We start from the raw sequence: 144164 nt of genomic DNA, 5'->3' as shown, positions 1-144164 counted from the left end.
CAACCATCTCATCTGGCTTTGGCTTCTGGGAGTCTGGGGGTGTGCAGCAGGCCCTTTGTGGTTAAGCCAGGACATGACTCATATGGAATATGCCATGGCTATTTGCTATTGGCCCTCTGTTTATAGACAGTTTAATGGAAAACTCAATGTGGTTCTGATGATGTATTCACTTCTGATTTAGACCACCTCTGTGGTTGCTTGGACATATGGTATTCTCAAGGCCAAAGGTGCAAAGTTTGATTCCCCACCAAGATCAATCAACTTTAGGAAGAGAAAACTCTGGGATTGTCTAAGACCTGTACGCTTATAGCATGGAAACCAGCAAGAGCATGGTAACACTTGCTCACAAATCAAATCAGTTCCAAGTGTGCACCTTATAGAGGGTAGCACTCTACTTGCTATTTGCATCCCTAGTGTGTATTATGATGGTGCAAGTGTTCTAGGGCTCACCTCTAAGTCATATCTGCACTGTTGCTATTATCATACAATCGAACATTAACAGGGGACAAGGAAATACCACATGTTATTTAGCTTCTAAGATAATTTTAATAACCTACTGTATCAATATAGTTTTCTTCATAGCTGCTAACAAGTTCCAGGATGGATTGATTAATTTTTTTTTCTGTTCTGTTATCACCCTGGTAGAAATTTAACTATACCCTTGTGATTTAGCTGTATCATTTCAAACTCAGTCTATTTTTTGTATAAATTGATGGAACTTTTCCTAATTACAAACTGATTTTGACTGTTGGACTCACTTTAAAAAATAGATTTATAAGATGGGGCATATAGTAAAACTGGTTACCATGTAACTGTAACCTTGGGTGATGGGTTAAACGTACAGATATAAACGTACCTTTAACTACAAAGGTTGTTAAAGATGGAAAGGGAGAAAAAAGGAGGAAAAGGTGGAACAAATGTTGGAGTCATCCCTACACTAGTTTTAAAATAAAAGGCATTGAGAGACAGGGGAAGGAAGGATGATGAAGTGATCAGAGATTTTGGGGGCCTCACTAGGCATTTTTTGATTCATTGTAACACAAATGGGCTTCCCAGGTGGGGCTAGTGGTAAAGAACCTGCCTGCCAATGCAGGAGATGCAAGAGAGGCAGGTTCAATCCCTGGCAGGAAGATCCCCTGGAGTCGAGCATGGCAACCCACTCTAGGATTCTTGCCTGGAGGGTTGCATGGACAGAGGAGTCTGCTGGGCTACAGTCAATGGGATCACAGAGAGTCGGATGCAACTAGGCGACTAACACACACAGACACACACACGAGTTTACCATAGTGAGTAAACATCTGTCTTGCATCCATGCTAAGTTGCCACAGCCGTGTCCAGTTCTGGGCCCCCTCATAAACTATAACCTGCCAGACTCCTCCGTCCATACGACTGGAGTCGTATGCCACTCCCTGTGCCAGGGGATCCTTCCAACCCAGGGATCAAACCCAGGTTTCTTGCATTGCAGGCAGATTCTTCACTGTCTGAGCCACCTGGGAAGCTACTTCTGTTAACTGTTTCCAAAAGCTTCATATGAATTTTATTTTGGAAATGTTGCCTTCATTAGGAAGGTGATGAGGAAGTCATCCAAAGCTGGAAGGTTGTTTTGGTAAACGCTCAATGTGTAAGTGGGTATTTTGAAATTTATTCTTCCTCTACTGCATGGAGTGTTCAGGACCGAACGTGCAATGAAAAAGGAAAATATCTAATGTATGGGGCTCATAACATTTGAGGTACCTTCCTTCACTTTTGACTTTGTGAAGTGTTTTCCACGTTTCAGATCCTTCCTCTCTTATGCCTATTATGCTTCTTGGGCATTCATAGTGAAGGTCTAGTCATACAGCTTTAGACTGACTGTGTGTGTGGACGATGCTCAAACTTTCCTTACCTTTAAGACAGACGATACTACGAGAACGGATTCATCATCCAAGTTCACGTTGTGTCCAGCATTGAGTTTCTTCTTTAAGGCTATGCAGGATTTTATACTGGCTGGTTCTCTGAAGATGCCTTCTGTGAATGGCCCTTTTTGATTGATAAAGGAAAGCATCTCCTATAGGGAAGGAAAGAGAAAAAAACTGTGGGACATTTCCTATCTAGAAGCCCAGAGCACAAGCTTGCTCCTGTTTTGAGAGAGCTGTGGTAAATGAGGGTAGAGTTCTAGAACAGCACCAAAGTCAATTTGCCTTTTATTCTTCAGCGTCTCTAAATATATTTCCTACCCAACAATCGATTTGAGTCATACACTGAAACATTTTAAACACTTGTGTAGTCAGATTTTCTGTTTCAGTGAATTTACTGTATTAACTGTCTCTGCTTTGAGGCCTTTGAGGAGTCACCCTCTCCTCCTTCACCGCTGCTTTCTCATTATTCCCTATTATAGATGCTCTTCCCTGAGTGTGGAAATCTTTTTGCCATATTCATGCGCCATTTGTTTATTCCCCTTCCAGGGACTGTCCACCCCATTCATTCCTGTTTCCTGTATTCCCTCCCCTCAACCTCAGGCTTAATCAGGCTCCTCCTCCTCAGATCTCATTCCTTTCTCATCAGCCTTTCTAGTTCCTTTTCCTGTATTTTCATGTCCTCTGCTGTCTGCAAAGGTAGAGAGATAACAGATATTGGAACCAGGTGTTTCAAGGATTGTGGAATCTGTTATGCTCCTCATCCACTGTGTGACTTTGGGCATAGCACATTCTTGGGTGAGGCTCTTTTGTTTTTCATTTATGAAGTGAGGGTGGTGATAGTCATGGCTACCGCCTAAATTTTCTGTGAAAGCCCAAGGTCTGGGGTAGTAGCTAGCACATAACTGGTATGATAAATTTCTCCATATATAGCATACAATTCCCTGCATCTAGTGTAGTGCTTGGAGAGAGAGTGGACAGTGAACAAGAGTTAATGCTTACACTTCAATACACTACTACAGTTCAATACACAGTCCAAACTCTGTGACTCTCTTTTGACACATTCTGGCAGGATCAAAGGATTCATCTTTGCCAGAGGATGCCTACTTTATGCTTAAACACTTGAGTTACATATCGAATCCGTGTGAGACATTTTGAGTCATAGGGCGAGCAGACTCAGCTGAAGGAGACTTGAGACTAGTGTGGACTTCAAGGGAGGAGACCAGGAGACAGTGTGAGGATGAGGTGGACTCTCAGAGCTTCTTACACACAGAGTCTGAGGAAAGTTACAGGGCTCAACATAGCCTGGAGTTAAACTCCCCTCCAGGTCCTCCCCACCATTCTATGCAAAACCAAGAGCTCTCTCACCCAAAGAAAAAAATGGACATTGGGTTGATTACGCCCGGCTCCCACCCGGTCCCAGCCTCTGGCCGAGCTCCAAAATTCCTTGCCCCAGCTGTTTAAGAGATAACTACTCTGAATAACCTTGCAGAAGAATTGGCACCCTTAAGACAGTAGCTTTCCACATCCGTGCCTATATAGACTTCCTCTTCTTGGGTAAGGCAGCAGCTCCCTAATCTGACTGCTGCCCCGTCTCGCCTCATTAAAGGTGGTCTGTAAAGTGCCAGGTCTCATTCTTTTTCTCAACCTCGCCTTCTCTAACTGCCTTACTTCAAAGAGCCCACGTTAACTGGTCTGAGCTGGTATAGATGGGTCTTTGTTGAAATCGGTGGAATGGATGAGAGTAACTTTTCATCTTGTATTTGCCTTCTGACTCTGCAGTACCTAAATCAGATCTTTTTCTTTGAAATAACATTGTGAAATTTATCGGACAAAGCCAGACTTCTTCATGTGGAGTAGATTGGGAAGAGAACACTTGATCTCCGCGAACTCCCCTCCTCAGGAAGGTTACCAAAACCAAAAGAAGACCTACCAGAATTGGGGTGGGCAGGGAGTCATTATCACATACTTCCTCAAGAGCAACTCCAAAGAGCTGTTTTTGCTTTCTGGGTGGGAGAGGTGGGTGTTGGTTGTCCTCGCGAGTCCTGGAGCGACACCAGAAGGCCCAGTTTTTGACAGAACTCTTACTAACTGTCTTCTTGTCTGAGTCAAATGTAAAAGAGAGATTTTCAGTAGTAGTAGTTGAGCTTATTTAGCCTATTTCCACCAGTTACTTTCAGCAGCATGTTCATGGCAGAGGCTGAAAGAGAGAAACTGAACCATTTGTTATATAGAATTCCCCACACTCTGAAACAGGCTAATTGCATCCTTGTGGTGTTAACATGTTCTTCTTCCCCATATTCTGCAAACCTAGAGGCGTGATCAGACTCAGGGGTGATTCTGCCTGTGACAGTACTCCCCAGACAGTGCTATCTATTCCCTTTGCCCTGTGTCATGAGGCACTTAAGCTGTAGTTATACAGGTTTCCTAATGGTAACTATTATCAGTGGATTCCAGTATCAGATCTCATTTTAAAAGCCAAAATATTTAATATTCAAATCAAGCAGCATTTGGTTATCATTTACTTTTGTAGTAAGTTTCCTTACTCGGTTCAATGACCTGTTTGGCTTTCTGAACACCAGTCATGCCCAATTTTCTCCCATCAAAAGAATCACCTTTCCTGAGACATGCTGCCTCATCCTGCTTTTCAGTCAGCCTCTGGACCTCTCCTCTGGGAGGCCACACACCTCAGTCAGCTCCAGGGATGACTTCCTGCCCTCAGGGTCCTTGGGAAGTAGTCATTAAATGCAGACTACTTGGTAGGATTACAGTTGGCCATTTGTCTGTAACACCTTACTCAGCTAACCCAAAGATGAATGTTAACTACCAACAGCCCCTGTCAAAGGAATGCAGATGAAGGGCTTTTCAAAGAAAGAGTGATCAGCAATGAGAAATGGAGTTCAGAGTTTCTCATGCCCAGCTAAGCATGTTTCCCTGGTATTTGCTCAATAAACCTGCTTAATATTTCCTTAAATAACCTGCTTAAATATCCAGCTAAAGAAGTCAACAGAGGAGCCAAGTTGTAGAAAAATCAACAGGAGAATGTAACCAAATATTTTAAAATGCCCATCCTCTTGTCTGTTCTGAGACATAGAGAGTATATCACCATGTCCTTTCAAGGGACTGAAGCACTGTGGTGCTGGGTGAGAGAACTAGAAGGCTCCTATTCTGCCTCTTAATTGGATAAGTTGCCTAAAAGTCTTTGAGCTTCACTTTGCTCAGACTTAACAGAAATGATGCTACTTACACCTCACTGGACTACATAACATCAGGTACTACTCATCACAAGACATGGCACATAGCAGCCTTAATAAAGGTAATTTCCCTCCTTGAAAGGGCCTAAGGCAGCCTAGACATCAGTCACCTCCCCCCAAGCAGACTCGACCCCCATTCTCCATTTGCTTTTGCAGCCTCCAGAAGGTGTACATTCCTAGAGGAATGCCATCATTTTGCCTTAGGCTCCTCCTGCCCTGCGATTCATACTGCCATCATTTTAAAAGGAGATAATGAAGAAAGCAAATGCATTCTTAAATTCAGGAAGAGATTCTCCCAGTTAACATGTACAAATGTTAAACAAAAATACATGTTTATATGGGTTGAGTTGCTTTATGCACCCTGGTTTCCCTACTCTTAACCTGATTCTTTTATTTCTAAGCTACCCACAGGTATGCATATATTCCAAATGTATTCATTCATTGTTCAGCTTTAATAAGAATATTCGTAGGAAGAAAACTCTATTTGTTGCTACACGGAGCATTTGGAGCTATACGTCCAGCTCATTTATAAACTTAGTCGGAAAGCAAAATAGACATTAAGCCCTATACTTTTATTTTCAGGCCTAGATGGACTTTTCGTTATGTACATTGGTTGGGGTTAGAGTTCTTGTTGGCTCTGTGACCAAGAAAAATATATAGTATAGCCATGAAAAGTATGGTGCTCATGTGTTCTGTCGTGTCCAACAATGCGACCCCGTGACTATAGCCTGTCAGGCTCCTGTCTGTGGATGTCCCGGATATTAATACTGGAGTGGGTTGCCAGGGACTGTTAAAAAGGTTAACTTTATAACCTCATCTTTCCTAAACAGTCCTGGCAAGATTTAGGTTGGTGTTTCCTCATGCTCAAATTAGGGTTTGAACGTTAAGAAGTGAAATTGTGAAATGTTGTGGGTGTGGAATAACAATTATAAGAAGACAAATACTTTCAGGAGAAATTCTATTCTGGCCTGAATATATCCTTAAATAGTCAGACATTTTATTCAGATGAAGAAATGTCCATGAGACAAAATTGCGGTGGTATCAGGGATCATTGTGAGAGGAAAGATTTTAAAGCAAACAAACAGACATATAAACATTCAGTCCAGCTCCATTTGCAACCTGGGTCTGAAGCAGAATGGAAAGTGAGCTTGCTGTGGAGGTAGAATCCAGAGTTCAAGGCTCAGGGGCGGTCCTAAGATGGCAGAGGAATAGGATGGAAAGATCACTTTCTCCCCACAACTTCATGGAAAGCACATTTGAGCCGGAGCAAATTCCACAAAACAACTTCTGAATGCTGGCAGAGGACATCGGGCACCCAGAAAGGCAGCCCATTGTCTTCGAAAGGAGGTAAGAAAAAATATAAAAGGTAAAAAGAGAGACAAAAGAGGTAGGCACGGAGATCTGTCCCAGGTAGGGAGTCTTAAAAGAGGAGACGTTTCCAAACACCAGGAAACACTCTCACTGGCAGGTCAGTGAGGAGTTTTGGAATCTCAGAGGGCAACATAACGGGGAGGAACACTAAATAAATAAATAAAACCCACCAATTACGTGCCTAACAGCAACTTCCAGCAGAGAAGTAGTCCAGACACTCACATTTGCCACCAGCAAGCAGGGGGCTGAACAGGGAGGTGTGGGCTGCATTGTAAGCACCTGGCCTGAATGCCCTGAGGGCAATCTGACCCAAACTGTGGGATAGCCAGACAGAAAGTAAAAAGAGAGAGAGAACTATCCTGGGAAAAGCCCTAACCTAAAGCACTTCCTGGCCCACTCACAGAACAAAGGACTGAGCACAGGAGAGCTAGCTGGCTGTGCACTGGCTGGAGACAGGGAGGCAGGCGGGGGCAGCCAGAGCCAGAAAGGGGCAATCTCAGCCCCAGAGGGGCATCCTCTACAAAACTGTAAGCAGGCTCTCATTTGCTAACCAAGACTTCTTAGGATTCCGGGTGGTTGACATCCGCCGAGAGGGTCGCAGCCAGGGATCAGCTCCCCAGAAGAGACACATGGCATACCTGAGACGGGCACACCTGCTGCCACCCAGGAAACTGAGCGGCTGGGATGGAGGACGTGATAAGACGCACCACACCTGGGGGTGACTGTGCTCACCCACCACCTGGTCGCCTAAGCTGCTCAGACTGGGGAAGTGCAGAAGAGGCAGGTCCAACCGAGTCTGAGCCTTTGTGGACTACCTGAGAAGCAACCTGAACCTGAGTGGCTTAGACCTGGGAAGTGCATGCAACCCAGGGCCCACCTCAGACAGTTCCAGGCAGAGCAACCTGGAGCCTGAGCAGTGTAGACTGGGAAAGCACACACACCGTGAGCGGGGGCAACCCCAGTGCGGCCGGGACCTGGTGAGCATACGCCAGTGATATAGGTTTGCCGTGTTCCAACCTGCCCACAGCACGACTGAATCAGTTAGCCTAAATGAGTGACCACCTTCGATCCCCTATGTCAGGGCGGAAATTAGACACTGAAGAGACCAGCAAACAGAAGAAGCTAAAATAAACAGAGGGAACCGCTCTGGAAATGACAGATGCAACAGATTCAAACCTTGTAGTTAGCACTGACTACATTGGAAGGGGCCTATAGATCTTGAGAAGTATAAGCTGGATCAAGGAACTATCTGAAAGTGAATTAACCCCACACTGCCCACAACAGCTCCAGAAAAATTCCTAGATATATTTTTACCATTGTCATTTAAAAAAATTTATTTTAAGTTTTAAGTCTTCTATTACTCCTTTCATTTTCAGTTTTATAACCTACGTTTACCTTGCAAAAAAAAAAAGGACCCTATTTTTAAAACAAGCTTCATATATATATTTTATCATTTTTTGTGACCTTTTTTTAAAAATATTGTATTTTGGGGAGTTCACGTTAACTCTAGACTTTTAATCTGTGCTTTTTGGTATTTGTTGTCAATTTTGTACCTTTAGGAACCCAATCTTCTCTACCCATTTTTAGTTGGGGGTGATTATTGGCTTGATGGCTCTCTCCCCCTTTTCACGCTCCTTTTTCTCCACCAGGTCACCTCTATCTCCACCTCACCCTTCTCTTCCCTACCCAACTCTGTGAATCTCTGTGTGTTCCGGGCTGTGGAGAACACTTAGGGAACTGATTACTGGCTGGACCTGTCTCTCTCCTTTTGAATCCCTGTTTTCTCCTCCTGGTCACCTCTGTCTCCTTCCTCCTTCTTCTCTTCTCTGTGTAACTCCATGAACCTCTCTGAGGGGTCCAGACCGAGGAGAGCACACAGGCAATTGATTACTGGCTAGCCTGCTCTCTCCCCTTTTGAGTCCCCCTCTTCTTCTCCTGGTCAACTCTATCTCCCTCCTCCCTCTTCTCTTCTCCGTCTCACTCTGTGAACCTCTCCGGGTGTCCCTCACTGTGGAGAAGCTTTTCATCATTAACCTAGATGTTTTATCATTGGTGCTGTACAGATAGAGGAGTCTCGAGGCTACTGTAAGAATAAGACTGAAAACCAGAGGCAGGAGGCTTAAGTCCAAATCCTGAGAACACCAGAGAACTCCTGACTCCAGGGAACATTAATGGATAAGAGCTCATCCAAAAGCCTCCATACAGTGAAACCAAGCACCACCCAACAGCCAACATTTCCAGAGCAAGACATACCACACAAATTTTGCAGGAACTCAATAACATAGCCCTGATCTTTAATATATAGGCTGCCCAAAGTCACATCAAACCCATAGACATCTCAAAACTCACTATTGGACACTTCATTGTACTCTGGAGAGAAATCCAGCTCCTCCCAAGAGAACATGGATGCAAGCTTCCCTAACCAGGAAACCTTGAGAAGCCACCCGCACAACCCCAGCCACAGTGAGGAACCTCCACAATAAAGAGGAACCACAAGCTGCCAAAATACAGAAAGGCCAACCCAACACAGCAATCTAAACAAGATAAAAAGGCTGAGAAATACTCAGCAGGTATAGAAGCATGATAAATGCCCACCAAACCAAACAAAAAAGGAGGAGACAGGGAGTCTACCTGAAAAAGAATTTAGAGTAATGATAGTAAAAATGATCCACAATTTTGAAAACAAATTGGAATTATAGATAAATAGCCTGGAGACAAGGATTGAGAAGATGCAGGAAAGGTAACAAGGACCTAGAAGAAATAAAAAATAGTCAATATATAATGAATACTGCAATAAATGAGATCAAAAACACTCTGGAGGGAACCAGCAGTAGAATAACAGAGGCAGAAGGTAGGAGAAGTGAGGTAGAAAAGAGAATGGTAGAAATAAACGAAGCAGAGAGGAAACAAGTATAAAGAATTATAAGAAATGAGGACAACCTCAGAGACCTCTGGGACAATGTGAAACACCCCAACATCTGTATCATCGGTGTCCCAGAAGAAGAAGACAAAAAGAGAGGCCATGAGAAAATACTCAAGAAGATAGTAGTTTAAAACTTCCCTACAATGGGGAAGGAAATAGTCACACAAGTCCAAGAAACCCAGAGTCCCAAACAGGATAAACCCAAGGCAAAACACCCCAAGACACATACTAATCCAATTAATGAAGACCAAACATAAAGAACAAATATTAAAAGCAGCAAGGGAAAAACTACAAATAACACACAAGGGGATTCCCATAAGGATAACAGCTGATATTTCAATAGAAACTCTTGAGGCCAGAAGGAATGGCAAGACATACTAAAAGTGATGAAAGAGAAAAACCTACAACCCAGATTACTGTATGCAGTGAGGGTCTCATTCAAATATGAAGGAGAAATCAAAAGCTTTACAGACAAGCAAAAGTTGAGAGAATTCAGCACCACCAAACCCGCTCTCCAACAAATGCTAAAGGATCTTCTCTAGACAGGAAACACAGAAAGGGTATATAAACTCGAACCCCAAACAACAAAGTAAATGGCAACGGGGTCATACTTATCAATAATTACCTTAAATGTAAATGGGTTGAATGTCCCAACCAAAAGACAAAGACTGACTGAATGGATACAAAAACAAGCCCCCTATATATCCTGTCTACAAGAGATCCACCTCAAAACAAGGGACACATACAGACTGAAAGTGAAGGGCTGGAAAAAGAGATTCCATGCAAATAGAGACCAAAAGAAAGCAGGAGTAGCAATACTCATATCAATTAAAATAGACTTTGAAATAAAGGCCGTGAAAAGAGACAAAGAAGGACACTACATACTGATCAAAGGATCAATCCAAGAAGACTTAACAATTATAAATATAACAAGTATGAAAGGGGAAATTAACAGTAACACAATAAAAGTGGAAGATTTTAATACCCAATCACACCTATGGATAGAGCAACTAAATAGAAAATTAACAAAGAAACACAAACTTTAAATGACACAATGGACCAATTAGACCTAATTGATATCTATAGGACATTTCAAGCCCCAAACAATGAATTTCACCTTTTTCTCAAGTGCACACGGAACCTTCTCCAGGATGGATCACGTCCTGGGCCATAAATCTAGCCTTGGTAAATTCAAAAAAATTGAAATCATTCCAAGCATCTTTTCTGACCACAATGCAGTAAGATTAGATGTCAATTACAGGAAAAAAAAAACTATTAAAAATTCTAACATATGGAGGCTGAACAACACGCTTCTGAATAACCAACAAATCACAGAAGAAATCAAAATATGCATAGAAATGAATGAAAATGAAAACACAACAACCTAAAAATGTATGGGACAGTGTAAAAGCAGTACTAAGAGGAAGGTTCATAGCAATACACGCTTACCTCAAGAAACAAGAAAAACGTCAAACAAATAACCCAACTCTACACCTAAAGCAATAGAAAAGGAAGAAATGAAGAACCCCAGGGTTAGAAGGAAAGACATCTTAAAAATTAGGGCAGAAATAAGTGCAAAAGAAACAAAAGGGACCATAGAAAAAAATCAACAGAGCAAAAAGCCGGTTCGTTGAGAGGATAAATAAAATTGACAAACCGTTGGCCAGACTCATCAAGAAACAAAGGGAGAAGAATCAAATCAACAAAATTAGAAATGAAAATGGAGAAATCCCAACAGACAACACAGAAGTACAAAGGATCACAAGAGACTACTATCAGCAACTATATGCCAATAAAACGGACCACTTGGAAGAAATGGACAAATTCTTAGAAAAGTATAAGTTTCCAAAACTGAACGGGAAGAAATAGAAAATCTTAACAGACCCACCACAAGCACGGAAATTAAAACTGTAATCAGAAATCTTCCAGCAAACAAAAGCCCAGGACCAGACGGCTTCACAGCCGAATTCTACCAAAAATTTAGAGAAGAGCTCACACCTATCCTATGCAAACTCTTCCAGAAATTTGCAGAGGAAGATAAACTTCCAAATTCATTCTATGAGGCTACCATCACCCTAATACCAAAACCAGACAGAGATGTCACAAAAAAGGAAACTACAGGCCAATATCACCAATGAACATAGATGCAAAAATCCTTAACAAAATTCTAGCAAACAGAATCCAACAACATATTAAAAAGATCATACATCATGACCAAATGGGCTTTATCCCAGGGATACAGGATTCTCCAATATCTACATATCAATCAATGTAATACACCACATTAACAAACTGAAAAATAAAAACCATATGATTATCTCAATAGATGCAGAGAAAGCCTTTGACAAAATTCAACAACCATTTATGATAAAAACCCTCCAGAAAGCAGGAATAGAAGGAACATACCTCAACATAGTGACAAACCCACAGTAAACATATCCTCAACGGTGAAAAATTGAAAGCATTTCCCCTAAAGTCAGGAACAAGGCAAGTGTGCCCACTCTCACCAGTACTATTCAACATAGTTTTGGAAGTTTTGGCCACAGCAATCAGAGCAGAAAAAGAAATAAAAGGAATCCAGGTTGGAAAAGAAGAAGTAACTCTCACTGTCTGCAGAATACATGCTCCTCTATATAGAAAACCATAAAGACTCCACCAGAAAATTACTAGAGCTAATCAATGAATATAGTAAAGTTGCAGGATATAAAACTAACACACAGAAATCCCTTGCACTCCTATACACTAACACTGAGAAAACAGAGAAATTAAGGAAGCAATTCCATTAATCATTGCAACAAAAAGAATAAAATACTTAGGAATATATCTACCTGCTTCCCTGGTGGCTCAGAGGTCAAAGCGTCTGCCTGCAATGCAGGAGACCTGGGTTCGATCCCTGGGTTGGGAAGATCCCCTGGAGAAGGAAATAGCAACCCACTCCAGTATTCTTGCCTGGAGAATCTCATGGACAGAGGAGCCTGGTGGGCTACAGTCCACGTGATTGCAAAGAGTCAGACACGAGAAACTTCACTTTCACTTTCAAAGAAATAAAAGACCTATATGTAGAAAACTATAAAACACTGATGAAAGAAATCAAAGAGGACACAAATAGATGGAGAAATATCATGTTCATAGATTGGAAGAATCAATATAGTGAAAATGAGTATACTACCCAAAGCAATCTATAGATTCAATGCAATCCCTATCAAGCTGCTGCTGCTGCTAAGTTACTCCAGTCGTGTCCGACTCTGTGTGACCCCATAGACGGCAGCCCACCAGGCTCCCCTGTCCCTGGGATGCTCCCTATCAAGCTACCAATGGTATTTTTTCACAGAACTAGAACAAATAATTTCACAATTTGTATGGAAATACAAAAAAACCTTGAATAGCCACAGTATTCTTGGGAAAGAAGACTCGAACTGGAGGAATCAACCTGCCTGACTTCAGGCTCTACTACAAAGCCACAGTCATCAAGACAGTATGGTACTGGCACGAAGACAGAAATATCAATCAATAAAACAAAATAGAAAGCCCAGAGATAAATCCACACACCTATGGACACCTTATCTTTGACAAAGCAGGAAAAAATACACGATGGAGGAAAGACAATCTCTTTAAAAAGGTGGTGCTGGGAAAATTGGCCAACCAATGAATGAATGAAAGAATGAAACTAGAAAACTTTCTAACACCATACGTAAAAATAAGCTCAAAATGGATTAAAGATCTAAATGTAAGATCAGAAACTATAAAACTCCTAGAGGAAATCATAAGCAAAACAGTCTCTGATATAAATCATAGCAGGATCCTCTATGACCCACCTCCCAGAGTAATGGAAATAAAAGCAAAAATAAACAAATGGGACCTAATTAAACGTAAAAGCTTTTGCACAATGAAGGAAACTATAAGCAAGGTGAAAAGACAGCCTTCAGAATAGGAGAAAATAATAGCAAACGAAGCAGCTGACAAAGAATTAATCTCAAAAATTGACAAGCAACTCCTGCAGCTCAATTCCAGAAAAATAAACCACCCAATCAAAAAATGGGCCAAAGAATTAAGCAGACATTTCTCCAGAGAAGACATACAGATGGGTAACAAACACATGAAAAGATGCTCAACATCACTCATTATCAGAGAAATACAAATCAAAACCACAATGAGGTGCCATCTTATACTGGTCAAAATGGCTGATATCAAAAAGCCTACAAACAATAAATGCTGGAGAGGATGTGGAGAAAAGGGAACCCTCTTACACTGTTGGTGGAAGTGCAAACTAGTACAGCCACTATGGAGAACAGTGTGGAGATTCCTTAAAAAACTGGAAATAGAACTGCCATGTGATTCAGCAATCCCACTTCTGGGCATACACACCGTGGGATTGCTGGTGGGATGATCTGAGAGAATAACACTGAAACATGCATATTATCATATGTGAAACAGATCGCCAGTCCAGGTCTGATGCATGAGACAGGGTGCTCAGGGCTGGTGCACTAGGATGACCCAGAGGGATGGGATGGCAAGGGAGGTGGGAGGGGGGCTCAGGATGGGGAACACATGTACACCTGTCGTGGATTCATATCAATGTATGGCAAAACCAATACAATATTGTAAAGTAATTAGCCTCCAATTAAAATAAATAAATCTTTTAAAAAAGAAAAAAGATTGCCAGGAGAAATATCAATAACCTCAGATATGCAGATGACACCATCCTTATGGCAGAAAGTGAAGAAGAACTAAAGAGCCTCTTGATGAAAGTGAAAGAGGAAAGTGAAAAAGTTGGCTTAAAACTCAACATTCCGAAAGCTAGGATCATGGCATCTAGTTCCATTACTTCACGGCAAATAGATGGGGAAACAGTGACAGACTTTATGTTTTTGGGTGCCCAAATCACTGCAGATGGTGACTGCAGCCATGAAATTAAAAGATGCTTGCTCCTTGAAAGAAAAGTTATGAGCAACCTAGACAGCATACTGAAAAGCAGAGACATTACTTTGCCAACAAAGGTCCGTCTAATCAAAGCTATGATGTTTCCAGTAGGCATGAATGTACGTGAGAGTTGGACTATAAAGAAAGCCGCTGCTGCTAAGTCACGTCAGTCATGTCCAACTCTGTGCGACCCCACAGATGGTAGCCCACCAGGCTCCTGTCCCTGGGATTCTCCAGGCAAGAACACTGGAGTGGGTTGCCATTTCCTTCTCCAGTGTATGAAAGTGAAAAGTGAAAGTGAAGTCGCTCAGTCGTGTCTGACTCTTCACGACTCCAAGGACTGTAGCCTACACCAGGCTCCTCCGTCCATGGGATTTCCCAGGCAAGAGTACTGGAGTGGGTTGCCATTGCCTTCTCCAATAAAGAAAGCTGAGCACCAAAGAATTGATGCTTTTGAACTGTGCTGTTGGAGAAGACTCCTCAGAGTCCCTTGGACAGCAAGGAGAACCAACCTGTCCATTATAAAGGAAATCATTCCTGAATGTTCATTGGAAGGACTGTTGCTGAAGATGCAACGTCAGTATTTTGGCCACATGATGCAGAGAACTATCTCATTTGAAAAGACCCTGATCCTGGCAAACATTGAAGGCAGGATGAGAAGGGGCGACAGAGGATGAGATGGTTGGATGGCATCACCGACTCGATGGACACAGGTTTGAGTAAACTCTGGGCATTGGTCATGGACAGGGAGGCCTGGCGTGTTGCAGTCCATGGGGTGGCAAAGAGTTGGCCATGACTGAGTGACTGAGCTGAACTGAACTGAACAATGTTGTTTAGTTTTTATTGCTATTTTTGTCTTCTGCGAAAGTTTATTTTCTTTTTTTAATGCTGTATTTTATATTGGAGTATAACTGGTTAGTAATGTGGTGGTGGCTTCTGGTGTACAGCAAAATGATTCAATTATACATATATCTATTTTTTTTCAAATTCTTTTCCTATTTAGGTTCTTACAGAGTATTCAGCATAGTTCCCTGTGGTACAGAATAGGTCCTTGTTGGTTATCCATTTAAACAGAGCAGTGTGTACATGTCAACCCAAAACATACCTAATTGATATATGTCTTTTATCATAGGTCACTTTAAACCAGCATAAGTAATCAGAATGAACATTTTACTAATGATAACATTAATTAGTATTAGTAAAGTATTCAGTAGGCACAGTACCAGACATTTGAACACAAGTGTCTTAAGATTTCTCTTCTCTTGAAAATCAAAAGCATAGGAAAATATTGAGTAAAATAGTCTTCCCCCAGAGAGAACTAGCACATTCAGTTTACTGACAGGAAAAACAGGAATGTTGATAACTGAATTATATTGCAAGACTCTAAGTTAAACTAGTTAAAACCAAATATTAGATTTTCTATAAATAGATATGTGACCAAGGTGCTTGCTAATTTACCTTCTATGCTTATAGTGTATATGCAGGAGCATTTGGACTTTCATAATTACAAAATACACTGAGAGAAAATTAATATTGCTAGCAAATAGCAAATGGTTTAGTTACTGTTTTTTTTGAAACATATTTCTTCAATAACTATACTAACACTAAAAAAAAAAAAAAAGAGAGAGAGTTCAAGTCTAACCAGAATGACCAAGGACACTTCAGCCTAAGCCCAGAATAGATTCTGGGTTTTATCTAAAACACACAGTCATCTAAGTACCTCCTTGTGAGGGGCCCAAGATACTGGACAAAACCTTGGGATGGGGAACGTGTGTTCCCAGGCCATAAGAAGCTCATGTTTTAATAAGATACATAGATGTGTGTGTGTGTGTGTGTGTGTGTGTGTATGCATGTGTCTTTAAGTTTTTCAGTTGTGCCCGACTCTTTATGATCCCATGGACTGTAGGCTGCCAGGCTCCTCTGTCAGTGGGATTCTCCAGTCAAGAATATTGGTGTGGCTGATAGTCATTCCCTTTGCCATGGGATCTTCCTGACCCAGGGATTGAACTCAGGTCTCCTGTGTTGCAGGCAGATGCTTTACCATCTAGGCCACAGCAAAGCCCACACAGATGTGTGAATACGTAATTATATGTAGGAAGTGCTATGCTGTCTACCTCGAGGAATTTAATATAAAAAAAAGCCTTCCTAGAAGTGAATTGGGTCTTGATTTCAAACCTCTGGGGCTTCGCTGGGCCTGATTCTGGGTGGAATTGGTGCCTGCCTCTACTGCCCTCCAGCCCCACCTGGAGAACTGTCTGAACGTCAAGAGTTTGTTTTCAGGAGTAGAGACGAGCCGAGAGAAGCCACTTGCAGGAAGGGAAGGGGCTCACCTTTCCCTTGCTGCTTCCAGGCTTGGTTCGTGGCTGAGTGCCTGGGTTTCAGGATAAACTGTTCTTGGGTCTCTTGGGGCCCCTCCAGTAAGGCCTCCTGGAGGGCAGAAGCAGAAATGGAGCCCTCCAGTCCCTGCTGCAGCAGCCCAGTATCTGGAACATCTCTCATTTTAATTCCATAGGGATGTCCACGACCTATATGGAGAAAAATCTAAATATAGATTCAGACCGATGGTGATGGTGTGATCAAACCCACCTTACCGTGAGCGAGTGTGCCACACTGGTGTGACTGCTGACCTTCAGGGGCTTCTAGATAGAGAAGGCTGTGACTCCCGAGTAAGCACAATGTGCACTCTCAAGGGGACGTGCTGCAAAAAGCAGGTGCCCACGCAGAAGAGTTTAAAACATAACAAGAAGAATGTTTTTAGACACCTTGCTTGGCTTGGAAGGTATATATTCATCAGTGAATTGCACAGTATTGACTTTCATCATGTTTCCATCCGAGAATATTTGTGGCCTTCTAGCTTCTGCCTTGACACACTACACCTGTACATCTTAGGCAAAGTGCTAGCCTTAACATTCCTCCTTTGAAACACTGACCCTCACACATAGACTCACAAGGATCAAAGTAAATATATTAATAAGCATTGGTGCTTAATATTTTTAAAATAATCAGACTATTATGTTAAGAATGGCTCTGATCAGTGTTCTGCCCCACATGTCAGTTTAACAGATTTTCCATTTCCTATTGTCAGTTCAGCAGGCAGAGTGCAGTGGGGTGGTTTGCCTTAATGTTTCCCTCCCACTGCTGCTTCCCTCTAAGGGGTTTCCTACGAGGCAGTGATCAGAGACAAGCCTGCACGGCTGAGAAAACCCAGAAGTAAAGTGCAAAACAGCGTTTACATGGTGGAAAACCACACCAGAAATCATCGGGAGGTGCCTGCCAAGTGATTTGTTTTGCTCTTTCATGCTATAGATTGCTTCCTTTCCATAGAATTCTCTAAGACCCTGTGCTGTCCTGTGGATTCCATCTTTAAAGAATTGCATGAAAGCTCCTTTTCTTTTGTTTCTGATTTATTAAATGCAACTGGAGTTCTTGCTTTCGCTTTATATCTGGCATAAACACAATGTCCGTGCTCTATTCAGAACAAGAATCACAGCGACTTCCATCCTTTAAGGCAAAAGAAGCTTCTGTGAGAGTAATAAAATACAACCAAGTCACCAGGATAACCAGGAGCTAATCCATAATTGTGAACTGAGGACATGTTAAGAAATGCATTCAGAATGACTGCTGAGGCAGCATCATGAAAGACAGCCTCTGAGGAGTCCTTAGAGCCAGCCATGGTGTTTGAAGCTGTTCTAAGCTTAAAAGTTGTCGCCTACATGGTTTTATTTAAATTAATACATTTTATTAAACTAAATATGTTTAAATATTCAATTTACTGCTGACTGACTTTTACAAGGATGTCAACAAGACAAGAAAAACACATGAAATGGGTGAGGTGATTTTTTGTCTTTAGCTTTCTACTTGGTGACTCCATGTATTCTAAGACTGGGAATATACGTATCACAGAAAAAACTTAGTTGTTTAGATTCTCCAGACCACATGAAAATGTTTCTCAGATGGAGTAACAGACTCACAGGATTGTTGAACAGATGAAAAAAGTTAAAAGAAGAAATGCTCTAAGGTTTCTAGCAGAAGTCATTGTCACCGTGACCATATTGCAAGTTCCACTACAGATTTTGTCTTTTCCCTTGTTTTAATCCCTCCTTTTTTCACTGACCACCCTGCCAGATTTGCTCATCCAAGAATGGGCATTATTATTTGTAGTTAACTAGCTATGATAACTACTTTAGGAAAGATGTAGTCTATTTATCAAAAATTTCAAGAGCAGTGCTAGTGAACTCAGCTTGAGAAACAGCAAAGCGCATGCAGGTGGTTTAGTCAGTGAAGAATCTAAGCATCTGAGGGTGATTATTTCATTTTCTTTATGATGCTGAAAAAAGATTTGGGCACAGAATAGGTATTAAATAAATGTATTTCAAGTCAGAGGTATGGCTGGATTTTAGAAGATTATCACAAAATAGAGACAACTTAGTAGTTAGAAAGTGGAACTGAGAACGTCAAGACTGGAATATGAAAAATAATGTATGAGCAAAAGAAATTCCCGCTTGTGTTGCTTTCATACCTAAGTGAGTAAATAAAGAGTAAGTAAGTAATTGTTTTCAAGACAACTCTGTTTGTCAAGTGGAAAAAGTAAAGAAAAATTTACACTGCTGTTCCCAAATAGACCATCAGCTGCTGCATGAAGAGATGCTCTCTGTGCTTGGGATAGAGCAGGTGCTTAGAATTATTTAAGACATGTATGAATGAATAGTGCAAGAGATTTTCAGTTTAAGGGCATTTAAGCTTAAGACTGATCAACCATTACTTTGAGATTTTAAAGTTGCAATTTGGGTCCCAACCAGCTCCATCCTAGGTTTTCCCTGACACTTACCAGTAAGTGGATATAAGGCCCTTTTCTCACCGAAACTGACCCACTGGTAACCTTTCTTAGAGCCCTGGGAAAGAAAGCGAAACTAGGTGTCACAGTAGCAGTAGCAGTGCATAGTAGGTACTTGAAGAGCTCATTTCCTTAGCATTTCTACACTTTCAAAAGGAGAATTGGGGCCAGTATAAATGCTTTTGGGTCCATGGGAGTGGCAACAATTTTTGAGTTAACAGTGCTGATTCCAGTAGCCCCTGTCCCTTTCTCATAGCCTCCAATGGACCATGAGATTCTTGTCCTTTTTGATAAAGGGTGAGGATCTGTGGAACCACAGTGCAGTCACAGTCAGCCTCTCACTTTGTGGGTGGTCCATGTATAAAAAAATCATAGTAATTTTAAATAAAATTATAAATAAATCTATAAATAGAATTTATAAATTAAAAATAAAAAAACCTCTCTTCACTATGCAACAGAAGTCTAATCTCAAGAACCCTGCTTTCTGCTGTTTTGAGACTCCTTGGAGAATGCTGGCTTTTGCCTTAAAATGCCCCTGCCCAGTCAAGCATGTTGTCCAGAAAGCCACATACTCTGCCATGACTATTCCTGAACAAAGTAAAACTTGAAAGGCAGCATTAGCTCAGCAACCGTTAACAAAATGAGACAGATGCCCAAGAGGCTTTGAGTAGATGGCAGCCTACTGGCTGTGATGTAGGCAAGCACCACTCAAGAGAGAGAAGGGACAAGGACTCTAACCTGAAGAAGGAGTCAGATGAAGAAAACAGTTTCTTCCAGCAGAATCACTGCCTAGGAATTCTGAATATTCCATTTGAAACAAGTATAAATTACAAAGACTGCTCAATTAAGGAGCCCTCCAGGAGAAGAGAAGCAAAAAATGTTTGAAATAGAGTTGTTGGTGATAGGTACTAGGTATTATGCTTACCTTTGACTCCTGATTAAAAATCACGGCCTTGCCACGAAGGAAGCAAACTCCCAGGCATGGACGCAATCTCACACACACAAACACACACGTAACTAAATAGGCTCAAAATTGCATTGCAAATAGAAATGAGAGAGCTGATAAAAATCTTTTAAGATAAAAATTGGAAAAACTATGATGGAATCCCTTAAATCAGGCATATGTATATAGGCAAATAACCTTAGTTATTCACTGAAATAGAAATTTTTGTCTAGTGAGATTGACCACGTTAAGCAAAGGAAAGTTACAAAAATGAAATAAAATGAGTTTTAACATTAATCAGTCTCCCCAACCTTATCCCTAAAGCCACTTTCTTCTAAGATTTAATTCTCATTCAGGGCATATATATCATATAGATTAGAAATCAGTGCAGAGGGGTGCTGTACTCGATGCATATGAATTCAATTTTATCTAAAATGTATTATTAAATTATATTTTTACAGAAATCTTGATGTCTTATGCCAAATTCTGGCTGCCTTGAGGTTTTAAGGGGCTTTATTATACCATTGAGAAACACAAATACAAATATTATAATTATGTCATATCACAATAGCAAGACATTTTCACATTTATGTATAAGTATGTTTTCATAATTATATTTATATGTACATTTTACACATTGATATATATATAGAGATATAATTTTATATAAGGATCTATGCTTTACAAGTGCTTTCTTCAGTTCTGTCCATCTGAATGTTCCACTCCTCTTTCCTCTTTCCCTCATCCTCAAACATAGCCATCTCTTTCACTAAAAAGTTTTTAACAAGCATAACAGTCCTATCGAAACATAAAAGAGCAGACCCTTGAAAACAAAATGAGATGAAAGAGATGTGTACACAAACACCCCCAGACCCATGGTCTTATTCAGAACTTGTCTTCTTCAGCAGTTCACAAGAAGCATTAGCGATTGCATTCTAGGACCTGCAGCAAGGGGATGTAGCCTCTTGCCAGGTGGTCTTTATGTCAAATTTACAACAAAAAACATATCATTTAGGATTTTCTCATACTGAGATTGAGTCCTCAGGTGCAATCGGGGTAAATGGAGATGGGACAAGAGGAATCAGGAAAGAAGATACAAAAAGAATAATCCAATAGAGGAGGAAATATTTAGAATCATAAATATTTTCTTGTCTATGTGTGTGTGTATATATATATATATATATATATACATATATATATATAATAAAATAATTTTTTTCATTAACACTGTAAAATTATAGCCTGATTTCATTATGCTATGACTTCAGTTCACACAAAATTTACAGTGGGAATACACAAGAAACACATCTGTATAGATTATTAAGGGGCTTTCTTGGTGGCTCAGACAGTAAAGAATCTGCCTACAGTATGGTAGACCCAGGTTTGATCCCTTGGTTGGGAAGATCCTCAAAGAAGGGAATGGCAACCTACTTTAGTATTCTTGCCTGGAGAATTCCATAGACAGATCAGCCTGGTGGGCTATAATCCATGGGCTCTCAACCAGTCGGACATGACTAAGTGACTAACACACACATAGGTTATTAAATATAGTTTGGCTGCCTTCGAATTCTACAAAATATGATGGACTTATCTGAAATAATCGGCTATCTTGTGATAACAGATACATTATACACAAACACAGACACACACACACAAATCTCAAAAATCAAAGTTGGTTTTTTAACTAAAAATAACTTGCAGGTAACTTACAGTTATTCGTAGCTTTGAAAGTGACATATTGATAACATCACTCACTGTGTCTGAATTTGTCACTGTTATAGTAACAGACTGTAAAAAAAGAAGCGAGAAAAGCTGCTATAAATTAAACATTTTTAAACAAGTGAGTAAATAACTATTGTTAAATTATTATCTATATTCTAAAGGCAAAGCTTATAATTCAGGTAATGACGAAGTAAAATGCTTGTATATCGAATATAAGCCCCTAATTATAATCTATTTCCATTCCTTTATATAACATGAAGCTAGAAGAAAGCATTTCAGTAAAACAGATATTTCTGTTAAAGGATTTGAGGCACACAAAACATAACAGCTTAAGCAAGAACTAGTAAGACAGAGAATTCCACAAGGGCACAAAGGCTACCCTCAGCACCTTCAGGCTGCTTCCATAATGGTGGAAAGACAGTTTAAAAAAACGTACCATCTTGGTCTTCCCGAGTTGTGCCTTTATAATATGGATTTATTTCTTCGTTGTTACATAGTCAGTTTTAGTGAAATTAGAATGAGAACTGGTTATTAAAAAAAACTTTTTAACTACTATTCAGTGATTACTTTCTTTTTGTCAGGTGTCACGATTACTAAGATTTTCATGATTGAAACCTAATGAATCAAATAAAACCAATGAATCTAGGAAATGAGGTTGAAAATTTTTAAAATGTAAGTTCCATTCTAAACTCTGCCAGTGAACAGGGTGTTTATAATAGCTCTTGACCACACAACACATTAAAAAATGCTCCATAAAAATAGGACGACAACTTATAGAAAATTAATACAAGAGAATGATGACTAAAATTTCTCAAACTTGGTGAAAGACATAAATTTATAAATTCAAGAGGTTCAGAAAATACCAAACAGGTAGATTAAAAGAAAATCATGCTTTGACACTTCATAGCCACACAGCTAAAAACCAAAACTAAAGAGAAAATCTTGAGAGCAGCTGAGGAAAAATGACAAGTCACATATAGAGGGTTGGTGTTTGAGCACAGAGTACTCATCAGGAAACACAGAGATTAAAAGTGAAACATCTTTACAGTGTTGAAAGGAAAACATTTGCAAACAAAATTCTATATCCAGCAAAAATACCCTTCAAGAGTGAAGGTGAAATAAAGACATTTCAGGTGAAAGAAAGTAAGAAAACCTGTTGGTACCAGATATGTACAAGGAACGTTCTCCAGGATAAAATGAAGTACTAGAAGAAAACTTGAATCTTCAGGAATGAAGAACATCAGAAATGTTTATTTTGTGTAAGTTACACATAAATAAAGGTGATTTTTAAAAATTTCTAGGTGAAAAATTCTGAATGTAACCCATTGTCACAAATCAAAGTAGGCGGAGATGAAAGTGTGCTTTGCTGCAGGAGAACCCTCTAGTTCCATCTCTTAACAGCATTGCATTTATCTGGTGCTCAGGAATAGATTGGGATTTTGCCTGGCTTTGCTCTTGCCCAGGAAATAACTGTCTTAAATAACTTCCTTTTTCTATCTTCCAATACTGTTTTGTGTCATCTAGAGTTACTGTAAACTACAGTGGAACAAAGTATGATTAAAAAAAAAATCCAGAATATGTTTTCATCACAAATGTCTAGGCTACAGCACTACACTTTCAGAAATCAAATTACATGCAAATAACTGGGGCTAATGGTATGATTTTCTTCCCCTCAGTAGCATAAACAAAATGAGGTAGGTAGAGATATGCTGATCCTTTCAAAGCATCATCCCTTTTGGCTCAGTTCTATCCGGACATTCCTCAGAATGGAAGACCTTTCAGAAGTCTTCTGCATTTAGCATTACCTTCCTCTTAATCCTGTGATGGAAAGGGGCATTATTGAGATCAGCTAACAAAATGGAAAAGTAAATGGTTGATTAAAGTATTACATGTATGGTAATTTACTAAAGGTCATAGCTGTGTGATGGTTATATGAGAGACCATCCTTATTCTTAGGACATACGTAATTATTTAAGGAGAAAAGGCATGGTGTATGGATGACCCTCAAAAATAGTTAGACACACACACAAATATATATATAAATACACACACACACATATATATATATATATATAGAGAGAGAGAGAGAGAGAGAGAGAGAGGAAACAAATAAATGATCGAACAAATGGAACAAAAGGTTCATAAATAGGTGAATCTAGGTAAATGTCATACGGTGTGTTCTTTGTACTATTTTTGTAACTTTTCTGTAAGTTTACAATTGTTCCAAATAAAAACATCACAGGAAAACAAAACAAAACAAAACAAAACAGTGGAAACAATCCAGACCACAATGTAAAGACACTCATCTTTTTATGGGAAAATATGTGTTCTCACATAGTACTTGCTAAATTACTCCCCTCTCTCTCTTTTTTTTTGGTTTGTGGAGTTTCTGGGATTCTAGGCAGACTTCCCCTATTCTAACACAGGACTGTTCCCCCCTTAGATGCTTGGAAATCGAGATTGTGGTATAGTGTGTAAGTATCTTCTGTTTCACTGATAAGTTAATAGTAATCATCTTTTGATCTAAGTAAATTCCTTTTTTTATTGTTTCTATATTCTGTAACAACTAAATGTGAGGATAGTGATGTCTAAAAATGGTGTTGGCTATGTATAGTCCCTTCCTGTTTGTTAATTCTTCATAGGCCTCTACTAGTATTAATATCTTAGTATTTATAAAGTAGATCCTATTATAAAAAATAAAAGTAATAATTTTATTTGAAAGATAGCTTATTAGCATTCTAATGAATATCGAAATGATGTTGAAGAATTCTTGAGAATAGACATTTCTAATGTTTGTAGTATGGGAAAAAATGACCAAAAAAATCTCAAAATAATTTTCACTGAATATTAACATCCCACAATTGGAGAAATATAATTTCTCTGTGAAGAAATAAATATTTAAATCCCCCTTATTACCTAGAAACTAAAATGTACTTATTCTGATCAAATCCATAGGGAGAAGTTAGTAAACTATTTATTCCATTTGTGTTAATTTCTATAGCATCAGCCTCAAGATGAGTGAGTTTTCTGCTGAAGTCTGAAGGTGAGCTGAGGCAATAGGGAACCTCAGTGCCCCTACCTCTTCTTATGGCTAAGTGCCAAAATTAGGTGCTATACTCAGATTATTAATTTGAACAGATTGATTCAAGGCAGGATACGCTATTCCATCTAAGAATGAAGCATGACAGGGAAGAAATATGTTTGTTATCACAGGAAGTGATTTCTTTTTAGTTGTTTCCTTCTGAAAATTTTTTTAATATTAAAAATGATCATGAATATACCTAAATGTTACTGTGGGAATGATCTTCTAGGTCTTTTTCTAAAACTTGTGGTGAAGTACAAGTACTCAGTACTGTAGTTACTGCAGTGGGGGAATTGTGTCCCCCCCACTGGCTGCTAAAGTCCTTAATACAGTGACACCCTCAGTGCAAATATGACTATATTTGGAGATAGAGCTTTGGGGGATGTCATGGAGGCTAATGAAGTCATAAAGGGTGAGATTCAAATCCAGTAGGATTGGTGGGCTTATTGGCACCAAGGAAATGCCTTGTGAGCACACAATGAGAAGATAGCCATCTGCAAGGCAGGAAGCGGGCTCTCACTAGAGCCTCACCAGACTGGTACCTGATCTTGGATTTCCAGCCTCCAGAACTATAAGAAAATACATTTCTTTTGTTAAGCCACCAAGTCGATGGTGTTAGCTGCATCTCTGTTGAGGGTTGAGAGGAAAGTACACCCCGCTGGTTCTGTCCCCAACATATATTCCACATCTGTGTGGCTGGATCTTTTGTTTTTACTGCCAACCACAGGGTGGAGTCCTTGGCACTGTTCCTAGGACTGTTGCCTCCCTAACCAGTCTCCCTGCTTCCAGCCTTGCTTGCCCCGAAATCTGTCGTCTACCAATAGCCAGAAAGCTTTGCTGAAAAGTATACGCCAGATACGGTTACTATCCTAGTTAAACACCTTTCAGCAGAGTATTTTACCCCCTTACTGTGGCCTGTGGGGACCCTGTGTGGCTGGACCCCTGACTACAGGTGTCATGCCCCTCACTTTAGGCTCCAATCACCTTGGCCTTCCCAGAACTACCCCCATCAACGGGGCCCAGCTGCACCCAGTCAAGCCCGCTGCTCCCTCAGCCTGGAAGGCTCATCCTCCTCGGCTGGGAATGGCGGCTGCTTCTCAATGCGCAGGTCTAGTTTAGAGGCTGCCTTCTCGAGAGGTCCTCCTGGACAAGCCCTTGCTAATATGGTCCCATCTTCTTCATGGTCCCCTGCATGACGCTCATGGTATCTACCTTGTATCACAAGCTCTAGTCAATCTCTCCTTCCCTCCCCTTGTTTTTTATCATCTGTCTGTAAGCCACAGAGAAGAGAGACCCTGCCTGTCATATTTTCTTCAAGGTTAGCAAAAGTGCCATTTTATAATAATTAGGAAAGCATGTAATATGTACACACTTGGTATTAGACACAAGCGACGAATCACTAAATAAGGAGCGGTACCGCTTCTGCTTCCTCTAGCCGCTTTTGAGTCCTGCGGGGCTGTGGATCAGCAGGGCACCAGTAGCTCCCTCGGATGATGACGTATTCTCACTCTTGTTGCCCACCTCAACAGAAGGGCTTCTGAAAAACATCAAACACCACAGAACAACGAGTCACTGGTCAGATATACGATGGGGTTTATGTTACATGCCAAGATTGACACAACTCTGAAAATAAGCCTCAGTCTCTCAAACAGAGCTTCACAGCTCAAATCCAGGAATTGGCAAGCTATAGAAAGTTACTGAGAGAAATGAGGTCACTTGGGGAGTTGATGTGGACAGGCAACAAGTTCAAGGACAAAGCCCCTGGGCATGTGGACTCTTCGAGGCAGGGAACAGAGAAAGGAGCGGAGCTGGTCATGAACTGCTAGGAAGAGGAGAACCAAGAGGCCAAAGGTAGAGAAGATGGCAGGAAGGCAAAAACAGACAACAGTAAAAACCCAATAACCACACAAAATAGGGTAATGTGTGGCCTATTATAGATAAAGAGATATGGAGATTTGCCAAGAAGTAATTACAACTTGGTTTCATGATAGCCTAAAATTTTAGATAACCGAGGATTCTGGAAAATGGACTTCAATCATATCTAAATCAATATTCAAATTTTGGGGAAAATTCTCTAAGATCAGCTAAATAATACTGGAAACATCAAAAAAGTTTCTAAATACTAGGCAGTGCCTAGTTATTAGTTGATTGAGCTATGACTAAGGTCTCACAGAACTGCCTGATCAAAACAACTAAATTGAACTGAACATAAAGACTCTTTGATAAATAGAGCAGATATTTTCATAGATCTACAGAAAATTCTAGCCTTGAAGCCAAGAAAATGTCCCCCTACACCCTGGCCCACCCTGAAGATGTAAAGCTGCTCACTTGTGTTCCACAGTATGAATCTTAGGAACATGCATAGCTTTTCTTGAAACCCATGCTGAAGTTAACAATTAGTTCATATGTCTTAGAAGAAACAAAATAAAATTCATCATGTGGCCACCAGTTTGTTTGATGATTAAAAAAATAGTATATTAAAGGATTACCTGATGTGGTAAAACCTTGAATGACAACCAAAAAGCTCAAAGTGCTTTTTGATTGCCGTGAAAATCCTTTTTTTCTCCAATTCTCGGCACTGAAAGCTGAGTATGTCTTCAGCACTTGGCAGAGTACTGTGGACAAACCTATGAAGCCACAGGATTCTGTAGTAGCCTAGGCCACTGGCCATTATGATGTCATCGTTCTGAGGCTCATGCCATAACTGACAAGCCTCAATATTTGTTGCCCTGACTTTATGTCTATCTTTCTCCTCTTTTTAAGTAATGTTTTTATTTTGAAATAACTGCAGATTCACCTGCAGTTACAAGAAATAACACAGAGTCTATAACCTTTTACCCAGCTTCCCATGATGGTAGTCTCTCTCTAAACTATAGTACAACATAACTAGGATATTAACATTGAAACTGTCCAGATACAGCACATCTCCATCACCTCGATGGTCCTTTACAGCCACACAGACTCCCCTCCACTTCTGCCACCTCTTTAATCCCTGCAGCCACTAATTTTTCTTTAATTTTGCCATTTCAAGAATGTTATATCAATGGGATCACACAGGATGTAACATTTTGGGATTTGCTCCTGTTTTGCTCCTTGCTCAGCATAGTTGGAGATTCATCTAGACTGTTGCAGGTATTAACAGTTCATTTCCTTGTAACTCTCAGCAGCAGTCCATGAGAATTATGTATTACGGTTTGTTTAACCATGTTGTGGAACGCCTGTGCTGTCTTCAGTTCGGGGCCGTTACAAATAAAGCTGCAGCAAACATTTGTGTACACTTTTTTTGGTGTCAAAGTATCCATTTCTCTAGGTTAAAGGCCTAGGAGTGTAAATGCCCGATTGTATGGTAGTTGTAGGTCTTCCCTGGTGACTCAGGGGTAAAGAATCTGTCTGCAAATGCAGGAGAGGAGGGGTTGATTCTCTGGAGGACAAGGCAACCCACTCCACGATTCTTCCCTGGAGAATCCCCAGGACAGAGGAGCCTGGTGGTCTACAGTCTACGAGGTCACGAAGAGTTGGACATAACTTAGCAGATAACAACAGCAGTGATATCTTGTTTTTATTTTATTTTATTTATTTATTTTTTTTGATATCTTGTTTTTAAAGAAAATGTCAAACTGTTTTCCAGAGTGGCTGTACCATCTCACATGCTCGCTGGCACTGTATGAGTGATTGAGCTTCCCCACATAAGCATTTGGTGGTGTCGTTTTGAGGCATTCTGATAGCTGTGTAGTGCCATCTCATTGTGGATTTAATTTGCATTTCCCTAATAGTTAATGATGTTGGGCATCTTTTCATGTGCTTATTTGCCTTCAGTGTGTCTTCTTCAGTGTTATGGAACCTACAGTCTTCTGCTAAAAGCATTTTATGTAAAGACGGTATTCTCGTTCCAGTAGAAAATTGACCATTGTACAGTTAAGGAGGCTGCCACTCAGTTAGTCTGGGTACCTGTGAGGTCAAGAAGCCCAGTATAATAGTAATGAAGGATCAGCTCCACCCAACCCAGGAGTCACACGGCTTCTGGGCAGCGAGGCCCTTAACCTCTTCTGAGGACGGTCTGTTTCCTTTGACAATGGCGGAGAACTGAAATTTGACCATACGGCAGTTTGTGGTTTCTCTTGTCGGCTCTTATAATAGTTATCTGAATACATATTTTATATTCCCCACTAGACTTTTTTTAATTTTTAATTTTCTTTTATTTATTTTAATTGGAGGCTAATTACTTTACAATATTGTAGTGGGTTTTGCCATACATTGACATGAATCAGCCATGAGTGTACATGTGTTCCCCCTCCTGAACCCCCCTCCCACCTCCCTCCCCGTGCCATCCCTCTGGGTCATCCCAGTGCACCAGCCCTGAGCACCCTGTCTCATGCATCGAACCTGGGCTGGTGATCTGTTTCACATGTGACAATATACATGTTTCAATGCTACCCTCTCAAATCATCCCACCCTTGCCTTCTCCCACAGAGTCCAAAAGACTGTTCTATACATCTATGTCTCTTTTGCTGCCTTGCATATAGGGTCATCATTACCATCCTTCTAAATTCCATATATATGTTTTAGTATACTGTATTGGTGTTTTTCATTCTGACTTACTTCACTCTGTATAATAGGCTCCGGTTTCATTCACCTCATTAGAACTGATTCAAATGTATTCTTTCTAATGGCTGAGTAATAATCCATTGTGTATATGTACCACAGCTTTCTCTTAAGGGGGCTTCCAAGGTGGCAAAGTGGGTAAAGAATCCACCTGCAATGCAGAAGGCACAGGAGATATGGATTCAGTTCCTGGGTGGGGAAGATTCCCTGGAGGAGGGCATGGCAACCCACTCCAGTATTCTTGTCTGGAGAATCCCATGGACTATAGGAGCCTGGCGGGCAACAGTCCGTAGGGTCACAAAGTCAGACATGACCGAAGCGATTGAGGATGCATGCAGACTCTTAAGGACTTCAAGGAATGGGTCTGTTTGTGATTTATCATTTAATTCTCACAGGCATTGGCACATGGGAAGAATTTACAACATTTTATTGAATCAATCAGTGAGATAGCTTTCTGCCGTGGTTGTAGGGGACAAATGATCATCTAAAGTAGTCTCTCTTTCACTTCATTTGTTCAACGGTGTTTAAACCTGCACTAAAGGAAAGGCATTTGGTTAGGTCTGGGCAAAGGGAGCAAAAGGGATTCTAGCTCAACTCTAGATTTAGGTGGAGGAGACAGAAATTAAACAGTCTCACCAGTAAGTCTTAATGCCAGACTCTGGTAGGCGCTACAAAGAAAAATTAGAGTGAGATGAGCAATTACCACTGAGACCAGACACCTGACTTTGTGGAGAGGGCAGGCGAGGAAGGCTTCTTTGAAGGACTCATTCGAAATGAGCTTTTAAGTTAATTTGGAATTAATTAGAGAACTGGTGAGGCAGGGGAGGGAGAGAGACAAAGAGGGAGAATGAGAAACGGAAAGAGAGAGAAGACGGAGAAAAAAGCGTTTGGCTGTTCGGCGAGACGGTGTTTCAAATTTCATGCCAAAGGGATAGAACTTGGATCTATGACATTTCAGAGACAGGAAAGAGTTTACTGGGTGGAGACAAAAACAAGAGGTATAAGAAGGTGAAGTAAGTCTGAAAAGGTGGTGGAAGCCAGAAGTAAAGGTCTTTGTAGTTTTTTCTGACCTTGTTAAGGCCTATCATCTTAAAGCCAAACTAGCGTGGCAGGCAGGTTCCTTTCCACTAGCACCACCGGGGAAACCCAAGCATGGAAGCAGCAGACGGACAGTGGCCTCCAGAGACTGCTTACTGCTTCCGAAGGGACGGTGCTGCTCGACATGCTTGACGGCATTTAGAACCGTAGAGGCCCATCGGGCAACACGTCCTGGCCTCTCATCAAGGGTCTGGCAGAGTCTATTCAAGGCAAGAAATGTAGACAGACATATCTCTGCACTTTCCCCAATTCCCAGATTATCTCCTCTCTCTTGTCTTTCTCTTTTGGAGCACTTCGAGCCAGGAAAATTCCCCTTCTGGAATCTATTCACTGGTAATCGGTTTTGATCTGTTTCAGACTTTTTAGGCTGTCCTCCTCCAGAGGTTCTGAGCCATCAGATCCCAAGAACCTGTACTTGTGAAAAGACACCATTATTTAAGAAAATGAGAGAACACAGAAAGGAACTAGCATTTAGGAGACTAGAGTAGAGTTGTTTGAAAAGATTAAGAGATGTGATCACTATGGTTGTCATCTGTACATGTGCAGAGGAGCCCATCGGGAACAAGCTGACCCAGTCATCTAGCAATTACTGTGCCAGGCCCTTTGGGTGCAGAAGCCTGGAATCTAATGAGAAAGACAAAGCTGAAACATACTAAGCATTTACATACATATTTCTAGGTTCACAAAATCTTTTGTTCATATGCATGAATAAAATAATAAAGCAAAAATTATATTTAAAAAAGAGAATAAGTTGAGCTGCTTGTTGAAGTTATAGGAGTGACCAGAGCAGGGCTTCACTGGTGTATCTTGGTTTCTCACTGTTTCAGCCCTGTTCCTGGTGGCTCCTGGAGGTGCTGTGGAACACCACCTGAGAGCCATTGAGAGGTCAAGATTTCCTATTTTCCCAGTTTCTAGAGCCCATGGATTATATGTACGCATTCACTTGAACACATTTGCTTGGAGGCAGAGAATCACTGGGGAAAAAAAAAACTACTCATGTGCCGGGAGCCAGCACGGGAGATCCCACCCATGACAAGGTCATGCAGGACTCGAGGGAATCCCTGGGCCATCCGACCCATGACAAGGTCATGCAAAAGAGTTCTGATGAGCAAGGCCTCAGGACTTGACGGACCCCCTGGACCTGCTCGAGCATCTACCCTGAACCAGAATCTGTCTGTCTTCCTATTTTATGTCTTTCACCAGCTCTTCTGACATTAGCAGGGGGCTGTCCCTGACCAAAAGAGTTAACTTAGGGCTTTAGTTAATAAATCTCCTGGGCATAAAAGGAGTGTTTCAAATCCTCTGTTAGCATTCTAGCTTACTTGGCAGATTTATCCAGACTCTTGCAACATTGTTGAGCCTATGCTTGCTGCCAGGTTCTCACATCCCTTATCCATTGTGTTCCTGGGAGTGCATATAGTTAAGATATAAAAATAATAAGCAGCAGCTTTAACATTAGCAACATTAGACTTTGAGTTAATAAGTTCTTTTTTTGCTGTAACCTGCTAAATCTTTGCTCCATAAAAATGTAACTCTGTACTTTAAGGGTGATGAAGGCTAAGACTTTAAGAAAAAACACTTTAAGGGAAAATCATTGTTCTGGTGTTCTGGCTGACCAACCTTTATCAAAAGGAGGTCATGAAATATCAACAGGCCTCCGAAACAAAAGATGATGTACAGAGAATAAGACTCTTACAAGAAGGAACCTGATATTGACAAAAATTATTACTGATAAAATGTTGAGTTGACTCTGCATTTTTCACCTTGCTGTATGTATAACTCAGGGTATAAACACCCCCCCAAAAATAAAGTAAATGGGCCTCGCTCACTGAAAAAGCTTAGTCACCCCGTGTTGTCTCTTTATCTCTTTATCTATCTTTCTTCATTCGCCGACGTCGTCCATCCTGAGGATATCCCTGGACTCTGCTGAGGCTGGACCTCGGCACTCATGTATATATAAAGAAATATTTCAATTTCACAAAATTTTTTAAAAATAAAAAAAAAACATGTGCCTTAAGACTACATTTCACAAAAATTATGTGAAAATGATTACAAGGCTGTAGAAATTCAGAAGAGGAAATGCCAGTCTGACTGAACAAATCAAGACAGACTTTACTGGGAAGCTGACACTCTGTATGCTGAATCTGGACAGGAGAAGAGGACAAGAAGGGAACCACAGAGGAGTGGCGACAGCGAGAACACCAGTGCTGGAGCTGGAATGATGGAACTTGATATTGGGAGACTGACCATGCAGAACAAAGAGCCTGCACAATGAGTACTAGTTGAAACACATCTGGAAAGATTGAGACCCTGAAGTACTGGGTTACCTGTAAACATCCAGCACTTATAGCTTTACCCAATACATAGTGGATGTTTAAAATTATATGTAAAATGAGGAAATTTTATTTGATTCAGGAGGTAATGGGAGAGCAACATCTTTCTAAATTAGACGAGTATATTGTGCTATTTCCTCTTATAGGTCTCATATTTAAACTATGTATTATTAATGTTCTTCTGTGTATTCTTGCCACCTCTTCTTAATATCTTCTGCTTCTGTTAGGTCCATACCATTTCTGTCCTTTATTATGCCCATCTTTCCAGGAAATGCTCCCTTGGTATCTCTAATTTTCTTGAAGAGAGCTCTAGTCTTTCCCATTCTATGGTTTTCCTCTATTTCTTTGCATTGATACACAAAATACACAGAAGAACGATACAAAAAGGTCTTCATGACCCGGATAAACACAATGGTGTGATCACCCATCTAGAGCCAGACATCCTGGAATGCAAAGTCAAGTGGGCCCTAGGAAGCATCACTATGAACAAAGCTTCTGGAGGTGATGGTATTCCAGTTGAGCTATTTCAGATCCTAAAAGATGACACTGTGAAAGTGCTGCACTCAATATGCCAGCAAATTTGGAAAACTCAGCAGTGGCCACAGGACTGGAAAAGATCAGTTTTCATTCCAATCTCAAAGAAAGGCAATGCCAAAGAATGTTCAAACTGTTGCACAATTGCACTCATCCCACACAGTTGCAAAGTAATACTCAAAATTCTCCAAGCCAGGTTTCTACAGTATGTGAACCATGAATTTCCAGATGTTCAAACTGGATTTAGAAAAGGCAGAGGAACCAGACATCAAATTGCCCACATCTGTTGGATCATCAAAAAAGCAAGAGAGTTCCAGAAAACATCTGCTTTATTGACTATGCCAAAGCCTTTGACTGTGTGGACCATACAAAACTGTGGAGAATTCTTAAAGAGATGGGAATAGCAGACCACCTGACTAGCCTCTTGAGAAATCTGTATGCAGGTCAAGAAGCAACAGTTAGAACTGGACATGGAACAACAGACTGGTTCCAAATTGGAAAAGGACTATGTTAAGCCTGTATATTGTCACCCTGTTCATTTAACTTATATGCAGAGTATATCATGAGACATGCCAGGCTGTGATGAAGTACAAGCTGGAATCAAGATTGCAGGGAGAAACATCAATAACCTCAGATATACAAATGACACTACCCTTATGGCAGAAAGCAAAGAAGAACTAAAAAGCCTCTTGATGAAAGTGAAAGACGAGAGTGAAAATTTGGCTTACAGATCAAGATGCAGAAAACTAAGGTCATGGCATCCGGTCCCATCACTTCATGGCAAATAGATAGGGAAACAGTGGAAACAGTGACTTTATTTTGGGGGGCTCCAAAATCACTGCAGATGGTGATTGCAGCCATTAAATTAAAAGACCCTTGTCCCTTGGAAGAAAATCTATGACCAACCTTGATGGCATATTAAAAAGCAGAGACATTACTTTGCCAACAAAAGTCTGTCTAGTCAAAGCTATGGTTTTCCAGGAGTCATGTATGGATGTGAGAGTTGGACCATAAAGAATGCTGAGTGCCGAAGACTTGATGCTTTTGCACTGTGGTGTTGGAGAAGACTCTTGAGAGTCCCTTGGACTTCAAGGAGATCAGCCCTGGGATTTCTTTAGAAGGAATGATGCTAAAGCTGAAACCCCAGTACTTTGGCCACCTCATGCGAAGAGTTGACTCATTGGAAAAGACTCTGATGCTGGGAGGGATTGGGGGCAGGAGGAGAAGGGGATGACAGAGGATGAGATGGCTGGATGGCATCACTGACTCGATGGATGTGAGTCTGAGTGAACTCCAGGAGATGGTGATGAATCGGGAGGCCTGGCGTGCTGCGATTCATGGGGTCGCAAAGAGTCAGACAAGACTGAGCAACTGAACTGAACTGAACTGATAACAGTGGAAGTGACCAATAGATTCAAGGGGTTAGATATGTTAGACAGAGTGCCTGAAGAACTATGCATAGAGGTTCATGACATTGTACAGGAGGCAGGGAACAAGAACATGCCCAAGGAAAAGAAATGCAAAAAGGAAAATGGTTGTCTGAGGAGGCCTTACAAATAGCTGTGAAAAGAAGAGAAGTGAAAGGCAAAGGAGAAAAGGAAAGATATACCCATTTGAATACACCTTGCCAAAGAATAGCAAGGGAAGATTAGAAAGCCTTCCTCAGTGATTGGTGCAGAGAAATAGAGGGAAACAGAGAATGGGAAAGACTAGAGATCTCTTCAAGAAAATTAGAGGTACAAAGGGAAAATTTCATGCAAAGATGGGCTCAATAAAGGCCAGAAATGGTATGGACCTAACAGAAGCAGAAGATATTAAGAAGAGGTGGCAAGATTACACAGAAGAAGTATACTGAAAAGATCTTCATGACCCATATAATCCTAATGGTGTGATCACTCACCTAGAGCCGGATATCCTGGAATGCAAAATCAAATGGGTCTTAGGAAGCATCACTGTGAACCAAGCTAGTGGAGGTGATAGAATTCCAGTTGAGCTATTTCAAATCCTGAAAGATGATGCTGTGAAAGTGTTGCACTCAATATGCCAGTAAGTTTGGAAAACTCAGCAGTGGCCACAGGACTGGAATAGGTCAGTTTTCATTCCAATCCCAAAGAAAGGCAATGCCAGAGAATGTTCAAACTACTGCAAAATTGGACTCATTTCACACATTAGCAAAGTAATACTCAAAATTCTCCAAGCCAGGCTTCAACTGTACATGAGCCATGAACTTCCTGATGTTCGAGCTGGATTTAAAAAGCAGAGGAACCAGAGATCAAATTGCTGACATCTGTTGGATCATCCAAAGAGCAAGAAGGTTTCAGAAAAACATCTACTTCTGTTTTATTTACTATGCAGACTGTGTGGACCACATCAAACTGGAAAATTCTTAAAGAGATGGGAATACCAGACCACCTGACCTGCCTCTTGAGAAATCTGTATGCAGGTCAGGAAGCAACAGTCAGAACTGGACATGGAACAACAGACTGGTTCCAAATCGGGAGAGCAGTACGTTAAGGCTGTATATTGTCATCCTGCTTATTTAACTTACATGCACAGTACATCATGCAAAATACCAGGCTGGATGAAGCACAAGCTGGAATCAAGTTTGCCAGGAGAAATATCAACAACCTCAGATACACAGATGACAGCACCCTTGTGGCAGAAGGTGAAGAAGAACTAAAGAGCCTCTTGATGAAAGTGAAAGAGGAGAGTGAAAAAGTTGGCTTAAAGCTAAGTATTCAGAAAGGTAAGGTCATGGCATCTGGTCCTATCACTTCATGGCAAATAGATGGGGAAACAGTGGGAACAATGACAGACTTTATTTTGAGGGGCTCCAAAATCACTGCAGATGGCGACTGCAGCCATGAAATTAAAAGTCACTTGTTCCTTGGAAGAAAAGTTATGACAGCATATTAAAAAGCAGAGACATTAGTTTGCCAACAAAGGTCTGTTTAGTCAAAGCTATGGTTTTTCCAGTAGTCATGTATGGATGTGAGAGTTGGACTATAAAGAGCTGAGTGCCAAAGAAGTGATGCTTTTGAACTGTGGTGTTGAATAAGACTCTTGAGAGTCCCTTGGACTGCAAGGAGATGAATCAATCCTAAAGGAATTCAGTCCTGAATATTCTTTGGAAGCACTGATGTGGAAGCGGAAAGTCCAATACTCTGGCCACGTGATAAAAAGAACTGACTCACTTGAAAATACCCTGATCCTGGGAAAGCCTGAAGGTGGGAGAAGAAGGGGACAACAGAGGATGAGATGGTTGGATGACATCTCTGACTTGATGGACATGAGTTTGAGCAAGCTCTGGGAGTTAGTGACGGACAGGGAAGCCTGGTGCGCAACTGAGCAACTCTACTGAACTGAACTTACACACACACACACACATTAGGTTTCCCAGGTGGTGCTAGTGGTGACGAACCTGCCTGCCAGGAGATGTTAGAAATGCGGGTTCGATCCCTGGGTCTGGAAGACCCCCTGGAGGACAGCATGGCAATCCCCTCCAGTATTCTTGCCTGGAGAATCCCATGGACAGAGGATGGTGGGCTATAGTCCATAGGGTTGCAAAGAGTCAAAGACAACTAAAGCAACTTAACATGCATGCGTACATACATACATACATATCTATCCACGCTTTATCCATTCCTCTGTTGATGGATGTTTAGGATGCTTTCATGTCCTGGCTATTGTAAATAGTGCGGCAATGAACATTGAGGGGCACGTATCTTTTGGAATTATGGTTTTCTCCAGGCGTATGCCAAGAGTGGGATTTCTGGGTCATATGATAGTTCTATTTTTAATTTTTTAAGGAACCTCTATACTGTTCTCCACAGCTGATACAGTGGCTGTATCAATTTATATTCCCAGCAACAGTGTAAGAGTGTTCCCTTTTCTCCATACCCTCTCCAGCATATATCTTGGGAATAATCCTCTTTGGCTCCATGCCCCACCTCCTGGACCCACTGGGGTGGCAGTCCTGTGGCTTTGCCAGGTGGAGGTCTCATCCCCAAGGCTTCAGTTGGAGGCCATATGACCTGTTGAAACCAAGGTGATGGCCCTGCTTTCAAGCTTAAGAAGGAATCTGATGATCTCTGAATGGCCTTTGGAGTCTCTCTTTGTTTCTTAAAGAAGAGTGTACATTTGCAGCCAGATAGCTCTGTGCTTCCCTCTTACAGAATCTAAGCAGTTTAACAGCCTTCTTTCATCTCACCCTGTTTCAGTATCCCTAATTGGCAGTGTTTCTGCTAATAAAATCCTGTATCTGTTCCTGGTTTTTGCTGAGGTGGTGGATAATTTTGTGATTCTAATCCCTAGTAGTCTTATTGTCAAAGGTTGTATAGCCATACCCTCTGTTTTTTCTGTAGAAAACCTTAATCTTTTTTTTTTTTTGTAAAATGCATAGATGGAAAATTTTCTAAGTGTTCAAGTGCTGCTTCCTTTTTGCGCAACAGTTCCTTCTTCATTCCCGCTCCCTCTTCTTGCATTTTACTGTGAGCAGTCAGGAGGAACCACACTGGTCCTTTAACACTTTGCTGAGCAACCTGTACAGCTAAAAACCCACTTTTTTGGATATTCCATTTTATTTTATTATAAAAATCAATTTTTTAAGTATAGTTGCTACATGTTGTCAGTGTCTGATATAATAGTTCACAATTTGTAAAGGTTATATTCCATTTATAGTTATCATAAAATATTCACTGTTATTTGCTTATTGTACAGTATACCCTTGTAGCTGATTTTATCCTTAATAGCTTGTACCTAATTCCCTATTCTTATCGTGCCCTTCCCCTCTTCCTTTTCCCAGTTTGTAACCACTATTTGCTCTCTATATCTGTAAGTCTGCTGCTTTTTCCTTTTATTCACTAGATTCCACATATCAGTGATATCATCCAGTATTTTTCTTTGTCTTATTTCGCTTAGCATAATGCTCTGCCCCAGGTCCATCCATATTGCTGAAAATGGAAAAACTGTATTCTTTTTTATGGCTGAGTGGTATTCCATTGTATATATGTGCATTCCATTCATCTGTCAATGGACCTTAGGTTGCTTCTGTGTCTTGAAAGTGGAATAATACTGCTATGAACATTGGGGTGCATGTATATTTTCGAGGGAATTTTTGTATTTTCCAGATATATACCCAGGAGTGAGATTGCTGAGTCATATGGTAGTTCTCTTTTTAGTTTTGCTTAGAAACCTCCACAGTGTTTTCCACAGTATGAGTGGATGCACCACGTGAGAAGTTAAAAGCTTTTAACAAAGAGTCAAACAACCAAATAGAGGTGAAGAGCACAGTAACTGAAATAGAAATACACTCGAAGGAATCAACAGTAGATTGAATGATACAGGGCAACAGATCAGTGAGCCCGAAGACAGAGTAGTGCAAATCACTGCCGCTGAACTAAGTACCCATTTTTATTGCTTGCAAGTTCTTTTTTTCACAGAAGTAGAACACCAGTTCAACCAAGTTCTTTGCCTTTTATCACGTGGTTATCTTTTCTTAGTTTCCAGTAACATGTTCTTCATTTCCATCTGAGGGTTCACCAGGATGACCTTGAATGTCCATATTTCTACTAACATTCTGTTCATAATTATTTGTTTATTCTCTAAGAAGATAGACTGCCTCTCAAGCTCTCCTCTTTCCTTTCTGAATCCTTACTAGAATCACCTCTAACTTCTATAGTTCTAACAATATTGTCATCACAGTAACTCAGGCTTTTATTAGCATATATCTCAAAAACTCCTCCAAGCCTCTGCTCACTATCCAGTTTACCTTCCACATTTTTAGGTATTGTTACAGCAGCAGCCTACTTCTTGGTACCAGAATTGGAAAGGAAAAGGAATGATCTGTATTAAAATATATGTATATATAATCATTTGGATAGGGAAAAGATCCAGTTGGTAACCCTAGAAAATATATCAGCATTTGAAAACTCATAAAATTTAAAACATAAACTCTGGAATGGGACAAACTTAAAGACCTAACAAACTGGAAGAGAGAACTAAGAATTGTACCCAAGATGCAGTATAAAGAAAAAAATTGAAAAAATTTTGAGATATGATGTTCAATAGAGGAATGTTACAGCAACATATTCAGTGAGATAATGTCTGAGAAGTTTTAATATGTATAAATAGGAAAAATACTCATCTACAGTGTACTAATCCAAGAAAAGTTAGAAGAAGGAGGACAAATGAAGCCATTATAAACTGCTGATGAAAGCAAACTATGGAATAAAATGGTGTAACTCAAAATACATTGTAGTGACAACAAATGTAAATAGATTACATGACTCTGGTTAAATTCAAAATAAAATTACTAGCTTAGATATTTAAAAAATCAGTTATATGGTGTTTATAGGAGACACTGACGCAAAAACACACACACCACCAAATCGGTGCGTACCCACCCCAACACGGAAAATTTAAAAAGAGAAAAAGCAAAAGGGATATTCCAGGCATATATGGACCAAAAGAAGAGCTGAAATAAAAATATTATTCAGAATAGAATATAAGGCAGATGCATTAACGTTAATAAAGAATATTTATGAAAAGAGTATAAAAATTATAACTTTGTGTATGCTTCATATAGATGTAGGCTGTAAGCCCCCTCCAAAAACAACTATAAAAACTCAGAATTACAAAATAAAATTGACAAACTTATTATCATAATGGGAGAGTTTAACATCTCTCTTAGAAACTACTAATTTGGAGAATGTACAAAGAGGATTTGAGTAAAACATATGCTGCTGCTAAGTCGCTTCAGTCGTGTCCGACTCTGTGTGACCCCATAGACGGCAGCCCACCAGGCTCCCCTGTCCCTAGGATTCTCCAGGCAAGAACACTGGAGTGGGCTGCCATTTCCTGCTCCAATGCAGGAAAGTGAAAGTGAAAGTGAAGTTGCTCAGTCGTGTCTAACTCTTCGCGATCTCATGGACTGCAGCCCACCAGGGCCCCTCCATCCATGGGATTTTTCAGGCAAGAGTACAGAAGTGGGTTGCCATGTCCTTCTCCAGAGTAACATATATAGCACAATTTTAAATATATATGCATCTTTGTACCCAAAAGAGAACCCAACAGAGAATATACACTCTTCTAAAGCATGCATACAACATTTAAAAGTTTACAATTTACTATATACTTGCAGTCACAAAGAATCACAATCATTCACATATTATCTAGTCACTACTCTATTAAAATTATAAATTAACTATTACAAATAGTAATGAAAATTCTTCAGTATAGGAACCTGAAAAAAAGGAAAGTATAAACAATGTATGGATTAAAGAATAATTCACAACATTATAACATGTATTAACTGAATGATTAAAAAACTAAAATACTAAAAAATAAAAATAATTATGATATAGCTAATGCAGTGGAATAAAAATTGAATATTTGTATTACATTCATATTCTAGCAATATATCATAATTATTAATCACCATAAAGAATTAGTTTCCTCTTAAAGCCTTTGAATAGCTTTCTTTCTGGAATAAATCAATATTTTCATCCTTAGTATCTTTGCTTTGCTTTTGAAAATATTTAACCTTAATTACATCACTAAGTGAAAGTTGTCTGATGATTACACAGATCTTACTAGCTATAGTAAAGACTAATATCAGAAAATCGAATTGCCTTTTATTCATTCTACATTAGACAAGTGGGTCCTTTTATAGTTTATCAGTTCCTAGAATCTTTTCTAAAAATTAATAACTTGATTTTCTTGGTGAGTCTCCTATGGGAAAGCTAACCTTTATTTGCCATTTCTACATGGCAAGAATCTCCTCTGTGAGTTACAGTTGACAGACTATTTTCAGCTTTTCTTTATCGCCTGTTATTTCTCCTTTTCAGATTTGAGAGACTTTTGTTTATCTTTCTTGGCCTAAAAACTCACAGATACACTGCCCAGCCATGTTTTTACCCCTTTTTGTTATGGAATTGTTTCTACTTAAAAGAAAATTTATACAAGCATGCAATTATCCCCAAATATGTCACACCAGTATCCCATTTTTGCTAGATGAATAAAAAGAGTGACTATCTAAAACTTATGTCTTACTGCTACTCACTAAAATTCCATTTGCGTTGTTTTCTACCTCTTCAGTTTTAAAATTTGCAGTCATTACCAGTTAATGTAAAATTTCCATACTTAGAAAAATTCACAAATTCATTTATACCTTTTTTAGTAGACATTTACCCAGGCATTAAAAGTAATATAATGGGGAAGAAGGTGGGAGGGGGTTCATGTTTGGGAACGCATGTAAGAATTAAAGATTTTAAAATTTAAAAAATAAAAAAAAAAAAAATAAATAAAAGACCAACCAAAAAAAAAAAGAAAATAAATAAATAAATAAAAGTAATATAAAACTAACACAACGAATAATCATTTACCCAGGCATTAAAAGTAATATAAAACTAACACAACGAATAATCATTTACCACAGGAATTTGGATTGTTGAGCTATGTATAAAAATACCAGTGTAGTTCCTGATGGTGCATAGCAGCATGTGAGCCAGTATCTAATGGGGTCAAATGTTTATGCATTATAAAAGAGCAATTAATTTGAGCTGGAATGGTCACGGATATCTTTCGTGAAATTTCTGAGTGAGTAGAACCCAAGTAGCTATCTAGTTTGTGTATATTTAGAGACAAAGAGGAGTTGATAATTATACTTAGAGATATGTGTGTATCTTGTTCAGGAAACAGTGAAGTGTCTGACCTAGCTAAAGAAAAGGATCTACACTGAGACATAGTGAAGAAAAAATGGATTACTGGAGCGGGTCGCATTGCAGAGGATCTTCGGTGACCTAAGTCGATAGAGCAGTGTTTATTTATGTATGTTCCTAGGATCGTTCATTAATAGGGTTCCTCCAAAACAACCTCTCAGGTCAGATGTGGAAAATACTGGGTTTCTTTACTGTTGAGTCTTCTCTAAGACATTAATATGTTACTGGGCATTTTGATTTCCAGTAGGAAAATACAGCATTTCTCAAACCTGTTTGACCCTGGAACCCTTGCTAGGGAAACAATGCATGGATCGAGCATTCTATATATGTTGGTATCAATCTCAGTCTACAAACTGTGATATATTGATACGTACTGTTGTATAGTTTTAAATGGTACATTTTATTTCTAGTGTAATCCTTTGTTCCCAGATTGGCAGAAATTCAAGGTCTTTCCATTTTCTCCATGAATGTACCCATGTTCTGGAGTCTTCTAATGCTAAGGAGTTAGGTGATTGTGGAGTGAGGCATGACATTTATCCACTGTGTCATCTGTGTATGCTGGACATCTGCTGGAATGTCCTACTTGCTCTCTTGTCCCAGGTGACTGGCCTGTACCACTCTTACTGAGACATGTGTTACTCAGATCCAGTGGTTCTCTTTGTTCCTTCCATATGGTAATTCTCATGTTGATGGGAATAACTTCACTGATCTGTTCCATGTTGAGGTACCAGTAATTCTGTATGAATGTACAATGCCCCATCTTTCTTAGACATGTTATTTAATTGTTCTCTGGGGGCTTCCTATTTCCCCTTGGTTTCTATTTATGAAATGTGGCATGTGTTCCATACACCTAATGATTTGAGGCTTTTCCCATGAGGTTTCTACCTAGATCTTTACCCTCTGCCATGCATTGTTTTTGTTTCCTAGGAAACTAAGTTTTCAAAACTCAGAAGCCACAAAATGCTCTCTTTTTCTCTTATACTTCTGTAATTTCCTCTCCTCTGAGGAAATGATCTAGCTGTCCCTTAGTTTTTCTAATGGTTAGTTTCAAACCAGCTTTTTCACTCTCCTCTTTCACCCTTTTCAAGAGACTCTTTAGTTTGTCTTCACTTTCTGCCATTAGAGTGGTATCATCTGTATATCTGAGGTTGTTGATAATTCTCCCAGAAATCTTGATTCCAACTTGATTCATCTAGCACAGCACTTCACATGATATACTCTGCATATCAATTAAATAAGCAGAGTGATGATATACAGCCTTTCTAAATTATGAACCAGTCCTCTGTTCCATGTTCGATTCTAACTGTTGCTTCTTGACTGGCATACAGGTTTCCCAGGAGAAGGTGGTCTGGTACTCCCATCTCTTTAATCATCTTTCAGTTTGTTGTGATCCATATGGTCAAAGGACTTCCCTGATAGCTCAACAGGTAAAGATACCACCTCCAGCACAGGAGTCTCAAGAAACATGGATTTGATCCCTGGATCAGGAAGATTCCCCTGGAGGAGGAAATGGCAACCCACTCCAGTATTCTTGCCTGGAAAGCCCCATGAACAGACGGGCTGGTGGGCTACCGTCCATAGGGTTGCAAAGAGTCAGACATGCCTGACACAACTGAGCACCATGCATACATACAGTCCAAGGCTTTAGCATAGTCACTGAAACAGACAGAGATGTTTTTCCGGAACTCCCTTACTTTCCTCAGTAAATAATGAATAACTCATTGTCTCTGTAGTCTTCTGTGGAGCCCTTTTCTACGCTGACTCTTGAAAAGCCTCTCTTGCTGTTGGGAACTCTTCTTCCACCATATGAAGTAGACCAGTTTTCTTGTTGAAGACATGGGGATCAACCCAGAGCCAACTTCAAACAGCAGACATGTAGCTTACTCCAGGTTGAGCTGCCAACTGATTACAGGTTCATAAGCGATCTTAGTTGAGACCCAAACTGCCAGTTGAGCCTCTACCAAAGTGTTAAAATGAATCATAAGCAAATGAAATGGTTTTCTAACCTATTTTTATTGCATCAATATAAAAATGTATAATACCGTACAAAAAATAATATAATATGGTAGGAATGAAAGAAGAGATACTCTGGGGGGAATATTTTCTCAAATATGGATATACAGGGTCAAGAAAAACTGAAATGGTATAAGCTGGGACCTTGAAAGGTCTTCTTTTTCACTGAATGATCCAAAGTGGTTTTCTTGGAATAAGTGCCTCATGTTCATTCTTGTGCCAGGAGATTCATTTATTTCTGGATATATCTGAGCATTTAATTCAAACTCAACAAAATCGTGCAAATGTTTTATAACTAAGTGTTCTTGAAGTGAGATATTATAGGATAAAGAAAAAGGAAGGGTAAAGTGTGATTATGGGGACTGTAATCTTCAGGGATTTAGAATACTGTAGACAGGTCAGTGGGTGGACCCATCCTTGATGAGGTCATAGCATCATATTGCAGTTGTACCTTCTCGTAAATCATTGTCACCCTCACCGGCTTGGATTCAAGAGATTGTTCTGTTGTCCCTGATGAAATGAAAGCAAATAGTTGTCTTAGTTTGAGCATGTTCTCAGATATTAGACACATTTAAATGCCTAATTAAATGGATTGTCCTAAAGATTTCCTCAAAGCAATGAGATAAGTGTCATAAAACCAAGATATATTAAAAATATAAAGGGACCAGTGATTCATGTCCTCAGGTTCTGAATCTAAATGCTGCCTTGTAAAAATGGACTGCTACCAGTAAGCTGTGATTAGCTAGGCTCAAGTAGTACTAACTCTAATCTCATGAAAACTTCTACTAGCCCTATGAATTGCTTCTTTAAGGATTTATTTTATATCAGTTATATATTTAATCTTTACAGCAACCCTAAGATTTAGATATTTATTATTCACATCTTAGAGATGAAGAAACTGAAACTGAGCTAGAATAATTGGCCAAAGTTAACGCAACTGGTGAATAGTGGTACAAGAGTTTATAGTCTGGAAAGTTATTCTGATATTAGTCCTTTTTTTCCTCAGTGATGCTGGTTCTTTTCAAACTACTTCAAAGGCACTAGAAACCTGCAGTGCCTCAGGGACCACTGACCAGAAAAAGGAAGGAGAGGAGAATAAACCAGGCAGTGCTCTGAGCCCCTCACCCTAGGTTCAGCCAGAGCACATCTTTTATACATGAGTTGCATTTAAAGTTTTATTTTAAATATTACCAAATGCAATAAAATACTGAGATGTACATTGTGAACTGTGGTATTGGAGAAGACTCTTGAGAGTCCTTTGGACTGCAAGGAGAACCAACCAGTGCATCCTAAAGGAAATCAGTCCTGAATATTCATTGGAAGGACTGATGCTGAAGCTGAAACTCCACTGTTTTGGCCACCTGATGTGAAGAACTGACTCTTCGGAAAAGACCCTGATGCTGGGAAGGATTGAAGGCAGGAGGAGAAGGGGACGAGAGAGGATGAGAAGGTTGGATGGCATCACCGATTTGATGCACATGAGTTTGAGTAAGCTCTGGGAGTTGGGATGCACAGGGAGGCCTGGCACGCTGCAGTTCTTGACGCCAAAGACTTGGGGTCACTGTACTTCTTGGGGTCACAAAGAGTCGGACACGGCTGAGAAACTGAACTCAACTGAACCGTGATGTCTCCTAAAGCTCTACTAGTTGCTTCTTGAAATCAGAACAGCCTTATCCTTTCTTTGATCTCACAAGTGGGAAACTTCCCATGTCTTGGAGCTGATGGAAATTACTACCCTTACAATGTGATTTGGGCTCTAGGATCTCCCATGGAGCCCTGGCAGCCTTGCTGTCTTTTGCATGAAAGCCAGTTACATTATTCACCTACCTGAAATCTCACTGTTATCAGTGATATCACTGTTATCACAACTCACTGAGTTCTCTCCAAAGAGAGAAGTGATATCTTCTCCAAATATCTTGAGACAGTTTTCAATGAGGAATTGTATCAAAGAAATCTGTAACACAATGGGGCAAAAAAATGGTGTATTACTGTACATATGGCGTAATAGTAAATCACGTTTCATATGTGAATCTGGGCTCTAACACAAAATGCAAAAGAGGTCTGAGAAAAATTAAGACTTGATTAAATATATATATATGTATGTGTGTGTATATATATATATTATATGTATATATCAGTTTTTTCTAAGAAATAACTGATACTTTCAAGAGTACCTTGGGCACAAATTTTAAAATTCTTTTAGTCAGTGACTAAAGTTATAATATGTGGGCTGGTTTAATAGCTAAAATTTTGTAATGATGCTTACATGCATAAAACTAGGATGGTTTGTAAGTAGCCCACATAGGATGTTTGGGAGAAAGATGTAAATTCTCTTAATAAGTTTTATTCAGTTTTATTAAAATCTTTCTAGTTTTAATGATATAGAATTTATATATAGCATCTTATTAAAACTTATAAAGTATCAAATACAACACAAATTGTGAAATTCACTTCAGTGAAGAAATATCTGAAAGTTAGGTAGCAGAGGTTTCTGTGTGGGGTGGGGGGCGGGAGGAGGGTTGTGAAGGAAGAAAGCATCTGGAGAGAAAACATGTCTGTCTGTCTGGCTACATTTCCTTGCCTCACACTTGCTGTCTAGGGGAGCTTGGAGAAGAGCTGTGATCTTATTAGGCATGGTATGGCTCTGTTAGGATGTTCTGAAATATTTTACTAGCTTCCTCATCCTCTAGCGGAGACACAATAGAAGCCAAGTATTTTCCTGAATGAGCCCCAAATGGCAGAGTGCGGCCAGCGTGTGTGGAGCCTCGGGTGGTTGTATGGCCCAGGCCGCCTAAGATGTGCCGACAGGGACCAGATGTATTGGGTCTGTCATCGTTGTGTAATGATGAACTCACAGTTTGGAGGCTCTTACACCCTCAGTGATGAGGCTGAGAGTTGAACCTTGGCTCTCCGGTTCCAAAGCCAGGTTCTTTTCTATCATATCGTCCTACTCTTACCTCTCTGTTGTTTAATCCCTTGGATGGCAAGGGAGAAGTGACTCAACTGTTCTCAGTTAAAAGACACCTTCCCATGCCCAACCAGAGTAGGACTCTGCCACTCCAAGGCGGTGTAATTAAAATGTGCACTTTAAAACACGGGTTCACCAGTGTTAATACCACAGATATCAGGTTCAAAATGGGGACTCTGCCCCACAAGGCATAAAATGAGAGATCTTGTTACCTTTTTGGTGACTTTTTCAAATGCTGAGCTTCCAGAATTAAGCAGAGAAAGGATGCTTGGGGCAAGACACACGGATAAATTATAAGATGTCATCTGATTGGATGAGGAATGTTGCTCAATGTTGTGTAACACTCCAAAAAGGTATCGCAACAGCACTACATTGGCTCTTGGTAGCTGGTCTACAAGCCTAATGACAGAAAAAGCACTTATGAATAAAGCGAGTCATTTTGCTTAGTAAGTGGAAATACAGAGAACACAGTACTCCTTTTTCTACCAGGTACACAGTCCATTCTCACAGTGCCAGGCATGGATGCACACAAAAATGTTTCACTGATTTTAATTCCTGAACCAGATAAGCCCTACTCTGGTTAGTTATGTGTTTGTATTTAAGATCATACCCCTGGCGGATTGGTTCTTTATCATCTCTTTCTACGCCAGTGGATTTCATCTCCAACAGTTTCATGTATTCAGAAGGTGTAAAATGGCCAAGCATTCCATGTTAATAAGATTAGGAGAAAAATACAGTGTCGCCAATAAGGCATGCATCTCTTTTCAAACTGGCTTCCAGGGGTGTATCCTCAAGTGAAAGCACTTGATACTGCTCATTATTTCAGAGGACACAGCTGTAAACTATAAGCTGATATTTTCCTAAGAGTATGTTGGTTGCATTTTCTCAGAGTTGAGTAATTATAGCATCATTACCTCTGGGTCGCAGTTATTTTCTCCTCCTCATTCCCTTGATCAATAACATCAAGCCATTTATCGTAGAGACGGGCTGAAAAGATGCTTCCTTGGATATTTTGAAGAAAATCCTTATGTAGATCAAAAAATATATATTATTCTTATGATAAGTTCAATGGAGAAATTGCAAAGAAAATATTTAGTTGAAAAATTCAATTCAGTCCGCAATTCCTTCACAGCCACGCAGACTGCTTCACACAGAGCTTGGCTGTGATTCTCCACAGCCTTGCACACTCAGAAGTACTGGTTGGATTTTCCCCAGCTAAAATTGGAAGCCTAAAAGTAGAGTCTAGGCTGTGGTGAGAATGAGGCTAAAGCTCCTTCTACCACCTGGAGCTTACTCTTTGTGTACATGTTAACACATTAGTACAAACTGGCAAGGTCTGGTGATAACTCACCCGAAATCCTATTCGTTTCCTGAAAAGAAATGCACATACCCATTTTGTTTGTTTACTTCAGACACAGTGCTTGCTCTGAATTCAAGAAAGAGAAGTTCTGAAATAAGACTACACCCCTACATGCTCTTATACACATATTAAGAGAAACCGGAGGAATGTGTGCTCTTTGGGAAAAAGCTAGTATCGAAATCGCTTCGATCATTTTCTTTAAAAAAAAAAAAAAAAAAAAAGTTCAGTTGTACAGAGTTTTAAGCAGCAGGTGTTAGAAATAAACCAAAAGCCCCAATGGGTAAACTACACGTTACCCTTGCAACTCTTTGAATGGAATATATCCTCCCCAAAGAGGAAGCTGAAAATTTACATACATGGCAACTTCACACCTGTGGGATAGAATCTGCAAATGTAAGCTTCCTAAGTGGAGGCCTGGAAAGTTTATCCTGGTGACCAAGTCTTAATATGATAGAATGGGGCCTATGAAAATGGATGAAGTTGTAAACTGTTGTGCAAGCCTGAGGGGAAATGATTGCATTGCCTTGCCAGTTTCAAAGGCACAACTTGCTTCCACTGGTCTTAATATACAGCCTGACTTCTCTGAAGAGTATCTGCTTCAGGCAGTGTTTCTGCGGCAACTGTCATGATTATAATCCTGTCAGCGTTCACTTGTTTCAGTACTTATTGAGCCGCTGTTTGTGTCTGGCACTCTTTTGAGTACTGAGGATAGAGTATGAAGATAACGTACAGAGTCTCAGTCCTCTCATACTTTTTCTAGTGATTGGTATTCAGTACCCAATCATGGTCATTAGGTTTTCTCTATGCTTCTTATGGAGTGTCCACAGTGTATTGGGAGGGAGGAAGCACTCCATTTCAGTTCAGCCGTTCAGTCCTGTCCTACTCTTTGCGACCCCATGCACTGCACACCAGGCTTTCCTGTCCATCACCAACACCTGGGTCTTGTTCAGATTCATGTCCATCGAGTTGGTGATGCCATTCAACCATCTCATCTGGCTTTGGCTTCTGGGAGTCTGGGGGTGTGCAGCAGGCCCTTTGTGGTTAAGCCAGGACATGACTCATACAGAATATGCCATGGCTATTTGCTATTGGCCCTCTGTTTATAGACAGTTTAATGGAAAACTCAATGTGGTTCTGACGATGTATTCATTTATGATTTAGACCATCTCTGTGGTTGCTTGGACATATGGTATTCTCAAGGCCGAAGGTGCAAAGTTTGATTCCCCACCAAGATCAATCAACTTTAGGAAGAGAACACTCTGGGATTGTCTAAGACCTGTATGCGTATAGCATGGAAACAGGCAAGAGCCTAGTAACACCTGCTCACAAATCAAGTCAGTTCCAAGTGTGCACCTTATAGAGGGTAGCACTCTACTTGCTATTTGCATCCCTAGTGTGTATTATGATGGTGCAAGCGTTCTAGGGCTCACCTCTAAGTCATATCTGCACTGTTGCTATTATCATACAATCGAACATTAACAGGGGACAAGGAAATACCACATGTTATTTAGTTTCTAAGATAATTTTAATAACCTGTCTATAGTTATTACTACATCAATATATTTTTGTTCATAGCTGCTAAAGTTCCAAGAGGTATTTTTTTTTCTGTTCTATTATTGCCCTGGTAGAAATTTAACTACACGCTTGTAATTTAGGTGTATCATTTCAAACTCAGTCTATTTTTGTATAAATCTATCGAATTTTTCCAAATTCCCAAATGATTTTGACTGTTGGGCTCACTTTGAAAATAAGCTTTTAAGATGAGGCATGTAGTAAGACTGGTTACCGTGTAACTGTAACCTTGGGTGATGGGTTAAACGTACAGATATTAACAAAGGTTGTTAAAGATGGGAAGGGAGAAAAAAGGAGGAAAAAGGACGAACAAATGGTGGAGTCATCCGTACATTAATTTTAAAGTAAAAGGTATTGAGAGACAGGAGAAGGAAGGATGATGAAGTGATCAGAGATGTTGGGGGCCTCACTAAGCATTTTTTGATTCATTGTAAGACAAATGGACTTCCCAGGTGGGGCTAGTGGTAAAGAACCTGCCTGCCAATGCAGGAGATGCAAGAGAGGCAGGTTCGATCCCTGGCAGGAAGATCGCCTGGAGTCGAGCATGGCAACCCACTCTAGGATTCTTGCCTGGAGGGTTGCATGGACAGAGGAGTCTGCTGGGCTACAGTCAATGGGATCACAGAGAGTCGGATGCAACTAGGTGAATAACACGCACGCACACGCACAAAGACACACACGAGTTTACCATAGTGAGTAAACATCTGTCTTGCATCCATGCACACTTGCCATAGCCGAGTCCAGTTCTGGGCCCCCTCATAAACTATAACCTGCCAGACTCCTCCGTCCATACGACTGGAGTCGTATGTCAGTCCCTGTTCCAGGGGATCCTTCCAACCCAGGGATCGAACCCAGGTTTCTTGCATTGCAGGCAGATTCTTTACTGTCTGAGCCACCTGGGAAGCTACTTCTGTTAACTGTTTCCAAAAGCTTAATATGAATTTTATTTTGGAAATGTTGCCTTCATTAGGAAGGTGATGAGGCAGTCATCCAAAGCAGGAAGCTTGTTTTGGTAAACGCTCAATGTGTAAGTGGGTATTTTGAAATTTATTATTCTTCTTCATGGAGTGTTCAGGAGGCAAGATGTGCAATGAAAAAGGAAAATATCTAATGTATGGGGCTCATAACATTTGAGGTACCTTCCTTCACTTTTGACTTTGTGAAGTGTTTTCCACGTTTCAGATCCTTCCTCTCTTATGCCTATTATGCTTCTTGGGCATTCATAGTGAAGGTCCAGTCATACAGCTTTACACTGACTCTGTGTGTGGACGATGCTCAAACTTTCCTTACCTTTAAGACAGACGATACTACGAGAACGGATTCATCATCAAAGTTAACTTTGTGTCCAGCGTTTAGTTTCTTCTTTAGGGCTCTGCATGATTTTATGCTGGCTGATTTTCGGAAGATGCCTTCTGTGAACGGCCCTTTTTGATTGATAAAGGAAAGCATCTCCTATAGGGAAGGAAAGAGAAGAAAACTGTGGGACATTTCCTATCTAGAAGCCCAGAGCACAAGCTTGCTCCTGTTTTGACAGAGCTGTGGTATATGAGGGTACAGTTCTAGAACAGCACCCAAGTCAATTTGAAATTTTTACTTCAGTGTCTGTAAATATATTTCCTACCCAACAATCGATTTGAGTCATACACTGAAACATTTTAAACACTTGTGTAGTCAGATTTTCTGTTTCAGTGAATTTACTGTATTAACTGTCTCTGCTTTGAGGCCTTTGAGGAGTCACCCTCTCCTCCTTCACCGCTGCATTCTCATTATTCCCTATTATAGATGCTCTTCCCTGAGTGTGGAAATCTTTTTGCCATATTCATGCGCCATTTGTTTATTCGCCTTCCAGGGACTGTCCACCCCATTCATTCCTGTTTCCTGTATTCCCTCCCCTCAAACTCAGGCTTAACCAGGCTTCTCCTCCTCTGATCTCATTCCTTTCTCATCAGCCTTTCTAGTTCCTTTTCCTGTATTTTCATGTCCTCTGCTGTCTGCAAAGGTAGAGAGATAACAGATATTGGAACCAGGTGTTTCAAGGATTGTGGAATCTGTTATGCTCCTCATCCACTGTGTGACTTCGGGCATAGCACATTCTTGGGTGAGGCTCTTTTGTTTTTCTTTTATGAAGTGAGGGTGGTGATAGTCACGGCTACCGCCTAAATTTTCTGTGAAAGCCCAAGGTCTGGGGTAGTAGCTAGCACATAACTGGTATGATAAATTTCTCCATATATAGCATACAGTTCCCTGCATCTAGTGTAGTGCTTGGAGAGAGAGTGGACAGTGAACAAGAGTTAATGCTTACACTTCAATACACTAGCTGGATATAGCACAGTCCAAACTCTGTGACTCTCTTTTGACACATTCTGGCAGGATCAAAGGATTCATCTTTGCCAGAGGATGCCTACTGTATGCTTAAACACTTGAGTTACATATCGAATCCGTGTGAGACATTTTGAGTCATAGGGCGAGCAGACTCAGCTGAAGGAGACTTGAGACTAGTGTGGACTTCAAGGGAGGAGACCGGGAGACAATGTGAGGATGAGGTGGACTCTCAGAGCTTCTTACACACAGAGTCTGAGGAAAGTTACAGGGCTCAACATAGCCTGGAGTTAAACTCCCCTCCAGGTCCTCCCCACCATTCTATGCAAAACCAAGAGCTCTCTCACCCAAAGAAAAAAATGGACATTGGGTTGATTACGCCCGGCTCCCACCCGGTCCCAGCCTCTGGCCGATCTCCAAAATTCCTTGCCCCAGCTGCTTAAGAGATAGCTACTCTGAACAACCTTGCAGAAGAATCGGCGCCCTTAAGACAGTAGCTTTCCACATCCATGCCTATATAGACTTCCTCTTCTTGGGTAAGGCAGCAGCTCCCTAATCTGACTGCTGCCCCGTCTCACCTCATTAAAGGTGATCTGTAAAGTGCCAGGTCTCATTCTTTTTCTCAACCTCGCCTTCTCTAACTGCCTTACTTCAAAGATCCACGTTAACTGGTCTGAGCTGGTATAGATGGGTCTTTGTTGAAATCAGTGGAATGGATGAGAGTAACTTTTCATCTTGTATTTGCCTTCTGACTCTGCAGTACCTAAATCAGATCTTTTTCTTTGAAATAACATTGTGAAACTTATCGGACAAAGCCAGACTTCTTCATGTGGAGTAGATTGGGAAGAGAACACTTGATCTCTGCGAACTCCCCTCCTCAGGAAGGTTACCGAAACCAAAAGAAGACCTACCAGAATTGGGGTGGGCAGGGTGTCATTATCACATACTTCCTCAAGAGCAACTCCAAAGAGCTGTTTTTGCTTTCTGGGTGGTAGAGGTGGGTGTTGGTTGTCCTCGCGAGTCCTGGAGCGACACCAGAAGGCCCAGTTTTTGACAGAACTCTTACTAACTGTCTTCTTGTCTGAATCAAATGTAGAAGAGAGATTTTCAGTAGTAGTAGTTTAGCTTACTTAGCCTATTTCCACCAGTTACATTCAGCAGCATGTTCATGGCAGAGGCTGAAAGAGAGAAACTGAACCATTTGTTATATAGAATTCCCCACACTCTGAAACAGGCTAATTGCATCCTTGTGGTGTTAACATGTTCTTCTTCCCCATAGTCTGCAAACCTAGAGGCGTGATCAGACTCAGGGGTGATTCTCCCTGTGACAGTACTCCCCAGACAGTGCTATCTATTCCCTTTGCCCTGTGTCATGAGGCACTTAAGCTGTAGTTATACAGGTTTCCTAATGGTAAGTATTATCAGTGGATTCGGGTATCAGATCTCATTTTAAAAGCAAAATATTTAATATTCATATCAAGCAGCATTTGGTTATCATTTACTTTTGTAGTAAGTTTCCTTCCTCGGTTCAATGACCTGTTTGGCTTTCTGAACACCAGTCATGCCCAAATTTCTCCCATCAAAAGAATCGCCTTTCATGAGACATCCTGCCTGATTTTGCTTTTCAGTCAGCCTCTGGACCTCTCTTCTGGGAGGCCACACACCTCAGTCAGCTCCAAGGATGACTTCCTGCCCTCAGGGTCTTGGGAAGTAGTCATTAAATGCAGACTACTTGGTAGGATTACAGCTGGCCCTTTGTCTGTAACACCTTACTCAGCTAACCCAAAGACTAATGTTAACTACCAACAGCCCCTGTCAAAGGAATGCAGATGAAGGGCTTTTCAAAGAAAGAGTGATCAGCAATGAAAAATGAAGTTCAGAGTTTCTCATGCCCGCTGAGAATGTTTCCCTGGTATTTGCTCAATAAACCTGCTTAATATTTCCTTAAATAACCTGCTTAAATAACCAGCTAAAGAAGTCAACAGAGGAGCCAAGTTGTAGAAAAATCAACAGGAGAATGTAACCAAATATTTTAAAATGCCCATCCTCTTGTCTGTTCTGAGACATAGTGAGTACATCACCATGTCCTTTCAAGCGACTGAAGCACTGTGGTGCTGGGTGAGAGAACTAGAAGGCTCCTATTCTGCCTCTTAATTGGATAAGTTGCCTAAAAGTCTTTGAGCTTCACTTTGCTCAGACTTAACAGAAATGATGCTACTTACACCTCACTGGACTACATAACATCAGGTACTACTCATCACAAGACATGGCACATAGCAGCCTTAATAAAGGTAATTTCGCTCCTTGAAAGGGCCTAAGGCAGCCTAGACATCAGTCACCTCCCCCCAAGCAGACTCCACCCCCATTCTCCATTTGATTTTGCAGCCTCCAGAAGGTGCACATTCCTAGAGGAATGCCATCATTTTGCCTTAGGCTCCTCCTGCCCTGAGATTCCACTGCCATCATTTTAAAAGGAGATAATGAAGAAAGCAAATGCATTCTTAAATTCAGGAAGAGATTCTCCCAATTAACATGTACAAATGTTAAACAAAAATACATGTTTATATGGGGGGAGTTGCTTTATGCACCCTGGTTTCCCTACTCTTAACCTGATTCTTTTATTTCTAAGCTACCCACAGGTATTCATATATTCCAAATGTATTCATGCATTGTTCAGCTTTAATAAGAATACTCTTAGGAAGAAAGCTCTATCAGTTGCTACAAAGCTATACGTCCAGCTCATTTAGAAGCAGAGACGGAAAGCAAAATAGACATTAAGCCTTATACTTTTATTTTCTGGTCTAGATGGACCATTCGTCATGCACATTGGTTGGTGTTAGAGTTCTTGTTGGCTCTGTGACCAATAAAAATATATAGTATAGCCATGAAAAGTATGGTGCTCAGTTTTTCAGTCGTGTCCAACTCTTGCGACCCCATGGACTATAGCCTGTCAGGCTCCTGTCCGTGGATGTCCCAGATAATAATACTGGAGTGGGTTTTCAGGGACTGTTAAACAGGTTAACTTTATAACCTCATCTTTCTTAAACAGTCCTGGCAAGATTTAGGTTAGTGTTTCCTCATGCTCAAATTAGGGTTTGAACATTAAGAAGTGAAATTTTGAAATGTTGTGGGTGTAGAATAACAACTATAAGAAGACAAATAATTTCAGTAGAAATTCTATTCTGGCCCGAATACTTCCTAAATTAGTAGGACATTTTATTCAGATAAAGAAATGTCCATGGGACAATATTGGAGTGGTAGCAGGGATCATTGTGAGAGGAAAGATTTTAAAATAAACATACAGACATGTAAACATTCAGTCCAGTTCCATTTGCAACCTGGGTCTGAAGCAGAATGGAAAGTGAACTTGCTGTGGAGGTAGAATCCAGAGTTCAAGTCTCAGGGGCGGTCCTAAGACGGCGGAGGGAATAGGATGGAAAGATCTCTTTCTCCCCACAACTTTATGGAATGAACATTTGAGCCGAAGAAAATTCCACAAAACAACTTTTGAATGCTGGCAGAGGACATCGGGCACCCAGAAAGGCAGCCCACTGTCTTCGAAAGGAGGTAAGAAAAATTATAAAAGATAAAAAGAGAGACAAAAGACGTAGGGACAGAGATCTGATCTGGGAAGGGAGTCTTAAAAGAGGAGAAGTTTCCAAACACCAGGAAACACTCTCACTGGCAGATCAGTGGGGAGTTTTGGAATCTCAGAGGGCAACATAATGGGGAGGAACCGTAAATAAATAAATAAAACCCACCACTTAGGTGCCTAACAGCAACTTCCAGCAGAGAAGTGCTGGGGTCCAGCCCCGGTGGATCCAGGGTGATTCGAAGGTGGGGACGGAGTCGGCGTCTTTGGAAAAATACATATGTAATCACAGATATAGAGAGATTAGAAATGGATAGTGTAGTAGGAAGATCAGTGGAGAAAAAGAGGCTGAATAACTTGGATTACGTGGAATAGCATCCATGCTCCAGATGGGAATTCAGCCAGAAAAACGGGAGCAAGAAAGAAGCGACATGGGGGAATCAGTCTTTCCGGAAACTGATCCGATTTCTTTATTTTGGGGTTTGCTTATATACCTTTTGTTACACATAGGGATGAATACAGAGTCACGTGGGGGTCAGCAGTCCTGACCTTTGTCAAAATCAGGTGCTTCACATAAATGTATTTAAAAAAAGGTCTTAGGGATATTACATCATCTTCTGGCCATGAGTGAGACCTGCTGACATTTTATGATCCTTTCTTTCTGATAACCAAAAAAACTTATTTCTTCCAAGGGTGTTTTTTCTTAAACCAGGCACCACCCTCCAAATAAAGTTACATTCCTATAGGGTGAGGGTGTAGTGAGTTACAATCAAGAAAGGAATTTATTCAACCCAAGGTTAACATGATTAGTCTTAGAGGTTAATACTTATTTCTCCTATATGCTTAAAGGTTAATACTTATTTCTTCCTATATGCTAGTTATATTCATTATAAGGGTAGGGAACATGGAGATTTAGCAGCAAACATCAACCCAACAAATGAAAATCCTTTCACCAATGCTCCCCTTAAGATCTATTTAGTCTTAAGATATGATAAAGTTACATTCTTACACAGCAAGGACACAGTGATATATAACAAAGTACAGTGATCTATTACAAAAGAGAAAATCCATTAACTGAAAAAGTCTAGTATTGCTAACATCAAAAACTACCATATTTCCTTTGCTATATTCCAAATACATTGATTAATATATTCCCAGGTACCTAAGGATATAGAGGCCTGGCGGCGATCATTTACTCAACAAGAAGAAAAAGTCCTACGCTAATTAAGACTCTCAAAATACTCCAAAACTCTCTGTGCTGTTTATGGTTGAGAGGTAGTAAACAATCATGTGCCTAGTGGTGGCAGTAAGGATAATCCTGTCACACAAGCTAGTCTGTCAGCAGAGAGGTTTGACCTGAGACATCCTTGTCCCACCCAGAGCAGGGAATTAGCAGCAATTATTGACACAACAAATGAAGAGACCCTTCACCAATATAATTCCTAACCAACTATACTAATAATTTCTAACTCCCCAAAAGAATTTGCCTTTAGTAAGTCTAAAACATCTCGTGCCTCTCAGGTTGGGAGGCTGTAAGCAATCACATGTGGCCGGACAAACCTATACAAGTGGGCTAGATAACCTTCAGAGGAGTCCGTAAGCTGAAACACTCTTGTCATGCCCAAGAATTTTCATTGCCTTGGAGCTGCACGTTTACTCCTTCTCAGAGAAAAACTGTTATGGGGGAGAGCCCCCCGTAAAGTCAGAGGTGTAGGTGAGAGCATAAAACAGACTCTGGTTTTGGGGCTAGATGCTCGGGAACAGGGGGTTTCCTGAGGCTTGATCACGCCTTTGCGTATGCCAAGCCTTCTTCCTCATGACCTTTGCCATGGGCGGAATTCCTCACGCTGGCCCCCGGCACAGAAGTAGTCCAGACACTCACATTTGCCACCAGCAAGCAGGGGGCTGAACAGGGAGGTATGGGCTGCATTGTAGGCACCTGGACTGAATGCCCTGAGGGCAGTCTGACCCAAACTGTGGGATAGCCAGACAGAAAGTAAAAAGAGAGAGAGAGAACTATCCTGGGAAAAGCCCTAACCTAAGGCACTTCCTGGCCCACTCACAGAACAAAGGACTGAGCACAGGAGAGCTAGCTGGCTATGCACTGGCTGGAGACAGGGAGGCAGGTGGGGGCAGCCAGAGCCAGAAAAGGGCAATCTCAGCCCCAGAGGGGCATCCTCTACAAAACCGCAAGCAGGCTCCCATTTGCCTACCAAGGCTTCTTGGGATTCTGGGTGGTTGACATTCTCAGGGAGGGTCGCAGCCAGGGATCAGCTCCCCAGAAGAGACACAAGGCATACCTGAGCCGGGCACACCTGATGCCACCGAGGAAACTGAGCGGCTGGGATGGAGGAGGTGAAAAGACGCACCACACCTGAGGGTGACTATGCTTTCCAAGCACCTGGTCGCCTGAGCTGCTCGGACTGGGGAAGGGCACAAGAGGCAGGTCCAACCGAGTCTGAGCCTTTGTGGACTACCTGAGAACCAACCTGAACCAGAGTGGCTTAGACCTGGGAGGTGCACGCAATCCAGGGCCCACCTCAGACAGTTCCAGGCAGAGCAACCTGGAGCCTGAGCAGTGTAGACTGGGAAAGCACACACACCGTGAGCGGGGGCAAACCCAGTGCGGCCGGGACCTGGTGAGCATACGCCAGTGATATTGGTTTGCAGTGTTCCAACCTGCCCACAGCACGACTGAATCAGTTAGCCTAAATGAGTGACCACTTTCGATCCCCTATGTCAGGGCGGAAATTAGACACTGAAGAGACCAGCAAACAGAAGAAGCTAAAATAAACAGAGGGAACCGCTCTGCAAATGACAGGTGCAACAGATTCAAACCTTGTAGTTAGCGCTGACTACATTGGAAGGGGCCTATAGATCTTGAGAAGTATAAGCTGGATCAAGGAGCTATCTGAAACTGAACTAACCCCACACTGCCCACAACAGCTCCAGAAAAATTCCTAGATATATTTTTAATATTATCATTTAAAAATTTTCTTTAAATTTTTAAGTCCTCTATTACTCCTTTAATTTCATTTTTATAACCTACTATTACCTTGCAAAGAAAAGAAAAAAGACCCTATTCGTAAAGCAAACTTCATATATATAATTTAACATTTATTGTGACTTTTTAAAAAATATTGTAGTTTGGGGAGTGTCACCTTTACTCTAGACTTTTAATTTGTGCTTTTTGGTATTTGTTATCAATTTTGTACCTTTAGGAACCCAATCTTCTCTACCCATTTTTAGTTGGGAGTGTGATTACTGGCTTGATGGCTCTCTCCCCCTTTTCACTCTCCTTTTTCTCCACCAGGTCACCTCTATCTCCACCTCACCCTTCTCTTCCCTACCCAACTCTGTGAATCTCTTTGTGTGTCCCGGGCTGTGGAGAACACTTAGGGAGCTGATTACTGGCTGGATCTGTCTCTCTCCTTTTGAATCCCTCTATTCTCCTCCCGGTCACCTCTGTCTCCTTCCTCCTTCTTCTCTTCTCTGTGTAACTCCATGAACATCTCTGAGGGGTCCAGACTGTGGAGAGCACATAGGAATCTGATTACTGGCTAGCTTGCTCTCTCCCCTCTTTGATTCCCCCTCTTCTTCTCCTGGTCAACTCTATCTCCCTCCTCCCTCTTCTCTTCTCCGTCTCACTGTGTGAACCTCTCTGGGTGTCCCTCACTGTGGAGAAGCTTATCATCATTAACCTAGATGTTTTATCATCGGTGCTGTACAGATAGAGAAGTCTCGAGGCTACTGTAAGAATAAGACTGAAAACAGGAGGCAGGAGGCTTAAGTCCAAATCCTGAGAACACCAGAGAACTCCTGACTCCAGGGAACATTAATGGATAAGAGCTCATCCAAAAGCCTCCATACCTACACTGAAACCAAGCACCACCCAAGAGCCAACAAGTTCCAGAGCAAGGCATACCACACAAATTCTCTAGCAATACAGGAACATAGCCCTGAGCATCAATATACAGGCTGCCCTAAGTCACACCAAACCCACAATCATCTCAAAACTCACTACTGGACACTTCATTCCACTCCAGAGAGAAATCCAGCCCCACCCACCAGAACATGGACGCAAGCTTCCCTAACCAGGAAACCTTGAGAAGCCACCTGCAAAACCCCAGCCACAGTGAGGAACCTCCACAATAAAGAGGAATCACAAGCTGCCAGAATACAGAAAGGCCACCCCAAACACAATCTCACTGTAGCTGAAGCTGAAACTCCACGGTTTTGGCCACGTGATGTGAAGAACTGACTCTATGGAAAAGACTCTGATGCTGGGAAAGATTGAAGGCAGGAGGAGAAGGGGACGAGAGAGGATGAGATGGTTGGATGGCATCACTGATTCGATGGACATGAGTTTGAGTAAGCTCCGGGAGTTGGTGATGCACAGGGAGGCCTGGCACGCTGCAGTCCTCGACCCCAAGGACTCGGGGTCACTGTAGTCCTGGGGTCACAAGAGTCAGACACGACTGAGCAACTGAACTCAACTGAACCGTGATGTCTCCTAAAGCTGTACTAGTTGCTTCTTGAAATCAGAACAGCCTTATCCTTTCTTTGATCTCACAAGTGGGAAACTTCCCATGTCTTGGAGCTGATGGAAATGACTGCCCTTACAATGTGATTTGGGCTCTAGGATCTCCCATGGAGCCCTGGCAGCCTTGCTGTCTTTTGCATGAAAGCCAGTTACATTATTCACCTACCTGAAATCTCACTGTTATCAGTGATATCACTGTTATCACAACTCACTGAGTTCTCTCCAAAGAGAGAAGTGATATCTTCTCCAAATATCTTGAGACAGTTTTCAATGAGGAATTGTATCAAAGAAACCTGTAACACAATTGGGCAAAAAAATAGCGTATTACTGTACATATGGCGTAATAGTAAATCACGTTTCATACGTGAATCTGGGCTCTAATACTAAATGTAAAAGAGGTCTGAGAAAAATTCAGACTTGATTAAATATATATATATGTATGTGTGTATATGTATATATAGTCTATATATATCAGTTTTTTCTAAGAAATAACTGATACTTTCAAGAGTACCTTGGGCACAAATTTTAAAATTCTTTTAGTCAGTGGGCTAAAGTTATAATATGTGGGCTGGTTTAATAGCTAAAATTTTCTAATCATGCTTACATGCTTAAAACTAGGATGGTTTGTAAGTAGCTCACATCGGATGTTTGGGACAAAAATGTATAGTCTCTTACTACGTTTTATTTAGTTTTGTTAAAATCTTTCTAGTTTTAATGACATAGAATTTATATATAGCATCTTATTAAAACTTATAAAGTATCAAATACAACACAAATTGTGAAATTCACTTCAGTGAAGAAATATCTGAAAGTTAGGTAGCAAAGGTTTCTGTGTGGGCCGGGGGGGGGGGGAGGAGGGTTGTGAAGGAAGAAAGCATCTGAAGAGAAAACATGTCTGTCTGTCTGTCTACGTTGCCTTGCCTCACACTTGCTGTCTAGGGGAGCTTGGAGAAGAGCTGTGATCTTATTAGGCATGTTATGGCTCTGTTAGGATGTTCTGAAATATTTTACTAGCTTCCTCATCCTCTAGCAGAGACACAATAGAAGCCAAGTATTTTCCTGAATCAGCCACAACTGGCAGAGTGCGGCCAGCGTGTGTGGAGCCTCGGGTGGTTGTATGGCCCAGGCCGCCTAAGATGTGCCGACAGGGACCAGATGTATTGGGTCTGTCATCGTTGTGTAATGGTGAACTCACAGTTTGGAGGCTCTTACACCCTCAGTGATGAGGCTGAGAGTTGAACCTTGGCTCTCCGGTTCCAAAGCCAGGTTCTTTTCTATCATATCGTCCTACTCTTACCTCTCTGTTGTTTAATCCCTTGGATGGCAAGGGAGAAGTGACTCAGCTGTTCTCAGTTAAAATACACCTTCCCATGCCCAACCAGAGTAGGACTCTGCCACTCCAAGGCGGTGTAATTAAAATGTGCACTTTAAAACACGGGTTCACTAGCGTTAATACCATAGACTTCAGGTTCAAAATGGGGACTCTGCCCCACAAGGCATAAAATGAGAGATCTTGTTACCTTTTTGGTGACTTTTTCAAATGCTGAGCTTCCAGAATTAAGCAGACAGAGGATGCTTGGGGCGAGACACATGGATAAATTATAAGATGTCATCTGATTGGATGAGGAATGTTGCTCAATGCTGTGTAACACTCCAAAAAGGTATCGCAACAACACTACATTGGCTCTTGGTAGCTGGTCTACAAGCCTAATGACAGAAAAAGCACTTATGAATAAAGCGAGTCATTTTGCTTAGTAAGTGGAAATACAGAGAACACAGTACTTCTTTTCCTACCATGTACACAGTCCATTCTCACAGTGCCAGGCATGGATGCACACAAAAATGTTTCACTGATTTTAATTCCTGAACCAGATAAGCCCTACTCTGGTTAGTTATGTGTTTGTATTTAAGATCATACCCCTGGCGGATTGGTTCTTTATCATCTCTTTCTACGCCAGTGGATTTCATCTCCAACAGTTTCATGTATTCAGAAGGTGTAAAATGGTCAAGCATTCCATGTTAATAAGATTAGGAGAAAAACACAGTGTCGCCAATAAGGCATGCATCTCTTTTCAAACTGGCTTCCAGGGGTATCCTCAAGTGAAAGCACTTGATACTGCTCATTATTTCAGAGGACACAGCTGTAAACTATAAGCTGATATTTTCCTAAGAGTATGTTGGTTGTATTTTCTCAGAGTTGAGTAATTATTGCATCATTACCTCTGGGTCGCAGTTATTTTCTCCTCCTCATTCCCTTGATCAATAACATCAAGCCATTTATCGTAGAGACGGGCTGAAAAGATGCTTCCTTGGATATTTTGAAGAAAATCCTTATGTAGATCAAAAAAATATTTGTTATTCTTATGATAAATTCCATGGAGAAATTGCAAAGAAAATATTTAGTTGAAAAATTCAGTTCAGTCCGCAATTCCTTCACAGCCACGCAGACTGATTCACACAGAGCTTGGCTGTGATTCTCCACAGCCTTGCACACTCAGAAGTACTGGTTGGATTTTCCCCAGCTAAAATTGGAAGCCTAAAAGTAGAGTCTAGGCTGTGGTGAGAATGAGGCTAAAGCTCCTTCTATCACCTGGAGCTTACTCTTTGTGTACATGTTAACACATTAGTACAAACTGGCAAGGTCTGGTGATAACTCACCCGAAATCCTATTCGTTTCCTGAAAAGAAATGCACATACCCATTTTGTTTGTTTACTTCAGACACAGTGCTTGCTCTGAATTCAAGAAAGAGAAGTTCTGAAATAAAACAAGACTACACCCCTACATGCTCTTATACACATATTAAGAGAAACCGGAGGTATGTGTGCTCTTTGGGAAAAAGCTAGTATCGAAATCGCTTCGATCATTTTCTTTAAAAAAAAAAAAAAATTAAAGTTCAGTTGTAAAGAGTTTTAAGCAGCAGGTGTTAGAAATAAACCAAAAGCCCCAATGGGTAAACTACACGTTACCCTTGCAACTCTTTGAATGGAATATATCCTCCCCAAAGAGGAAGCTGAAAATTTACATACATGGCAACTTCACACCTTTGGGATAGAATCTGCAAATGTAAGCTTCCTAAGTGGAGGCCTGGAAAGTTTATCCTGGTGACCAAGTCTTAATATGATAGAATGGGGCCTATGAAAATGGATGAAGTTGTAAACTGTTGTGCAAGCCTGAGGGGAAATGATTGCATTGCCTTGCCAGTTTCAAAGGCACAACTTGCTTCCACTGGTCTTAATATACAGCCTGACTTCTCTGAAGAGTATCTGCTTCAGGCAGTGTTTCTGCGGCAACTGTCATGATTATAATCCTGTCAGTGTTCACTTGTTTCAGTACTTACTGAGCTGCTGTTTGTGTCTGGCACTCTTTTGAGTACTGAGGATAGAGTATGAAGATAACGTACAGAGTCTCAGTCCTCTCATACTTTTTCTAGTGATTGGTATTCAGTACCCAATCATGGTCATTAGGTTTTCTCTATGCTTCTTATGGAGTGTCCACAGTGTATTGGGAGGGAGGAAGCACTCCATTTCAGTTCAGCCATTCAGTCCTGTCCTACTCTTTGCGACCCCATGCACTGCACACCAGGCTTTCCTGTCCATCACCAACACCTGGGTCTTGTTCAGATTCATGTCCATCGAGTTGGTGATGCCATTCAACCATCTCATCTGGCTTTGGCTTCTGGGAGTCTGGGGGTGTGCAGCAGGCCCTTTGTGGTTAAGCCAGGACATGACTCATACAGAATATGCCATGGCTATTTGCTATTGGCCCTCTGTTTATAGACAGTTTAATGGAAAACTCAATGTGGTTCTGACGATGTATTCACTTATGATTTAGACCATCTCTGTGGTTGCTTGGACATATGGTATTCTCAAGGCCGAAGGTGCAAAGTTTGATTCCCCACCAAGATCAATCAACGTTAGGAAGAGAACACTCTGGGATTGTCTAAGACCTGTATGCTTATAGCATGGAAACAGGCAAGAGCCTAGTAACACCTGCTCACAAATCAAGTCAGTTCCAAGTGTGCACCTTATAGAGGGTAGCACTCTACTTGCTATTTGCATCCCTAGTGTGTATTATGATGGTGCAAGTGTTCTAGGGCTCACCTCTAAGTCATATCTGCACTGTTGCTATTATCATACAATCGAACATTAACAGGGGACAAGGAAATACCACGTTATTTAGTTTCTAAGATAATTTTAATAACCTGTCTATAGTTATTACTACATCAATATATTTTTGTTCATAGCTGCTAAAGTTCCAAGAGGTATTTTTTTTTCTGTTCTATTATTGCCCTGGTAGAAATTTAACTACACGCTTGTAATTTAGGTGTATCATTTCAAACTCAGTCAATTTTTGTATAAATCTATCGAATTTTTCCAAATTCCCAACTGATTTTGACTGTTGGGCTCACTTTGAAAATAAGCTTTTAAGATGAGGCATGTAGTAAACTGGTTACCGTGTAACTGTAACCTTGGGTGATGGGTTAAACGTACAGATATTAACAAAGGTTGTTAAAGATGGGAAGGGAGAAAAAAGGAGGAAAAAGGACGAACAAATGGTGGAGTCATCCGTACATTAATTTTAAAGTAAAAGGTATTGAGAGACAGGGGAAGGAAGGATGATGAAGTGATCAGAGATGTTGGGGGCCTCACTAAGCATTTTTTGATTCATTGTAAGACAAATGGACTTCCCAGGTGGGGCTAGTGGTAAAGAACCTGCCTGCCAATGCAGGAGATGCAAGAGAGGCAGGTTCGATCCCTGGCAGGAAGATCGCCTGGAGTCGAGCATGGCAACCCACTCTAGGATTCTTGCCTGGAGGGTTGCATGGACAGAGGAGTCTGCTGGGCTACAGTCAATGGGATCACAGAGAGTCGGATGCGACTAGGTGAATAACACGCACGCACACGCACAAAGACACACACGAGTTTACCATAGTGAGTAAACATCTGTCTTGCATCCATGCTCACTTGCCATAGCCGAGTCCAGTTCTGGGCCCCCTCATAAACTATAACCTGCCAGACTCCTCCGTCCATACGACTGGAGTCGTATGTCAGTCCCTGTTCCAGGGGATCCTTCCAACCCAGGGATCGAACCCAGGTTTCTTGCATTGCAGGCAGATTCTTTACTGTCTGAGCCACCTGGGAAGCTACTTCTGTTAACTGTTTCCAAAAGCTTAATATGAATTTTATTTTGGAAATGTTGCCTTCATTAGGAAGGTGATGAGGCAGTCATCCAAAGCAGGAAGCTTGTTTTGGTAAACGCTCAATGTGTAAGTGGGTATTTTGAAATTTATTCTTCTTCTTCATGGAGTGTTCAGGAGGCAAGATGTGCAATGAAAAAGGAAAATATCTAATGTATGGGGCTCATAACATTTGAGGTACCTTCCTTCACTTTTGACTTTGTGAAGTGTTTTCCACGTTTCAGATCCTTCCTCTCTTATGCCTATTATGCTTCTTGGGCATTCATAGTGAAGGTCCAGTCATACAGCTTTACACTGACTCTGTGTGTGGACGATGCTCAAACTTTCCTTACCTTTAAGACAGACGATACTACGAGAACGGATTCATCATCAAAGTTAACTTTGTGTCCAGCGTTTAGTTTCTTCTTTAGGGCTCTGCATGATTTTATGCTGGCTGATTTTCGGAAGATGCCTTCTGTGAACGGCCCTTTTTGATTGATAAAGGAAAGCATCTCCTATAGGGAAGGAAAGAGAAGAAAACTGTGGGACATTTCCTATCTAGAAGCCCAGAGCACAAGCTTGCTCCTGTTTTGACAGAGCTGTGGTATATGAGGGTATAGTTCTAGAACAGCACCCAAGTCAATTTGAAATTTTTACTTCAGTGTCTGTAAATATATTTCCTACCCAACAATCGATTTGAGTCATACACTGAAACATTTTAAACACTTGTGTAGTCAGATTTTCTGTTTCAGTGAATTTACTGTATTAACTGTCTCTGCTTTGAGGCGTCACCCTCTCCTCCTTCACGGCTGCTTTCTCATTATTCCCTATTATAGATGCTCTTCCCTGAGTGTGGAAATCTTTTTGCCGTATTGATGCGCCATTAGTTTATTCCCCTTCCAGCGACTGTCCACCCCATTCATTCCTATTTCCTGTATTCCCTTCCCTCAAACTCAGGCTTAACCAGGCTTCTCCTCCTCTGATCTCATTCCTTTCTCATCAGCCTTTCTAGTTCCTTTTCCTGTATTTTCAGGTCCTCTGCTGTCTGCAAAGGTAGAGAGATAACAGATATTGGAGCCAGGTGTTTCAAGGATTGTGGAATCTGTTATGCTCCTCATCCACTGTGTGACTTTGGGCATAGCACATTCTTGGGTGAGGCTCTTTTGTTTTTCTTTTATGAAGTGAGGGTGGTGATAGTCACGGCTACCGCCTAAATTTTCTGTGAAAGCCCAAGGTCTGGGGTAGTAGCTAGCACATAACTGGTATGATAAATTTCTCCATATGTAGCATACAATTCCCTGCATCTAGTGTAGTGCTTGGAGAGAGAGTGGACAGTGAACAAGAGTTAATGCTTACACTTCAATACACTACTACAGTTCAATACACAGTCCAAATTCTGTGACTCTCTTTTGACACATTCTGGCAGGATCAAAGGATTCATCTTTGCCAGAGGATGCCTACTTTATGCTTAAACACTTGAGTTACATATCAAATCCGTGTGAGACATTTTGAGTCATAGGGCGAGCAGACTCAGCTGAAGGAGACTTGAGACTAGTGTGGACTTCAAGGGAGGAGACTCAAGAGTCAAGTTGGACTCTCAGGGCTTCTTACACACAGAGTCTGAGGAAAGTTACAGGGCTCAAAATAGCCTGGAGTTAAAACTCCCCTCCAGGTCCTCCCCACCATTCTATGCAAAACCAAGAGCTCTCTCACCCAAAGAAAAAAAATTGACATTGGGTTGATTACGGACTGGCTCCCACCCGGTCCCAGCCTCTGGCCAATCTCCAAATTCCTTGCCCCAGCTGTTTAAGAGGTAACTACTCTGAACAACCTTGCAGAAGAATGGGCGCCCTTAAGACAGTAGCTTTTCACATCCATGCCTATATAGACTTCCTCTTCTTGGGTAAGGGCAGCAGCTCCCTAATCTGACTGCTGCCCCGTCTCGCCTCATTAAAGGTGGTCTGTAAAGTGCCAGGTCTCATTCTTTTTCTCAACCTCGCCTTCTCTAACTGCCTTACTTCAAAGAGTCCATGTTAACTGGTCTGAGCTGGTATAGATGGGTCTTTGTTGAAATCGGTGGAATGGATGAGAGTAACTTTTCATTTTGTATTTGCCTTCTGACTCTGCAGTACCTAAATCAGATCTTTTTCTTTGAAATAACATTGTGAAATTTATCGGACAAAGCCAGACTTCTTCATGTGGAGTAGATTGGGAAGAGAACACTTGATCTCTGGGAATTCCCCTCCTCAGGAAGGTTACCAAAACCAAAAGAAGACCTACCAGAATTGGGGTGGGCAGGGTGTCATTATCACATACTTCCTCAAGAGCAACTCCAAAGAGCTGTTTTTGCTTTCTGGGTGGTAGAGGTGGGTGTTGGTTGTCCTCGCGAGTCCTGGAGCGACACCAGAAGGCCCAGTTTTTGACAGAACTCTTACTAACTGTCTTCTTGTCTGAATCAAATGTAGAAGAGAGATTTTCAGTAGTAGTAGTTTAGCTTACTTAGCCTATTTCCACCAGTTACATTCAGCAGCATGTTCATGGCAGAGGCTGAAAGAGAGAAACTGAACCATTTGTTATATAGAATTCCCCACACTCTGAAACAGGCTAATTGCATCCTTGTGGTGTTAACATGTTCTTCTTCCCCATATTCTGCAAACCTAGAGGCGTGATCAGACTCAGGGGTGATTCCCCCTGTGACAGTACTCCCCAGACAGTGCTATCTATTCCCTTTGCCCTGTGTCATGAGGCACTTAAGCTGTAGTTATACAGGTTTCCTAATGGTAAGTATTATCAGAGGATTCCGGTATCAGATCTCCTTTTAAAACCCAAAATATTTAATATTCAAATCAAGCAGCATTTGGTTATCATTTACTTTTGTAGTAAGTTTCCTTCCTCGGTTCAATTACCTGTTTGGCTTTCTGAACACCAGTCATGCCCAGTTTTCTCCCATCAAAAGAATCGCCTTTCCTGAGACATCCTGCCTGATCCTGCTTTTCAGTCAGCCTCTGGACCTCAGTCAGCCACACACCTCAGTCAGCTCCAAGGATGACTTCCTGCCCTCAGGGTCTTGGGAAGTAGTCATTAAATGCAGACTACTTGGTAGGATTACAGCTGGCCATTTTTGTATAACACCTTACTCAGCTAACCCAAAGATGAATGTTAACTACCAACAGCCCCTGTTCAAAGGAATGCAGATGAAGGGCTTTTCAAAGAAAGAGTGATCAGCAATGAGAAATGGAGTTCAGAGTTTCTCATGCCCGCTGAGAATTTTTCCCTGGTATTTGCTCAATAAACCTGCTTAATATTTCCTTAAATAACCTGCTTAAATAACCAGCTAAAGAAGTCGACAGAGGAGCCAAGTTGTAGAAAAAATCAACAGGAGAATGTAACCAAATGTTTTAAAATGCCCATCCTCTTGTCTGTTCTGAGACATAGAGAGTACATCACCATGTGCTTTCAAGGGACTGAAGCATTTGTGGTGCTGGGTGAGAGAACTAGAAGGCTCCTATTCTGCCTCTTAATTGGATAAGTTGCCTAAAAGTTTTTGAGCTTCACTTTGCTCAGACTTAACAGAAATGATGCTACTTACACCTCACTGGAGTACAAAACATCAGGTACTACTCAACACAAGACATGGCACATAGCAGCCTTAATAAAGGTCATTTCCGTCCTTCAAAGGGCCTAAGGCAGCCTAGACATCAGTCACCTCCCCCCAAGCAGACTCCACCCCCATTCTCCATTTGATTTTGCAGCCTCCAGAAGGTGTACATTCCTAGAGGAATGCCATCATTTTGCCTTAGGCTCCTCCTGCCCTGCGATTCATACTGCCATCATTTTAAAAGGAGATAATGAAGAAAGCAAATGCATTTTAAATTCGGGAAGAGATTCTCCTAATTAATATGTACAAATATTTTTTAAAAATACACGTTTATATGGGTTGAGTTGCTTTATGCACCCTGGTTTCCCTACTCTTAACCTGATTCTTTTATTTCTAAGCTACCCACAGGTATTCATATATTCCAAATGTATTCATGCATTGTTCAGCTTTAATAAGCATACTCTTAGGAAGAAAGCTCTATCAGTTGATAGAAAGCTATACGTCCAGCTCGTTTAGAAGAATAGACGGAAAGGAAAATAGACATTAAGCCCTATACTTTTATTTTCTGGTCTAGATGGACCATTCGTCAAGTACATTGGTTGGTGTTAGAGTTCTTGTTGGCTCTGTGAGCAATAAAAATATACAGTATAGCCATGAAAAGTATGGTGCTCAAGTGTTCAGTCGTGTCCAGCTCTTGCGACCCCATGGACTATAGCCTGTCAGGCTCCTGTCCGTGGATGTCCCGGATAATAATACTGGAGTGGGTTGCCAGGGACTGTGAAACAGGTTAACTTTATATCCTCATCTTTCTTAAACAGTCCTTGCAATGGTTAATGTTTCCTCATGCTCAAATTAGGGTTTGAACATTAAGATGTGAAATTTTCAAATGTTGTGGGTGTAGAATAACAACTATAAGAAGACAAATAATTTCAGTAGTAATTCTATTCTGGCCCGAATACTTCCTAAATTAGTAGGACATTTTATTCAGATAAAGAAATGTCCATGGGACAATATTGGAGTGGTAGCAGGGATCATTGTGAGAGGAAAGATTTTAAAACAAACAAACAGACATATAAACATTCAGTCCAGTTCCATTTGCAACCTGGGTCTGAAGCAGAATGGAAAGTGAGCTTGCTGTGGAGGTAGAATCCAGAGTTCAAGTCTCAGGGGCGGTCCTAAGACGGCGGAGGGAATAGGATGGAAAGATCTCTTTCTCCCCACAACGTTATGGAAAGAACATTTGAGCCGGAGCAAATTCCACAGAACAACTTCTGAATGCTGGCAGAGGACATCGGGCACCCAGAAAGGCAGCCCACTGTCTTCGAAAGGCGGTAAGAAAAAATATAAAAGATAAAAAGAGAGACAAAAGAGGTAGGGACGGAGATCTGTCCTGAGAAGGGAGTCTTAAAACAGGAGAAGTTTCCAAACACCAGTTCACTGGCAGATCAGTGGGGAGTTTTGGAACCTCAGAGGGCAACATAACGGGGAGGAATGCTAAATAAATAAATAAAACCCACCAATTACCTGCCTAACAGCAACTTCCAGCAGAGAAGTAGTCCAGACACTCACATTTGCCACCAGCAATCGGGGGGCTGGATAGGGAGGTGCAGGCTGCATTGTAGGCACCTGGCCTGAATGCCCTGAGGGCAATCTGACCCAAACTGTGGGATAGCCAGACAGAAAGTAAAAAGAGAGAGAACTATCCTGGGAAAAGCCCTAACCTAAGGCACTTCCTGGCCCACTCACAGAACAAAGGACTGAGCACAGGAGAGCTAGCTGGCTGTGCACTGGCTGGAGACAGGGAGGCAGGCAGGGGCAGCCAGAGCCAGAAAGGGGCAATCTCAGCCCCAGAGGGGCATCCTGTACAAAACCGCAAGCAGGCTCCCATTTGCCTACCAAGGCTTCTTGGGATTCTGGGTGGTTGATATTCTCAGGGAGGGTCGCAGCCAGGGATCAGCTCCCCAGAAGAGACACATGGCATACCTGAGACGGGCACACCTGCTGCCACCCAGGAAACCGAGTGGCTGGGATGGAGGAGGTGATAAGACGCACCACACCTGGGGGTGACTGTGCTCGCCAAGCACCTGGTTGCCTGAGCTGCTTGGACCGGGGAAGGGCACAAGAGGCAGGTCCAACTGAGTCAGAGCCTTTGTGGACTACCTGAGAAGCAACCTGAACCTGAGTGGCTTAGACCTGGGAAGTGCTTGCAACCCAGGGCCCACCTCAGACAGTTCCAGGCAGAGCAACCTGGAGCCTGAGCAGTGTAGACTGGGAAAGCACACACACCGTGAGCAGGGGCAAACCCAGTGCGGCCGGGACCTGGTGAGCATACGCCAGTGATATTGGTTTGCAGTGTTCCAACCTGCCCACAGCACGACTGAATCAGTTAGCCTAAATGAGTGACCACCTTCGATCCCCTATGTCAGGGCAGAAATTAGACACTGAAGAGACCAACAAACAGAAGAAGCTAAAATAAACAGAGGGAACCGCTCTGGAAATGACAGGTGCAAAAGTTTAAAACCTTGTAGTTAGCACTGACTACATTGGAAGGGGCCTATAGATCTTGAGAAGTATAAGCTGGATCAAGGAACTATCTGAAACTGAACTAACCCCACACTGCCCACAACAGCTCCAGAAAAATTCCGAGATATATTTTTAATATTATCATTTAAAAATTTTCTTTAAATTTTTTAGTCCTCTATTACTCCTTTAATTTTCATTTTTATAACCTACTATTACCTTGCAAAAAAAAAAACCCTATTTGTAAAGCAAAGTTCATACATATATTTTAACATTTATTTTGACTTTTTTTTAAAGATTGTAGTTTGGGGAGTATCACCTTTACTCTAGACTTTTAATCTGTGCTTTTTGGTATTTGTTATCAATTTTGTACCTTTAAGGAACCCAATCTTCTCTACCCATTTTTAGTTGGGAGTGTGATTACTGGCTTGATGGCTCTCTCCCCCTTTTCACTCTCCTTTTTCTCCACCAGGTCACCACCTCACCCTTCTCTTCCCTACCCAACTCTGTGAATCTCTACGTGTGTTCCGGGCTGTGGAGAACACTTAGGGAACTGATTACTGGCTGGATCTGGTCTCTCTCCTTTTGAATCCCTCTTTTCTCCTCCTGGTCACCTCTGTCTCCTTCCTCCTTCTTCTCTTCTCTGTGTAACTACTGCATGAACCTCTCTGAGGGGTCCACACTGTGGAGAGCACACAGGGAACTGACTACTGGCTAGCTTGCTCTCTCCCCGTTTGAGTCCGCCTCTTCTTCTCCTGGTCAACTCTATATCCCTCCTCCCTCTTCCCTTCTCTGTCTCACTCTGTGAACCTCTCTGGGTGTCCCTCACTGTGGAGAAGCTTTTCATCATTAACCTAGATGTTTTATCATCGGTGCTGTATAGATAGAGAAGTCTCGAGGCTACTGTAAGAATAAGACTGAAAACCAGAGGCAGAAGGCTTAAGTCCAAATCCTGAGAACACCAGAGAGCTCCTGACTCCAGGGAACATTAATGGATAAGAGCTCATCCAAAGCCTCCGTACCTACACTGAAACCAAGCACCACCCAAGAGCCAACAAGTTCCAGAGCAATGCATACCACACAAATTCTCTAGCAATGCAGGAACATAGGCCCGAGCATCAATATACAGGCTGCCCTAAGTCACACCAAACCCACAGTCATCTCAAAACTCACTACTGGACACTTCATTCCACTCCAGAGAGAAATCCAGCCCCACCCACCAGAACATGGACGCAAGCCTCCCTAACCAGGAAACCTTGAGAAGCCACCTGCAAAACCCCAGCCACAGTGAGGAACCTCCACAATAAAGAGGAACCACAAGCTGCCAGAATACAGAAAGGCCACCCCAAACGCAACAATCTCACTGTAGCTGAAGCTGAAACTCCACTGTTTTGGCCACCTGATGTGAAGAACTGACTCTTTGGAAAAGACTCTGATGCTGGGAAAGATTGAAGGCAGGAGGAGAAGGGGACGAGAGAGGATGAGATGGTTGGATGGCATCACCGATTCGATGGACATGAGTTTGAGTAAGCTCCGGGAGTTGGTGATGCACAGGGGAGGCCTGGCACGCTGCAGTCCTCGACCCCAAGGACTCGGGGGCACTGTAGTCCTTGGGGTCACAAAGAGTCGGACACGACTGAGCAACTGAACTCAACTGAACCGTGATGTCTCCTAAAGCTGTACTAGTTGCTTCTCGAAATCAGTAGAGTGTTATCCTTTCTTTGATCTCACAAGTGGGAAACTTCCCATGTCTTGGAGCAGATGGAAATTACTGCCCTTACAATGTGATTTGGGCTCTAGGATCTCCCATGGAGCCCTGGCAGCCTTGCTGTCTTTTGCATGAAAGCCAGTTACATTATTCACCTACCTGAAATCTCACTGTTATCAGTGATATCACTGTTATCACAACTCACTGAGTTCTCTCCAAAGAGAGAAGTGATATCTTCTCCAAATATCTTGAGACAGTTTTCAATGAGGAATTGTATCAAAGAAACCTGTAACACAATGGGGCAAAAAAAAAATGGCATATTACTGTACATATGGCGTAATAGTAAATCAGGTTTCATACGTGAACCTGGGCTCTTACACAAAATGCAAAAGAGGTCTGAGAAACATTCAGACTTGATAAAATATATGTATATATGGATGTATATATATATAATATATATGTATCAGTTTTTTCTAAGAAATAACTGATACATTCAAGAGTACTTTGGGCACACATTTTAAAATTCTTTAGTCATTCGGCTAAAGTTATAATATGTGGGCTGGTTTAATAGCTAAAAATTTGTAATGATGGTTACATGCTTAAAACTAGGATGATTTGTAAGTAGCCCACATAGGATGTTTGCGACAAAAATGTATATTATTAAGTTTTATTTAGTTTTATTAAAATTTTTCTTGTTTTACTGATAATTTATACATAACATCTTATTAAAACTTATAAAGTATCAGATACAACACAAATTGTGAAATTACTTCAGTGAAGAAATATCTGAAACTTGGGTAGCACAGGTTTCTGTCTGGGGTTGGGGGCTGGATGGGGGTTGTGAAGGAAGAAAGCATCTGGAGAGAAAACATGTCTGTCTGTCTGTCTACATTGCCTTGCCTCACACTTGCTGTCTGGGGGAGCTTTGAGAAGAGCTTGATATATTAGGTATGCTATGGCTCTGTTAGGATATTCTGAAATATTTACCTAGCTTCCTCATCCTCTGGCGGAGACACAATGCTGCTGCTGCTGCTGCTGCTGAGTCGCTTCAGTCGTGTCCGACTCTGTGCGACCCCACAGACGGCAGCCGCCCCGTATCTGGGATCCTCCAGGCAAGAACACTGGAGTGGGTTGCCATTACCTTCTCCAATGCATGAAAGTGAAAAGCAAAAGTGAAGTCGCTCAGTCATGCCCGACTCTTAGCGACCCCATGGACTGCAGCCTACCTGGCTCCTCCATCCATGGGATTTTGCAGGCAAGAATACTGGAGTGGGGTGCCATTGCCTTCTCCGGGAGACACAATAGAAGCCAAATATTTTCCTGAATGAGCCACAACTGGCAGAGTGAGCCCAGCGTGTGTGGGGCCTCGGGTGGTCGTATGGCCCAGGCTGCCTAAGATGTGCCGACAGGGACAAGATGTATTGGGTCTGTCATGGTTGTGTAATGATGAACTCACAGTTTGGAGGCTCTTACACCCTCAGTGATGAGGCTGAGAGTTGAACCTTGGCTCTCCGGTTCCAAAGCCAGGTTCTTTTCTATCATATCGTCCTACTCTTACCTCTCTGTTGTTTAATCCCTTGGATGGCAAAGGAGAAGTGACTCAACTGTTCTCAGTTAAAATACACCTTCCCATGCCCAACCAGAGTAGGACTCTGCCACTCCGAGGCGGTGTAATTAAAATGTGCACTTTAAAACACAGGTTCACCAGCATTAATACCATAGACTTCAGGTTCAAAATGGGGACTCTGCCCCACAAGGCATAAAAATGAGAGATCTTGTTACCTTTTTGGTGAAGTTTTCAAATGCTGAGCTGCCAGAATTAAGCAGACAAAGGATGCTTGGGGCGAGACATACGGATAAATTATAAGGTGTCATCTGATTGGATGAGGAATGTTGCTCAATGTTGTGTAACACTCCAAAAAGGTATCGCAACAACACTACATTGGCTCTTGGTAGCTGGTCTACAAGCCTAATGACAGAAAAAGCACTTATGAATAAAGCGAGTCATTTTGCTTAGTAAGTGGAAATACAGAGAACACAGTACTTCTTTTCCTACCATGTACACGGTCCATTCTCACAGTGCCAGGCATGAATGCATACAAGAATGTTTCACTGATTTTAATTCCTGAACCAGATAAGCCCTACTCTGGTTAGTTATGTGTTTGTATTTAAGATCATACCCCTGGCGGATTGGTTCTTTATAATCTCTTTTTAGGCCAGTGAATTTCATCTCCAACAGTTTCATGTATTCAGAAGGTGTAAAATGGTCAAGCATTCCATGTTAATAAGATTAGGAGAAAAACACAGTGTCGCCAATAAGGCATGCATCTCTCTTCAAACTGGCTTCCAGGGGTATCCTCAAGTGAAAGCACTTGATACTGCTCATTATTTCAGAGGACACAGCTGTAAACTATAAGCTGATATTTTCCTAAGAGTATGTTGGTTGCATTTTCTCAGAGTTGAGTAATTATTGCATCATTACCTCTGGGTCGCAGTTATTTTCTCCTCCTCATTCCCTTCATCAATAACATCAAGCCATTTATCGTAGAGACGGGCTGAAAAGATGCTTCCTTGGATATTTCGAAGAAAATCCTTATGTAGATCAAAAAATGTTTATTATTCTTATGATAAGTTCAATGGAGAAATTGCAAAGAAAATATTTAGTTGAAAAATTCAATTCAGTCCGCAATTCCTTCACAGCCACGCAGACTGATTCACACAGAGCTTGGCTGTGATTCTCCACAGCCTTGCACACTCAGAAGTACTGGTTGGATTTTCCCCAGCTAAAATTGGAAGCCTAAAAGTAGAGTCTAGGCTGTGGTGAGAATGAGGCTAAAGCTCCTTCTACCACCTGGAGCTTACTCTTTGTGTACATGTTAACACATTAGTACAAACTGGCAAGGTCTGGTGATAACTCACCCGAATCCTATTCGTTTCCTGAAAAGAAATGCACATACCCATTTTGTTTGTTTACTTCAGACACAGTGCTTGCTCTGAATTCAAGAAAGAGAAGTTCTGAAATAAAACAAAACTACACCCCTACATGCTCTTATACACATATTAAGAGAAAACCGGAGGTATGTGTGGTCTTTGGGAAAAAGCTAGTATCGAAATCGCTTCGATCATTTTCTTTAAAAAAAAAAAAATATAAAAGTTCAGTTGTACAGAGTTTTAAGCAGCAGGTGTTAGAAATAAACCAAAAGCCCCAATGGGTAAACTACACGTTACCCTTGCAACTCTTTGAATGGAATATATCCTCCCCAAAGAGGAAGCTGAAAATTTACATACATGGCAACTTCACACCTGTGGGATAGAATCTGCAAATGTAAGCTTCCTAAGTGGAGGCCTGGAAAGTTTATCCTGGTGACCAAGTCTTAATATGATAGAATGGGGCCTATGAAAATGGATGAAGTTGTAAACTGTTGTGCAAGCCTGAGGGGAAATGATTGCATTGCCTTGCCAGTTTCAAAGGCACAACTTGCTTCCACTGGTCTTAATATACAGCCTGACTTCTCTGAAGAGTATCTGCTTCAGGCAGTGTTTCTGCGGCAACTGTCATGATTATAATCCTGTCAGCGTTCACTTGTTTCAGTACTTATTGAGCTGCTGTTTGTGTCTGGCACTCTTTTGAGTACTGAGGATAGAGTATGAAGATAATGTACAGAGTCTCAGTCCTCTCATACTTTTTCTAGTGATTGGTATTCAGTACCCAATCATGGTCATTAGGTTTCCTCTATGCTTCTTATGGAGTGTCCACAGTGTATTGGGAGGGAGGAAGCACTCCATTTCAGTTCAGCCATTCAGTCCTGTCCTACTCTTTGCGACCCCATGCACTGCACACCAGGCTTTCCTGTCCATCACCAACACCTGGGTCTTGTTCAGATTCATGTCCATCGAGTTGGTGATGCCATTCAACCATCTCATCTGGCTTTGGCTTCTGGGAGTCTGGGGGTGTGCAGCAGGCCCTTTGTGGTTAAGCCAGGACATGACTCATACGGAATATGCCATGGCTATTTGCTATTGGCCCTCTGTTTATAGACAGTTTAATGGAAAACTCAATGTGGTTCTGACGATGTATTCACTTCTGATTTAGACCACCTCTGTGGTTGCTTGGACATATGGTATTCTCAAGGCCAAAGGTGCGAAGTTTGATTCCCCACCAAGATCAATCAACGTTAGGAAGAGAAAACTCTGGGATTGTCTAAGACCTGTATGCTTATAGCATGGAAACAGGCAAGAGCCTAGTAACACCTGCTCACAAATCAAATCAGTTCCAAGTGTGCACCTTATAGAGGGTAGCACTCTACTTGCTATTTGCATTCCTAGTGTGTATTATGATGGTGCAAGTGTTCTAGGGCTCACCTCTAAGTCATATCTGCACTGTTGCTATTATCATACAATCGAACATTAACAGGGGACAAGGAAATACCACATGTTATTTAGTTTCTAAGATAATTTTAATAACCTGTCTATAGTTATTATGACATCTATATATATATATATTTTTTTGCCCAGCTTTTCCTTCTTTTATTTAATTACCATATAAGAATAATATTTTCCAGTTTAGATACATAGCATTTTTAATGAAATGATTTTAATTTTTTTTTAGTTTTCTTTTTTTTCTTAATTTTTTTTTTCTTTATTTTAGTTTACAGTACTGTATTGGTTTTGCCATACATTGACATTAATCCACCACGGGTCAATATATTTTTCTTCATAGCTGCTAACAAGTTCTAAGATGGATTGATTAATTTTTTTTCTTTTCTTTTATACTGGTAGAAATTTAACTACACGCCTGTCACTTAGCTGTATCATTTCAAACTCAGTCTATCTGTTGGATAAATCTATCGAGTTTTTCCAAATTCCAAACTGATTTTGACTGTTGGACTCACTCTAAAAAATAAGCTTTATAAGATGAGGCATGTAGTAAGACTGGTTACCATGTAACTGTAACTTTGGGTGATGGGTTAAACATACAGATGTTAACAAAGGTTGTTAAAGATGGGAAGGGAGAAAAAAGGAGGAAAAAGGACGAACAAATGGTGGAGTCATCCCTACACTAATTTTAAAGTAAAAGGTATTGAGAGCCTGGGGAAGGAAGGATGATGAAGTGATCAGAGATTTTGGGGGCCTCACTAAGCATTTTTTGATTCATTGTAAGACAAATGGACTTCCCAGGTGGGGCTAGTGGTAAAGAACCTGCCTGCCAATGCAGGAGATGCAAGAGAGGCAGGTTCGATCCCTGGCAGGAAGATCCCCTGGAGTCGAGCATGGCAACCCACTCTAGGATTCTTGCCTGGAGGGTTGCATGGACAGAGGAGTCTGCTGGGCAACAGTTAAAGGGATTACAGAGAATCGGATGCGACTAGGCGACTCACACACACACACTCACGAGTTTACCATAGTGAGTAAACATCTGTCATGCATCCATGCTAAGTTGCCACAGCCGTGTCCAGTTCTGGGCACCCTCATAAACTATAACCTGCCAGACTCCTCCGTCCATACGACTGGAGTCGTATGCCACTCCCTGTTCCAGGGGATCCTTCCAACCCAGGGATCGAACCCAGGTTTCTTGCATTGCAGGCAGATTCTTTACTGTCTGAGCCACCTGGGAAGCTACTTCTGTTAACTGTTTCCAAAAGCTTAATATGAATTTTATTTTGGAAATGTTGCCTTCATTAGGAAGGTGATGAGGAAGTCATCCAAAGCAGGAAGCTTGTTTAGGTAAACCCTCAACGTGGTAAGAAGTTATTTTGAAATTTATTCTTCTTCTTCATGGAGTGTTCAGGAGGCAAGATGTGCAATGAAAAAGGAAAATATCTAATGTTTGGGGCTCATAACATTTGAGGTACCTTCCTTCACTTTTGACTTTGTGAAGTGTTTTCCACGTTTCAGATCCTTCCTCTCTTATGCCTATTATGCTTCTTGGGCATTCATAGTGAAGGTCCAGTCATACAGCTTTAGACTGACTCTGTGTGTGGACGATGCTCAAGCTTTCCTTACCTTTAAGACCGACGATACTACGAGAATGGATTCATCATCAAAGTTAACTTTGTGTCCAGCGTTTAGTTTCTTCTTTAGGGCTCTGCATGATTTTATGCTGGCTGGTTTTCTGAAGATGCCTTCTGTGAACGGCCCTTTTTGATTGATAAAGGAAAGCATCTCCTATAGGGAAGGAAAGAGAAGAAAACTGTGGGACATTTCCTATCTAGAAACCCAGAGCACAAGCTTGCTCCTGTTTTGACAGAGGTGTGTTTATGAGGATACAGTTCTAGAACAGCACCCAAGTCAATTTGAAACTTTTTCTTCAGTGTCTGTAAATATATTTCCTACCCAACAATCGATTTGAGTCATACACTGAAACATTTTAAACACTTGTGTAGTCAGATTTTCTGTTTCAGTGAATTTACTGTATTAACTGTCTCTGCTTTGAGGCCTTTGAGGAGTCACCCTCTCCTCCTTCACCGCTGCTTTCTCATTATTCCCTATCATAGATGCTCTTCCCTGAGTGTGGAAATCTTTTTGCCATATTCATGCTCCATTTGTTTATTCCCCTTCCAGGGACTGTCCACCCCATTCATTCCTGTTTCCTGTATTCCCTCCCCTCAAACTCAGGCTTAATCAGGCTCCTCCTCCTCTGATCTCATTCCTTTCTCATCAGCCTTTCTAGTTCCTTTTCCTGTATTTTCATGTCCTCTGCTGTCTGCAAAGTTAGAGAGATAACAGATATTGGAACCAGGTGTTTCAAGGATTGTGGAATCTGTTATGCTCCTCATCCACTGTGTGACTTCGGGCATAGCACATTCTTGGGTGAGGCTCTTTTGTTTTTCATTTATGAAGTGAGGGTGGTGATAGTCATGGCTACCGCCTAAATTTTCTGTGAAAGCCCAAGGTCTGGGGTAGTAGCTAGCACATAACTGGTATGATAAATTTCTCCATATATAGCATACAATTCCCTGCATCTAGTGTAGTGCTTGGAGAGAGAGTGGACAGTGAACAAGAGTTAATGCTTACACTTCAATACACTAGCTTGATATAGCACAGTCCAAACTCTGTGACTCTCTTTTGACACATTCTGGCAGGATCAAAGGATTCATCTTTGCCAGAGGATGCCTACTTTATGCTTAAACACTTGAGTTACATATCGAATCCGTGTGAGACATTTTGAGTCATAGGGCGAGCAGACTCAGCTGAAGGAGACTTGAGACTAGTGTGGACTTCAAGGGAGGAGATGAGGAGACAGTGTGAGGATGAGGTGGACTCTCAGAGCTTCTTACACACAGAATCTGAGGAAAGTTACAGGGCTCAACATAGCCTGGAGTTAAACTCCCCTCCAGGTCCTCCCCACCATTCTATGCAAAACCAAGAGCTCTCTCACCCAAAGAAAAAAATGCACATAGGGTTGATTATGCCCGGCTCCCACCGGGTCCCAGTCTCTGGCCGATCTCCAAAATTCCTTGCCCCAGCTGTTTAAGAGATAACTACTCTGAATAACCTTGCAGAAGAATGGGCGCCCTTAAGACAGTAGCTTTCCACATCCGTGCCTATATAGACTTCCTCTTCTTGGGTAAGGGCAGCAGCTCCCTAATCTGACTGCTGCCCCATCTCGCCTCATTAAAGCTGATCTGTAAAGTGCCAGGTCTCATTCTTTTTCTCAACCTCGCCTTCTCTGATTGCCTTTCTTCAGAGTCCATGTTAACTGGTCTGAGCTGGTATAGATAGGTCTTTGTTGAAATCAGTGGAATGGATGAGAGAACTTTTCATCTTGTATTTGCCTTCTGACTCTGCAGTACCTAAATCAGATCTTTTTCTTTCAAATAACATTGTGAAATTTATCGGACAAAGCCAGACTTCTTCATGTGGAGTAGATTGGGAAGAGAACACTTGATCTCTGCGAACTCCCCTCCTCAGGAAGGTTACCAAAACCAAAAGAAGACCTACCAGAATTGGGGTCAGCAGGGTGTCATTATCACATACATCTTCAAGAGGAGCTCCGAAAAGCTGTTTTTGCTTTCTGGGTGGTAGAGGTGGGTGTTGGTTGTCCTCGCGAGTCCTGGAGCTACACCAGAAGGCCCAGTTTTTGACAGAACTCTTACTAACTGTCTTCTTGTCTGAATCAAATGTAGAAGAGAGATTTTCAGTAGTAGTAGTTTAGCTTACTTAGCCTATTTCCACCAGTTACATTCAGCAGCATGTTCATGGCAGAGGCTGAAAGAGAGAAACTGAACCATTTGTTATATAGAATTCCCCACACTCTGAAACAGGCTAATTGCATCCTTGTGGTGTTAACATGTTCTTCTCCCCATAGTCTGCAAACCTAGAGGCGTGATCAGACTCAGGGGTGATTCTCCCTGTGACAGTACTCCCCAGACAGTGCTATCTATTCCCTTTGCCCTGTGTCATGAGGCACTTAAGCTGTAGTTATACAGGTTTCCTAATGGTAAGTATTATCAGAGGATTCCGGTATCAGATCTCCTTTTAAAACCCAAAATATTTAATATTCAAATCAAGCAGCATTTGGTTATCATTTACTTTTGTAGTAAGTTTCCTTCCTCGGTTCAATTACCTGTTTGGCTTTCTGAACACCAGTCATGACCAATTTTCTCCCATCAAAAGAATCGCCTTTCCTGAAACATCCTGCCTGATCCTGCTTTTCAGTCAGCCTCTGGACCTCAGTCAGCCACACACCTCAGTCAGCTCCAAGGATGACTTCCTGCCCTCAGGGTCTTGGGAAGTAGTCATTAAATGCAGACTACTTGGTAGGATTACAGTTGGAAATTTTTGTGTAACACCTTACTCAGCTAACCCAAAGATGAATGTTAACTACCAACAGCCCCTGTCAAAGGAATGCAGATGAAGGGCTTTTCAAAGAAAGAGTGATCAGCAATGAGAAATGGAGTTCAGAGTTTCTCATGCCCGCTGAGAATGTTTCCCTGGTATTTGCTCAATAAACCTGCTTAATATTTCCTTAAATAACCTGCTTAAATAACCAGCTAAAGAAGTCAACAGAGGAGCCAAGTTGTAGAAAAATCAACAGGAGAATGTAACCAAATATTTTAAAATGCCCATCGTCTTGTCTGTTCTGAGACATAGTGAGTACATCACCATGTCCTTTCAAGGGACTGAAGCACTGTGGGGCTGGGTGAGAGAACTAGAAGGCTCCTATTCTGCCTCTTAATTGGATAAGTTGCCTAAAAGTCTTTGAGCTTCACTTTGCTCAGACTTAACAGAAATGATGCTACTTACACCTCACTGGACTACATAACATCAGGTACTACTCATCACAAGACATGGCACATAGCAGCCTTAATAAAGGTAATTTCCCTCCTTGAAAGGGCCTAAGGCAGCCTAGACATCAGTCACCTCCCCCCAAGCAGACTCCACCCCCATTCTCCATTTGCTTTTGCAGTGTCCAGAAGGTGTACATTCCTAGAGGAATGCCATCATTTTGCCTTAGGCTCCTCCTGCCCTGCGATTCATACTGCCATCATTTTAAAAGGAGATAATGAAGAAAGCAAATGCATTCTTAAATTCAGCAAGAGATTCTCCTAATTAACATGTACAAATGTTAAAAAAAAATACATGTTTATATGGGGTGAGTTGCTTTACGCACTCTGGTTTCCCTACTCTTAACCTGATTTTTTTATTTCTAACCTTCCAGAGGTATTCATATATTCCAAATGTATTCATGCATTGTTCAGCTTTAATAAGAATACTCTTAGGAAGAAAGCTCTATCAGTAGCTACAAAGCTATACGTCCAGCTCGTCTGTAAGCATAGATGGAAAGCAAAATAGACATTAAGCCCTGTACTTCAATTTTCAGGTCTAGATGGACCTTTCGTTATGTACATGGTTGGTGTTAGAGTTCTTGTTGGCTCTGTGACCAATAAAAATATACAGTACAGCCATGAAAAGTATGGTGCTCAGTTGTTCAGTCATGTCCAACTCCTGCAACCCCATGGACTATAGCCTGTCAGGCTCCTGTCCGTGGATGTCCCAGATAATAATACTGGAATGGGTTGCCGGGGACTGTTAAACAGGTTAACTTTATAACCTCATCTTTCTTAAATAGTCCTGGCAAGATTTAGGTTAGTGTTTCCTCATGCTCAAATTAGGGTTTAAACATCAAGAAGTGAAATTTTGAAATGTTGTGGGTGTAGAATAACAACTATAAAAGACAAATACTTTCAGTAGAAGTTATATTATGGCTCAAATACTTCCTAAATTAGTAGGACATTTTATTCAGATAAAGAAATGTCCATGGGACAATATTGGAGTGGTAGCAGGCATCATTGCGAGAGGAAAGATTTTAAAACAAACAAACAGACATATAAATATTCAGTCCCATTCCATTAGCAACCTGGGTCTGAAGCAGAATGGAAAGTGAGCTTGCTGTGGAGGTAGAATGGAGAGTTCACGTCTCAGGGGTGGTCCTAAGATGGAGGAGGGAATAGCAAGGAAAGATCTCTTTCTCCCCACAGCTTCATGGTAAGAACATTTGAGCCGGAGCAAATTCCACAAAACAACTTCTGAATGCTGGCAGAGGACATCGGGCACCCAGAAAGGCAGCCCATTTTCTTCGAAAGGAGGTAAGAAAAAATATAAAAGGTAAAAAGAGAGACAAAAGATGTAGGGACGGAGATCTGTCCCAGGAAGGGAATCTGAAAAGAGGAGAAGTTTCCAAACACCAGGAAACAGTCTCACTGGCAGGTCAGTGGGGAGTTTTGGAACCTCAGAGGGCAACGTAACCTGGAGGAACACTAAATAAATAAATAAAACCCACCAATTACGTGCCTAACAGCAACTTCCAGCAGAGAAGTAGTCCAGACACTCACATTTGCCACCAGCAAGCAGGGGGCTGAACAGGGAGGTGTGGGCTGCATTGTAAGCACCTGGCCTGAATGCCCTGAGGGCAATCTGACCCAAACTGTGGGATAGCCAGACAGAAAGTAAAAAGAGAGAGACAGAAGTATCCTGGGAAAAGCCCTAACCTAAGGCACTTCCTGGCCCACTCACAGAACAAAGGACTGAGCACAGGAGAGCTAGCTGGCTGTGCACTGGCTGGAGACAGGGAGGCAGGCGGGGGCAGCCAGAGCCAGAAAGGGGCAATCTCAGCCCCAGAGGAGCATCCTCTACAAAACCTCAAGCAGGCTCCCATTTGCCTACCAAGAATTCTTGGGATTCTGAGTGGTTGACATTCTCAGGGAGGGTTGCAGCCAGGGATCAGCTCCCCAGAAGAGACACAAGGCATACCTGAGACGGGCACACCTACTGCCACCCAGTAAACTGAGCGGCTGGGATGGAGGAGGTGATAAGACGCACCACACCTGGGGGTGACTGTGCTCGCCAAGCACCTGGTTGCCTGAGCTGCTTGGACCGGGGAAGGGCACAAGAGGCAGGTCCAACCGAGTCTGAGCCTTTGTGGACTACCTGAGAACCAACCTGAACCAGAGTGGCTTAGACCTGGGAAGTGCATGCAACCCAGGGCCCACCTCAGACAGTTCCAGGCAGAGCAACCTGGAGCCTGAGCAGTGTAGACTGGGAAAGCACACACACCGTGAGCGGGGGCAAACCCAGTGCGGCCGGGACCTTGTGAGCATACGCCAGTGATATTTGTTTGCAGTGTTCCAACCTGCCCACAGCACGACTGAATCAGTTAGCCTAAATGAGTGACCACCTTCGATCCCCTATGTCAGGGCCGAAATTAGACACTGAAGAGACCAGCAAACAGAAGAAGCTAAATAAACAGGGGGAACCGCTCTGGAAATGACAGGTGCAACAGATTCAAACCTTGTAGTTAGCACTGACTACATTGGAAGGGGCCTATAGATCTTGAGAAGTATAAGCTGGATCAAGGAGCTATCTGAAACTGAACTAACCCCACACTGCCCACAACAGCTCCAGAAAAATTCCTAGATATATTTTTACTATTACCATTTAAAAATTTTCTTTAAATTTTTAAGTCCTATATTACTCCTTTAATTTTCATTTTTATGCCCTACTATTACCTTGCAAAAAAAAAAAAGACCGTATTTGTAAAGCAAAATTCATATATATAATTTAACATTTATTGTGACTTTTTTGTTTCTTTTTTGGACACATTTTATTTAACTTACATACATTAACACTTCTCAAACTTCTGTACCTAAGAACTCCTAAACAACAGAAGAGAATCAGTTTATTAGTATTGACGGTATAGTCCTTATTGGTTTACTGGCTTACATCTTTCTCTGAGGGCTGATATTTTGCTTTAAAAACACATAACAATTGTGTTATTTTTCATAAAAGGGTCTTTTAAATTTCAACATAGACATAGTTTTATTTTTCGCATAGGAGTTGACCAGTTTAATTATTTCATTCTACTCCTGGAATTAGAAGTCCCCCAGACTTCTAAAGAAAACAGACATCCCAAAAGATGTGTCATGCTTATTCTGTGCCTTGGTGTGACTCTGGTATTAATCATATCCTAATTTGAGAAATACAGGTTTGTTTGAGTTCTCCACCTGAACCATAAGATCATTAAAGATAGGGATCTTACTTTCTTTGTATTTTAGGCCCTGTCTTGGAAAAGTGAAAGTGAAAGTGAAGTCGCTCAGTTGTGTCGACTCTTTGCGACCCCATGGACTGAAGGCTACCAGGCTCCTCCCTCCATGGGATTCTCCAGGCAAGAGTACTGGAGTGGGTTGCCATTTCCTTCTCCATTTTTTAAAGATTGTATTTTGGGGAGTGTCACCTTTACTCTAGACTTTTAATCTGTGCTTTTTGGTATTTGGGATCAATTTGTACCTTTAGGAACCCAATCTTCTCTACCTATTTTTATTTGGGAGAGTGATTACTGGCTTGATGTCTCTCTCCCCCTTTTGACTCTCCTTTTTCTCCACCAGGTGACCACTATCTCCACCTCAGCCTTCTCTTCCCTACCCAACTCTGTGAATCTCTTTGTGTGTTCTGGGCTGTGGAGAACACTTAGGGAACTGATTACTGGCTGGATCTGTCTCTCTCCTTTTGAATCCCTCTTTTCTCCTCCCGGTCACCTCTGTCTCCTTCCTCCTTCTTCTCTTCTCTGTGTAACTCCATGAACCTCTCTGAGGGGTCCAGACTGTGGAGAGCACACAGGGAATTGACTACTGGCTAGCTTGCTCTCTCCCCTTTTGATTCCCCCTCTTCTTCTCCTGGTCAACTCTATCTCCCTCCTCCCTCTTCTCTTCTCCGTCTCACTCTGTGAACCTCTCCGGGTGTCCCTCATTGTGGAGAAGCTTTTCGTCATTAACCTAGATGTTTTATCATCGGTGCTGTACAGATAGAGAAGTCTCGAGGCTACTGTAAGAATAAGACAAAACCAGAGGCAGGAGGCTTAAGTCCAAACCCTGAGAACACCAGAGAACTCCTAACTCCAGGGAACATTAATGGATAAGAGCTCATCCAAAAGCCTCCGTACCTACACTGAAAATAAGCACCACTCACGAGCCAACCAGTTCCAGAGCAAGACATACCACACAAATTCTCTAGCAATGCAGGCACATAGCCCCAAGCATCAACATACAGGCTGCCCTAAGTCACACCAAACCCACAGTCATCTCAAAACTCACTACCGGACACTTCATTCCACTCCAGAGAGAAATCCAGCCCCACCCACCAGAACATGGATGCAAGCTTCCCTAACCAGGAAACCTTGAGAAGCCACCTGCAAAACCCCAGCCACAGTGAGGAACCTCCACAATAAAGAGGAACCACAAGCTGCCAGAATACAGAAAGGCCACCCCAAACACAACAATCTCACTGTAGCTGAAGCTGAAACTCCACTATTTTGGCCACCTGATGTGAAGAACTGACTCTATGCAAAAGACTCTGATGCTGGGAAAGATTGAAGGCAGGAGGAGAAGGCGATGAGAGAGGATGAGATGGTTGGATGGCATCACCGATTCGATGGACATGAGTTTGAGTAAGCTCCGGGAGTTGGTGATGCACAGGGAGGCCTGGCACGCTGCAGTCCTCGACCCCAAGGACTCGGGGGCACTGTAGTCCTTGGGGTCACAAAGAGTCAGACACGACTGAGCAACTGAACTCAACTGAACCATGATGTCTCCTAAAGCTGTACTAGTTGCTTCTTGAAATCAGAAGAGTGTTATCCTTTCTTTGAGCTCACAAGTGGGAAACTTCCCATGTCTTGGAGCAGATGGAAATTACTGCCCTTACAATGTGATTTGGGCTCTAGGATCTCCCATGGAGCCCTGGCAGCCTTGCTGTCTTTTGCATGAAAGCCAGTTACATTATTCACCTACCTGAAATCTCACTGTTATCAGTGATATCACTGTTATCACAACTCACTGAGTTCTCTCCAAAGAGAGAAGTGATATCTTCTCCAAATATCTTGAGACAGTTTTCAATGAGGAATTGTATCAAAGAAACCTGTAACACAAAGGGGCAAAAAAAAAAAAGGTGTATTACTGTACATATGGCATAATAGTAAATCACATTTCATATGTGAATCTGGGCTCTAACACAAAATGCAAAAGAGGTCTGAGAAAAATTCAGACTTGATTAAATATATGTATATATGGATGTATATATACATACATTATATATATATTATGTATATACATCAGTTATTCTAAGAAATAAATGATAGTTGCAAGAGTACATTGGGCAATAATTTTAAAATTCTTTTAGTCATTGGGCTAAAGTTATAATATGTGGGCTGGTTTAATAGCTAGAATTTTGTAATGATGGTTACATGCTTAAAACTAGGATGATTTGTAAGTAGCCCACACAGGATGTTTGGGAAAAAATGTATATTGTCTTATTGAGTTTTATTTAGTTTTATAAATTTTTTTTAGTTTTAATGATATACAATTTATATATAGCATCTTATTAAAACTTATAAAGTATCAAATACAACACAAATTGCGAAATTCACTTCAGTGAAGAAATATCAGAAAGTTAGGTTGGAGAGGTTTCTGTGTGGAGTGGAGGGCGGGAGGGGGGTTGTGAAGGAAGAAAGCATCTGGAGAGAAAACATGTCTGTCTGTCTGTCTACATTTACTTGCCTGACCCTTGCTGTCTAGGGGAGCTTGGAGAAGAGCTGTGATCTTATTAGGCATGGTATGGCTCTGTTAGGATGTTCTGAAATATTTTACTAGCTTCCTCATCCTCTAGCGGAGACACAATAGAAGCCAAGTATTTTCCTGAATGAGCCACAATTGGCAGAGTGCGGCCAGCGTGTGTGGAGCCTCGGGTGCTTGTATGGCCCAGGCCGCCTAAGATGTGCCAACAGGGACCAGATGTATTGGGTCTGTCATCGTTGTGTAATGGTGAACTCACAGTTTGGAGGCTCTTACACCCTCAGTGATGAGGCTGAGAGTTGAACCTTGGCTCTCCGGTTCCAAAGCCAGGTTCTTTTCTATCATATCGTCCTACTCTAACCTCTCTGTTGTTTAATCCCTTGGATGGCAAGGGAGAAGTGACTCAGCTGTTCTCAGTTAAAATACACCTTCCCATGCCCAACCAGAGTAGGACTCTGCCACTCCAAGGTGCTGTAATTAAAATGTGCGCTTTAAAACACAGGTTCACCAGCGTTAATACCATAGACTTCAGGTTCAAAATGGGGACTCTGCCCCACAAGGCAAAAAATGAGAGATCTTGTTACCTTTTTGCTGACGTTTTCAAATGCTGAGCTGCCAGAATTAAGCAGACAAAGGATGCTTGGGGTGAGATACAAGGATAAATCATGAGCTGTCATCTGACTGGATGAGGAATGTTGCTCAATGTTGTGTAACACTCCAAAAAGGTGTCGCAAAAAAACTACATTGGCTTTCGGTAGCTGGTCTACAAGCCTAATGACAGAAAAAGCACTTATGAATAAAGTGAGTCATTTTGCTTAGTAAGTGGAAATACAGAGAACACAGTACTTCTTTTCCTACCATGTACACAGTCCATTCTCACAGTGCCAGGCATGAATGCATACAAGAATGTTTCACTGATTTTAATTCCTGAACCAGATAAGCCCTACTCTGGTTAGTTATGTGTTTGTATTTAAGATCATACCCCTGGCGGATTGGTTCTTTATCATCTCTTTCTACGCCAGTGGATTTCATCTCCAACAGTTTCATGTATTCAGAAGGTGTAAAATGGTCAAGCATTCCATGTTAATAAGATTAGGAGAAAAACACAGTGTCGCCAATAAGGCATGCATCTCTTTTCAAACTGGCTTCCAGGGGTATCCTCAAGTGAAAGCACTTGATACTGCTCATTATTTCAGAGGACACAGCTGTAAACTATAAGCTAATATTTTCCTAAGAGTATGTTGGTTGCATTTTCTCATAGTTGAGTAATTATTGCATCATTACCTCTGGGTCGCAGTTATTTTCTCCTCCTCATTCCCTTCATCAATAACATCAAGCCATTTATCGTAGAGACGGGCTGAAAAGATGCTTCCTTGGATATTTCGAAGAAAATCCTTATGTAGATCAGAAAAATAAATATTATCTTATGATAAGTTCAATGGAGAAATTGCAAAGAAAATATTTAGTTGAAAAATTCAATTCAGTGCGCAATTCCATCACAGCCACACATACTGATTCACACAGAGCTTGGCTGTGACTCTCCACAGCCTTGCACACTCAGAAGTACTGGTTGGATTTTCCCCAGCTAAAATTGGAAGCCTAAAAGTAGAGTCTAGGCTGTGGTGAGAATGAGGCTAAAGCTCCTTCTATCACCTGGAGCTTACTCTTTGTGTACATGTTAACACAATAGTACAAACTGGCAAGGTCTGGTGATAACTCACCCGAAATCCTATTCGTTTCCTGAAAAGAAATGCACATACCCATTTTGTTTGTTTACTTCAGACACAGTGCTTGCTCTGAATTCAAGAAAGAGAAGTTCTGAAATAAGACTACACCCCTACATGCTCTTATACACATATTAAGAGAAAACCGGAGGTATGTGTGGTCTTTGGGAAAAAGCTAGTATCGAAATCGCTTCGATCTTTTTCTTAAAAAAAAATCTATATATATATATAAAAGTTCAGTTGTACAGAGTTTTAAGCAGCAGGTGTTAGAAATAAACCAAAAGCCCCAATGGGTAAACTACACGTTACCCTTGCAACTCTTTGAATGGAATATATCCTCCCCAAAGAGGAAGCTGAAAATTTACATACATGGCAACTTCACACCTGTGGGATAGAATCTGCAAATGTAAGCTTCCTAAGTGGAGGCCTGGAAAGTTTATCCTGGTGACCAAGTCTTAATATGATAGAATGGGGCCTATGAAAATGGATGAAGTTGTAAACTGTTGTGCAAGCCTGAGGGGAAATGATTGCATTGCCTTGCCAGTTTCAAAGGCACAACTTGCTTCCACTGGTCTTAATATACAGCCTGACTTCTCTGAAGAGTATCTGCTTCAGGCAGTGTTTCTGCGGCAACTGTCATGCTTATAATCCTGTCAGCGTTCACTTGTTTCAGTACTTAATGAGCTGCTGTTTGTGTCCGGCATTCCTTTGAGTACTGAGGATAGAGTATGAAGATAACGTACAGAGTCTCAGTCCTCTCATACTTTTTCTTGTGATTGGTATACAGTACCCAATCATGGTCATTAGGTTTTCTCTATGCTTCTTATGGAGTGTCCGCAGTATATTGGGAGGAAGGAAGCACTCCATTTCAGTTCAGCCGTTCAGTCCTGTCCTACTCTTTGCGACCCCATGCACTGCACACCAGGCTTTCCTGTCCATCACCAACACCTGGGTCTTGTTCAGATTCATGTCCATCGAGTTGGTGATGCCATTCAACCATCTCATCTGGCTTTGGCTTCTGGGAGTCTGGGGGTGTGCAGCAGGCCCTTTGTGGTTAAGCCAGGACATGACTCATACAGAATATGCCGTGGCTATTTGCTATTGGCCCTCTGTTTATAGACAGTTTAATGGAAAACTCAATGTGGTTCTCATTATGTATTCACTTCTGATTTAGACCACCTCTGTGGTTGCTTGGACATATGGTATTCTCAAGGCCAAAGGTGCGAAGTTTGATTCCCCACCAAGATCAATCAACTTTAGGAAGAGAAAGCTTTGAGATTGTCTAAGACCTGTACGCTTATAGCATGGAAACAGGCAAGAGCCTAGTAACACCTGCTCACAAATCAAATCAGTTCCAAGTGTGCACCTTATAGAGGGTAGCACTCTACTTGCTATTTGCATCCCTAGTGTGTATTATGATGGTGCAAGTGTTCTAGGGCTCACCTCTAAGTCATATCTGCACTGTTGCTATTATCATACAATCGAACATTAACAGGGGACAAGGAAACACCACATGTTATTTAGTTTCTAAGATAATTTTAATAACCTGTCTATAGTTATTACTACATCAATATAGTTTTCTTCATAGCTGCTAACAAGTTCCAACATGGATTGATTAATTTTTTTGTTTCTGTTCTGTTATCGCCCTGGTAGAAATTTAACTACATGCTTGTGATTTAGCTGTATCATTTCTAACTCAGTCTATTTTTGTATAAATGTATGGAACTTTTCCAAATTCCAAACTAATTTTGACTGTTGGACTCACTCTAAAAATAAGATTTTTAGATGGGGCATATAGTAAAACTGGTTACCATATAAATATACCCTTGGGTGGTGGGTTAAACTTACAGATATTAACAAAGGTTGTTAAAGATGGGAAGGGAGAAAAAAAGAGGAAAAAGGGGGAACAAATTGTGGAGACATCCCTACACTAATTGTAAAATAAAAGGCATTGTGAGACAGGAAAAGGTAGGATGATGTAGTGATCAGAGATTTTGGTCGCCTCACTAAGCATTTTTTGATTCATTGTAAGACAAATGGACTTCCCAGGTGGGGCTAGTGGTAAAGAACCTGCCTGCCAATGCAGGAGATGCAAGAGAGGCAGGTTCGATCCCTGGCAGGAAGATCCCCTGGAGTCGAGCATGGCAACCCACTCTAGGATTCTTGCCTGGAGGGTTGCATGGACAGAGGAGTCTGCTGGGCTACAGTCAATGGGATTACAGAGAATCCGATGCGACTAGGCGACTAACACACACACACACACAAACACACACACACACACGAGTTTACCATAGTGAGTAAACATCTGTCTTGCATCCATGCTAAGTTGCCACAGCCGTGTCCAGTTCTGGGCACCCTCATAAACTATAACCTGCCAGACTCCTCCGTCCATACGACTGGAGTCGTATGCCACTCCCTGTTCCAGGGGATCCTTCCAACCCAGGGATCGAACCCAGGTTTCTTGCATTGCAGGCAGATTCTTTACTGTCTGAGCCACCTGGGAAGCTACTTCTGTTAACTGTTTCCAAAAGCTTAATATGAATTTTATTTTGGAAATGTTGCCTTCATTAGGAAGGTGATGAGGAAGTCATCCAAAGCAGGAAGCTTGTTTAGGTAAACCCTCAACGTGGTAAGAAGTTATTTTGAAATTTATTCTTCTTCTTCATGGAGTGTTCAGGAGGCAAGATGTGCAATGAAAAAGGAAAATATCTAATGTTTGGGGCTCATAACATTTGAGGTACCTTCCTTCACTTTTGACTTTGTGAAGTGTTTTCCACGTTTCAGATCCTTCCTCTCTTATGCCTATTATGCTTCTTGGGCATTCATAGTGAAGGACCAGTCATACAGCTATAGACTGACTCTGTGTGTGGACGATGCTCAAGCTTTCCTTACCTTTAAGACCGACGATACTACGAGAACGGATTCATCATCCAAGTTAACTTTGTGTCCAGCGTTTAGTTTCTCCTTTAGGGCTATTGCGGATTTTATACTGGCTGGTTTTCTGAAGATGCCTTCTGTGAACGGCCCTTTCTGATTGATAAAGGAAAGCATCTCCTATAGGGAAGGAAAGAGAAGAAAACTGTGGGACATTTCCTATCTAGAAGCCCAGAGCACAAGCTTGCTCCTGTTTTGACAGAGCTGTGGTAAATGAGGGTATAGTTCTAGAACAGCACCAAAGTCAATTTGAAATTTTTACTTCAGTGTCTGTAAATATATTTCCTACCCAACAATCGATTTGAGTCATACACTGAAACATTTTAAACACTTGTGTAGTCAGATTTTCTGTTTCTGTGAATTTACTGTATTAACTGTCTCTGCTTTGAGGCCTTTGAGGAGTCACCCTCTCCTCCTTCACCGCTGCTTTCTCATTATTCCCTATTATAGATGCTCTTCCCTGAGTGTGGAAATCTTTTTGCCATATTCATGGGCCATTTGTTTATTCCCCTTCCAGGGACTGTCCACCCCATTCATTCCTGTTTCCTGTATTCCCTCCCCTCAACCTCAGGCTTAATCAGGCTCCTCCTCCTCTGATCTCATTCCTTTCTCATCAGCCTTTCTAGTTCCTTTTCCTGTATTTTCATGTCCTCTGCTGTCTGCAAAGGTAGAGAGATAACAGATATTGGAGCCAGGTGTTTCAAGGATTGTGGAATCTGTTATGCTCCTCATCCACTGTGTGACTTTGGGCATAGCACATTCTTGGGTGAGGCTCTTTTGTTTTTCTTTTATGAAGTGAGGGTGGTGATAGTAATGTCTACTGCCTAAATTTTCTGTGAAAGCCCAAGGTCTGGGGTAGTAGCTAGCACATAACTGGTATGATAAATTTCTCCAAATATAGCATACAATTCCCTACATCTAGTGTAGTGCTTGGAGAGAGAGTGGACAGTGAACAAGAGTTAATGCTTACACTTCAATACACTAGCTTGATATAGCACAGTCCAAACTCTGTGACTCTCTTTTGACACATTCTGGCAGGATCAAAGGATTCATCTTTGCCAGAGGATGCCTACTTTATGCTTAAACACTTGAGTTACATATCAAATCCGTGTGAGACATTTTGAGTCATAGGGCGTGCAGACTCAGCTGAAGGAGACTTGAGACTAGTGTGGACTTCAAGGGAGGAGACCAGGAGACAATGTGAGGATGAGGTGGACTCTCAGAGCTTCTTACACACAGAGTCTGAGGAAAGTTACAGGGCTCAACATAGCCTGGAGTTAAACTCCCCTCCAGGTCCTCCCCACCATTCTATGCAAAACCAAGAGCTCTCACCCAAACAAAAAAATGGACATTGGGTTGATTACGACCGGCTCCCACCCGGTCCCAGCCTCTGGCCGATCTCCAAAATTCCTTGCCCCAGCTGCTTAAGAGATAACTACTCTGAATAACCTTGCAGAAGAATGGGCGCCCTTAAGACAGTAGCTTTCCACATCCATGCCTATATAGACTTCCTCTTCTTGGGTAAGGGCAGCAGCTCCCTAATCTGACTGCTGCCCCGTCTCGCCTCATTAAAGGTGATTTGTAAGGTGCCAGGTGTCATCGTTTTTCTCAGCCTCGCCTTCTCTAACAGCCTTACTTCAAAGAGCCCACGTTAACTGGTCTGAGCTGGTATAGATGGGTCTTTGTTGAAATCAGTGGAATGGATGAGAGTAACTTTTCATCTTGTATTTGCCTTCTGACGCTGCAGTACCTAAATCAGAATTTTCTTTCAAATAACATTGTGAAACTTATCGGACAAAGCCAGACTTCTTCATGTGGAGTAGATTGGGAAGAGAACACTTGATCTCTGCGAACTCCCCTCCTCAGGAAGGTTACCAAAACCAAAAGAAGACCTACCAGAATTGGGGTGGGCAGGGTGTCATTATCACATACTTCCTCAAGAGCAACTCCAAAGAGCTGTTTTTGCTTTCTGGGTGGTAGAGGTGGGTGTTGGTTGTCCTCGGGAGTCCTGGAGCTACACCAAAAGGCCGAGTTTTTGACAGAACTCTTATTAACTGTCTTCTTGTCTGAATCAAATGTAGAAGAGAGATTTTCAGTAGTAGTACTTTAGCTTATTTAGCCTATTTCCACCAGTTACATTCAGCAGCATGTTCATGGCAGAGGCTGAAAGAGAGAAACTGAACCATTTGTTATATAGAATTCCCCACACTCTGAAACAGGCTAATTGCATCCTTGTGGTGTTAACATGTTCTTCTTCCCCATATTCTGCAAACCTAGAGGCGTGATCAGACTCAGGGGTGATTCTCCCTGTGACAGTTCTCCCCAGACAGTGCTATCTATTCCCTTTGCCCTGTGTCATGAGGCACTTAAGCTGTAGTTATACAGGTTTCCTAATGGTAAGTATTATCAGACAGTTCTGGTATCAGATCTCATTTTAAAAGCAAAGTATTTAATATTCAAATCAATCCGCATTTGGTTATCATTTATTTTTGTAGTAAGTTTCCTTCCTCGGTTCAATGACCTGTTTGGCTTTCTGAACACCAGTCATGCCCAATTTTCTCCCATCAAAAGAATCGCCTTTCATGAGACATCCTGCCTCATCCTGCTTTTCAGTCAGCCTCTGGACCTCTCCTCTGGGAGGCCACACACTTCAGTCAGCTCCAGGGATGACTTCCTGTCCTCAGGGTCTTGGGAAGTAGTCATTAAATGCAGACTACTTGGTAGGATTACAGTTGGCCATTTTAGTGTAACACCTTACTCAGCTAACCCAAAGATGAATTCTAACTACCACAGCCCCTGTCAAAGGAATGCAGATGAAGGGCTTTTCAAAGAAAGAGTGATCAGCAATGAGAAATGGAGTTCAGAGTTTCTCATGCCCAGCTAAGCATGTTTCCCTGGTATTTGCTCAATAAACCTGCTTAATATTTCCTTAAATAACCTGCTTAAATATCCAGCTAAAGAAGTCAACAGAGGAGCCAAGTTGTAGAAAAATCAACAGGAGAATGTAACGAAATATTTTAAAATGCCCATCCTCTTGTCTGTTCTGAGACATAGTGAGTACATCACCATGTCCTTTCAAGGGACTGAACCACTTGTGGTGCTGGGTGAGAGAACTAGAAGGCTCCTATTCTGCCTCTTAATTGGATAAGTTGCCTAAAAGTCTTTGAGCTTCACTTTGCTCAGACTTAACAGAAATGATGCTACTTACACCTCACTGGACTACATAACATCAGGTACTACTCATCACAAGACATGGCACATAGCAGCCTTAATAAAGGTAATTTCCCTCCTTGAAAGGGCCTAAGGCAGCCTAGACATCAGTCACCTCCCCCCAAGCAGACTCGACCCCCATTCTCCATTTGCTTTTGCAGCCTCCAGAAGGTGTAGATTCCTAGAGGAATGCCATCAAAATGGCATTAGGCTCCTCCTGCCCTGCGATTCATACTGCCATCATTTTAAAAGGAGATAATGAAGATAGCAAATGCATTCTTAAATTCAGGAAGAGAATCTCCTAATTAATATGTGCAAATGTTTAAAAAAATACATGTTTATATGGGGTGAGTTGCTTTATGCACCCTGGTTTCCCTACTCTTAACCTGATTCTTTTATTTCTAAGCTACCCACAGGTATTCATATATTCCAAATGTATTCATGCATTGTTCAGCTTTAATAAGAATACTCTTAGGAAGAAAGCTCTATCAGTTGCTACAAAGGTGTATGTCCAGCTCGTCTATAAGCATAGATGCAAAGCAAAAGAGACATTAAGCCCTGTACTTTTATTTTCAGGTCTAGATGGACCATTCGTTATGTACATTGGTTGGTGTTAGAGTTCTTGTTGGCTCTGTGACCAATAAAAATATACAGTATAACCATGAAAAGTATGGTGCTCAGTTGTTCAGTTGTGTCCAACTCTTGCGACCCCATAAATATAGCCTGTCAGGCTCCTGTCCGTTGATGTCCCAGATAATAAAACTGGAGTTGGTTGCCAGGGACTGTTAAACAGGTTAACTTTATATCCTCATCTTTCTTAAACAGTCCTCACAAGATTTAGGTTGGTGTTTCCTCATGCTCAAATTAGGGTTTGAACATTAAGAAGTGAAATTTGAAATGTTGTGGGTGTAGAATAACAACTATAAGGAGAAAAATACTTTCAGTAGTAATTCTGTTCTGGCCCGAATACTTCCAAAATTAGTAGGACGTTTTATTCAGATAAAGAAATGTCCATGGGACAATATTGGTGTGGTAGCAGGGATCATTGCAGAGGAAAGATTTTAAAGCAAACAAACAGACATATAAACATTCAGTCCAGTTCCATTTGCAACCTGGGTCTGAAGAGGATGGAAAGTGAGCTTGCTGTGGAGGTAGAATCCAGAGTTCAAGTCTCAGGGGCGGTCCTAAGATGGCGGAGGGAATAGGATGGAAAGATCACTTTCTCCCCACAACTTAATGGAATGAACTTTTGAGCCTGAGCAAATTCCACAAAACAACTTCTGAATGCTGGCAGAGGACATCAGGCACCCAGAAAGGCAGCCCATTATCTTCGAAAGGAGGTAAGAAAAAATATAAAAGGTAAAAAGAGAGACAAAAGACGTAGGGACAGAGATCTGTCCCAGGAAGGGAGTCTTAAAAGAGGAGAAGTTTCCAAACACCAGGAAACACTCTCACTGGCAGATCAGTGGGGAGTTTTGGAATCTCCGAGGGCAACGTAACAGGGAGGAATGCTAAATAAATAAACAAAACCCACCACTTAGGTGCCTAACAGCAACTTCCAGCAGAGAAGTAGTCCAGACATTCACATTTGCCACCAGCAAGCAGGGGGCTGAACAGGGAGGTGTGGGCTGCATTGTAGGCACCTGGCCTGAATGCCCTGAGGGCAATCTGACCCAAACTGTGGGATAGCCAGACAGAAAGTAAAAAGAGAGAGAGAACTATCCTGGGAAAAGCCCTATTATCCTGGGAAAAGCCCTAACCTAAGGCACTTCCTGGCCCCCTCAAAGAACATAGGACTGAGCACAGGAGTGCTAGCTGGCTGTGCACTGCCTGGAGACAGGGAGGCAGGCGGGGACAGCCAGAGCCAGAAAGGGGCAATCTCAGCCCCAGAGGAGCATCCTCTACAAAACTGCAAGCAGGCTCCCATTTGCCTACCAAGACTTCTTGGAATTCTGGGTGGTTGACATCCGCCGAGAGCGTCGCAACAGGGGTCAGCTCCCCAGAAGAGACACATGGCATACCTGAGACGGGCACACCTGCTGCCACCCAGGAAACCGAGCGGCTGGGATGGAGGACGTGATAAGACGCACCACACCTGGGGGTGACTCTGCCCGCCAACCGCCTAAGCTGCTCGGACCGGGGAAGGGCACAAGTATTAAGTCCAACCGAGTCTGAGCCTTTGAGGACTGCCTGAGAACCAACCTGAACCTGAGTGGCTTAGACCTGGGAAGTGCACGCAATCCAGGGCCCACCTCAGACAGTTCCAGGCAGAGCAACCTGGAGCCTGAGCAGTGTAGACTGAGAAAGCACACACACCGTGAGCGGGGGCAAACCCAGTGCGGCCGGGACCTGGTGAGCATACGCCAGTGATATAGGTTTGCAGTGTTCCAACCTGCCCACAGCACGACTGAATCAGTTAGCCTAAATGAGTGACCACCTTCGATCCCCTATGTCAGGGCGGAAATTAGACACTGAAGAGACCAGCAAACAGAAGAAGCTAAAATAAACACCGGGAACCACTCTGCAAATGACAGGTGCAACGGATTCAAACCTTGTAGTTAGCACTGACTACATTGGAAGGGGCCTATAGATCTTGAGAAGTATAAGCTGGATCTAGGAGCTATCTGAAACCGAACTAACCCCACACTGCCCACAACAGCTCCAGAAAAATTCCTAGATATATTTTTACTATTATCATTTAAAAATTTTCTTTAAATTTTTAAGTCCTCTATTACTCCTTTAATTTTCATTTTTATAATCTACTATTACCTTGCAAAAAAAAGTCCCTATTTTAAAAGTAAACTTCATATATATATTTTATCATATATTGTGACTTTTTAAAAAATATTGTATTTTGGGGAGTGTCACGTTAACTCTAGACTTTTAATCTGTGCTTTTTGGTATTTGTTACCAATTTTGTACCTTTAGGAACCCAATCTTCTCTACCCATTTTTAGTTGGGAAGTGTGATTACTGGCTTAATGGCTCTCTCCCTCTTTTGACTCTCCTTTTTCTCCACCAGGTAACTTCTATCTCCACTTCAGCCTTCTCTTCCCTACCCAACTCTGTGAATCTCTTTGTGTGTTCCGGGCTGTGGAGAACATTTAGGGAACTGATTACTGGCTGGATCTGGTCTCTCTCCTTTTGAATCCCTCTTTTCTCCTCCCGGTCACCTCCGCCTCCTTCCTCCTTCTTCTCTTCTCTGTTTAACTACTGCATGAACCTCTCTGAGGGGTCCAGACCGAGGAGAGCACACAGGGAATTGACTACTGGCTAGCTTGCTCTCTCCCCTTTTGATTCCCCCTCTTCTTCACCTGGTCAACTCTATCATCTACCCTTCTCCCTCTCTCCGTCTCTCTGTGAACCTCTCCGGGTGTCCCTCACTGTGGAGAAGCTTTTCATCATTAACCTAGATGTTTTATCATTGGTGCTGTACAGATAGAGAAGTCTCGAGGCTACTGTAAGAATAAGACTGAAAACCAGAGGCAGGAGGCTTAAGTCCAAATCCTGAGAACACCAGAGAACTCCTGACTCCAGGGAACATTAATGGATAAGAGCTCATCCAAAAGCCTCCGTACCTACACTGAAACCAAGCACCACCCAAGAGCTAACAAGTTCCAGAGCAAGACATACCACACAAATTCTCTAGCAATGCAGGAACATAGCCCCGAGCATCAATATGCAGGCTGCCCTAAGTCACACCAAACCCACAGTCATCTCAAAACTCACTACTGGACACTTCATTCCACTCCAGAGAGAAATCCAGCCCCACCCACCAGAACATGGACGCAAGCTTCCCTAACCAGGAAACCTTGAGAAGCCGCCTGCAAAACCCCAGCCACAGTGAGGAACCTCCACAATAAAGAGGAACCACAAGCTGCCAGAATACAGAAAGGCCACCCCAAACACAACAATCTCACTGTAGCTGAGGCTGAAACTCCACTGTTTTGGCCACCTGATGTGAAGAACTGACTCTTTGGAAAAGACTCTGATGCTGGGAAAGATTGAAGGCAGGAGGAGAAGGGGACAAGAGAGGATGAGATGGTTGGATGGCATCACCGATCCGATGGACATGAGTTTGAGTAAGCTCCGGGAGTTGGTGATGCACAGGGAGGCCTGGCACGCTGCAGTCCTCCACCCCAAGGACTCGGGGGCACTGTAGTCCTTGGGGTCACAAAGAGTCGGACACGACTGAGCAACTGAACTCAACTGAACCGTGATGTCACCTAAAGCTGTACTAGTTGCTTCTTGAAATCAGAACAGTGTTATTCTTTCTTTGATCTCACAAGTGGGAAACTTCCCATGTCTTAGAGCTGATGGAAATTATTGCCCTTACAATGTGATTTGGGCTCTAGGATCTCCCATGGAGCCCTGGCAGCCTTGCTGTCTTTTGCATGAAAGCCAGTTACATTATTCACCTACCTGAAATCTCACTGTTATCAGTGATATCACTGTTATCACAACTCACTGAGTTCTCTCCAAAGAGAGAAGTGATATCTTCTCCAAATATCTTGAGACAGTTTTCAATGAGGAATTGTATCACAGAAACCTGTAACACAATGGGGCAAAAAAAATGGTGTATTACTGTATGTATGGTGTAATAGTAAATCACACTTCATAGATGAACCTGGGCTCTAACACAAAATCCAAAAGAGGTATGAAAATAATTCAGACTTGATTAAATATATGTATATATGGACACATATATATATATAATATATATGTATCAGTTTTTTCTTAGAAATAACTGATACTTTCAAGAGTACTTTGGGCACAAGTATTAAAATTGTTTTAATCGGTGGGCTAAAGTTATAATATGTGGGCTGGTTTAATAGCTAAAATTTTGTAATGATGGTTACATGCTTAAAACTAGGATGATTTGTAAGTAGCCCACATAGGATGTTTGGGACAAAAATGTATATTGTCGTATTAAGTTTTAGTTTTATTAAAATCTTTCTAGTTTTAATGATATAGTATTTATATATAGCATCTTACTAAAACTTATTAAGTATCAAATACAGCAGAAATGGTGAAATTCACTTCAGTGAAGAAATATCTGAAAGTTAGGTAGCAGAGGTTTCTCTGTGAGGTGGGGGGCGGGAGGGAGGTTGTGAAGGAAGAAAGCATCTGGAGAGAAAACATGTCTGTCTGTCTGTCTATCTACCTTGCCTTGCCTCCCACTTGCTGTCTAGGGGAGCTTGGAGAAGAGCTGTGATCTTATTAGGCATGTTATGGCTCTGTTAGGAGGTTCTGAAATATTTTACTAGCTTGCTCATCCTCTAGCGGAGACACAATAGAAGCCAAGTATTTTCCTGAATGAGCCACAACTGGCAGAGTGCGGCCAGCGTGTGTGGAGCCTCGGGTGCTTGTATGGCCCAGGCCGCCTAAGATGTGCCGACAGGGACCAGATGTATTGGGTCTGTCATCGTTGTGTAATGATGAGCTCCCAGTTTGGAGGCTCTTACACCCTCAGTGATGAGGCTGAGAGTTGAACCTTGGCTCTCCGGTTCCAAAGCCAGGTTCTTTTCTATCATATCGTCCTACTCTTACCTCTCTGTTGTTTAATCCCTTGGATGGCAAGGGAGAAGTGACTCAGCTGTTCTCAGTTAAAATACACCTTCCCATGCCCAACCAGAGTAGGACTCTGCCACTCCAAGGCGGTGTAATTAAAATGTGCACTTTAAAACACGGATTCACCAGCGTTAATACCATAGACTTCAGGTTCAAAATGGGGACTCTGCCCCACAAGGCATAAAATGAGAGATCTTGTTACCTTTTTGCTGACGTTTTCAAATGCTGAGCTGCCAGAATTAAGCAGACAAAGGATGCTTGGGGTGAGATACAAGGATAAATCATGAGCTGTCATCTGACTGGATGAGGAATGTTGCTCAATGTTGTGTAACACTCCAAAAAGGTGTCGCAAAAAAACTACATTGGCTTTCGGTAGCTGGTCTACAAGCCTAATGACAGAAAAAGCACTTATGAATAAAGCGAGTCATTTTGCTTAGTAAGTGGAAATACAGAGAACACAGTACTTCTTTTCCTACCAGGTACACAGTCCATTCTCACAGTGCCAGGCATGAATGCATACAAGAATGTTTCACTGATTTTAATTCCTGAACCAGATAAGCCCTACTCTGGTTAGTTATGTGTTTGTATTTAAGATCATACCCTTGGCGGATTGGTTCTTTATCATCACTTTCTACGCCAGTGGATTTCATCTCCAACAGTTTCATGTATTCAGAAGGTGTAAAATGGTCAAGCATTCCATGTTAATAAGATTAGGAGAAAAACACAGTGTCGCCAATAAGGCCTGCATCTCTCTTCAAACTGGCTTCCAGGGGTATCAAGTGAAAGCACTTGATACTGCTCATTATTTCAGAGGACACAGCTGTAAACTATAAGCTGATATTTTCCTAAGAGTATGTTGGTTGTATTTTCTCAGAGTTGAGTAATTATTGCATCATTACCTCTGGGTCGCAGTTATTTTCTCCTCCTCATTCCCTTGATCAATAACATCAAGCCATTTATCGTAGAGACGGGCTGAAAAGATGCTCCCTTGGATATTTCGAAGAAAATCCTTATGTAGATCAGAAAAATATGTTTTATTCTTATGATAAATTCAATGGAGAAATTGCAAAGAAAATATTTAGTTGAAAAATTCAATTCAGTCCGCAATTCCATCACAGCCACGCAGACTGATTCACACGGAGCTTGACTGTGACTCTCCACAGCCTTGCACACTCCGAGTACTGGTTGGATTTTCCGCAGCTAAAATTAGAAGCCTAAAAGTAGAGTCTAGGCTGTGGTTAGAATGAGGCTAAAGCTCCTTCTATCACCTGAAGCTTACTCTTTGTGTACATGTTAACACATTAGTACAAACTGGCAAGGTCTGGTGATAACTCACCCGAAATCCTATTCGTTTCCTGAAAAGAAATGCACATACCCATTTTGTTTGTTTACTTCAGACACAGTGCTTGCTCTGAATTCAAGAAAGAGAAGTTCTGAAATAAAACAAGACTACACCCCTACATGCTCTTATACACATATTAAGAGAAACCGGAGGTATGTGTGCTCTTTGGGAAAAAGCTAGTATGGAAATCGCTTCGATCTTTTACTTAAAAAAAAAAAAAAAAACTTATAAAAGTTCAGTTCTACAGAGTTTTAAGCAGCAGGTGTTAGAAATAAACCAAAAGCCCCAATGGGTAAACTACACGTTACCCTTGCAACTCTTTGAATGGAATATATCCTCCCCAAAGAGGAAGCTGAAAATTTACATACATGGCAACTTCACACCTGTGGGATAGAATCTGCAAATGTAAGCTTCCTAAGTGGAGGCCTGGAAAGTTTATCCTGGTGACCAAGTCTTAATATGATAGAATGGGGCCTATGAAAATGGATGAAGTTGTAAACTGTTGTGCAAGCCTGAGGGGAAATGATTGCATTGCCTTGCCAGTTTCAAAGGCACAACTTGCTTCCACTGGTCTTAATATACAGCCTGACTTCTCTGAAGAGTATCTGCTTCAGGCAGTGTTTCTACGGCAACTGTCATGATTATAATCCCGTCAGTGTTCACTTGTTTCAGTACTTACTGAGCTGCTGTTTCTGTCCGGCATTCCTTTGAGTACTGAGGATAGAGTATGAAGATAACGTACAGAGTCTCAGTCCTCTCATACTTTTTCTAGTGATTGGTATTCAGTACCCAATCATGGTCATTAGGTTTCCTCTATGCTTCTTATGGAGTGTCCACAGTGTATTGGGAGGGAGGAAGCACTCCATTTCAGTTCAGCCGTTCAGTCCTGTCCTACTCTTTGCGACCCCATGCACTGCACACCAGGCTTTCCTGTCCATCACCAACACCTGGGTCTTATTCAGATTCATGTCCATCGAGTTGGTGATGCCATTCAACCATCTCATCTGGCTTTGGCTTCTGGGAGTCTGGGGGTGTGCAGCAGGCCCTTTGTGCTTAAGCCAGGACATGACTCATACAGAATATGCCGTGGCTATTTGCTATTGGCCCTCTGTTTATAGATAGTTTAATGGAAAACTCAATGTGGTTCTGATGATATTCACTTCTAATTCAGAGCAACTCTGTGGTTGCTTGGACATATGGTATTCTCAAGGCCAAAGGTGCAAAGTTTGATTCCCCACCAAGATCAATCAACTTTAGGAAGAGAAAGCTTTGAGATTGTCTAAGACCTGTACGCTTATAGCATGGAAACAGGCAAGAGCCTAGTAACACCTGCTCACAAATCAAATCAGTTCCAAGTGTGCACCTTATAGAGGGTAGCACTCTACTTGCTATTTGCATCCCTAGTGTGTATTATGATGGTGCAAGTGTACTAGGGCTCACCTCTAAGTCATATCTGTACTGTTGCTATTATCATACAATCGAACATTAACAGGGGACAAGGAAACACCACATGTTATTTAGTTTCTAACATAATTTTGAACCTGTTTATAGTTATTACTACATCAATATATTTTTGTTCATAGCTGCTAACAGATTCAAAGATGGATTGATTAATTTTTTTTTTCTGTTCTGTTATCGCCCTGGTAGAAATTTAACTACACGCTTGTGATTTAGCTGTATCATTTCAACCTCAGTCTATTTTTTGTATAAATCGATGGAACTTTTCCAAATTCTAAACTGATTTTGACTGTTGGACTCACTTTAAAAATTAGATTTATAAGATGGGGCATATAGTAAAACTGGTTACCATGTAACTGTAACCTTGGGCGGTGGATAAAACGTACAGATATTAACAAAGGTTGTTAAAGATGGGAAGGGAGAGAAAAGGAGGAAAATGGGGAACAAATGGTGGAGTCATCCCTACACTAATTTTAAAGTAAAAACCATTGAGAGACAGGGGAAGGAAGGATGATGAAGTGATCAGAGATTTTCGAAGTGATCAGAGCATTGTTTGGTTCATTGTAAGAGAAATGGGCTTCCAAGGTGGGGCTAGTGGTAAAGAACCTGCCTGCCAATGCAGGAGATGCAAGAGAGGCAGGTTCGATCCCTGGCAGGAAGATCCCCTGGAGTCGAGCATGGCAACCCACTCTAGGATTCTTGCCTGGAGGGTTGCATGGACAGAGGAGTCTGCTGGGCTACAGTCAATGGGATCACAGAGAGTCGGATGCGACTAGGCGACTAACACACACACTCATGAGTTTACCATAGTGAGTAAACATCTGTCTTGCATCCATGCTCACTTGCCACAGCCGTGTCCAGTTCTGGGCCCCCTCATAAACTATAACCTGCCAGACTCCTCCGTCCATACGACTGGAGTCGTATGCCAGTCCCTGTTCCAGGGGATCCTTCCAACCCAGGGATCAAACCCAGGTTTCTTGCATCGCAGGCAGATTCTTCACTGTCTGAGCCACCTGGAAGTTACTTCTGTTAACTGTTTCCAAAAGCTTAATATGAATTTTATTTTGGAAATGTTGCCTTCATTAGGAAGCTGATGAGGAAGTCATCCAAAGCTGGAAGCTTGTTTGGTAAACGATCAACGTGGTAGGCGGGTATTTTGAAATTTATTCTTCTTCTTCATGGGGTGTTCAGGAGCCAAGATGTGCAATGAAAAAGGAATATATCTAATGTATGGGGCTTGCGGGGGACGACCCGTGAAGGGTTGAGTCTTGGGAGCTCCCTGGCAGGTATGCCGGGCCCTAGGACACGTGCCTAAGCTCCCTGTCCCGCCACCCTCAAGAGTTTTTATAACCCTTAAGGCTCCAAGATGTTTGGTTTCGGCAACATTTCATAGAAGATAGATTATCTTATTGTGTATATTTCATAGAAGATAGATATTCTGATTGTGTTCTGTATACAATGGTAAGGGTCTGGTGATTGTATCCTGAGATTAAAAAACAACCTTGTGAGTGCCTTAAGTCACGTACTTTACCCTATATATACCGCAGCACAATAAAGCAAGGTATCAGCCATTTGGGGCTGATCCTCTCAACCCCATCTTTTGTCTCTCTCTGATTTTCTTAGCGGGGACGCTCCGTTCTCTCCCTGTGCAGGTGCGACTCTTGCTTGTGCTGGACGCGGCAGGGCTCATAACATTTGAGGTACCTTCCTTCACTTTTGACTTTGTGAAGTGTTTTCCACGTTTCAGATCCTTCCTCTCTTATGCCTATTATGCTTCTTGGGCATTCATAGTGAAGGACCAGTCATACAGCTTTAGACTGACTCTGTGTGTGGACGATGCTCAAGCTTTCCTTACCTTTAAGACCGACGATACTACGAGAACGGATTCATCATCCAAGTTAACTTTGTGTCCAGCGTTTAGTTTCTCCTTTAGGGCTATTGCGGATTTTATACTGGCTGGTTTTCTGAAGATGCCTTCTGTGAACGGCCCTTTTTGATTGATAAAGGAAAGCATCTCCTATAGGGAAGGAAAGAGAAGAAAACTGTGGGACATTTCCTATCTAGAAGCCCAGAGCACAAGCTTGCTCCTGTTTTGACAGAGTTGTGGTATATGAGGGTACAGTTCTAGAACAGCACCCAAGTCAATTTGAAATTTTTACTTCAGTGTCTGTAAATATATTTCCTACCCAACAATCGATTTGAGTCATACACTGAAACATTTTAAACACTTGTGTAGTCAGATTTTCTGTTTCAGTGAATTTACTGTATTAACTGTCTCTGCTTTGAGGCCTTTGAGGAGTCACCCTCTCCTCCTTCACCGCTGCTTTCTCATTATTCCCTATTATAGATGCTCTTCCCTGAGTGTGGAAATCTTTTTGCCATATTCATGCTCCATTTGTTTATTCCCCTTCCAGGGACTGTCCACCCCATTCATTCCTGTTTCCTGTATTCCCTCCCCTCAACCTCAGGCTTAATCAGGCTCCTCCTCCTCTGATCTCATTCCTTTCTCATCAGCCTTTCTAGTTCCTTTTCCTGTATTTTCATGTCCTCTGCTGTCTGCAAAGTTAGAGAGATAACAGATATTGGAGCTAGGTTTTTCAAGGATTGTGGAATCTGTTATGCTCCTCATCCACTGTGTGACTGTGGGCATAGCACATTCTTGGGTGAGGCTCTTTTGTTTTTCTTTTATGAAGTGAGGGTGGTGATAGTAATGGCTACCGCCTAAATTTTCTGTGAAAGCCCAAGGTCTGGGGTAGTAGCTAGCACATAACTGGTATGATAAATTTCTCCATATATAGCATACAATTCCCTGCATCTAGTGTAGTGCTTGGAGAGAGAGTGGACAGTGAACAAGAGTTAATGCTTACACTTCAATACACTACTACAGTTCAATACACAGTCCAAACTCTGTGACTCTCTTTTGACACATTCTGGCAGGATCAAAGGATTCATCTTTGCCAGAGGATGCCTACTTTATGCTTAAACACTTGAGTTACATATCAAATCCGTGTGAGACATTTTGAGTCATAGGGCGAGCAGACTCAGCTGAAGGAGACTTGAGACTAGTGTGGATTTCAAGGGAGGAGACCAGGAGACAATGTGAGGATGAGGTGGACTCTCAGAGCTTCTTACACACAGAGTCTGAGGAAAGTTACAGGGCTCAACATAGCCTGGAGTTAAACTCCCCTCCAGGTCCTCCCCACCATTCTATGCAAAACCAAGAGCTCTCTCACCCAAAGAAAAAAATGGACATAGGGTTGATTATGCCCGGCTCCCACCCGGTCCCAGCCTCTGGCCGATCTCCAAAATTCCTTGCCCCAGATGTTTAAGAGATAACTACTCTGAATAACCTTGCAGAAGAATGGGCGCCCTTAAGACAGTAGCTTTCCACATGCATGCCTACATAGACTTCCTCTTCTTGGGTAAGGGCAGCAGCTCCCTAATCTGACTGCTGCCCCGTCTCGCCTCATTAAAGGTGATTTGTAAGGTGCCAGGTGTCATCGTTTTTCTCAGCCTCGCCTTCTCTAACTGCCTTACTTCAAAGAGCCCACGTTAACTGGTCTGAGCTGGTATAGATGGTCTTTGTTGAAATCAGTGGAATGGATGAGAGTAACTTTTCATCTTGTATTTGCCTTCTGACACTGCAGTACCTAAATCAGATCTTTTTCTTTGAAATAACATTGTGAAACTTATCGGACAAAGCCAGACTTCTTCATGTGGAGTAGATTGGGAAGAGAACACTTGATCTCTGCGAACTCCCCTCCTCAGGAAGGTTACCAAAACCAAAAGAAGACCTACCAGAATTGGGGTGGGCAGGGTGTCATTATCACATACAGCTTCAAGAGGAGCTCCAAAGAGCTGTTTTTGCTTTCTGGGTGGTAGAGGTGGGTGTTGGTTGTCCTCGCGAGTCCTGGAGCTACACCAAAAGGCCGAGTTTTTGACAGAACTCTTATTAACTGTCTTCTTGTCTGAATCAAATGTAGAAGAGAGATTTTCAGTAGTAGTACTTTAGCTTATTTAGCCTATTTCCACCAGTTACATTCAGCAGCATGTTCATGGCAGAGGCTGAAAGAGAGAAACTGAACCATTTGTTATATAGAATTCCCCACACTCTGAAACAGGCTAATTGCATCCTTGTGGTGTTAACATGTTCTTCTTCCCCATATTCTGCAAACCTAGAGGCGTGATCAGACTCAGGGGTGATTCTCCCTGTGACAGTACTCCCCAGACAGTGCTAACTATTCCCTTTGCCCTGTGTCATGAGGCACTTAAGCTGTAGTTATACAGGTTTCCTAATGGTAAGTATTATCAGTGGATTCTGGTATCAGATCACATTTTAAAAGCAAAATATTTAATATTCATATCAAGCAGCATTTGGTTATCATTTACTTTTGTAGTAAGTTTCCTTCCTCGGTTCAATGACCTCTTTGGCTTTCTGAACACCAGTCATGCCCAAATTTCTCCCATCAAAAGAATCGCCTTTCATGAGACATCCTGCCTCATCCTGCTTTTCAGTCAGTCTTTGGACCTCTCCTCTGGGAGGCCACACACCTCAGTCAGCTCCAGGGATGACTTCCTGCCCTCAGGGTCCTTGGGAAGTAGTCATTAAATGCAGACTACTTGGTAGGATTACAGTTGGCCATTTGTCTGTAACACCTTACTCAGCTAACCCAAAGATGAATGTTAACTACCAACAGCCCCTGTCAAAGGAATGCAGATGAAGGGCTTTTCAAAGAAAGAGTGATCAGCAATGAGAAATGGAGTTCAGAGTTTCTCATGCCCAGCTAAGCATGTTTCCCTGGTATTTGCTCAATAAACCTGCTTAATATTTCCTTAAATAACCTGCTTAAATATCCAGCTAAAGAAGTCAACAGAGGAGCCAAGTTGTAGAAAAATCAACAGGAGAATGTAACCAAATATTTTAAAATGCCCATCCTCTTGTCTGTTCTGAGACATAGTGAGTACATCACCATGTCCTTTCAAGGGACTGAACCACTTGTGGTGCTGGGTGAGAGAACTAGAAGGCTCCTATTCTGCCTCTTAATTGGATAAGTTGCCTAAAAGTCTTTGAGCTTCACTTTGCTCAGACTTAACAGAAATGATGCTACTTACACCTCACTGGACTACATAACATCAGGTACTACTCATCACAAGACATGGCACATAGCAGCCTTAATAAAGGTCATTTCCCTCCTTGAAAGGGCCTAAGGCAGCCTAGACATCAGTCACCTCCCCCCAAGCAGACTCGACCCCCATTCTCCATTTGCTTTTGCAGCCTCCAGAAGGTGTACATTCCTAGAGGAATGCCATCAAAATGGCATTAGGCTCCTCCTGCCCTGCGATTCATACTGCCATCATTTTAAAAGGAGATAATGAAGAAAGCAAATGCATTCTTAAATTCAGGAAGAGAATCTCCTAATTAATATGTGCAAATGTTTAAAAAAATACATGTTTATATGGGGTGAGTTGCTTTATGCACCCTGGTTTCCCTACTCTTAACCTGATTCTTTTATTTCTAAGCTACCCACAGGTATTCATATATTCCAAATGTATTCATGCATTGTTCAGCTTTAATAAGAATACTCTTAGGAAGAAAGCTCTATCAGTTGTTACAAAGGTGTATGTCCAGCTCGTCTATAAGCATAGACGGAAAGCAAAATAGACATTAAGCCCTGTACTTTTATTTTCAGGTCTAGAAGGACCTTTCGTTATGTACATTGGTTGGTGTTAGAGTTCTTGTTGGCAACCCCAGTGCGGCCGGGACCTTGTGAGCATATGCCAGTGATATTTGTTTGCAGTGTTCCAACCTGCCCAGAGCACGACTGAATCAGTTAGCCTAAATGAGTGACCACCTTCGATCCCCTATGTCAGGGCGGAAATTAGACACTGAAGAGACCAGCAAACAGAAGAAGCTAAAATAAACAGAGGGAACCGCTCTGCAAATGACAGGTGCAACAGATTCAAACCTTGTAGTTAGCACTGACTACATTGGAAGGGGCCTATAGATCTTGAGATGTATAAGCTGGATCAAGGAACTATCTGAAACTGAATTAACCCCACACTGCCCACAACACCTCCAGAAAAATTCCTAGATATATTTTTACCATTGTCATTAAAAAAATTTTTTTCTTAATTTTTTAGTCCTCTAGTACTCCCTTCATTTTCATTTTTATAACCTACTATTATCTTCCAGAAAAAGGACCCTATTTGTAATCAAAGTACATATATATATTTTTTATCATTTTTTGTGACTTTTTTAAAAATATTGTATTTTGGGGAGTGTCACGTTAACTCTAGACTTTTAATCTGTGCTTTTTGGTATTTGTTATCAATTTTGTACCTTTAGGAACCCAATCTTCTCTACCCATTTTTAGTTGGGAGTGTGATTACTGGCTTGATGGCTCTCTCCCCCTTTTCACTCTCCTTTTTCTCCACCAGGTAACTTCTATCTCCACCTCACCCTTCTCTTCCCTACCCAACTCTGTGAATCTCTTTGTGTGTCCCGGGCTGTGGAGAACACTTAGGGAGCTGATTACTGGCTGGATCTGTCTCTCTCCTTTTGAATCCCTCTATTCTCCTCCCGGTCACCTCTGTCTCCTTCCTCCTACTTCTCTTCTCTTCTCTGTGTAACTCCATGAATCTCTCTGAGGGGTCCAGACCGAGGAGAGCACACAGGGAATTGACTACTGGCTAGCTTGCACTCTCCCCGTTTGAGTCCCCCTCTTCTTCTCCTGGTCAACTCTATCTCCCTCCTCCCTCTTCTCTTCTCCGTCTCACTCTGTGAACCTCTCCGGGTGTCCCTCACTGTGGAGAAGCTTTTCATCATTAACCTAGATGTTTTATCATTGGTGCTGTACAGATAGAGAAGTCTCGAGGCTACTGTAAGAATAAGACTGAAAACCAGAGGCAGGAGGCTTAAGTCCAAATCCTGAGAACACCAGAGAACTCCTGACTCCAGGGAACATTAATGGATAAGAGCTCATCCAAAGCCTTCGTACCTACACTGAAACCAAGCACCACCCAAGAGCCAACAAGTTCCAGAGCAAGACATACCACACAAATTCTCTAGCAATGCAAGAACATAGCCCCGAGCATCAATATACAGGCTGCCCTAAGTCACACCAAACCCACAGTCATCTTAAAACTCACTACTGGACACTTCATTCCACTCCAGAGAGAAATCCAGCCCCACCCACCAGAACATGGACGCAAGCTTCCCTAACCAGGAAACCTTGAGAAGCCGCCTGCAAAACCCCAGCCACAGTGAGGAACCTCCACAATAAAGAGGAACCACAAGCTGCCAGAATACAGAAAGGCCACCCCAAACACAACAATCTCACTGTAGCTGAAGCTGAAACTCCACTGTTTTGGCCACCTGATGTGAAGAACTGACTCTTTGGAAAAGACTCTGATGCTGGGAAAGATTGAAGGCAGGAGGAGAAGGGGACGAGAGAAGATGAGATGGTTGGATGGCATCACCGATTCGATGGACATGAGTTTGAGTAAGCTCCGGGAGTTGGTGATGCACAGGGAGGCCTGGCACGCTGCAGTCCTCGACCCCAAGGACTTGGGGGCACTGTAGTCCTTGGGGTCACAAAGAGTCGGACACGACTGAGCAACTGAACTCAACTGAACCGTGATGTCTCCTAAAGCTGTACTAGTTGCTTCTTGAAATCAGAACAGTGTTATCCTTTCTTTGATCTCACAAGTGGGAAACTTCCCATGTCTTGGAGCTGATGGAAATGACTGCCCTTACAATGTGATTTGGGCTCTAGGATCTCCCATGGAGCCCTGGCAGCCTTGCTGTCTTTTGCATGAAAGCCAGTTACATTATTCTCCTACCTGAAATCTCACTGTTATCAGTGATATCACTGTTATCACAACTCACTGAGTTCTCTCCAAAGAGAGAAGTGATATCTTCTCCAAATATCTTGAGACAGTTTTCAATGAGGAATTGTATCAGAGAAACCTGTAACACAAAGGGGCAAAAAAAAAAAAGGTGTATTACTGTACATATGGCATAATAGTAAATCACATTTCATACGTGAACCTGGGCTCTTACACAAAATGCAAAAGATGTCTGAGAAAAATTCAGACGACTAAATATATGTATATATAGATATACATATTATATATATACATCAGTTTTTTCTAAGAAATAACTGATACTTTCAAGAGTACATTGGGCACCAACTTTAACATTCTTTTAGTCATTGGGCTAAAGTTATAATATGTGGGCTGGTTTAATAGCTAAAATTTTCTAATCATGCTTACATGCTTAAAACTAGGATTATCTGCAAGTAGCCCACATAGGAAATTTGGGACAAAAGTGCATATTCTCTCTTTAAGTTTTATTTAGTTTTATTAAAGTTTTTCTAGATTTATTGATAAGGAATTTATATATAGCATCTTATTAAAACTTATTAAGTTTCAAATACACACAAATTGTGAAATTCACTTCAATGAAGAAATATCTGAAAGTTAGGTAGCAGAGGTTTCTGTGTGAGGTGGGGGGTGGGAGGGAGGTTGTGAAGGAAGAAAGCATCTGGAGAGAAAACATGTCTGTCTGTCTGTCTGTCTATCTACCTTGCCTTGCCTCCCACTTGCTGTCTAGGGGAGCTTGGAGAAGAGCTGTGATCTTATTAGGCATGTTATGGCTCTGTTAGGATGTTCTGAAATATTTTACTAGCTTCCTCATCCTCTAGCGGAGACACAATAGAAGCCAAGTATTTTCCTGAATGAGCCACAACTGGCAGAGTGCGGCCAGCGTGTGTGGAGCCTCGGGTGCTTGTATGGCCCAGGCCGCCTAAGATGTGCCGACAGGGACCAGATGTATTGGGTCTGTCATCGTTGTGTAATGATGAGCTCCCAGTTTGGAGGCTCTTACACCCTCAGTGATGAGGCTGAGAGTTGAACCTTGGCTCTCCGGTTCCAAAGCCAGGTTCTTTTCTATCATATCGTCCTACTCTTACCTCTCTGTTGTTTAATCCCTTGGATGGCAAAGGAGAAGTGACTCAACTGTTCTCAGTTAAAAGACACCTTCCCATGCCCAACCAGAGTAGGACTCTGCCACTCCAAGGCGGTGTAATTGAAATGTGCACTTTAAAACATGGGTTCACCAGTGTTAATACCACAGACTTCAGGTTCAAAATGGAGACTCTGCCCCACAAGGCATAAAATGAGAGATCTTGTTACCTTTTTGGTGAAGTTTTCAAATGCTGAGCTGCCAGAATTAAGCAGACAAAGGATGCTTGGGGTGAGACACACGGATAAATCATAAGGTGTCATCTGATTGGATGAAGAATGTTGCTCAATGTTGTGTAACACTCCAAAAAGGTATCTCAAAAACACTACATTGGCTCTTGGTAGCTGGTCTACAAGCCTAATGACAGAAAAAGCACTTATGAATAAAGCGAGTCATTTTGCTTAGTAAGTGGAAATACAGAGAACACAGTACTCCTTTTTCTACCAGGTACACAGTCCATTCTCACAGTGCCAGGCATGGATGCACACAAAAATGTTTCACTGATTTTAATTCCTGAACCAGATAAGCCCTACTCTGGTTAGTTATGTGTTTGTATTTAAGATCATACCCCTGGCAGATTGGTTCTTTATCATCTCTTTCTACGCCAGTGAATTTCATCTCCAACAGTTTCATGTATTCAGAAGGTGTAAAATGGTCAAGCATTCCATGTTAATAGATAAAGAGAAAAATACAGTGTCACCAATAAGGCATGCATCTCTTTTCAAACTGGCTTCCAGGGGTATCCTCAAGTGAAAGCACTTGATACTGCTCATTATTTCAGAGGACACGGCTGTAAACTATAAGCTAATATTTTCCTAAGAGTATGTTGGTTGCATTTTCTCAGAGTTGAGTAATTATTGCATCATTACCTCTGGGTCGCAGTTATTTTCTCCTCCTCATTCCCTTGATCAATAACATCAAGCCATTTATCATAGAGATGGGCTGAAAATACACTTCCTTGGATATTTCGAAGAAAATCCTTATGTAGATCAGAAAAATATATATTATTTTATGATAAGTTCAGTGGAGAAATTGCAAAGAAAATATTTAGTTGAAAAATTCAGTTCAGTCCGCAATTCCTTCACAGCCACGCAGACTGATTCACACAGAGCTTGGCTGTGATTCTCCACAGCCTTGCACACTCAGAAGTACTGGTTGGATTTTCCCCAGCTAAAATTGGAAGCCTAAAAGTAGAGTCTAGGCTGTGGTGAGAATGAGGCTAAAGCTCCTTCTATCACCTGGAGCTTACTCTTTGTGTACATGTTAACACATTAGTACAAACTGGCAAGGTCTGGTGATAACTCACCCGAAATCCTATTCGTTTCCTGAAAAGAAATGCACATACCCATTTTGTTTGTTTGCTTCAGACACAGGGCTTGCTCTGAATTCAAGAAAGAGAAGTTCTGAAATAAAACAAGACTACACCCCTACATGCTCTTATACACATATTAAGAGAAACCGGAGGTATGTGTGGTCTTTGGGAAAATGCTAGTATCGAAATCGCTTCGATCTTATTCTTTTGTTAAAAAAAAAAAAACATATAAAAGTTCAGTTCTACAGACTTTAAGCAGCAGGTGTTAGAAATAAACCAAAAGCCCCAATGGGTAAACTACACGTTACCCTTGCAACTCTTTGAATGGAATATATCCTCCCCAAAGAGGAAGCTGAAAATTTACATACATGGCAACTTCACACCTGTGGGATAGAATCTGCAAATGTAAGCTTCCTAAGTGGAGGCCTGGAAAGTTTATCCTGGTGACCAAGTCTTAATATGATAGAATGGGGCCTATGAAAATGGATGAAGTTGTAAACTGTTGTGCAAGCCTGAGGGGAAATGATTGCATTGCCTTGCCAGTTTCAAAGGCACAACTTGCTTCCACTGGTCTTAATATACAGCCTGACTTCTCTGAAGAGTATCTGCTTCAGGCAGTGTTTCTGCGGCAACTGTCATGATTATAATCCTGTCAGCGTTCACTTGTTTCAGTACTTACTGAGCTGCTGTTTGTGTCTGGCACTCTTTTGAGTACTGAGGATAGAGTATGAAGATAACGTACAGAGTCTCAGTCCTCTCATACTTTTTCTAGTGATTGGTATTCAGTACCCAATCATGGTCATTAGGTTTTCTCTATGCTTCTTATGGAGTGTCCACAGTGTATTGGGAGGGAGGAAGCACTCCATTTCAGTTCAGCCGTTCAGTCCTGTCCTACTCTTTGCGACCCCATGGACTGCACACCAGGCTTTCCTGTCCATCAATTGGGTCTTGTTCAGATTCATGTCCATCGAGTTGGTGATGCCATTCAACCATCTCATCTGGCTTTGGCTTCTGGGAGTCTGGGGGTGTGCAGCAGGCCCTTTGTGGTTAAGCCAGGACATGACTCATATGGAATATGCCATGGCTATTTGCTATTGGCCCTCTGTTTATAGACAGTTTAATGGAAAACTCAATGTGGTTCTGACGATGTATTCACTTCTGATTTAGACCACCTCTGTGGTTGCTTGGACATATGGTATTCTCAAGGCCAAAGGTGCGAAGTTTGATTCCCCACCAAGATCAATCAACTTTAGGAAGAGAACACTCTGGGATTGTCTAAGACCTGTACGCTTATAGCATGGAAACCAGCAAGAGCATGGTAACACTTGCTCACAAATCAAATCAGTTCCAAGTGTGCACCTTATAGAGGGTAGCACTCTACTTGCTATTTGCCTCCCTAGTGTGTATTATGATGGTGCAAGTGTTCTAGGGCTCACCTCTAAGTCATATCTGCACTGTTGCTATTATCATACAATCGAACATTAACAGGGGACAAGGAAATACCACATGTTATTTAGCTTCTAAGATAATTTTAATAACCTACTGTATCAATATAGTTTTCTTCATAGCTGCTAACAAGTTCCAGGATGGATTGATTAATTTTTTTTTCTGTTCTGTTATCACCCTGGTAGAAATTTAACTATACCCTTGTGATTTAGCTGTATCATTTCAAACTCAGTCTATTTTTTGTATAAATTGATGGAACTTTTCCTAATTACAAACTGATTTTGACTGTTGGACTCACTTTAAAAAATAGATTTATAAGATGGGGCATATAGTAAAACTGGTTACCATGTAACTGTAACCTTGGGTGATGGGTTAAACGTACAGATATAAACGTACCTTTAACTACAAAGGTTGTTAAAGATGGAAAGGGAGAAAAAAGGAGGAAAAGGTGGAACAAATGTTGGAGTCATCCCTACACTAGTTTTAAAATAAAAGGCATTGAGAGACAGGGGAAGGAAGGATGATGAAGTGATCAGAGATTTTGGGGGCCTCACTAGGCATTTTTGGATTCATTGTAACACAAATGGGCTTCCCAGGTGGGGCTAGTGGTAAAGAACCTGCCTGCCAATGCAGGAGATGCAAGAGAGGCAGGTTCAATCCCTGGCAGGAAGATCCCCTGGAGTCGAGCATGGCAACCCACTCTAGGATTCTTGCCTGGAAGGTTGCATGGACAGAGGAGTCTGCTGGGCTACAGTCAATGGGATCACAGAGAGTCGGATGCAACTAGGCGACTAACACACACAGACACACACACGAGTTTACCATAGTGAGTAAACATCTGTCTTGCATCCATGCTAAGTTGCCACAGCCGTGTCCAGTTCTGGGCCCCCTCATAAACTATAACCTGCCAGACTCCTCCGTCCATACGACTGGAGTCGTATGCCAGTCCCTGTGCCAGGGGATCCTTCCAACCCAGGGATCAAACCCAGGTTTCTTGCATTGCAGGCAGATTCTTCACTGTCTGAGCCACCTGGGAAGCTACTTCTGTTAACTGTTTCCAAAAGCTTCATATGAATTTTATTTTGGAAATGTTGCCTTCATTAGGAAGGTGATGAGGAAGTCATCCAAAGCTGGAAGGTTGTTTTGGTAAACGCTCAATGTGTAAGTGGGTATTTTGAAATTTATTCTTCCTCTACTGCATGGAGTGTTCAGGACCGAACGTGCAATGAAAAAGGAAAATATCTAATGTATGGGGCTCATAACATTTGAGGTACCTTCCTTCACTTTTGACTTTGTGAAGTGTTTTCCACGTTTCAGATCCTTCCTCTCTTATGCCTATTATGCTTCTTGGGCATTCATAGTGAAGGACCAGTCATACAGCTTTAGACTGACTGTGTGTGTGGACGATGCTCAAACTTTCCTTACCTTTAAGACAGACGATACTACGAGAACGGATTCATCATCCAAGTTCACGTTGTGTCCAGCATTGAGTTTCTTCTTTAAGGCTATGCAGGATTTTATACTGGCTGGTTCTCTGAAGATGCCTTCTGTGAATGGCCCTTTTTGATTGATAAAGGAAAGCATCTCCTATAGGGAAGGAAAGAGAAGAAAACTGTGGGACATTTCCTATCTAGAAGCCCAGAGCACAAGCTTGCTCCTGTTTTGACAGAGCTGTGGTAAATGAGGGTAGAGTTCTAGAACAGCACCAAAGTCAATTTGCCTTTTATTCTTCAGCGTCTCTAAATATATTTCCTACCCAACAATCGATTTGAGTCATACACTGAAACATTTTAAACACTTGTGTAGTCAGATTTTCTGTTTCAGTGAATTTACTGTATTAACTGTCTCTGCTTTGAGGCCTTTGAGGAGTCACCCTCTCCTCCTTCACCGCTGCTTTCTCATTATTCCCTATTATAGATGCTCTTCCCTGAGTGTGGAAATCTTTTTGCCATATTCATGCTCCATTTGTTTATTCGCCTTCCAGGGACTGTCCACCCCATTCATTCCTGTTTCCTGTATTCCCTCCCCTCAACCTCAGGCTTAATCAGGCTCCTCCTCCTCTGATCTCATTCCTTTCTCATCAGCCTTTCTAGTTCCTTTTCCTGTATTTTCATGTCCTCTGCTGTCTGCAAAGTTAGAGAGATAACAGATATTGGAACCAGGTGTTTCAAGGATTGTGGAATCTGTTATGCTCCTCATCCACTGTGTGACTTTGGGCATAGCACATTCTTGGGTGAGGCTCTTTTGTTTTTCATTTATGAAGTGAGGGTGGTGATAGTCATGGCTACCACCTAAATTTTCTGTGAAAGCCCAAGGTCTGGGGTAGTAGCTAGCACATAACTGGTATGATAAATTTCTCCATATATAGCATACAATTCCCTGCATCTACTGTAGTGCTTGGAGAGAGAGTGGACAGTGAACAAGAGTTAATGCTTACACTTCAATACACTACTCCAGTTCAATACACAGTCGAAACTCTGTGACTCTCTTTTGACACATTCTGGCAGGATCAAAGGATTCATCTTTGCCAGAGGATGCCTACTTTATGCTTAAACACTTGAGTTACATATCAAATCCGTGTGAGACATTTTGAGTCATAGGGCGAGCAGACTCAGCTGAAGGAGACTTGAGACTAGTGTGGACTTCAAGGGAGGAGACCAGGAGACAGTGTGAGGATGAGGTGGACTCTCAGAGCTTCTTACACACAGAGTCTGAGGAAAGTTACAGGGCTCAACATAGCCTGGAGTTAAACTCCCCTCCAGGTCCTCCCCACCATTCTATGCAAAACCAAGAGCTCTCTCACCCAAAGAAAAAAATGGACATTGGGTTGATTACGCCCGGCTCCCACCCGGTCCCAGCCTCTGGCCGAGCTCCAGAATTCCTTGCCCCAGCTGTTTAAGAGATAACTACTCTGGCTCCCACCCGGTCCCAGCCTCTGGCCGAGCTCCAAAATTCCTTGCCCCAGCTGTTTAAGAGATAACTACTCTGAATAACCTTGCAGAAGAATCGGCACCCTTAAGACAGTAGCTTCCCACATCCATGCCTATATAGACTTCCTCTTCTTGGGTAAGGGCAGCAGCTCCCTAATCTGACTGCTGCCCCGTCTCGCCTCATTAAAGCTGATCTGTAAAGTGCCAGGTCTCATTCTTTTTCTCAACCTCGCCTTCTCTAACTGCCTTACTTCAAAGAGCCCACATTAACTGGTCTGAGCTGGTATAGATGGGTCTTTGTTGAAATCGGTGGAATGGATGAGAGTAACTTTTCATCTTGTATTTGCCTTCTGACTCTGCAGTACCTAAATCAGATCTTTTTCTTTGAAATAACATTGTGAAATTTATCGGACAAAGCCAGACTTCTTCATGTGGAGTAGATTGGGAAGAGAACACTTGATCTCTGCGAACTCCCCTCCTCAGGAAGGTTACTGAAACCAAAAGAAGACCTACCAGAATTGGGGTGGGCAGGGTGTCATTATCACATACTTCCTCAAGAGCAACTCCAAAGAGCTGTTTTTGCTTTCTGGGTGGTAGAGGTGGGTGTTGGTTGTCCTCGCGAGTCCTGGAGCGACACCAGAAGGCCCAGTTTTTGACAGAACTCTTACTAACTGTCTTCTTGTCTGAGTCAAATGTAAAAGAGAGATTTTAAGTAGTAGTAGTTGAGCTTATTTAGCCTATTTCCACCAGTTACTTTCAGCAGCATGTTCATGGCAGAGGCTGAAAGAGAGAAACTGAACCATTTGTTATATAGAATTCCCCACACTCTGAAACAGGCTAATTGCATCCTTGTGGTGTTAACATGTTCTTCTTCCCCATATTCTGCAAACCTAGAGGCGTGATCAGACTCAGGGGTGATTCTGCCTGTGACAGTACTCCCCAGACAGTGCTATCTATTCCCTTTGCCCTGTGTCATGAGGCACTTAAGCTGTAGTTATACAGGTTTCCTAATGGTAACTATTATCAGTGGATTCCAGTATCAGATCTCATTTTAAAAGCCAAAATATTTAATATTCAAATCAAGCAGCATTTGGTTATCATTTACTTTTGTAGTAAGTTTCCTTCCTCGGTTCAATGACCTGTTTGGCTTTCTGAACACCAGTCATGCCCAATTTTCTCCCATCAAAAGAATCACCTTTCCTGAGACATGCTGCCTCATCCTGCTTTTCAGTCAGCCTCTGGACCTCTCCTCTGGGAGGCCACACACCTCAGTCAGCTCCAAGGATGACTTCCTGCCCTCAGGGTCTTGGGAAGTAGTCATTAAATGCAGACTACTTGGTTGGATTACAGCTGGCCATTTTTGTGTAACACCTTACTCAGCTAACCCAAAGATGAATGTTAACTACCAACAGCCCCTGTCAAAGGAATGCAGATGAAGGGCTTTTCAAAGAAAGAGTGATCAGCAATGAGAAATGGAGTTCAGAGTTTCTCATGCCCAGCTAAGCATGTTTCCCTGGTATTTGCTCAATAAACCTGCTTAATATTTCCTTAAATAACCTGCTTAAATATCCAGCTAAAGAAGTCAACAGAGGAGCCAAGTTGTAGAAAAATCAACAGGAGAATGTAACCAAATATTTTAAAATGCCCATCCTCTTGTCTGTTCTGAGACATAGAGAGTATATCACCATGTCCTTTCAAGGGACTGAAGCACTGTGGTGCTGGGTGAGAGAACTAGAAGGCTCCTATTCTGCCTCTTAATTGGATAAGTTGCCTAAAAGTCTTTGAGCTTCACTTTGCTCAGACTTAACAGAAATGATGCTACTTACACCTCACTGGACTACATAACATCAGGTACTACTCAACACAAGACTTGGCACATAGCAGCCTTAATAAAGGTAATTTCCCTCCTTGAAAGGGCCTAAGGCAGCCTAGACATCAGTCACCTCCCCCCAAGCAGACTCCACCCCCATTCTCCATTTGCTTTTGCAGCCTCCAGAAGGTGTACATTCCTAGAGGAATGCTATCATTTTGCCTTAGGCTCCTCCTGCCCTGCGATTCATACTGCCATCATTTTAAAAGGAGATAATGAAGAAAGCAAATGCATTCTTAAATTTAGGAAGAGATTCTCCCAGTTAACATGTACAAATGTTAAACAAAAATACATGTTTATATGGGTTGAGTTGCTTTATGCACCCTGGTTTCCCTACTCTTAACCTGATTCTTTTATTTCTAAGCTACCCACAGGTATGCATATATTCCAAATGTATTCATTCATTGTTCAGCTTTAATAAGAATATTCGTAGGAAGAAAACTCTATTTGTTCCTACAAAGCTATACGTCCAGCTCATTTATAAACTTAGTCGGAAAGCAAAATAGACATTAAGCCCTATACTTTTATTTTCAGGCCTAGATGGACTTTTCGTTATGTACATTGGTTGGGGTTAGAGTTCTTGTTGGCTCTGTGACCAAGAAAGATATATAGTATAGCCATGAAAAGTATGGTGCTCATGTGTTCTGTCGTGTCCAACAATGCGACCCCGTGACTATAGCCTGTCAGGCTCCTGTCTGTGGATGTCCCGGATATTAATACTGGAGTGGGTTGCCAGGGACTGTTAAAAAGGTTAACTTTATAACCTCATCTTTCCTAAACAGTCCTGGCAAGATTTAGGTTGGTGTTTCCTCATGCTCAAATTAGGGTTTGAACGTTAAGAAGTGAAATTGTGAAATGTTGTGGGTGTAGAATAACAATTATAAGAAGACAAATACTTTCAGGAGAAATTCTATTCTGGCCTGAATATATCCTTAAATAGTCAGACATTTTATTCAGATGAAGAAATGTCCATGAGACAAAATTGCGGTGGTATCAGGGATCATTGTGAGAGGAAAGATTTTAAAGCAAACAAACAGACATATAAACATTCAGTCCAGCTCCATTTGCAACCTGGGTCTGAAGCAGAATGGAAAGTGAGCTTGCTGTGGAGGTAGAATCCAGAGTTCAAGGCTCAGGGGCGGTCCTAAGATGGCAGAGGAATAGGATGGAAAGATCACTTTCTCCCCAAAACTTCATGGAAAGCACATTTGAGCCGGAGCAAATTCCACAAAACAACTTCTGAATGCTGGCAGAGGACATCGGGCACCCAGAAAGGCAGCCCATTGTCTTCGAAAGGAGGTAAGAAAAAATATAAAAGGTAAAAAGAGAGACAAAAGAGGTAGGCACGGAGATCTGTCCCAGGTAGGGAGTCTTAAAAGAGGAGACGTTTCCAAACACCAGGAAACACTCTCACTGGCAGGTCAGTGAGGAGTTTTGGAATCTCAGAGGGCAACATAACGGGGAGGAACACTAAATAAATAAATAAAACCCACCAATTACGTGCCTAACAGCAACTTCCAGCAGAGAAGTAGTCCAGACACTCACATTTGCCACCAGCAAGCAGGGGGCTGAACAGGGAGGTGTGGGCTGCATTGTAGGCACCTGGCCTGAATGCCCTGAGGGCAATCTGACCCAAACTGTGGGATAGCCAGACAGAAAGTAAAAAGAGAGAGAGAACTATCCTGGGAAAAGCCCTAACCTAAAGCACTTCCTGGCCCACTCACAGAACAAAGGACTGAGCACAGGAGAGCTAGCTGGCTGTGCACTGGCTGGAGACAGGGAGGCAGGCGGGGGCAGCCAGAGCCAGAAAGGGGCAATCTCAGCCCCAGAGGGGCATCCTCTACAAAACTGTAAGCAGGCTCTCATTTGCTAACCAAGACTTCTTAGGATTCCGGGTGGTTGACATCCGCCGAGAGGGTCGCAGCCAGGGATCAGCTCCCCAGAAGAGACACATGGCATACCTGAGACGGGCACACCTGCTGCCACCCAGGAAACTGAGCGGCTGGGATGGAGGACGTGATAAGACGCACCACACCTGGGGGTGACTGTGCTCACCCACCACCTGGTCGCCTAAGCTGCTCAGACTGGGGAAGTGCAGAAGAGGCAGGTCCAACCGAGTCTGAGCCTTTGTGGACTACCTGAGAAGCAACCTGAACCTGAGTGGCTTAGACCTGGGAAGTGCATGCAACCCAGGGCCCACCTCAGACAGTTCCAGGCAGAGCAACCTGGAGCCTGAGCAGTGTAGACTGGGAAAGCACACACACCGTGAGCGGGGGCAACCCCAGTGCGGCCGGGACCTGGTGAGCATACGCCAGTGATATTGGTTTGCCGTGTTCCAACCTGCCCACAGCACGACTGAATCAGTTAGCCTAAATGAGTGACCACCTTCGATCCCCTATGTCAGGGCGGAAATTAGACACTGAAGAGACCAGCAAACAGAAGAAGCTAAAATAAACAGAGGGAACCGCTCTGGAAATGACAGATGCAACAGATTCAAACCTTGTAGTTAGCACTGACTACATTGGAAGGGGCCTATAGATCTTGAGAAGTATAAGCTGGATCAAGGAACTATCTGAAAGTGAATTAACCCCACACTGCCCACAACAGCTCCAGAAAAATTCCTAGATATATTTTTACCATTGTCATTTAAAAAAATTTATTTTAAGTTTTAAGTCTTCTATTACTCCTTTCATTTTCAGTTTTATAACCTACTATTACCTTGCAAAAAAAAAAGGACCCTATTTTTAAAACAAGCTTCATATATATATTTTATCATTTTTTGTGACCTTTTTTTAAAAATATTGTATTTTGGGGAGTTCACGTTAACTCTAGACTTTTAATCTGTGCTTTTTGGTATTTGTTGTCAATTTTGTACCTTTAGGAACCCAATCTTCTCTACCCATTTTTAGTTGGGGGTGATTATTGGCTTGATGGCTCTCTCCCCCTTTTCACGCTCCTTTTTCTCCACCAGGTCACCTCTATCTCCACCTCACCCTTCTCTTCCCTACCCAACTCTGTGAATCTCTGTGTGTTCCGGGCTGTGGAGAACACTTAGGGAACTGATTACTGGCTGGACCTGTCTCTCTCCTTTTGAATCCCTGTTTTCTCCTCCTGGTCACCTCTGTCTCCTTCCTCCTTCTTCTCTTCTCTGTGTAACTCCATGAACCTCTCTGAGGGGTCCAGACCGAGGAGAGCACACAGGCAATTGATTACTGGCTAGCCTGCTCTCTCCCCTTTTGAGTCCCCCTCTTCTTCTCCTGGTCAACTCTATCTCCCTCCTCCCTCTTCTCTTCTCCGTCTCACTCTGTGAACCTCTCCGGGTGTCCCTCACTGTGGAGAAGCTTTTCATCATTAACCTAGATGTTTTATCATTGGTGCTGTACAGATAGAGGAGTCTCGAGGCTACTGTAAGAATAAGACTGAAAACCAGAGGCAGGAGGCTTAAGTCCAAATCCTGAGAACACCAGAGAACTCCTGACTCCAGGGAACATTAATGGATAAGAGCTCATCCAAAAGCCTCCATACAGTGAAACCAAGCACCACCCAACAGCCAACATTTCCAGAGCAAGACATACCACACAAATTTTGCAGGAACTCAATAACATAGCCCTGATCTTTAATATATAGGCTGCCCAAAGTCACATCAAACCCATAGACATCTCAAAACTCACTATTGGACACTTCATTGTACTCTGGAGAGAAATCCAGCTCCTCCCAAGAGAACATGGGCATGGATGCAAGCTTCCCTAACCAGGAAACCTTGAGAAGCCACCCGCACAACCCCAGCCACAGTGAGGAACCTCCACAATAAAGAGGAACCCCAAGTTGCCAAAATACAGAAAGGCCAACCCAACACAGCAATCTAAACAAGATAAAAAGGCTGAGAAATACTCAGCAGGTATAGAAGCATGATAAATGCCCACCAAACCAAACAAAAAAGGAGGAGACAGGGAGTCTACCTGAAAAAGAATTTAGAGTAATGATAGTAAAAATGATCCACAATTTTGAAAACAAATTGGAATTATAGATAAATAGCCTGGAGACAAGGATTGAGAAGATGCAGGAAAGGTAACAAGGACCTAGAAGAAATAAAAAATAGTCAATATATAATGAATACTGCAATAAATGAGATCAAAAACACTCTGGAGGGAACCAGCAGTAGAATAACAGAGGCAGAAGGTAGGAGAAGTGAGGTAGAAAAGAGAATGGTAGAAATAAACGAAGCAGAGAGGAAACAAGTATAAAGAATTATAAGAAATGAGGACAACCTCAGAGACCTCTGGGACAATGTGAAACACCCCAACATCTGTATCATCGGTGTCCCAGAAGAAGAAGACAAAAAGAGAGGCCATGAGAAAATACTCAAGAAGATAGTAGTTTAAAACTTCCCTACAATGGGGAAGGAAATAGTCACACAAGTCCAAGAAACCCAGAGTCCCAAACAGGATAAACCCAAGGCAAAACACCCCAAGACACATACTAATCCAATTAATGAAGACCAAACATAAAGAACAAATATTAAAAGCAGCAAGGGAAAAACTACAAATAACACAGAAGGGGATTCCCATAAGGATAACAGCTGATATTTCAATAGAAACTCTTGAGGCCAGAAGGAATGGCAAGACATACTAAAAGTGATGAAAGAGAAAAACCTACAACCCAGATTACTGTATGCAGTGAGGGTCTCATTCAAATATGAAGGAGAAATCAAAAGCTTTACAGACAAGCAAAAGTTGAGAGAATTCAGCACCACCAAACCAGCTCTCCAACAAATGCTAAAGGATCTTCTCTAGACAGGAAACACAGAAAGGGTATATAAACTCGAACCCCAAACAACAAAGTAAATGGCAACGGGGTCATACTTATCAATAATTACCTTAAATGTAAATGGGTTGAATGTCCCAACCAAAAGACAAAGACTGACTGAATGGATACAAAAACAAGCCCCCTATATATCCTGTCTACAAGAGATCCACCTCAAAACAAGGGACACATACAGACTGAAAGTGAAGGGCTGGAAAAAGAGATTCCATGCAAATAGAGACCAAAAGAAAGCAGGAGTAGCAATACTCATATCAATTAAAATAGACTTTGAAATAAAGGCCGTGAAAAGAGACAAAGAAGGACACTACATACTGATCAAAGGATCAATCCAAGAAGACTTAACAATTATAAATATAACAAGTATGAAAGGGGAAATTAACAGTAACACAATAAAAGTGGAAGATTTTAATACCCAATCACACCTATGGATAGAGCAACTAAATAGAAAAATAACAAAGAAACACAAACTTTAAATGACACAATGGACCAATTAGACCTAATTGATATCTATAGGACATTTCAAGCCCCAAACAATGAATTTCACCTTTTTCTCAAGTGCACACGGAACCTTCTCCAGGATGGATCACGTCCTGGGCCATAAATCTAGCCTTGGTAAATTCAAAAAAATTGAAATCATTCCAAGCATCTTTTCTGACCACAATGCAGTAAGATTAGATGTCAATTACAGGAAAAAAAAACTATTAAAAATTCTAACATATGGAGGCTGAACAACACGCTTCTGAATAACCAACAAATCACAGAAGAAATCAAAATATGCATAGAAATGAATGAAAATGAAAACACAACAACCTAAAAATGTATGGGACAGTGTAAAACCAGTACTAAGAGGAAGGTTCATAGCAATACACGCTTACCTCAAGAAACAAGAAAAACGTCAAACAAATAACCCAACTCTACACCTAAAGCAACTAGAAAAGGAAGAAATGAAGAACCCCAGGGTTAGAAGGAAAGACATCTTAAAAATTAGGGCAGAAATAAGTGCAAAAGAAACAAAAGGGACCATAGAAAAAAATCAACAGAGCAAAAAGCCGGTTCGTTGAGAGGATAAATAAAATTGACAAACCGTTGGCCAGACTCATCAAGAAACAAAGGGAGAAGAATCAAATCAACAAAATTAGAAATGAAAATGGAGAAATCCCAACAGACAACACAGAAGTACAAAGGATCACAAGAGACTACTATCAGCAACTATATGCCAATAAAACGGACCACTTGGAAGAAATGGACAAATTCTTAGAAAAGTATAAGTTTCCAAAACTGAACAGGAAGAAATAGAAAATCTTAACAGACCCACCACAAGCACGGAAATTAAAACTGTAATCAGAAATCTTCCAGCAAACAAAAGCCCAGGACCAGACGGCTTCACAGCCGAATTCTACCAAAAATTTAGAGAAGAGCTCACACCTATCCTATGCAAACTCTTCCAGAAATTTGCAGAGGAAGATAAACTTCCAAATTCATTCTATGAGGCTACCATCACCCTAATACCAAAACCAGACAGAGATGTCACAAAAAAGGAAACTACAGGCCAATATCACCAATGAACATAGATGCAAAAATCCTTAACAAAATTCTAGCAAACAGAATCCAACAACATATTAAAAAGATCATACATCATGACCAAATGGGCTTTATCCCAGGGATACAGGATTCTCCAATATCTACATATCAATCAATGTAATACACCACATTAACAAACTGAAAAATAAAAACCATATGATTATCTCAATAGATGCAGAGAAAGCCTTTGACAAAATTCAACAACCATTTATGATAAAAACCCTCCAGAAAGCAGGAATAGAAGGAACATACCTCAACATAGTGACAAACCCACAGTAAACATATCCTCAACGGTGAAAAATTGAAAGCATTTCCCCTAAAGTCAGGAACAAGGCAAGTGTGCCCACTCTCACCAGTACTATTCAACATAGTTTTGGAAGTTTTGGCCACAGCAATCAGAGCAGAAAAAGAAATAAAAGGAATCCAGGTTGGAAAAGAAGAAGTAACTCTCACTGTCTGCAGAATACATGCTCCTCTATATAGAAAACCATAAAGACTCCAACCAGAAAATTACTAGAGCTAATCAATGAATATAGTAAAGTTGCAGGATATAAAACTAACACACAGAAATCCCTTGCACTCCTATACACTAACACTGAGAAAACAGAGAAATTAAGGAAGCAATTCCATTAATCATTGCAACAAAAAGAATAAAATACTTAGGAATATATCTACCTGCTTCCCTGGTGGCTCAGAGGTCAAAGCGTCTGCCTGCAATGCAGGAGACCTGGGTTCGATCCCTGGGTTGGGAAGATCCCCTGGAGAAGGAAATAGCAACCCACTCCAGTATTCTTGCCTGGAGAATCTCATGGACAGAGGAGCCTGGTGGGCTACAGTCCACGTGATTGCAAAGAGTCAGACACGAGAAACTTCACTTTCACTTTCAAAGAAATAAAAGACCTATATGTAGAAAACTATAAAACACTGATGAAAGAAATCAAAGAGGACACAAATAGATGGAGAAATATCATGTTCATAGATTGGAAGAATCAATATAGTGAAAATGAGTATACTACCCAAAGCAATCTATAGATTCAATGCAATCCCTATCAAGCTGCTGCTGCTGCTAAGTTACTCCAGTCGTGTCCGACTCTGTGTGACCCCATAGACGGCAGCCCACCAGGCTCCCCTGTCCCTGGGATGCTCCCTATCAAGCTACCAATGGTATTTTTTCACAGAACTAGAACAAATAATTTCACAATTTGTATGGAAATACAAAAAAACCTTGAATAGCCACAGTATTCTTGGGAAAGAAGACTCGAACTGGAGGAATCAACCTGCCTGACTTCAGGCTCTACTACAAAGCCACAGTCATCAAGACAGTATGGTACTGGCACGAAGACAGAAATATCAATCAATAAAACAAAATAGAAAGCCCAGAGATAAATCCACACACCTATGGACACCTTATCTTTGACAAAGCAGGAAAAAATACACGATGGAGGAAAGACAATCTCTTTAAAAAGGTGGTGCTGGGAAAATTGGCCAACCAATGAATGAATGAAAGAATGAAACTAGAAAACTTTCTAACACCATACGTAAAAATAAGCTCAAAATGGATTAAAGATCTAAATGTAAGATCAGAAACTATAAAACTCCTAGAGGAAATCATAAGCAAAACAGTCTCTGATATAAATCATAGCAGGATCCTCTATGACCCACCTCCCAGAGTAATGGAAATAAAAGCAAAAATAAACAAATGGGACCTAATTAAACGTAAAAGCTTTTGCACAATGAAGGAAACTATAAGCAAGGTGAAAAGACAGCCTTCAGAATAGGAGAAAATAATAGCAAACGAAGCAGCTGACAAAGAATTAATCTCAAAAATTGACAAGCAACTCCTGCAGCTCAATTCCAGAAAAATAAACCACCCAATCAAAAAATGGGCCAAAGAATTAAGCAGACATTTCTCCAGAGAAGACATACAGATGGGTAACAAACACATGAAAAGATGCTCAACATCACTCATTATCAGAGAAATACAAATCAAAACCACAATGAGGTGCCATCTTATACTGGTCAAAATGGCTGATATCAAAAAGCCTACAAACAATAAATGCTGGAGAGGATGTGGAGAAAAGGGAACCCTCTTACACTGTTGGTGGAAGTGCAAACTAGTACAGCCACTATGGAGAACAGTGTGGAGATTCCTTAAAAAACTGGAAATAGAACTGCCATGTGATTCAGCAATCCCACTTCTGGGCATACACACCGTGGGATTGCTGGTGGGATGATCTGAGAGAATAACACTGAAACATGCATATTATCATATGTGAAACAGATCGCCAGTCCAGGTCTGATGCATGAGACAGGGTGCTCAGGGCTGGTGCACTAGGATGACCCAGAGGGATGGGATGGCAAGGGAGGTGGGAGGGGGGCTCAGGATGGGGAACACATGTACACCTGTCGTGGATTCATATCAATGTATGGCAAAACCAATACAATATTGTAAAGTAATTAGCCTCCAATTAAAATAAATAAATCTTTTAAAAAAGAAAAAAGATTGCCAGGAGAAATATCAATAACCTCAGATATGCAGATGACACCATCCTTATGGCAGAAAGTGAAGAAGAACTAAAGAGCCTCTTGATGAAAGTGAAAGAGGAAAGTGAAAAAGTTGGCTTAAAACTCAACATTCCGAAAGCTAGGATCATGGCATCTAGTTCCATTACTTCACGGCAAATAGATGGGGAAACAGTGACAGACTTTATGTTTTTGGGTGCCCAAATCACTGCAGATGGTGACTGCAGCCATGAAATTAAAAGATGCTTGCTCCTTGAAAGAAAAGTTATGAGCAACCTAGACAGCATATTGAAAAGCAGAGACATTACTTTGCCGACAAAGGTCCGTCTAATCAAAGCTATGATGTTTCCAGTAGGCATGAATGTACGTGAGAGTTGGACTATAAAGAAAGCCGCTGCTGCTAAGTCACGTCAGTCATGTCCAACTCTGTGCGACCCCACAGATGGTAGCCCACCAGGCTCCTGTCCCTGGGATTCTCCAGGCAAGAACACTGGAGTGGGTTGCCATTTCCTTCTCCAGTGTATGAAAGTGAAAAGTGAAAGTGAAGTCGCTCAGTCGTGTCTGACTCTTCACGACTCCAAGGACTGTAGCCTACACCAGGCTCCTCCGTCCATGGGATTTCCCAGGCAAGAGTACTGGAGTGGGTTGCCATTGCCTTCTCCAATAAAGAAAGCTGAGCACCAAAGAATTGATGCTTTTGAACTGTGCTGTTGGAGAAGACTCCTCAGAGTCCCTTGGACAGCAAGGAGAACCAACCTGTCCATTATAAAGGAAATCATTCCTGAATGTTCATTGGAAGGACTGTTGCTGAAGATGCAACGTCAGTATTTTGGCCACATGATGCAGAGAACTATCTCATTTGAAAAGACCCTGATCCTGGCAAACATTGAAGGCAGGATGAGAAGGGGCGACAGAGGATGAGATGGTTGGATGGCATCACCGACTCGATGGACACAGGTTTGAGTAAACTCTGGGCATTGGTCATGGACAGGGAGGCCTGGCGTGTTGCAGTCCATGGGGTGGCAAAGAGTTGGCCATGACTGAGTGACTGAGCTGAACTGAACTGAACAATGTTGTTTAGTTTTTATTGCTATTTTTGTCTTCTGCGAAAGTTTATTTTCTTTTTTTAATGCTGTATTTTATATTGGAGTATAACTGGTTAGTAATGTTGTGGTGGCTTCTGGTGTACAGCAAAATGATTCAATTATACATATATCTATTTTTTTTCAAATTCTTTTCCTATTTAGGTTCTTACAGAGTATTCAGCATAGTTCCCTGTGGTACAGAATAGGTCCTTGTTGGTTATCCATTTAAACAGAGCAGTGTGTACATGTCAACCCAAAACATACCTAATTGATATATGTCTTTTATCATAGGTCACTTTAAACCAGCATAAGTAATCAGAATGAACATTTTACTAATGATAACATTAATTAGTATTAGTAAAGTATTCAGTAGGCACAGTACCAGACATTTGAACACAAGTGTCTTAAGATTTCTCTTCTCTTGAAAATCAAAAGCATAGGAAAATATTGAGTAAAATAGTCTTCCCCCAGAGAGAACTAGCACATTCAGTTTACTGACAGGAAAAACAGGAATGTTGATAACTGAATTATATTGCAAGACTCTAAGTTAAACTAGTTAAAACCAAATATTAGATTTTCTATAAATAGATATGTGACCAAGGTGCTTGCTAATTTACCTTCTATGCTTATAGTGTATATGCAGGAGCATTTGGACTTTCATAATTACAAAATACACTGAGAGAAAATTAATATTGCTAGCAAATAGCAAATGGTTTAGTTACTGTTTTTTTTGAAACATATTTCTTCAATAACTATACTAACACTAAAAAAAAAAAAAGAGAGAGAGTTCAAGTCTAACCAGAATGACCAAGGACACTTCAGCCTAAGCCCAGAATAGATTCTGGGTTTTATCTAAAACACACAGTCATCTAAGTACCTCCTTGTGAGGGGCCCAAGATACTGGACAAAACCTTGGGATGGGGAACGTGTGTTCCCAGGCCATAAGAAGCTCATGTTTTAATAAGATACATAGATGTGTGTGTGTGTGTGTGTGTGTGTGTGTGTATGCATGTATGTGTCTTTAAGTTTTTCAGTTGTGCCCGACTCTTTATGATCCCATGGACTGTAGGCTGCCAGGCTCCTCTGTCAGTGGGATTCTCCAGTCAAGAATATTGGTGTGGCTGATAGTCATTCCCTTTGCCATGGGATCTTCCTGACCCAGGGATTGAACTCAGGTCTCCTGTGTTGCAGGCAGATGCTTTACCATCTAGGCCACAGCAAAGCCCACACAGATGTGTGAATACGTAATTATATGTAGGAAGTGCTATGCTGTCTACCTCGAGGAATTTAATATAAAAAAAAGCCTTCCTAGAAGTGAATTGGGTCTTGATTTCAAACCTCTGGGGCTTCGCTGGGCCTGATTCTGGGTGGAATTGGTGCCTGCCTCTACTGCCCTCCAGCCCCACCTGGAGAACTGTCTGAACGTCAAGAGTTTGTTTTCAGGAGTAGAGACGAGCCGAGAGAAGCCACTTGCAGGAAGGGAAGGGGCTCACCTTTCCCTTGCTGCTTCCAGGCTTGGTTCGTGGCTGAGTGCCTGGGTTTCAGGATAAACTGTTCTTGGGTCTCTTGGGGCCCCTCCAGTAAGGCCTCCTGGAGGGCAGAAGCAGAAATGGAGCCCTCCAGTCCCTGCTGCAGCAGCCCAGTATCTGGAACATCTCTCATTTTAATTCCATAGGGATGTCCACGACCTATATGGAGAAAAATCTAAATATAGATTCAGACCGATGGTGATGGTGTGATCAAACCCACCTTACCGTGAGCGAGTGTGCCACACTGGTGTGACTGCTGACCTTCAGGGGCTTCTAGATAGAGAAGGCTGTGACTCCCGAGTAAGCACAATGTGCACTCTCAAGGGGACGTGCTGCAAAAAGCAGGTGCCCACGCAGAAGAGTTTAAAACATAACAAGAAGAATGTTTTTAGACACCTTGCTTGGCTTGGAAGGTATATATTCATCAGTGAATTGCACAGTATTGACTTTCATCATGTTTCCATCCGAGAATATTTGTGGCCTTCTAGCTTCTGCCTTGACACACTACACCTGTACATCTTAGGCAAAGTGCTAGCCTTAACATTCCTCCTTTGAAACACTGACCCTCACACATAGACTCACAAGGATCAAAGTAAATATATTAATAAGCATTGGTGCTTAATATTTTTAAAATAATCAGACTATTATGTTAAGAATGGCTCTGATCAGTGTTCTGCCCCACATGTCAGTTTAACAGATTTTCCATTTCCTATTGTCAGTTCAGCAGGCAGAGTGCAGTGGGGTGGTTTGCCTTAATGTTTCCCTCCCACTGCTGCTTCCCTCTAAGGGGTTTCCTACGAGGCAGTGATCAGAGACAAGCCTGCACGGCTGAGAAAACCCAGAAGTAAAGTGCAAAACAGCGTTTACATGGTGGAAAACCACACCAGAAATCATCGGGAGGTGCCTGCCAAGTGATTTGTTTTGCTCTTTCATGCTATAGATTGCTTCCTTTCCATAGAATTCTCTAAGACCCTGTGCTGTCCTGTGGATTCCATCTTTAAAGAATTGCATGAAAGCTCCTTTTCTTTTGTTTCTGATTTATTAAATGCAACTGGAGTTCTTGCTTTCGCTTTATATCTGGCATAAACACAATGTCCGTGCTCTATTCAGAACAAGAATCACAGCGACTTCCATCCTTTAAGGCAAAAGAAGCTTCTGTGAGAGTAATAAAATACAACCAAGTCACCAGGATAACCAGGAGCTAATCCATAATTGTGAACTGAGGACATGTTAAGAAATGCATTCAGAATGACTGCTGAGGCAGCATCATGAAAGACAGCCTCTGAGGAGCCCTTAGAGCCAGCCATGGTGTTTGAAGCTGTTCTAAGCTTAAAAGTTGTCGCCTACATGGTTTTATTTAAATTAATACATTTTATTAAACTAAATATGTTTAAATATTCAATTTACTGCTGACTGACTTTTACAAGGATGTCAACAAGACAAGAAAAACACATGAAATGGGTGAGGTGATTTTGTCTTTAGCTTTCTACTTGGTGACTCCATGTATTCTAAGACTGGGAATATACGTATCACAGAAAAAACTTAGTTGTTTAGATTCTCCAGACCACATGAAAATGTTTCTCAGATGGAGTAACAGACTCACAGGATTGTTGAACAGATGAAAAAAGTTAAAAGAAGAAATGCTCTAAGGTTTCTAGCAGAAGTCATTGTCACCGTGACCATATTGCAAGTTCCACTACAGATTTTGTCTTTTCCCTTGTTTTAATCCCTCCTTTTTTCACTGACCACCCTGCCAGATTTGCTCATCCAAGAATGGGCATTATTATTTGTAGTTAACTAGCTATGATAACTACTTTAGGAAAGATGTAGTCTATTTATCAAAAATTTCAAGAGCAGTGCTAGTGAACTCAGCTTGAGAAACAGCAAAGCGCATGCAGGTGGTTTAGTCAGTGAAGAATCTAAGCATCTGAGGGTGATTATTTCATTTTCTTTATGATGCTGAAAAAAGATTTGGGCACAGAATAGGTATTAAATAAATGTATTTCAAGTCAGAGGTATGGCTGGATTTTAGAAGATTATCACAAAATAGAGACAACTTAGTAGTTAGAAAGTGGAACTGAGAACGTCAAGACTGGAATATGAAAAATAATGTATGAGCAAAAGAAATTCCCGCTTGTGTTGCTTTCATACCTAAGTGAGTAAATAAAGAGTAAGTAAGTAATTGTTTTCAAGACAACTCTGTTTGTCAAGTGGAAAAAGTAAAGAAAAATTTACACTGCTGTTCCCAAATAGACCATCAGCTGCTGCATGAAGAGATGCTCTCTGTGCTTGGGATAGAGCAGGTGCTTAGAATTATTTAAGACATGTATGAATGAATAGTGCAAGAGATTTTCAGTTTAAGGGCATTTAAGCTTAAGACTGATCAACCATTACTTTGAGATTTTAAAGTTGCAATTTGGGTCCCAACCAGCTCCATCCTAGGTTTTCCCTGACACTTACCAGTAAGTGGATATAAGGCCTTTTTCTCACCGAAACTGACCCACTGGTAACCTTTCTTAGAGCCCTGGGAAAGAAAGCGAAACTAGGTGTCACAGTAGCAGTAGCAGTGCATAGTAGGTACTTGAAGAGCTCATTTCCTTAGCATTTCTACACTTTCAAAAGGAGAATTGGGGCCAGTATAAATGCTTTTGGGTCCATGGGAGTGGCAACAATTTTTGAGTTAACAGTGCTGATTCCAGTAGCCCCTGTCCCTTTCTCATAGCCTCCAATGGACCATGAGATTCTTGTCCTTTTTGATAAAGGGTGAGGATCTGTGGAACCACAGTGCAGTCACAGTCAGCCTCTCACTTTGTGGGTGGTCCATGTATAAAAAAATCATAGTAATTTTAAATAAAATTATAAATAAATCTATAAATAGAATTTATAAGTTAAAAATAAAAAAACCTCTCTTCACTATGCAACAGAAGTCTAATCTCAAGAACCCTGCTTTCTGCTGTTTTGAGACTCCTTGGAGAATGCTGGCTTTTGCCTTAAAATGCCCCTGCCCAGTCAAGCATGTTGTCCAGAAAGCCACATACTCTGCCATGACTATTCCTGAACAAAGTAAAACTTGAAAGGCAGCATTAGCTCAGCAACCGTTAACAAAATGAGACAGATGCCCAAGAGGCTTTGAGTAGATGGCAGCCTACTGGCTGTGATGTAGGCAAGCACCACTCAAGAGAGAGAAGGGACAAGGACTCTAACCTGAAGAAGGAGTCAGATGAAGAAAACAGTTTCTTCCAGCAGAATCACTGCCTAGGAATTCTGAATATTCCATTTGAAACAAGTATAAATTACAAAGACTGCTCAATTAAGGAGCCCTCCAGGAGAAGAGAAGCAAAAAATGTTTGAAATAGAGTTGTTGGTGATAGGTACTAGGTATTATGCTTACCTTTGACTCCTGATTAAAAATCATGGCCTTGCCACGAAGGAAGCAAACTCCCAGGCATGGACGCAATCTCACACACACAAACACACACGTAACTAAATAGGCTCAAAATTGCATTGCAAATAGAAATGAGAGAGCTGATAAAAATCTTTTAAGATAAAAATTGGAAAAACTATGATGGAATCCCTTAAATCAGGCATATGTATATAGGCAAATAACCTTAGTTATTCACTGAAATAGAAATTTTTGTCTAGTGAGATTGACCACGTTAAGCAAAGGAAAGTTACAAAAATGAAATAAAATGAGTTTTAACATTAATCAGTCTCCCCAACCTTATCCCTAAAGCCACTTTCTTCTAAGATTTAATTCTCATTCAGGGCATATATATCATATAGATTAGAAATCAGTGCAGAGGGGTGCTGTACTCGATGCATATGAATTCAATTTTATCTAAAATGTATTATTAAATTATATTTTTACAGAAATCTTGATGTCTTATGCCAAATTCTGGCTGCCTTGAGGTTTTAAGGGGCTTTATTATACCATTGAGAAACACAAATACAAATATTATAATTATGTCATATCACAATAGCAAGACATTTTCACATTTATGTATAAGTATGTTTTCATAATTATATTTATATGTACATTTTACACATTGATATATATAGAGAGATATAATTTTATATAAGGATCTATGCTTTACAAGTGCTTTCTTCAGTTCTGTCCATCTGAATGTTCCACTCCTCTTTCCTCTTTCCCTCATCCTCAAACATAGCCATCTCTTTCACTAAAAAGTTTTTAACAAGCATAACAGTCCTATCGAAACATAAAAGAGCAGACCCTTGAAAACAAAATGAGATGAAAGAGATGTGTACACAAACACCCCCAGACCCATGGTCTTATTCAGAACTTGTCTTCTTCAGCAGTTCACAAGAAGCATTAGCGATTGCATTCTAGGACCTGCAGCAAGGGGATGTAGCCTCTTGCCAGGTGGTCTTTATGTCAAATTTACAACAAAAAACATATCATTTAGGATTTTCTCATACTGAGATTGAGTCCTCAGGTGCAATCGGGGTAAATGGAGATGGGACAAGAGGAATCAGGAAAGAAGATACAAAAAGAATAATCCAATAGAGGAGGAAATATTTAGAATCATAAATATTTTCTTGTCTATGTGTGTGTGTGTATATATATATATATATATATACATATATATATATATAATAAAATAAATTTTTTCATTAACACTGTAAAATTATAGCCTGATTTCATTATGCTATGACTTCAGTTCACACAAAATTTACAGTGGGAATACACAAGAAACACATCTGTATAGATTATTAAGGGGCTTTCTTGGTGGCTCAGACAGTAAAGAATCTGCCTACAGTATGGTAGACCCAGGTTTGATCCCTTGGTTGGGAAGATCCTCAAAGAAGGGAATGGCAACCTACTTTAGTATTCTTGCCTGGAGAATTCCATAGACAGATCAGCCTGGTGGGCTATAATCCATGGGCTCTCAACCAGTCGGACATGACTAAGTGACTAACACACACATAAGTTATTAAATATAGTTTGGCTGCCTTCGAATTCTACAAAATATGATGGACTTATCTGAAATAATCGGCTATCTTGTGATAACAGATACATTATACACAAACACAGACACACACACACAAATCTCAAAAATCAAAGCTGGTTTTTTAACTAAAAATAACTTGCAGGTAACTTACAGTTATTCGTAGCTTTGAAAGTGACATATTGATAACATCACTCACTGTGTCTGAATTTGTCACTGTTATAGTAACAGACTGTAAAAAAAGAAGCGAGAAAAGCTGCTATAAATTAAACATTTTTAAACAAGTGAGTAAATAACTATTGTTAAATTATTATCTATATTCTAAAGGCAAAGCTTATAATTCAGGTAATGACGAAGTAAAATGCTTGTATATCGAATATAAGCCCCTAATTATAATCTATTTCCATTCCTTTATATAACATGAAGCTAGAAGAAAGCATTTCAGTAAAACAGATATTTCTGTTAAAGGATTTGAGGCACACAAAACATAACAGCTTAAGCAAGAACTAGTAAGACAGAGAATTCCACAAGGGCACAAAGGCTACCCTCAGCACCTTCAGGCTGCTTCCATAATGGTGGAAAGACAGTTTAAAAAAACGTACCATCTTGGTCTTCCCGAGTTGTGCCTTTATAATATGGATTTATTTCTTCGTTGTTACATAGTCAGTTTTAGTGAAATTAGAATGAGAACTGGTTATTAAAATAAACTTTTTAACTACTATTCAGTGATTACTTTCTTTTTGTCAGGTGTCACGATTACTAAGATTTTCATGATTGAAACCTAATGAATCAAATAAAACCAATGAATCTAGGAAATGAGGTTGAAAATTTTTAAAATGTAAGTTCCATTCTAAACTCTGCCAGTGAACAGGGTGTTTATAATAGCTCTTGACCACACAACACATTAAAAAATGCTCCATAAAAATAGGACGACAACTTATAGAAAATTAATACAAGAGAATGATGACTAAAATTTCTCAAACTTGGTGAAAGACATAAATTTATAAATTCAAGAGGTTCAGAAAATACCAAACAGGTAGATTAAAAGAAAATCATGCTTTGACACTTCATAGCCACACAGCTAAAAACCAAAACTAAAGAGAAAATCTTGAGAGCAGCTGAGGAAAAATGACAAGTCACATATAGAGGGTTGGTGTTTGAGTGAGCACAGAGTACTCATCAGGAAACACAGAGATTAAAAGTGAAACATCTTTACAGTGTTGAAAGGAAAACATTTGCAAACAAAATTCTATATCCAGCAAAAATACCCTTCAAGAGTGAAGGTGAAATAAAGACATTTCAGGTGAAAGAAAGTAAGAAAACCTGTTGGTACCAGATATGTACAAGGAACGTTCTCCAGGATAAAATGAAGTACTAGAAGAAAACTTGAATCTTCAGGAATGAAGAACATCAGAAATGTTTATTTTGTGTAAGTTACACATAAATAAAGGTGATTTTTAAAAATTTCTAGGTGAAAAATTCTGAATGTAACCCATTGTCACAAATCAAAGTAGGCGGAGATGAAAGTGTGCTTTGCTGCAGGAGAACCCTCTAGTTCCATCTCTTAACAGCATTGCATTTATCTGGTGCTCAGGAATAGATTGGGATTTTGCCTGGCTTTGCTCTTGCCCAGGAAATAACTGTCTTAAATAACTTCCTTTTTCTATCTTCCAATACTGTTTTGTGTCATCTAGAGTTACTGTAAACTACAGTGGAACAAAGTATGATTAAAAAAAAAATCCAGAATATGTTTTCATCACAAATGTCTAGGCTACAGCACTACACTTTCAGAAATCAAATTACATGCAAATAACTGGGGCTAATGGTATGATTTTCTTCCCCTCAGTAGCATAAACAAAATGAGGTAGGTAGAGATATGCTGATCCTTTCAAAGCATCATCCCTTTTGGCTCAGTTCTATCCGGACATTCCTCAGAATGGAAGACCTTTCAGAAGTCTTCTGCATTTAGCATTACCTTCCTCTTAATCCTGTGATGGAAAGGGGCATTATTGAGATCAGCTAACAAAATGGAAAAGTAAATGGTTGATTAAAGTATTACATGTATGGTAATTTACTAAAGGTCATAGCTGTGTGATGGTTATATGAGAGACCATCCTTATTCTTAGGACATATGTAATTATTTAAGGAGAAAAGGCATGGTGTATGGATGACCCTCAAAAATAGTTAGACACACACACAAATATATAAGAGAGAGAGAGAGGAGACAAATAAATGATCGAACAAATGGAACAAAAGGTTCATAAATAGGTGAATCTAGGTAAATGTCATACGGTGTGTTCTTTGTACTATTTTTGTAACTTTTCTGTAAGTTTACAATTGTTCCAAATAAAAACATCACAGGAAAACAAAACAAAACAAAACAAAACAGTGGAAACAATCCAGACCACAATGTAAAGACACTCATCTTTTTATGGGAAAATATGTGTTCTCACATAGTACTTGCTAAATTACTCCCCTCTCTCTTTTTTTTTGGTTTGTGGAGTTTCTGGGATTCTAGGCAGACGTCCCCTATTCTAACACAGGACTGTTCCCCCCTTAGATGCTTGGAAATCGAGATTGTGGTATAGTGTGTAAGTATCTTCTGTTTCACTGATAAGTTAATAGTAATCATCTTTTAATCTAAGTAAATTCATTTTTTTATTGTTTCTATATTCTGTAACAACTAAATGTGAGGATAGTGATGTCTAAAAATGGTGTTGGCTATGTATAGTCCCTTCCTGTTTGTTAATTCTTCATAGGCCTCTACTAGTATTAATATCTTAGTATTTATAAAGTAGATCCTGTTATAAAAAATAAAAGTAATAATTTTATTAGAAAGATAGCTTATTAGCATTCTAATGAATATCGAAATGATGTTGAAGAATTCTTGAGAACAGACATTTCTAATGTTTGTAGTATGGGAAAAAATGACCAAAAAAATCTCAAAATAATTTTCACTGAATATTAACATCCCACAATTGGAGAAATATAATTTCTCTGTGAAGAAATAAATATTTAAATCCCCCTTATTACCTAGAAACTAAAATGTACTTATTCTGATCAAATCCATAGGGAGAAGTTAGTAAACTATTTATTCCATTTGTGTTAATTTCTATAGCATCAGCCTCAAGATGAGTGAGTTTTCTGCTGAAGTCTGAAGGTGAGCTGAGGCAATAGGGAACCTCAGTGCCCCTACCTCTTCTTATGGCTAAGTGCCAAAATTAGGTGCTATACTCAGATTATTAATTTGAACAGATTGATTCAAGGCAGGATACGCTATTCCATCTAAGAATGAAGCATGACAGGGAAGAAATATGTTTGTTATCACAGGAAGTGATTTCTTTTTAGTTGTTTCCTTCTGAAAATTTTTTTAATATTAAAAATGATCATGAATATACCTAAATGTTACTGTGGGAATGATCTTCTAGGTCTTTTTCTAAAACTTGTGGTGAAGTACAAGTACTCAGTACTGTAGTTACTGCAGTGGGGGAATTGTGTCCCCCCCACTGGCTGCTAAAGTCCTTAATACAGTGACGCCCTCAGTGCAAATATGACTATATTTGGAGATAGAGCTTTGGGGGATGTCATGGAGGCTAATGAAGTCATAAAGGGTAAGATTCAAATCCAGTAGGATTGGTGGGCTTATTGGCACCAAGGAAATGCCTTGTGAGCACACAATGAGAAGATAGCCATCTGCAAGGCAGGAAGTGAGCTCTCACTAGAGCCTCACCAGACTGGTACCTGATCTTGGATTTCCAGCCTCCAGAACTATAAGAAAATACATTTCTTTTGTTAAGCCACCAAGTCGATGGTGTTAGTTGCATCTCTGTTGAGGGTTGAGAGGAAAGTGCACCCCGCTGGTTCTGTCCCCAACATATATTCCACATCTGTGTGGCTGAATCTTTTGTTTTTACTGCCAACTGCAGGGTGGAGTCCTTGATACTGTTCCCAGGACTGTTGCCTCCCTAACTAGTCTCCCTGCTTCCAGCCTTGCTTGCCCCGAAATCTGTCATCTACCAATAGCCAGAAAGCTTTGCTAAAAAGTATATGCCAGATACGGTTACTATCCTAGTTAAACACCTTTCAGCAAAGTATTTTACCCCCTTACTGTGGCCTGTGGGGACCCTGTGTGGCTGGACCCCTGACTACAGGTGTCATGCCCCTCACTTTAGGCTCCAATCACCTTGGCCTTCCCAGAACTACCCCCATCAACGGGGCCCAGCTGCACCCAGTCAAGCCCGCTGCTCCCTCAGCCTGGAAGGCTCATCCTCCTCGGCTGGGAATGGCGGCTGCTTCTCAATGCGCAGGTCTAGTTTAGAGGCTGCCTTCTCGAGAGGTCCTCCTGGACAAGCCCTTGCTAATATGGTCCCATCTTCTTCATGGTCCCCTGCATGACGCTCATGGTATCTACCTTGTATCACAAGCTCTAGTCAATCTCTCCTTCCCTCCCCTTGTTTTTTATCATCTGTCTGTAAGCCACAGAGAAGAGAGACCCTGCCTGTCATATTTTCTTCAAGGTTAGCAAAAGTGCCATTTTATAATAATTAGGAAAGCATGTAATATGTACACACTTGGTATTAGACACAAGCGACGAATCACTAAATAAGGAGCGGTACCGCTTCTGCTTCCTCTAGCCGCTTTTGAGTTCTGCGGGGCTGTGGATCAGCAGGGCACCAGTAGCTCCCTCGGATGATGACGTATTCTCACTCTTGTTGCCCACCTCAACAGAAGGGCTTCTGAAAAACATCAAACACCACAGAACAACGAGTCACTGGTCAGATATACGATGGGGTTTATGTTACATGCCAAGATTGACACAACTCTGAAAATAAGCCTCAGTCTCTCAAACAGAGCTTCACAGCTCAAATCCAGGAATTGGCAAGCTATAGAAAGTTACTGAGAGACATGAGGTCACTTGGGGAGTTGATGTGGACAGGCAACAAGTTCAAGGACAAAGCCCCTGGGCATGTGGACTCTTCGAGGCAGGGAACAGAGAAAGGAGCGGAGCTGGTCATGAACTGCTAGGAAGAGGAGAACCAAGAGGCCAAAGGTAGAGAAGATGGCAGGAAGGCAAAAACAGACAACAGTAAAAACCCAATAACCACACAAAATAGGGTAATGTGTGGCCTATTATAGATAAAAAGATATGGAGATTTGCCAAGAAGTAATTACAACTTGGTTTCATGATAGCCTAAAATTTTAGATAACCGAGGATTCTGGAAAATAGACTTCAATCATATCTAAATCAATATTCAAATTTTGGGGAAAATTCTCTAAGATCAGCTAAATAATACTGGAAACATCAAAAAAGTTTCTAAATACTAGGCAGTGCCTAGTTATTAGTTGATTGAGCTATGACTAAGGTCTCACAGAACTGCCTGATCAAAACAACTAAATTGAACTGAACATAAAGACTCTTTGATAAATAGAGCAGATATTTTCATAGATCTACAGAAAATTCTAGCCTTGAAGCCAAGAAAATGTCCCCCTACACCCTGGCCCACCCTGAAGATGTAAAGCTGCTCACTTGTGTTCCACAGTATGAATCTTAGGAACACGCGTAGCTTTTCTTGAAACCCATGCTGAAGTTAACAATTAGTTCATATGTCTTAGAAGAAACAAAATAAAATTCATCATGTGACCACCAGTTTGTTTGATGATTAAAAAAATAGTATATTAAAGGATTACCTGATGTGGTAAAACCTTGAATGACAACCAAAAAGCTCAAAGTGCTTTTTGATTGCCGTGAAAATCCTTTTTTCTCCAATTCTCAGCACTGAAAGCTGAGTATGTCTTCAGCACTTGGCAGAGTACTGTGGACAAACCTATGAAGCCACAGGATTCTGTAGTAGCCTAGGTCACTGGCCATTATGATGTCATCGTTCTGAGGCTCATGCCATAACTGACAAGCCTCAATATTTGTTGCCCTGACTTTATGTCTATCTTTCTCCTCTTTTTAAGTAATGTTTTTATTTTGAAATAACTGCAGATTCACCTGCAGTTACAAGAAATAACACAGAGTCTATAACCTTTTACCCAGCTTCCCATGATGGTAGTCTCTCTCTAAACTATAGTACAACATAACTAGGATATTAACATTGAAACTGTCCAGATACAGCACATCTCCATCACCTCGATGGTCCTTTACAGCCACACAGACTCCCCTCCACT

General features: G+C 41.5%; 1 protein-coding gene across 2 annotated transcripts; it reads right to left on the bottom strand.

Annotated features, from left to right (window-relative positions):
- Window positions 1-44225: 44225 nt before the first annotated feature.
- On the bottom strand, window positions 44226-115712 carry LOC138442261 (uncharacterized). 2 transcript variants are annotated; one of them, XM_069593367.1, is made up of 30 exons: window positions 115607-115712; window positions 114796-114905; window positions 114097-114283; window positions 112744-112870; window positions 108700-108869; window positions 106757-106918; window positions 103001-103110; window positions 102304-102490; window positions 100953-101079; window positions 95218-95387; window positions 93280-93441; window positions 89948-90057; window positions 89248-89434; window positions 87884-88010; window positions 81543-81712; window positions 79605-79766; window positions 76084-76193; window positions 75384-75570; window positions 73761-73887; window positions 68056-68225; window positions 66129-66290; window positions 62819-62928; window positions 62119-62305; window positions 60765-60891; window positions 53375-53544; window positions 51435-51596; window positions 48127-48236; window positions 47425-47611; window positions 46072-46198; window positions 44226-44754 (listed from the first exon to the last, which is right to left on the bottom strand). In XM_069593367.1, the coding sequence occupies exons 3-30, from the start codon at window positions 114187-114189 to the stop codon at window positions 44624-44626; spliced, it is 4131 nt and encodes a 1376-aa protein (XP_069449468.1). In that variant the 5' UTR covers window positions 114190-114283; window positions 114796-114905; window positions 115607-115712; the 3' UTR covers window positions 44226-44623. The 2 variants fall into 2 exon arrangements, with proteins under 2 accessions (XP_069449468.1, XP_069449469.1); XM_069593368.1 differs by lacking the exons at window positions 112744-112870; window positions 114097-114283; window positions 114796-114905; window positions 115607-115712 and adding an exon at window positions 111955-112008.
- Between the last annotated feature and the right edge of the window lie 28452 nt (window positions 115713-144164).

Source organism: Ovis canadensis, chromosome 6 (genome assembly GCF_042477335.2).
Source record: "Ovis canadensis isolate MfBH-ARS-UI-01 breed Bighorn chromosome 6, ARS-UI_OviCan_v2, whole genome shotgun sequence".
Lineage (NCBI taxonomy): Eukaryota > Metazoa > Chordata > Mammalia > Artiodactyla > Bovidae > Ovis > Ovis canadensis.
The sequence above is the reverse complement of the archived record's forward strand: the minus strand, read 5'-3'. Positions and strand labels throughout refer to the sequence as shown.

What these genes read in the sequence shown, in the direction of transcription:
- LOC138442261 (XM_069593367.1), bottom strand. Translation starts at nt 114,189, where the DNA reads ATGACACCTTATGATTTATCCGTGTGTCTCACCCCAAGCATCCTTTGT. An exon ending in CCCTGCCCACCCCAATTCTG is followed by an intron (nt 51,597 to 53,374) that starts GTAGGTCTTCTT and finishes CCTTCCCTATAG; the next exon opens with GAGATGCTTTCCTTTATCAA. An exon ending in TGATAACAGTGAGATTTCAG is followed by an intron (nt 44,755 to 46,071) that starts GTAGGTGAATAA and finishes TCATTTCATCAG; the next exon opens with GGACAACAGAACAATCTCTT.